Here is a 144,179-nt window from a genome sequence, read left to right as displayed (position 1 = left end):
GATGAAGATAAATTATGCTGAAATTAGGATGGTAGAACCATCCATTCCCCCACCTACTTAATTAAAAACATGTGAAAACTCGCATACTGAGAATCAGGTTAGCAGAAGTACGGGGAAGATTAGAAGACAAAGTTATTGCAAAATTCACACCGACCTTTGTCTCTCAATCCATAATGGTAGCCATTCAGTGGGTAACCGAAAAAACTGATAGGTACAGGAACGAGCTGCTGACCATTATTGCGTGGCAACAAGCTGCAGAAAATATGTCCGACGCAATTATGACACCTATTAGAGTCTAAAATTCCCGACAACAAAAATAGAATAAACATTCACTATGGCAGTGGAGATGTCGGGGTATCGTCACAAGCGAGAGGTTCTTCAATAGCTCCTATTAGGGAAAGACGGCCCAGATGTGCGTGCTCTTCAGGAAACTAGAAGACGTTTGCGGTGATACGGTGCGGGTATAGTTAGCGGGGATACGGTGGCCGCAGCTTGCTAATGGCAGGGTTAATTGGAGAGACATAGGAGAAGCCTTTGCCATGCAGAGGGAGCAGTCAGGCTGATGATGAGGGTTGAGCGTTACGTGATGGAGAGGGTTTCGGATTAATTCGGAAAAGCCTTTGGATGTTGATGCCTGCTGACTGCGCATAGGAAATAGGAGTTCATTATTACGTCACTGTACAAATCCGACCGCCGCAGGCAAGATCAGGTGCCACATGTCAAAGGCACTCCGGCAGGTTAAAATTTGTCCACTTGTTGCATAACTTTGAAGTCGAATGAATAGGAAATCCGGTTAGCGAACATGGTTCTTGCAGATGCGAGGACGCCGTAGCCGTCGATCTTGTCGGTGTCCACGTTAAACGCCTCTTCCGACTCAACGTAAAAGCAGGCAATGAACACTCTCACATTGCGTCCTCGCAGCATTGCGAGGTCGTAGCCAGCGTCCATCATGGCTTCGTACGTGGTATTCATGAAGAGGCGCAGCTGGGGGTCCCTCATGTGCGCCTGCTTGGGTTTACGCCGAGGAACTGCGCGTGGAACTTGGTGAGGAATCGAATTATCCCCATTCGCTCTGACGTGCCCACACGGCCCTCGGTAGAAGAAATTCTGGAGGTTTTAGGGTAAAATCATCCCCGGGTTTCTGAATGTTTTCATGTTTTTGTTTCTAAGAAAGTTTTATCTGCCGCAAGGTGCAAAAAGGGAATGTAAATCGATGCTGCTATTTCTACTCCAGCCCACATGTTGACTGCTGACTCCTTTATCATACCCATGTTGGAAGTTCCTGAAGAAAACATTTATTAGGGATAAACCAACTGGAAATAACTTCCACTAAAATGCACTTGTGTTTACGGCTGACCCGATATATTCGAGAAATGTGAAGCCCTCCATATTTACCTGCAGTTGGTTACACGATTTCAATTATGGACCGTTCAGACTGCAGAGCGCAAACATACCTCGAGGCCAGCGAGTTTCCTCGTCGGTGACCAAATCGACGCCAGCGTTTAACTTTTCCTTGAATTAAACCACGTTGTCCGCTTGAGGGAAATAGGCCGAGAAGCCGGAGGTTACGAATTCCTCTTCATTCATTGCCAGTTTGCTCTTGTCGGTATAGCGTCAGGCCAGGAATAAGACCTGAAGATGAACCCGCACCTAAGGTACTCGCTTGAACGTGAATAAAAGAATTAAAAAAATCCATTATTCTGCGAACTTAGACAAGTTCATGCTAAAGTGAAAGTCGATTGCAGTCCTTTTGTTTAACAAACAGGCACTGGCACTCTAGGTGCACAGTCTCAACGGTGTACAGGTGAGACTGAATAGGGCTTCTCCTCGGGAAAAGAAAAGCGGCTGTTACTGGAAAGAAAAGAAATTTAGTACGGGACGGGTCCTGTCCTGTAGGTTTTTTTACCTTCGGGCATGAAACAGCACTCCATTTATTCTCATCTGAGTCATTATTAACCAACTAGTCCTTCAACCAGTTATGTGAAGACATGATTACGTCTCAAAGCCGCCGTGGTGGCTCAGTGATTATGGCGCTCGGCAGCTTGCCCGAAAAACGCGGGTTTGGTCCCGGCCGCAGCAGGCGCATTTGGACGAAGGCCAAATGCTAGAGGCTTGAGTTCTGTTACTGTGCGATGTCAGTGCAGGTAAAGAACCCCAGGTGGTAGGAATTTCCGGAGGCCTTCACTACGGCGTCCTTCATAGCCTGAGTCGCTTTGGGACGTTACGCTACCATGTCCAAACCGAACCATTATTACGTCGAGCCTCAACAAAAGTGAAGTTCAATTCACTTTAATGGATTTATTAGTAAGGCTACGGCAGAAGTCATTGCACCCTCCGACTGCTTTGACGGGTCCTTAGCGAAAAAAGACAAGCCTGGCACATAAAAATGAGAAGCTCAGTGTCCTGATTTGGCTGCATAGGCCACATACCCGGCCAAGTTAACGAAGAAACGACTAGGCTAATGTTTCTCGGCGCTTTTTTAATCCTTTAGAACGGCAGCGGACTATTATGCCAGCATCTTGACAGGGCAAGTCTTTTCGGCAAGCAAGAGCAAGTCTAATTCTGTTCTTTTCGGTTGTGGACTAAGCTTGCGGAGATGGAGTTGGGCCATTTTTCATTAGTAAGCTGCTTTCATTACTTCGAAGGAAGATAATGTGATGTCGTTGTTTCCCACAGTATGTGCTTCTTTGAAGCTTTAATAGGCTGTGCACAATTTTTGCTTCAATTGCTGGAGCATTTTACGACCCCGAAATCGTCGCACTGCAAGCATGGCGGTGTTGGAGTCCACGTTCTTTTTAAAGTTTTTTCGTTGTTCAGATATGTTGAACAAGCTTTTCCCAGAAAGGAATTTGTCTAAGAATAAATGCGACCAGCATCCAGCCGTCGTGCCTTGCTTCAGCAATCCTGCTTCGAGGTACCCAGCCAAGTAGGGAATGTGTGGAGTACTAAAGCCTCCGTGTTGGCGCTTTTCACACAACGGAAGGGTTGCGTGAAAAAAAAGGTTAGCGCTGCTTTAAAGGGGGTCTAGGAATTATAAATGTAAGTTTTTACGCACCTGGTACATAAAGATTTTTAAAACGGACTGTAAACGAGCCAATCTTTTTTTTATCTGAACCCAGTATACAGACAAAAAGTTTGAACTCCATAGCATCTGTTTTTTAATGTCTGTGGCGAATTTTGGTATGTTCTATACTGCGCGACGTATTGCTATCATTGTGTTTTAATTCTGTTTGTTTGAAGCCATGGACACGGAGTCTTATCACGTTGCTTACCACACGGGAGGCGACCAGCTTTACCTCGAACGACTGAAGCCGTGTTGAACTGTTTCTCCAGTGTTGAGGATTTTTGCATGCGTTATAGACGCAAGAAGTCTAAATTCGTACTCCCCTTTAAATTTCGCACGACCAAATGCGGCGACGGCCATTTTCTCATCCTCTCTCTAGATGAGCGCACTTCATGCTATCACCATGCTTCAGTGGTATCATGGCTGTATGCAGATGTTAGCCAAATAAACAGTTCAGTTCCCTCACTGCCATCCACGTATACGTCGTATGCGTATTTACAAAGATCATACCTTAGCAACAGTAATTAGAACTGCGGGAAATTAGAGCAGGTTGCATTAATCCTTTACCTTCAATTTTCTTTTACCAAGAATGATTTAAATATATCGTTCCTTTATTTGAGAAGAACTTAAATTTGGCCTGGATGGTTCATTTCGATCCAGAAAGTAAAACAGTAGAGCCGAGAAACACACACACACAATAGAAGAACGACGCAGGAAAAGCGCAATGTCATCTGGCTTTATTCCTTGAAAAGCGACCAAATATACAGAAAAGCTAGGCATGCGCAGAGAGAAATCTCAGGTGCGATCAACAAAACCGTTCAAGATATGAAATCTCAGCTTTAACAAGGTTCACAGATGTACCGCTGACACACCCTTTACCTCTTTTTTTGATGTGGTAGGCCTCAAAACCTCTCTTGCCTCATTATCACCGCTCCTGCCCAGAATCGTTATCTCATCAAGTCATGGTTCACACTTTTTCATTGTTTGCAATTTTCCCCCGTCGAATGAAGGAGCTGTGATAGGTGCAATTCATAAGTTAGCGCATGTCCTACGTTGTTGTTCTACTGTGTGTATGTTTTATTGGCGGTACTGTTTTCCTTTCTGGACCGATCTTTTATTGCTCTATTGGATTTTATAAAGAACATAATGAACAGAAAAAACAAAAACCCAACTTCAATTACATATAAAATTTTAAAAGGATATACTGAAAAATGCGACAAATGTTCGGCTGCACTGCAGAATGTCTTTAGAGTTCGGCTTCACGAGACGTTTATTTCAGGTGTTTGTGGCTGCATCTAAAGCCCTCGGATAAAAAGTTAAATTTCACACCCTCTTATCGTGAAGAAAAGTGGTTCGAAAGTGTGACTGAGCTGGTCTGGTAGCTAAAGGGTGGCAATGCTATATGGCAGTAGTGTGCCATATAGTACACGAGTTTGAGCATCCGCCTCGCATGCGGGAGGTTCGGGGTTCGATCCGCATTGCCGCCGGGTACCCACCGGTTATACAATGGGTACACGCTTTCTCCTGCCTGGTGCTCGGCTGCTTTAGGGTGAAATGATTGGCAAACGAGTCTTTGACCCCCTTCAAGTGGTCGCCCCCCGACTGCTTGAAGCAAGTGAAACTGACAAGTGTACACAGTGCAGAAGGAGACTCCAAAGGATCTGGCCCTAAATCATCGCACACTTCCTTTCTTATGTAGACTATCTGTAGCTATCTGTAGCTATATGTAGCCATCTGAATCCCCACTACGTTGAGCCTGCACCCAGATGCGTCTCCTTCCTAGCTGTAATTGGAAAACATGGGGGAGAGACAGGAAATTGAAAATTGAAAGGAAACATTTGAAGGAAAAGGCTGATAGGAGTGCATTGCCCGTGTGCTTCCCGCTGCCTCTTCCTCGTCTCTATGAACCTCAACATTGGCGTTACGTTTTCAGAAAGCTGAGGGCAGCTAAATGCTGTGGTGATTCCATACTTCACCGACTGCCGGGCAGCTTGCTGCTACCGCCATTGCGAGAGTTTCCTCTTTTTTTCCACCGGAACTAAGCCAAGTAAAAAGTTTATTTTAAAAACGTTTTGCTCTCATTATGACTGCTGGACTGCCCTCACCACCAGGTGATATCTCGTGAAGCTGCTCAATCATTACCCCGCCATGCTTCCGGAGGTGGTGTCTGCCGCACTGTCTTCGTCAGTCGCCTTCCAACAATCCCGATAGCTACGTACATTTCGGAGCCCGCCAAATGAAGGCCTCATGGTCACTTCAGACTAGTGAGACTCTATGGCTGTCTTTCATGCCTTGAATGATGACACGAAGCTAAGGAACGTCTTTTTTACCCTAAAAGGTCCAGCCTGAGCTTGGCTTGAGAATCATGAAGCTCATTCGAAGACCTGGGCCGCTTTTAAGAAGGAACGACTGAAACGTTTCGCAAGCATCATTTTTATAAAACGAGTTGCGCTTCTCCTACAGTCCTAGATTTAGCGATGAAACAAATTCGCCCTCGGATAAAAGGAACAAATGAAATTTTTTGTCCATGGTGGCTACCGTCATTTTTCGACCATCGCCTAGCCCTCGTATGAGGTGCTGCTGGAATCGGCGTAAAAATGTGACAGCAACACCGACCGCATTGCTGGCGTAGTCATCCGGCGCCTCTTGGAGATTTTGCCTCATAAATCACGGCACCTGCAAACTTGAACACAGCAGGGACGCTACAACACCGTGACTGCGTCAGAACCCTAGGCCTCGCACTGCTTTCGCGAAATGGCTTAAGTGGCTCAGCTCACATGAACTAATCTTGGAGCCGCTCCGACTTTTTCCTCTGAGCGCGTCATAGTGCTCTGAGCTGGAGGCGAGCACAGAGGAGGGAGCAGCTGAAATTAGAGCGGCTAGTTTCGACCAGCCTAATGTGCGGTCGCCTGTCAGAGCGCTCTAGAGCGTTCTAAAGCGACCAGTCGAAGACACCCTTACAGTGCCCGGGACTTTTGGCATTTTGCCTCCATTTAACTGCGTCCCCTGCATGCGGATTATACCCCGGGAACTTGGGCACGTAGCCCCATGCAATAGCCGCTTTACCACTGCGGCCGGCACACAAGTAAAGCGGAATCTGTCGTTTTGTTCCATTCAAAAACAATATGGCACTAGCCGCAGTCACCAGGAAATAGGTATTTGAATGTAGGTATGCGGATTTTTAAGGTCCACAAGGGACAGAGCTTGGGGACTCTGGTTGTGAGGGAGGCAGACTATTTAAACGAACGCGGTTCTTTAAAGCGCGCTGCCATCGGACAGCACTCTTGCATTTTTGCATTTTCCTTGTATCAAAATATGCCTTACCACTCCGGTTTTGATCGCAGGCCCTTGGAGTCAGCAGCCTAATGCCCAAACCAGTGCGTGAAAACGTCGGGTCAAAATAAGTAGCAATGCCAGAACATAAGGCCTGCCCAATAGTTCACTCACATTCGTCTGAAGTAAGGACCGCCGGAATGCTCCCTTTCAGGTCCTACCGCCATTGACTATAGGTGATTCAAAGAAGGGCCCTTCGTCATCTATTGCCAGACAGTCGGCTAAATGCATAGTGCAATTTTATATTTTTTTAGGTGTATAACCGCCGCGGTGTATAACCGCCCCGCCGTGGTGGCTCAGTGGTTAGGGCGCTCGACTACTGATCCGGAGTTCCCGGGTTCGAACCCGACCGCGGCGGCTGCGTTTTTATGGAGGAAGAACGCTAAGGCGCCCGTGTGCTGTGCGATGTCAGTGCACGTTAAAGATCCCCAGGTGGTCGAAATTATTCCGGAGCCCTCCACTACGGCACCTCTCTCTTCCTTTCTTCTTTCACTCCTTCCTTTATCCCTTCACTTACGGCGCGGTTCAGGTGTCCAACGATATTTGAGACAGATACTGCGCCATTTCCTTTCCCTCGAAAACTAATTATTATTACTATAACCGCACGCTTCGCAGGAACATTTTCCTGTCGCTTTGACGACCAAGCAAGCACGTGTGCTGTCATAGACCCATGTCGACCAATTTTTTTATTCAGTGCTCTAACCTGTATCCGCTAAAGCCCTGAGAGTAAAAATAAACGAAATGAAATGCAACGGCATTCTTAATCCTATGTTTCTAGTTCATACGCCGTTCATCTGCCCAAATTCTGCTGCGCAGTTGTCAACATTGAACGCGGCCATACTGTCTCGCTTGGGCATGTCATGCGTGACAGCATTGTTAAGAGTACAAATACTTAAACTGACCTTTTCAATGCAGCCTTTTTTGATAAAATGTATAATAAGAGCGTGCATTACCGCCGAGCCATTTTTAAATTATTAATAGTCCTGATATTTGAAGGACAAAAAGTTATTGATGACAAAATTTAAGTTTGATGATTATTATTAGACTCCATTAGGGCGCGTATCTATTCGACAGTCTGAGTGTATGCACTCTTTCCAAGTGTATACAACGCCGCTGGCATGTTGCTGCTTCGTCGGAAGAGTTTTTGTCAAGTTAGGCAAGACGTCAATATCATCTACGGTACGAATTAAGAGCGCGAATAATGTTCACTATAACTTCGACAGAAAATCGACTTCCGCAAACTGAAAAGTTCATCTCCATTTAAGTCTTCAGCTTAAATTAAGGACAACGCAGCTAGCTATGGAAACAGAAATCATGGGTGTAACGTTAAGAGACCGGAAGCGGACAGAGTAGGTGAGGGAGCAAACTCTGGTTAATAACATTCTAGTCGAAATCAAGAGCAAGAAATGGTCTTGGGCTGGGCAAGTAGTGCGACTGAAAAATAACCACTCGTTTTTGAGGGTAACGGTGTGGATTCCAAGAGAAGGAAACCGTAGAAGGCGGCGGCAGAAAGTTAGGCAGGCAGATGAGATTAAGAAGTTTGCGGGGATGCGGTAAACCGCAGCCGGCAAAGGACAGTGCTTATTGGAGAGACATGGCAGAGGCGTTTGCCCTGGAGTGGGTGCAGTCAGGCTGATTATGATGTTGATGATGTACCATGAGGATTTCTTTTATCTGTAATCGGTATCGCGACATCGTAGACTCTAGCTTTGAGCTTCGGCGTTCTGATGGTCTTCAGTACGAAGAAGAGTGAACGGTCCGGTGTCTGTGTGCTATGAAAGCGCCATGATTTAAATATTGTCTTAAACGGTGATGTGCGCGGAGTCGACCCAGGTACGTGACGGAATTACGGCCACACTGCAAAACTTGTTCCGTATTCTCTTCTCTGTCCCTACGACTGGGCATTTCGTCAGTTGCTGGTGGCTGGTGGTTGGCATACTGGCAAACGAGTAACCAGACGTAGCGGTCCGCAAAGGTCTATAGCGTCGTAAGTATAAGGGCATCTTCTTCACAAAATCAGATGCGTCCAAACTTTACAAACGATATACTCACGACGAAAAGAACCTCATCTGTTACTTAATTCATCATTACCCTTTCTTCATTCCATCGACCCACCGCTCGCGTTTCCCCGTAATCTAGAAGGAATTTATTATCGTCTCCGTCTCAATGTTGCATTTACGAAGTCTAAGATACCGTTTGAAGTAAGCAGACGGTCCCTATTGTGACAACTGCTGCTCAATTGAGGCTATACTTCATATTCTCTTCGACTGTCAAGCATAAGCCGAGGAGCGTGAGCACTGTACGAACAATGAAAGCAGTCTGTCAACCGAGTGCCACTCACAGTGGACTCTATATTAGATACTTTAGGCTGCTTCAAACAGCAGCGACATGCAATGATATTCTTATTTGACTCTTTATACGCTATTGGTGTTTTAAAAAACCTCAATATTGGCCGAACACTTCAACACCCCCGCTTTGCATGGACAAAACTTGACTTCGGTGTCATCCAAAGAATCTATCATGGAGTGAACTATGGCGTTACTACTGTTTTATACCACCGTTCTTCTCTTTTTGCTCCCCATTGCTCTCCCCTAGGAAGAGTAGCATGTCAACGAATATTCACCCCGGCTAAAATTTTTTTTTGATAAAAGAGCCCTCTCTCTCGTAACAGACGTAATTGAACTTGATTCGTCCGGCAGAGTGTTGGTAGGCGGAAAATACAGACGGTAGGAAGTCGACTCCCGTACGCAGCCGAATTACGGCTGCACTGCAAACCTGTAGCCGATTGTCTTCCGTGTCCCTCAGGCTAGGTATTTTATCTGCTGGTGGTAGGCTGTTATCTACTTATGGCTTGTCTAATCGCGACGAGACGTGTATTGAACAACTTTGGGCGAAAATTTCGTTCCTCTTTTGGTAATAACTTCAGTGGCCCCATGATAAAGTATGATGTCCTGGACGAAGAACTTATTTGGAGATGCACTCTGGCTTGTGAACCATGGTTGTATCCAAGATGCGGAGCCTCATGCTCAAGCGAGAGAGGCGAACAGAAGGGTTTTTCAATTAAGCGAGGCTGGTCAATACTTGTTGCTCACTGGTGATTTTCTATGGCCTTCGTGCAGGATGGCACTATGTTTTCTCAAAGGCTAGTCCCCATTATATCGCACAAAATTAATACCACTCACTACCGGGACTCCTGCGCTTTCTGCGGGGATCGGCCAGCTCTGTAAAGCTTAAAACGAGGCTGAGAACACGTAACGGCAGTCCCTCTAAACCAAAACATCCAGCGGGGAAGTGCGAGGGAGGTTTTGCTAGCGATCACCTGCAAGATCAAGGTAAACTGGTCGACCAAGCCTGTGTCCCCGCAGCAGCATCAGAGGGCCTGGACTGGGGCCTCTATCCACTAAGCTATCCAGGGCCTCTTCTGAGCAGTAAAAGGTTTTCATCTATTTAAATAGATGTTCTTTTTCGAAGAATTGTCCTCTGGCATCGGTGCACGATCGGAAATTTATAAACAGACTTTTCTCTCCACTTTTCCGAATATAACAGATGTTTCACCTGAGATGTTCTGCAATTTTTAAATATAGGCTTTCTGATTTAGAACTCATTTTTTACGGCTAAGCAGCCTCAGTGGTTTAGCGGAACAGGAGATAGCTAACAAATGCTAACTGGCAGGAGGGTGAATTAATACTATGTAGTTAAATTTTAACGCGATAGCGTTAGGGAGCTCGAGGCGCAGAAAATCCGGCGTCGATGACCGGCAGCGAAAAATCCTCCGAAATATTCCGAGAGAAGTGACCTCGAAGGTTCGTGGTGCAGGTAGGTCACGTGACCTTGTCGCGCCGTCACATGCTGCCCACAGGATTGCTTCATCACAAACCGCTCAATATGGCAGGTGGCAGCTAAATTAATGCTTGCGCGCGAGAGGTTGCTCTGAAGAGCAGCCTGCTTCGCACAAGTTCCATTCGGGGCGGCACCTGCCATCGCAGGGCAATATCCCGTCAGTTAACCGCTGCACCACAGCGCCAGGAGTAGCTCGAGGACTCCCAAGGATCTATGAAAGTTAAGTAGAGAATACCCAATTCTGCACATATAGACATTAACACTTTATCTATCATGTCATGCAATTTTTAACTATTATCGTTAGTTTCCATAATTATTAAGGTGCGTGTAGCCCAGCTTAAGTAATGTCCATGACAGATTTTTGAATTTGGCAAAGCCTCACCCTTGGCGCTGTGGCCCAACAAAATTTGGATATTTCTGTGATCTACATCCACTGCAGAAGCTGCTGTACTTGAAACCTTTTCCAAAGCTCGTGCAATTTGGCGTGATATAAGCAAAAATTGTTGGGCAATAGCGGTGAGGGTTACTTCCATTTCGAAATTCTAAAAACTGATCTGGATATTCTATACCATGGTCTACAACCCTAGAGCAACTGGCAAAGGCGGTGGCCAGACATATGGCGCAGCGGAAGGCGCTCAGAATCTCAGGTTTCAGAGAGACAGCCATTGGAGACAGATGACACGCCTTTTTATAAATGAGGCGAATAATAGAAGTCGTTGAGTTAGTTAAAATAGTTTATAATTAACCAGCCTACTACTCAGCACGTTCTAACCGTATTGTGATGCTCTACACTTCTGAGAGTTGTCATATTGTGATATTTTCCTTTTTCTGCTTTTAGTATACAGCTGACATTTCTTGCTTCTATCGAAGTTTTACATCCTCATTATACCATATACGGTTTCAGTCATTCTGCCTTTAGTTATTGTATAGGCCTCTATAATTCAAGATCACTGAGGGCGAGTTCAATTTTTGTCTCAGAAACCTGAAGGGCCTTTGGGTGAGGGCCTATCATGAGGTATGGGCTAACGACCTATTATTAACAAAACATTTCTCTTGATAGATTTCTTGAAATCGACCGGGTTTGCATGAAAGATGGCAGGTATGGAAGACTGTTCCTGTCATGAGCTGTTTGGATGAAAAGGAGCTATTGACTCTGCTATTGACTAACGAAATGCCTACCAACAACAAAATTCGCTTCCTTGATATCCGGTTTAGAGAGAGAGAATGAAAAGGAAACGCAGGGAGGTTAACCAGATGTGAGTCTCCGGTTTGCTACCCTACACTGGGGATGGGGGATAGGGGTTAGAAAGATGACAGAGAGGAAAACGCAAAAAAAAGGAACGTGCGCACATGGAGACACACACACACACAAGGCGTTCCAGTTAAAGTCTTTCACAGAGGCCGGTAGATTGTAAGAAGCGCAAAAGCGCTTGCACGGCCTTCTGCGACGGTACGTCCTTTCGATGTTGTAGAATTCTTTTTTCGGATAGCGGTTGGTCATCCAGTTGGTCAAGTTCGTGGCTAAGGCATGCCCTCTGTGGACTGTACTGCGGGCTGGAGCACAATATATGGCCAATTGATTCTTCATGGCCGCAGTGGTCATAGGTTGGGGTGTCGGTCATCCCTATTCGGAAGGCATAGGCTTTAGTAAAGGCAAAACCCAACCAAAGTCGATATAAAAGCGTGGCGTCTCTACGGCGAAGCTGTGATGGCGCTCGAAGACTTAATGTTGGATCAAGTGAATACAGTCGCGTATTTTTTAAATGTGGCTCATTCCATTGCGACTCGGTGCACTGCCAAACAAGTAGGCGGAGCTTCCGTGCCGCGTCAGTTCTAGAAAGAGGAATTTGGATGTGGCGCTCCTCAGTATGGGCTGAGCGGGCAGCGTGGTCCGCCCGTTCATTGCCGATAATCCCGCAGTGTCTTGGAAGCCACTGGAACGTTATTTCATGGCTGGCATCAGTTAAGGGCAGTTAAGAGCGCTGCGGGCTCTGCTGGCGTCGATGTTGTCGCGTGGGTCGTCTTAAATTTGATTGTTGTAGCTTTCGTTGGAATGACGATTGCCGCCGCGGAGCTGCTTAGAAGGACAGATCCATCAGTGTAAATATGCGTTGAGTCAAGGTAGTTCTCGTACAAATGTAGTAGCGTGAGCTGTCTAAGGGCTGGTGATGACAGATCAGCTTTTTTCGAGATACCAGGTATTGCGAGGTTGATTTTTGGCTCAGCGAGGCACCATGGAGGGATCGAAGGTCTCGCAGCCGGAGTGAAACAAGCTGGCAATGATTCATCATATGCAGTTATCGTTTGGCTGAAAGATGTGTGTGGCCTGTCCGCTGGTAGAGAGGCTAAATGGTGACGAGGATTCCTGGCTATATGCCTTATATGGGTCCTGAGTACTTCAATTTCAATGTGGGTCTTGACAAGGTGGTCTCTAGCGATTGCTATCGTAGCCACTGTTGAAGCACTCTGAGGCAGGCCTAGTCAGATCCGGAGCACTTGACCCTGAATACTTTGTATTGTGCGTAGATATCCGGTTTAAATTCCTAGAAAACCACGTGTGTTGGAGCTATTCACCTCGAGCCAACAGACCTTTACTTCCCTACACATCTGCCCATACAAAACTCGTTAAAAGAGGCATTATTAATTTATGCTTGAACAACGCTCTAGAAAAGTCATGCCCCCATCTCATAAGCGAGAGCTTTCACGAACAAATCGCAAGGTTCCATGAAGCAGGCTACCCAGCTCATATTTGTGTTTCTGTCTCCGAACTAATACTGAAGAAGAAGCGTCAGGAAAGTCTACTACCGTCCGGGCCCTCAGAAAGAAAGAAGGAGAAAATTGCTGTTATTCCTTACATCCATTGAATGTCCCATAACCTCAAGAAAATTGGAAGAAAAGCTAATGTTCGTGTCGTTTTTTCTGCCCCTGACAAACTAAGAGCGCTATCCAAAAAAACTTTGCCCGCCGATAAACGTCCCCAAAAGATGCAGTGCACCATTAAGCACAGACAGAAATTCGTGAAATGCACTGAAGGCATTGTTTACGACATCCCTCTCTCTTGTGGCAAGCGGTATGTTGGTCAGTCTGGTCGGTGCTTAAATGAGAGACTTCGCGAACACAATAATAATTTTAGAACATTTACTGGCAGCAATCTGGCTTTACACTGTAAGGAATGTGGTTGTGTGCCATATCTGGACAAGTGCTCGATCGTCGCCAGACACCAGGATCAGTTAATTCGCGAGATTATAGAAGCAGCTCGCATCGCCGCCTTGCAAGACAAATCTGTCAGCAAGCCGTCTATCTCCCTGTCGAAAAGAGAGCTGGCCTTCTTAAAGATTAACTGAATCGTGCATGTCCGTTGTTCCTCGTTCACCTGGATTTCTTTATCTGTCCGAGCGCATGCGCCTGGTTCCCCTCACGGTCCACGTTCGTTTTGGTCGCCTAGGTTTCTTTCAGTCGGAAGTTGGCGCCTGTGTTGTCCGTCTTTCTTTGTCCCTTGTGCCGTTCTTGCGCTCCCCATATACCATGGAGTAAAGATTCGTCGCGGGCAAGCAGGAGGTGGGTAAACGGCCCTAAGGTGGCTTGTGCGGGCTTAAGAATGATGAGCAGGCTGGATAGGATCGTTATAAGGGAAGTTGTGATACATCTTATGATTCAAACATATTCGTGCAACTGTACGGTGATGATGGAGGTCAGGTAGACAGGAATTGCGTTTTAAGGAAGTAACAGCGGTGGAGTATCGGTAGCTTGGGTAGATGAATCGAATGGCGCGATTTTGATCAAGTTCAATACAGTTGGTTAGGCTAAGTCGAGCTGCGTGTAGAAAGCGGATGCGTAGCCTAACCTCGGTCGAATTAATGTTTTAAAACCTAGTAATTTAATTGCTGATAAATCTAGACTTAAACTACGATGAAGGTAGCGAGAGTTCAGTTGGCATTGTTAATTGTCCGCGTTATGTGGGTAGACCCGTTAAGGGAACCGGAAATGTCAACATCAAGACACTTAATGCAACTGAGTGCGAGGGTTCAGAGGTTTCTATTCCTCCCCTTCCCCAGCGGAGAGTAGCAGGTCAGATAGTAATCTTTCTGGCCGACCTCTTTGATTTCGTTTCATTAAATTTATTTATCTATTTGAGTGGTTTCTGAACCGATGTCATTCCGCGGGGGGGGGGGGGAGGAGTTGTGGAGGGGGCTGCGCTTGTAAAGCTGGAACCTAAGGCTCGTGGCATGTGTCGAAAGGGCGCCCCTGGCTAAGTAGTGTAAAGGCTTAAGGCATGACCTCAGATATATGCTGAATGCGGTGAAGTACTCGGGCACAGTCGCAGAACTGTCCCAGTCCTAGCGCAATGTTATTGTTCTCTTGGCCACTGTACAGTAAATTAATGAGGCCACGGTCACATCGGAAACCGCCTCCAAGTGTAAGTATGCAACTTGTGAAGCGTGCAGCGTCTCACCACTATAAGGCAGCAGCGGGAGTTTGAAATGCGATTGCTTCCGTAGAGTAGGCGTCAAGATTCGTAGCTGTGGTTGCCAACGATGATTACGCGTGCCGAAGAGGGCTAGGACGTTATGCTTCAGGTCATAGTATAGTCTGTGGCTCGGTGGCGGTAGTGTACAGCGCAGAACATCATCAGCTAGGACACGATATCTCATACCTAAATACTGTGAGCCACAGCTTGCACAGGCGTCTTTTATTCGGGAACAGCCGGGCACACAGCGCGCGCTCCCCGGAGCCCAAGCAAGCGACGATGATGATGATGGGGATATACAGATGAAAGAGGTGAAAGTTCGCGCAAAGCGCTCACACAAATAGTTCCCCGGCAGGAAAGCGGCCAACTTGGCCGCGGATTAAATAGAAGAGGGGCGACGGGTGTAGAGTTTCATCCGCGATACATGAACCACTTCTTGAGAGTGGCGACGGCGGTCGATGACGGGGTGCGAGGGAACAACGGCGTAGTTGACCGGAGATGTTTCCTGGACGACAAGATAAGGTCCGATAAAGCGCTGGAGAAACTTTGCGCACAGTCCAGGCGTGCGGACGGGTGTCCAGAGGAGGACCTCATCTCCGGGTCGGAAGGAGACCGTACGGTGGTGCAGGTCATAGCGGTGTTTGCGGTCTTGCTGAGTGGCTTCGGTGTTGACGCGGGCGAGGTGGCGACAATATGCCATCCGAGAAGCGAACCCTTTGCTCAGAGACGCAGACGGAGATTCGGGAGCAGAAAAGAAGGCGGTATCGAACAATGCGGATGGAACACGGCCATAAACCAAGAAGGAAGGGCTTTAGCCAGTGGTGCGTTGAACTGCGGAATTGTAGGCAAAGGTGACAAAGGGCAAAATGTCCCAGTTCTTATGGTCAGGCCGAGTCTACATAGATATCATGTCAGACAGGGTACGGTGAAAGCGCTCGATGAGACCGTTGGTTTGAGGATGGTAGCTAGAACATGTCTTGTGGACAGTGTTGGTGGCGCGGTGGACCTCTTCAAGCACATGGGACAAAAATGTCTTCCCACGGTCGCTGATCAGGACACGAGGAGCACCATGGCGCAACACTATCGCATGCAAGAAAAAGTCAGCGACTTCAGAAGCGGCACCGGAGTGAAGCGGGGCTGTTTCAGCATACCGCGTCAGGTGGTCAATGGCGGTGACAACCCAACGGTGGCCAGCTGGCGTAAGGGGAAAGGGACCAAACAAGTCGATGGCGACGGTGTTGAAAGGCACGGATGGGCAAGGAAGAGGCTGTAGGAGGCCGGCAGGAACGGATTTTTACCGCTTGCGACGCTGGCAAGGCACACAGGAGGATATGTATTTGGCGATGCTAATAGAGAGCCCAGGCCAGAAGTATCGGCTTTTGATACGGTCATACGTCTTCAGGTGACCCAAATGACAGGCAGAGGCGTCGTCGTGGTAAGCCTGCAAAACTTGAAGACGAAGGGAGCGAGGCACAACGGGAACCCACCGGTGACCCGGAGGTTGTAGGTGTAGCGGTAGAGTGTGCCGTGCTGAAATCTGAAATGGCGAAGCTGGCGGCGCGAGCGACTGTTGGGTGCCGTTGATTGGCCTCGGAGACGATCGATGATAGTGCGGCAATATGGATAAGCCAGCTGACGGGAGGGCAAATCGGCGTGGACGTAAACTGGTGCAACAAAAATGGGTGCACAATCCAGAGGGAGGTCGGACGCCTGAGGTGAACGGCACGTTGTTGAGGGGGCCGCAGCGTGAGTCCGGGAGTCAGGCAACGGGCATCGAGACAGGGCGTCAGCGTCGAGGTGTTTTCTTCCGGGTTTGTAGGTGATAGTGAAGGTGTACTCCTGAAGACGTAGCACCCAGCGACCCAAACGGCCGGACAAGTTCTTCAGTGTCGACAGCCAACAGAGCGCGTGATGATCGGTGACAAAGGTGAAGTGACGGCCGTACAAGTAGGGGCGAAATTTCTGGATTGCCCAAACAACGGCGAGACACTCTTGCTTTGTTATGGTGTAGTTACGCTCAGCTGTAGTAAGAGAACGGCTGGCATACGCTACAACCTGCTCTTGGTTGGCATCGTTGCGTTGTAAGAGAACAGCGCCAAGGCCTTGTCCACTGGTGTCGGTATGGAGAATGGTGGGGGCTGCCTCATCAAAATGGCGAAGCACAGGCGTTAGAGTGAGCGCCTGCTTGAGGGCTTGGAAGGCCTCTTCGCATTCAGTGGACCACAGATAAAGCGTCTCAGAAGTCAATAGTTTATGGAGGGGGGCGCTGTGGATGCAGAATTACGTATGCAGAACGGCGGAAGTAGGACGCTAAGCCCAGGAAGCTGCGAAGTTCTTTCAGGCGCCGGGAGCGAGGAACAGCGGCAATGTTTCCAGGATCAGGTCGGATTCCGGCCTTACTAACGATGTGGCCGAGTACTTTGCTGCTTTTGCTGACAAAGTGGCACTTTTTGGTATTTAATTGAAGTCCGGCTTTCGCAAGGCACGTGAGAACTGTGTTGAGACGGTGCAAGTGCTGGGAGAAGTCGGACGAAAAGATGACAATGTCGTCCAGATAGCAAAGGCAGGTCTTCCATTTCATGCCCCGTAGCACGGTGTCAATCATGCGCTCAAAAGTGGCCGGGGCATTGCACAGTCCGAAAGGCATCACATTGAATTCGTAAAGGCCGTCCGGGGTAACAAATGCGGTCTTCTCCTTGTCTGATTCATGCATGGGGATTTGCCAATAGCCCGAGCGGAGGTCAAGGCTTGAAAAGTACTCAGCGCCTTGGAGGCAGTCCAACGCGTCATCGATGCGAGGGAGCGGGTAGATATCTTTATGCGTTATCTTGTTAAGGGCACGGTAATCCACGCAGAAACGAATTGAGCCATCTTTTTTTACGGACGAGAACGACAGGAGACGACCAGGAGCTTGTATTCGGTCGAATGATGTGGCGCGAAAGCATATCAGCAACCTGGTCCTCAATGATCTTGCACTCAGATGCGAAAACGCGGTACGGACGGCGCCGTACAATAGCTGAGCCGTCCGTCTCTATGTGATGGGACGTTACAGAAGTCTGGCCTAAAGTGGACGTGCACACATCAAAGGAGTTCAGGTGGGTCATAAGAACTTATAGTAAGACTGCTCAGACGTAAGGTAAGCGCTGATGGCGGCTGCGAGCGCAGAGGAAGAACACGGAGTGGGAGTATCAGCTGGTAGCACAGCACATGAAATCGAGTCGGTGTCGAGAGGGACAGGTTGACCTTCAAACAGGAAACCAATAGTAGCGCCTTTGGGTAGTAACATGGACTGGCTGGCAGTGTTCAGCGCCGTGATGGCCGCGCAACCAGGGACGAAAGATGTGAGGAAAGAGGCAAGAGCGATTCCTTGGGAGGTCCAGCGTGGCGAAGGCATGACTAAGGCATCGCCGTCAAAAGCGAAGTCTAAAGTTGCAAGGATGAGCTGTTCACGGCCAGGGGGCAGGGCGAAGTCGACAGCAGCGACCACATGTGGTGGCGAACAGTCAGACCAGGGTGCCAAGTCTTAATCTGCTATGTGGATGAGGCGCTCGTTGCAAGAGTAGAGGGCAGAAGACGACGACAAAAAGTCCCACCCCAGGATTATCGGATGAACGCAGGATGGGAGGATAACGAATTCAATATGATAGCGCTGATTAGCGATGAAAACACGCACAGTGCATTGGCCAGTGGGATGGATGAGCGTGCCGTTGGCTCCACGGAGAGGCGAACCGGTGTATGGAGTTGTGACTTTGCGCAGGCGGGAACACAGGGCAAGGTCAATGACGGTGAAAGCGGCACCCGTGTCTATGAGAGCTTGAGTCCACACCCCTTCAACACACACTGTCAACATATTCGACGGGCGGTCAGGAGGAATTTTAGAGTTCGCACGGCAAGCAGCTTTCCCTCCAAAAACTGTTTCGTTTAGTTTTCCGGGCTAGGAGCGAAGGGCTACGAGCCGGGACGAAGAGGTGATGAGCGGCGAAAAGGTGAATGGGAGTGGCGGCGATTAGAACGGGAGGACCGAGTGATATCCAGGGAGTTTGGAGGCGAGGGGGAGCGACGGTAAATTTGGAAGAACGGCGAGGTGGAAGTATCAGGCTGGCGCACAGGTGCACGTTCGAAAGCAGCATAACCGCGTCGTTCATCTTGCTGTCACCGGCGACAGACGCGTGAGACATGACCACAGATCCCGCAGTAGTAGCAAGTAGGACGGGGAGTACGCCAGGCTGGAGCATAAGGAGTTGCTGGAGGACACGGAGCCACGGCAGCCACGTGACCGCAGACAGGCGTTGGAGTAGATGTAGGGACCGGGCGGGTGGCCTCGAGGCAATGTCGGCATAGGTGGGCGGGCGAGAAGGTGTGTGAGGGGTGGCAGGGGCTACAGCGCAGGTGAAAGCGGCCAGCTCATCTTTGATGACGCTCCGCAAGTCAGGTGTGGCAGGTGGGATATTAAAGGTAGGAGGGCAGAGAGTGGTGGGCTGCCCGTAGAGTTCCTCGCGTAGCAGGGAACGGATGACGGAACGGAGGTTCCCATCGACGAGGATGCTGCCATCACTGGTGTCTGGCTGAAGGCGGCATGACTGCAGCTCATCCAGGCGATGGCATGTGGAGGTAATGGCAGATACGCTGGAGGGGTTCTGGGCTATCAACGCGTTGAAAGCAACGGTCCCAATGCCCTTAAGAATGTGGCAAACGCGCTCCGACTCAGGCATGTCAGCACTAACGCGGCGGCAAAGAGCAAGAACGTCCTCGATGTAAGAGGTGTGGGACTCCCCAGGCTGCTGAAGCCGCGCGGCAAGTTCTCCTTGGCTAGCTCAGAGCGGCCTGTCGGCGTGCCGAAAATTTGCCGCAGCTGTTGTGTGAATGTAGGCCAGTCGGCGATGTCATCTTCGTGATTAAGAAACCACGTCTTTGCGACGTCAGTCAAGTAAAAGACGACATTCAACAGCTTGTGGGAGTCATCCCACCGGTTGAACGTACTGACCCTGGTGTAGTTGTCGAGCCAGTCGTCGACGTCCTCGCCACGAAGTCCGGCGAAGACCTGAGGGTCGCTTTGACGGCTGGTGACGGTCCAGGCTGGGGAAGCCGCAGCAGCCGGGGAAGGCGACGGGGGTGAGCGCGTTCCGTTGCCTTCCTCCATACTTGAGGGCTGCAGACGCAAAAGACGGCCTGATCGGAGCTCCAGGGAGAGCGGAAGACGGGTCCGAAGCGAGAGGTAGGGGTTACGAATAGCACTTCCACCACTTGTGAGCCACCGCTTGCACAGGCGTCTTTCATTCGGGAACATACGGGCACACAGCGCGCGCTCCCCGGAGCCCAGGCAAGCGACGATGATGATAATGGGGATATACAGATGAAAGAGGTGAAAGTTCGCGCAAAGCGCTCACAATACTTGAATACACTGGCGTGAATATACCTATTCATTTGGGAGAGGCGGGGTGGAAACCTCAAGGGTCCACATTCTCCCTCTCGGTGGTCAGTTTAAATGTAACCTTGAGCTGTCTTGCCCGAAACAATCCTCACATAAATCTTCTTGAAGTACGTTACTTGCTTTCAACACTTACGTCGGGTCAAGTACCATTCTATAGTTTACAATGCAGTTGCTGGCTTATTATTAGCATCACAGTATATCACTATCAAGAAGAGACAATGTAACATGTCAGGCTTCCACACACATGTTGTTCTGAGGTTTGTGGGCCTGAACATGGGATTCAAAGCAATGGCGCCGAGTGCGTTGCTGGTGCGAAGCTACGAGTTGCTTCCCTTTTATCCTCGACAGCTTCAGGGAACATCTCTTAGGATTGAGGTAGGCGCGTCAGTTGCGGTTCGGTTTGTTATAATTGGGCAAGGCAACTGGGTGCAGAGCATGGCTCACAAAAAAAACGGAACGAATTTATTTCTCGATAGCATGAAGAATGTAAAAGGCGGGTAAAGTGGCTGCACATCGCGCTTTCGGAGGCCACCTCACCACAGAGGGAAACGGCGAGCCAGGACAGCATGACAGAGGTGGCATGGTCACGCTGTTTGGTCGCGATTCGCGATACAACATTATCTCCGCACTTTACATAATTCTAAGCGAAGTTCAGATCACTGAACACAGCGGTCGGTTGGTCTCCTCTCCTGAAGCAGGTATTTAAACCATTCCACAGGAGGCTGTCGACCCGGCTGCTGGACTTCAACCTTGACACGCTGACATGAAAGCCGACATGTCACAGGTTGTGTCATAGATATTGGCACAGCGCTAGTGGTGCAGATGTGTCGTGTTCAAGGGGCACATGAACGCTGTGCCTGTTACGGTGAAAACATTGAAATACACTTCGATCAGTGTCGACCACTGATCTCCATTAGGAGGCTGGATGCTGCATTCTCTCTTTCTGAAGCGAGCGTGAATGAAGCCACCGGAAGTTCGACGGCCAGTGACAGAAGTCGTGTGTCTCCTGTGTATTTAAATGCAAAAAGTCGCGTTTTCGTCCTATCGTACGCATTTTTTCGTTGTCCTCGTGTTATGTATGTTGTTATGTCAAAGGAATAAGCAAGTTAAAAGCGATTTTTGTGAGTATCGTGTGGAGAACCCTGCAATTTCAAATAAATGGAAAAAACCTATAAGCAGGTTTCACCTTATACACATAAGTCTGACATGGTTCTTGTCTTCCCAGTGTAAAGGAGCACTAGTAGAACGACGATGAAACTTCATATTAAAACTGAATTTTCGCGCAGCAAAGAAAAAGCGAATGATGGCGGAGATACTGACACCCGCCGCTCGGAAAACCTCTCCTCAAACAGGCGTTGCAGTTTTTGTTTCGAGTTGCAGGCTGCCGATGTGTGCTCTCATCGGTGGCGGGGGGTGTTGATCGCTGAACATGATTTACCTTCCAGACATGTTTTTAACTGAACTCCATAGCATCGGCACGTTTGACAGTTGCAAAACGCGAGGCAAACGACTGACGAGAAAGTCGAATGCAACAGCGCGTGCCGTTTTTGATGTGCACAGCGCGAAATAAATTGTGGACGAAAAATACGATTGGTGGACATGCGCGTTTGTATCAGCGATGCACATTGACTAATCCCCCGCCATGGGTATGTGCCGTTAAACCTGAGGACATCATCATCATCAAGCGCTGTTAGAAGTCACCTGCACCAAGCATAACTAACAAAGACCATTCACTTATAATGTTTCGTACAGAACGAAGGAGTACTTGATACACTCCGTTTGAAAATCAATACCTTACGTTTTGGAGACGCTGACTTCAATCAGAACACCGTCGGCCCTACACCAGATAATTGCCACGCCCTCAGTCCGGTTGGGTCGAAACGTAATTGAGTAAAGTGAGCACTGCAAAGTCTGGTGCTTGGTGAAGATTTCCACCCATGCTTTCTTAAATTTATCACCAATTGGTGGTGCAACTTGTGCTTATAGCGCGGGCATGTGCATTCCGATCAAGAACACAGGTGGCGACGCGAGCTCAATGGGACGACACAGAGCTGAGACGGCAAAGCTCTGTACCTTTTCCGAACGTGCCGTGTGTACCAACGTCCTGTCATCTGCTGCTGATGTCAAATTTGCAATGCAATGGTCGCTTATTTTTAAATGTATTTCCCGAAGACTTTTCTGCTTTTTTTATGCGATTGACGGCGCAAAAGGTGTGTAGTGTCGTGAAAAAAATACAGAACGGCAAAAAGATAAAATGCAAAGGGAAAAACGAAAAATTAGTCTTAAAAACCGTGCTGAATTACCATTTTATGCACTTCCAAACGCTGACATCTTTATCAAGGCTGCTTACTTTCAGTGGCTTTTCTTTCGGTCACCCGATGCGCCATCCAGCACCCTAATGGAGATCAGTGCTTGTGACACTTAATCGGCAGGACACTGGAATAGTCTGCGTATGAAGCGTTGCTGGAAACCAGCTACACCCCGCCTGAAATTCCGGACCTTTCGTTGTCGTCAGTTTAGTGAGCCTCTTCAAGACTCGGTGCAGGTATTGCTTTAATGTTTGTTTAAAACGCTGACCAGGCACTCTTACTTGAATGAAAAGTTTAACTACATCGAGCCAAGGGCGTAGACACCGGCCAAAGAGGACCAGCTATGAAACTTCACCGGTAGTCATAAGTGAGTTGTTGCGATACGCCGAAGGAGAATCTGCAATAACTGAATGTCGTTGAAAGGACAGGTTCTTAGCAACGCTTCTTTTGAACAAATAACGGTAGGGCAATGATTGAACAAAGCGCTCTGCTTGGCTATTTCTACTTTGATGATACGGCGATGCGCGCACATGAGTGCCAGTGCTCCGCTAACAATTTGCGCACCGATCCGGTGTCAACTTCGGACCATTATCCGATACAAGAGCCTCAAGAAAAAAACCGTAACGACAGAAAAGTTCGCGCAGATCCTTAATGGCTTTCTCTGTGGATATTTCCTATATTTCAAACACTAGTGGCTACTTAGAGTGAGCGTATATCCCTATAAAAGCATGACGTCTCTGTATGGGCCTGCCAAGTGTGCATATTCTCGTCCCAACATCAGCCGATGCCATGCCCATAGAGGTTGTGGAGCAAGGCAAAACAAGTTGCGCTTCGGCTGGCGTATGGCTAGCATGCAATGAAATTTTGCTCGGTACCATGATATCGTTAACCATCACACGTAATTCCTTGCCCGCTATATCCTTCCTCTGGCAAACACGCTGCCCCTGCAAGTGTCACCAAATGTGCCCAAAATGTATTCATTTGAGAAGCGAGGTTTATGCAGGATTGTAATTTTATTGATACAATAATTGCGAGCTAGGGCACGATCTTACTCTTGAGATTTCACACTTCTTCAGAATTACTGAAGAAGATCGCGTGGAAGAATACAACGCATAGTAGGTTGCGTTTCGCTTGGAAAAGTTGATATTTTTGTCGCATAGCGTGTTATTGAGAATATGTCAATTCGGCGCTTCATAGCATCCAACTTCTTGCTGTACAACAGACGGTGTGCGGTGTTGACATCGTTTTCTTACCGCGAACAACAAACCAACGGAATATGGACAGCTCGCTGTTCCGCTTGTCGACACCGCAGAAATGAGGAAGCCAAATGCGATAGAGAGTTTTAAAGACTTATGAGTACCCTCAGTGTGCACACACTTTAAGCATGAATAAACGTTTGATATTAGTGTTCGAGCAAAAGCTTCGAAACCTGCATTTTTTGCCTATATCTGTGATCACACTTTGTTCATTTGGAGGGAATCTGGTTGTCATCCTATACAGTTCTCATGAATTGAATTCTCATGTTATTACTGCCTCGGATGTTTGTACTCTTTGTTTTTCTTGTTCCGTATTCGTATATTGGCACGCGTCCTGATTTTTAACTCTTTAGACACCAACCCCGAGCAGCACTCAACATAGAAGATTGTATCAATATCACCAATGGCGAGTCGCACTCGTCCAGCCTGATATTGAGCTGGTTTCACTGTCATAGACGAATTACGGTCGCTGATTGCATAGGTTACAGTTTTAATCACTAGCTGCTGGTAGTTTTCTATGAAAAGTTTTCCGCCATCAGCGCGTGTTTTAAGTCTCACAGCCGCCATATTCGGCAACATTTGCCAAAAACATATAGCGATTTATTATGTTTCGGGAATTCATCTCGTGGTTAAAAGGTTACCTTCACCTTTTCAAGCACTTTCTGCCTTAACCCGAAAGCTCAAGCATTCCCGACATTCGCTTTGTCTGCAATCCTGAATTAGTAGAATCATTTTCAAGTTCCAGTGGGCGAAACGATCATTGGCTCATATTTTATAACCTGGCGATTGAGATTTCCATCCGCCAACTGTCAGCAAAATATGTTCTTGATTACTCCAAGCTTTATTTCATGTACATAAACTCTCACCTTGAAGAGCATTTTCAGACATCTCAAATTTCCACACATGCAAAATCCGTAAGCGATAACGAATGCAGTTTAACGACATAATATTTTCGCTGATAGGCTCTTACATTTCACTTATTTGCAATTGAGAGATGCAGGTACATCATGTTACTAGAATAAGTTGAGAAAACTGTCTAGAAAAAAAAACCTAATCCGTAATGCTAAGAAACCAGTAAACTCTCAAGTGGCAAAGATATTCTGCTAGCCTACTTGAGTACATTAAGTTATTACTGTCTATAAAAGCAAAATTATACTTGCACCATCCCTTATAAGCATAATATTGTTTCTTGTTTTCTTTCTTTTTTGAAGTAACCCCTAGTCTGCTAACACCCTTCGTGCAATATTTTGTCCAAGACACAAGGCGACTCCCATATTACTACTTCCGAGAGCTCCGACGTAATTAATTGCTTATTCACAACCGTTTTTGGCCACGCATCAACGGAAACAGGTATAGTTTTTGTATGAAATCAAATCAGATCCAGAATCGGTACACGTGAATTATGCACGCGAGGGTCCCAAAATTAGACGACTGCACCAAAACCCTCGTTTTATATTTATCTTGTGTAACTTAAAAATGCGTCGATGTCGCCTGTCACCATTACATCCGAGGAAATTTCAAACATCAGAAGCCATCTACTTCACCTAGACCAAGACAACATTTCCGAGCAGCTACTCAATTGCAAAAATATTTCTTAACCATATTCCCTCAACCTCTTGATATCAGTCTAATTCCATAAGACTAGAAATAAACCAGAGTTCTGCCAGTTATTAAAGAATGGTACCATAGCGACCCTTTGAATTATCGTTCTCATTTCAGGCAGGAATCCCGTGTAAACGTTTCGACCAAATATGTGCTCCAATATTGCATATTACTTTCATCAAAATACTTCCTTCTTTCCCATTCAACACGACTTCAGAGAACGGTTCTGGCGCGAAGCACTACGTTCCCACTTCAGAACCAACCTTCATTTAAATCTAGACTCTGTTTCATACCTGTCTCATTTACTGAGATTGGCTAAACGCATTTGATCGCGTTCCTCGTAACTTACATGCCAACTTACATGCCTCTCATGTGAACTTCTTATCTTATCCCGAATTCACTGCATTGGGACAGTTCACAGCTCACCGTAATCGCCAGCCAAGCATCTGAAACTACTTGAGCAATCTGAAAACTACAAGATCGCCTCCTTCTATATTAGACTTCTTAATCTTACCACTCAGACTTTGGTATTTCTTGAACTGGCAGTTTTCTCGCACCATTGCGGCATTTATCGCCGCAGCAGTCACTGCACTGTTGAGGAAACATTAGAGGGTGACCTGTGCCTACTCCAGATTTCGTGTCGTGATTGAGTGAGGCAACTTAATATTTCGGAACATGGATTTGTTCAAGCCTCACGCAAAGGCTGCAGCCTTCATTTAACCTACTCCCGGAACTCCATTAAGCTTTCTAAAACAGGTCTTTTCTGCCGACATAACCGGCAGCCTAAGTTAGCCAGATTATCTCACGAAAAATTGCGCCAGTACTCCCAGATCACTTGGCTTTATCAGGAGATCCTTTGCTATTACCACGTCATTGATTGGAAAAGTAGCATATGAAAGCTATGTATTCGGGATAAACTATAATACCCTTTATCAATGTAGAGCCGTCCCAAGCCTTTTTGATTGACCCCGTCGAGGCCATCCAGAACCGGGCAGTATTCTCCTTTACGCGGCACATGATAAATCTCGACTCAGAGTTACTACAAAGGAGTCATCTGACGGCATTTTGAAATTAACGGTACGACAGAAAATAATCTTTTTACCCTAGCACAGATTGTTGAGTAACTTCTAACTCCTTTTAGAAGACCTTTTACGAGCTCATTTGTGGTCATTCTGCCTCTTATTAAACTTCTTGTGCATAGAGATTTGGCACGATTCAATATATAAATGGCAATCATAAATAGTTTTCTGCCAGTGCCCTTAATCTCCCGAAAAATGTATTTACTGCGACTCACGCTTCGGGGATCAGACAGTTACTAATTGAGCCTTTAACCCCACAATATCGGCTTTTACTAGAGTTTTTCTCCTGCGCGACGCCCTTCAAGAATTTGGAAAGCATGCCATACATTACTATTTCCTTTTAGTTTCAACTGCTGCATGTTCTTCTCTATTTTGCTTTTACGTGATTATTTGAATTCGCTTTTCGGTTTTTTTTGATTACCTGACATTTTTTCTGTTAATCATTTGCTCTTTTATTTCTATGTATGACTGCTCAATACCCATGACTCATCCCTATGCATCGACTCTAACAGAGCTCTATAAGGGTTGATAAATTAGGGTTATTTTTTTCCGTGTGAATAAAGGTATTTTGTGGCGCTAGCACGGAAGGGTTTTGAAGTTGCCCTCATGCAGCATTGGACAGGCCGCCATTGGAATCTGAACCTGGCAACGTTTAACGCTAGAACTTTAGCTAGTGAGGCTAGCCTAGCAGTGCTGTTTGAGGAACTAGCGGGAATTAAATGGGATGTGATAGGGCTTAGCGAAGTTAGGAGGACAGGTGAGGCGTATACAGTACTAAAGGACGGACACATACTGTGCTATCGCGGGTTAGAGGATAGACGAGAACTTGGTGTGGGATTTCTCATTAATAAGGATATAGCTGGCAACGTAGAGGAGTTCTACAGTATTAACGAGAGGGTAGCAGCTATAGTAATTAGGCTGAATAGAAAGTACAAGCTGAAAGTGGTGCAGGCCTACGCACTCACATCCAGCCATGATGACCAGACCGTTGAAAGTTTCTATGAGGACGTAGAATCGGCAATGAATAAAGTAAAATCGCAGTACACTGTACTGATGGGCGACTTCAATGCTAAGGTGGGCAAGAAGCAGGCTGACGACCACGCGGTAGGTGACTATGGGATAGGCTCTAGAAATAGAAGGGGAGAGTTATTAGCCGAATTCGCGGATAGAAATAATTTACGGATCATGAATACCTTCTTCCGCAAACGAGAAAACAGGAAGTGGACCTGGAAGAGCCCCAATGGTGAGATTAAAAATGAAATCGACTTCATACTATGCGCTAAACCTGGCATCATTCAGGATGTGACCGTCCTCGGAAAGGTGCGTTGTAGCTACCACAGAATGGTAAGGTCTAGAATTAGCTTAGACTTGAAGAGGGATCGGAAGAAGCTAGTGAAGAGGAAGACCATTAACGAGTTAGCCGTAAGAGGGAAAACACGGGAGTTTAGGATAGCGCTGCAAAACAGATATTCGGCTTTAAATGAGGAAGATGATCTTGACGTTCATTCAATGCACGATAATCTGACATCAATAATTACGGAGTGCGCAGTAGAAGTAGGCGGTAGGACAGTTCGAAAGGATACCGGGAAGCTATCTCAGATCACGAAAGATCTGATTAAGAAGCGCCAAAACATGAGGGCATCTAACCTTACCGATAGAATAGAACTAACGGAGCTATCAAAGTTAATAAACAAGCGGATGGTAGCCGACATAAGGAAGTTTAATCTGGAGAAAATCGAGCATGCTATAAAGAAAGGAGGTAGCCTAAAAACAGTGAGGAGGAAACTAGGCATAGGTAAAAACCAGATGTATGCATTAAGAGACAAGCAGGGCAATGTCATTAGCAATATGGATAAGATAGTTAACGTAGCCGAAGAGTTCTACACAGACCTGTACAGTAGCCAATGTAATCAGAGCGTTAATGAGAAAGACAGCAGTGCACAGCAATGCGTCATCCCGCCAGTAACGAAAGATGAAGTAAAGAAAGCCTTAGAAGCAATGAAAAGGGAAAAAGCAGCTGGGGAGGATTAGGTAACAGCAGATCTGTTGAAGGATGGAGGGGACATCGTGCTAGAAAAACTAGCCACCCTGTATACGCAATGCCTTATGACCTCGACTGTACCAGAAGCTTGGAAGAAAGCAAATATTATCTTAATTCATAAGAAGGGAGACGCCAAGGACTTGAAAAATTACAGGCCGATCAGCTTACTATCCGTTGCCTACAAAGTATTTACTAAGGTAATCGCTAATAGAGTGAGGGCCACGTTAGACTTTAATCAACCAAATGATCAGGCAGGCTTTCGTAAAGGATACTCCACAATAGATCATATTCACACTATCAATCAGGTGATAGAAAAATGCGCAGAATATAATCAACCTCTGTATATAGCTTTCATTGATTACGAGAAAGCATTCGACTCAGTGGAAACCTCAGCAGTCATACAGGCATTGCGTAATCAGGGGGTAGAAGAGCCCTATGTCAAAATACTGGAAGATATATATAGCAACTGCACAGCTACTATAGTCCTCCATAAAGTCAGCAATGAAATTCCAATAAGGAAGGCCGTCAGGCAAGGAGACACGATCTCGCCAATGCTGTTCACCGCATGTTTACAAGAGGTATTTCGAGGCCTGAATTGGGAACAGTTGGGAATAAGAATAAGTGGTGAATACCTAAATAATCTGCGATTTGCTGATGACATTGCCTTGCTGAGTCACTCAGGAGGTGAGCTGCAAATCATGATCAATGAGTTAGACAGGCAGAGCAGACCGATGGGTCTAAAAATTAACATGCAGAAAACCAAGCTAATGTTCAACAGCCTAGCAAGGGAACAACAGTTCACAATAGGCAGCGAGAGCCTAGAAATTGTGACGGAATACGTCTACTTAGGGCAGGTAGTGACAGCTGATCCGGATCATGAGAGGGAGATAACTAGAAGGGTAAGAATGGGGTGGAGCGCATATGGCAAATTCTCGCAGATCATGAGTGGCAGTTTACCAATTTCCCTCAAGAGGAAAGTGTACAATAGCATAATCTTACCGGTACTCACCTACGGGGCAGAAACGTGGAGGCTACCGAAAATTGTTCAGCTTAAGTTAAGGACAACGCAGCGAGCCATGGAAAGAAAAATGATAGGTGTAACGTTAAGAGATCGGAAGCGGGCAGAGTGGGTGAGGGAACAAACACGGGTTAATGACATCCTAGTCGAAATCAAGGGAAAGAAATGGGCTTGGGCAGGGCATGTAATGCGAAGGCAAGATAACCGCTGGTCCTTAAGGCTAACGGAGTGGATTCCAAGAGAAAGTAAGCGGAGCAGGGGGCGGCAGAAGGTTAGGTGGGCGGATGAGATTAAGAAGTTTGCAGGCAAAGGGTGGATGCAGCTGGCAAAGGATAGGGTTAATTGGCGAGACATGGGAGAGGCCTTTGCCCTGCAGTGGGTGTAGTAAGGCTGATGATGATGATGATGCAGCATTCGAGCACATCTACTACTACTATGGCAGAATAAAAGGTAATGGCGGCACGGTCGCTGAGCGTTGGCACTCTTTTTACACAGAGAGCCTGCGAGCTGCCACTAGACTCACCTTTAGCTGCACACGTTCTTTGCCAGCGCACTGGACCATTTCAGTCATCCGAGACACTGGCCGCCGGCATCTTCCTGGTTTTGCTTCGCCTTCAATCCAGAGGGAACCTTGCTTCGGCGAAGAGCAGGCTTACATTTCGTTTCGCGAGGCTACTTCTAGGTGCGCACATGTATTCACCTACGGCCCTTTATTATATGTTTCTCGAACGCGGAGTTTCTCCATCGCGGAGTTTCTCCATCGCGGAGTTTCTCCAGTGCGGAGTATCTCAAACGCGGAGTTTCTCCTGTGCGGAGTTTCTCCAGCGCGGCGCATCTCCAGCGCGGAGTTTCTTCACTGAAAAAAGGTAAACTACACCTCTGAAACAACTCACGTGTCCACGAGTCAAACGTAACTATAGCTGTATTAGCAGCTTAACGAGTTCAGCTCATTAAGCATACATTGATAAGCTACCCTATATGCACGATGTGCGCTTCTGTCGGCAACTGATACTGTACTAAGATGCGAAAGAGCTTGAGCTGGCGCTCATTGCCGCATACGGTGTTATTCTTGCACACGTAATGACCTCTGTGCATTTTGTTGAAAGCTGTTTGGATAAATTGCAGGTTAATGCGTTCTCACCCGCTTCACCGCGGCTGACACAGTTCAAAAGCGCCGACCCTACCTCGTGGTCGCAAGCGCTACCGAGGGCACGCCCACTATGGCGGGCCTTGCTGGGAAGGAAACAAAGGAACCACACTCTGACTGACAAAATCGAGTAGTTTATTGCTACATTACCAATAAAGCCGGCTAGCAACAAAATGTGCAAAGAGTCGAGATCGTCCGACTCACCAGCAAGGTTACGAGAGAATGTTCGCCCACGCTAAGGTAGGGGCAATAATCAGAGGCTGGACGACACAAGTTGGCGGGAAAATATTTGATGATGCTCGCCTCGCTGGCAGAGAGCGACTCGCCATGCCAGTAATTCGGCACGAGACGAGTTACCGAACCGGAGAAAGCTGTATCACTTGCGCGGGCAGCAATCACGTGGTCCGTGCTGCTCGTGTCGCTGCGACGCAGACGCCATCTCTTGTTAGTTAAGGTAACTATGGAGGACGCATCGCGGGGAAACAAACCTGAGGCAGGACACCCTCTTGAAGGGGACCAAGAAGGAGTCACCAGAAGCATGACCCGGCATCACAGGCAATCATTATTTGGCGGCAACGAAGCGAGTCTTGGAGTCTCTAGTAATTTGGCCAGCTTGGTGAATTTCGCTTGCAGGCCTAGGAACAGTTGTCTGTATTGAAGACACCTTTTTTTTTCGTTTTGCTCACGCTAACCTTGAAAGAGAAATAAAACAAATTTTCGGCATCGTCAACCAAAAAGGTATTGCTTGCTCATCGGTAGGATGCCGAGCTTTTCAAGAGGCGCATCTACAGCCGCAGCGTTGAGCTGTTTATTGCTTGAACATTTTTGTTTTTTATTTGAAGCGAAAGTAGACATCACGAACGCTGGTTTGAAACATCAGCGTTCGTTCTGCCTACCCTCATTGTGTCTGTGTGTTTTTTGTGTGCTAGACAGATTAGTATCAGTGTTACAATTTCATTGATACGTAGGAAACGCGATGGCACTCTTTAACTCACCAATCTCTTCAAACTCTGAGTCCATTATATTTCACTCGCCAGTCTATTCTGACTTCGATTCCATTCTTAATCCAATTGTGGCTCGGCTTGAGCCAGTGGGCAGGCCTGTGCATTTTCCTTTTCTTTCTTCCTGGCAGCAACAGACAGACAGACAGACTACGCAACTAAGCAAAATGTGTCACTTGATCGATGGCTGTGAGTTCTCATACCACTAACAGCGCAGTGGCGCTGCAGTTGAGTGATGCGCCACAGAACTGGTAGGTGGCTCTTTAAAACACAGCCGCTGGTGGGGCCTGTGAGTCTCAGCTTGCTCTTCCCGAGCACTACGTAATGAAATAGCTCCTGAAAGGTTCATCGTTGCACAGATAGCTCATCCGGAGGCTGTATGTTTCGCACGTTGGCCTCCTGTTGTCTCCGTAATTTTCCTGTAATTTCTTTTTAGCTGAGTTAATCTTCCAGCGTAGAGGGGGAAGGGGGCTTTTTGCAGGAGGGAAGGGGGAGAGGAGAAATCCACCTAAACACGCCCTGCCACGGTTGGCAGGTGGAGCTTTGTAAAGAGACCGATGCAGGCGGACACTTTTCGACTTCACGACTCTCCTAGTGCTATCGCAATATGTCTTAGGCGATCTTTTGTAGATCATTTAAAAGCGTAAACATTTTCCGTTACTGCTGATTCTGTTGTGGCACCGCACATATATGCTGAACTGGTTACATTCTTCTTTACCTTCATAGATCACTGGGAGTCTTCATGACACTGCTGGCGCAGTGGTGCAGCGTTTAAGCGATACGCCACTACACCGGCGGTGGCTGTTTTAAACACATCCACCGGTGGCACTTGTGAAACCCAGGTAAGTCTTTCCGAGCAATCTCTCCCGAGCAATCAATAATTCAACCGTATCCTGCAGTTAGCTGACAATCTGATGGGAAGCTTGTAATGACGTCACAAGCATCGGCCCACATCATTTCGCGCCGTCTCTATTTTTGCCTGCGGAGACTCCTTTCCCAACATTATTAACTGAACCCCCATGTTGGCTCAGTGATTATGGTGCTCAGCTGCAGAGCCGCAAGACCTTGCTTCATACCCTGCCAAGGCGGCGCCGTTTTGATGGAGGTGAAAGTCAAATGGCGCTCGTAGGCTGTGCATGGTAAAGGGCCCCTGGTGGTCTAAATTAATCGAGAGGCCCGTATTACTGCGTCTCTTATAGCCCATGCGTCGCTTCGCGACATTACACCACACTAAATACGAACTTTGCTAGCTGCGTCCACCCTTTGCCTGCGAACTTCTTAATCTTATCCGCCCCCCTGCTGCGCTTACATTCTCTTGGAATCCACTCCATTACCCTTAATGACCAGCGGTCATCTTGCCTTCGCATTACATGCCCTGGCCATTCCCATTTTTTCCTCTTTATTTGGTCTAGCATATCATTAACCCGCGTTTATTTCCTCACCCACTCTGCCCTGTTCCGGTCTCTTAACGTTACACCTATCATTTTTTTCATGGCTCCCTGTGTTGTCCTTAACTTAAGCTGAACATGGGAGAGGCCTTTGCCCTGCAGCGGGTGTAGTCAGGCTGATGATGATGATGAAATACAAAAGAGGAAAATATACGGTCTTCAGATTTCAGACTATTAAAAATATTGGCGCCAAGAACAACCGGTGTAGAGTATAAGCTTGTTTCGTTTTCGATTTTTTTAGCCTAGGGCCGTACACGCGGGATTCGAACACGTGTGTTCGGGAGCAAACCTTGAATGCTAAGCGTACCCTAATGCACAGCGCTAGATAAAGTTACCTGCAGAAAGCGAAGCCTGGGCACAAAGCGCGTGCAATTTGTTGCACTGATTTGGTCGCAATTTTGGGGTTATGTAGAAGTTTAGCACTTCCTGACATTGCGAAAATTGCGTTCTTTTAAAAAGCTCTCCATGGCGTGCCCTGACGCATGCTATATCATCACATGCGTAATAGTTCATCATGCCATTATTTCAATTTCGACATTTACGATGAGTCTCAAAATGGAACCGCAGGGGCAGTCTAGTAGCTTGAGCATCCGCCTCGCATGCGGGAGGGGCGGGACTCGAACTCCAGTGCCGCCGGGTACGCACCGGTGATACAATGGGCACAAGCTTTACCCTGCCTGGTACTCGGCTTCTTTAGGGTGAAATGCTTGAGATGTGGGTGTTTGACCCCAGCTAATGAAATGACAATTACTTTGTGTGATTGCGCTCTTTACAAAAAGCTATCCTCGCGCCATAAAAATTCACCTTAATCATCATCATCTGTCTGAATTTGGGCTGCAGGGCAACACGCTAGGCTCGGCTTGGATGCGAGGCTTACGGTGAGTTTCGTCAATATATCATTACTGAAACAAAAACGCCGCGATAGCATAGGCTGAATGCAGGCATAACATTTGGCCACGTGCATTACAAGAAACACCATTCACCAGAAACGAGAATTTATTTTACCCATAATAACCAATACCGCCTTGCCCACAACAAGATGTGCACTGTGGAAGTAAGAAATTATTCTCGGAAAATTGCTAGGGCTAAAGCAGAACATGCAAAGCAAGGGGAGCTAGAATTAACTGGGCGCATGCGTACACGAGAAAACCAAAAGGTGAAGCGGGTCCCACGGTGCACGGGTCGCTTGAAGAGGACCTCAACACAGCTGTGGAAACTCTGAAAATATAAAATAATAATTGTTGAACAAAACCGTCTACGGTAAGAAACTGCTATGGTGGCACAGTAATGCGCTAAAAATGCAGCGCATTAAACGATCATGTAGAAAAGGTGGGAAATCATATATTTCAGTACTAAATTTAATTAAGGCCTAATTACTATCGGTAAGCAGAATATAAGTCAATGACCACGGTATTTGAATTCTAACTTTTTCTTAATATAGGGTGTCCCCTCATCTAGCGTCAAGAGCAGAAGTAGTAATCGACTGCTAAGTGTTTCGGGGCGTACATAGCTGCCGGCCTGTCTCTCTGTGATCACTTTTCTGCTGGCTGTCGCTTGTCGTGTGTCATGCTTTGTTATGGGTACAGAGAGGAAGAATGGAATTTTTCAGTGTATATAGGATGCGGAATATACATTGAGACTTATAGTAGCGGCCAAACCGTCACCAAAAGTTAATCGCATGTGTATAGCACAAGCAGCCGGGGAATGGAATATATTCAAAGTTCACTCAATACGCAGCTTTCAAAATCTCTGAAACTAAAAGAAGAAATGAAATGCATATGGCTCCGCCACCGGTTATTCCGGAGAGCCAACTGTATAGACGGTTTGCAGAAGCCATTGTTGTACGCTGGCAAGGGAAAGACTTAGGACTTAGCAGTGCCTACTTGGGCAGGTTCCGTGAACCGGAAGACGTGCACGCCGGTTTGATTTCCACAACTTTTTGCGGAGCCGTCTTCAGTCGATGTGTCAACGACGGTACTGATGTGGTCGTAATAGTGCGTATATGTAATTTGTAACTTCTTAAAGAACGCCTACAGTTCGCTTCTTCAATTATTTACGCATTATTTTGGGTCGTTGCGGATCCCCGAGGTTAAGTCACACAGCCATTCTGTTCTAAAAGGTGTCCACAGAATCCTTTTCTTAAGTGGCATCCCGAGGCTTGTTCGAGTGGTGTCAGAAAGTGTTTCATTTTTCCATCCAATGTTCTATAAAACAAAAAAAGTATTTTCCAGCCGAACAAACATGAACATGGCCACGCAGAGAATAATCCAGTTTACGCTGATAAAATTGAAGCTTTCTTCAGTATAGCTTTCATGAAGGCAGAGCAATACGATGGCAACACAAAAACAATATCACCCAACCAAATCCATACGTGTCTGCCAGCTTGCACTGCTGGACGTATCACATGACGTCCATCGCACTGCTTGCACAGATTGCGTTCCACAGAACCTCTGTAGCCACTTATATGGCATCAAAGTAGATGCTGCCCAATGAGAGAGGAAAAAGAGCAGATCGGTAAGAAAGTTTGTTGTTTTGAAAAACACTTCCGCAGATATATTCTCTTGCATTTCGTTAGTGTCTGATGCTGAAGCATATAACAGATGACGAATATGCCAGTTAGCAGCGGCAGGAGTATTGTTCTTGTGGCGCCAGGGTGGCACTGCTTCACAAAGAGAGCAAGCACCAGCTCAAGATACGATGTGCAGCTCACGTGGACGACAATATCGCAATAAAAATTGGCGGAGAAACTTAAGCTCTGCCTTAAGGGTGGGACGCGATAGTGTAATCGGTTATTTCTCATATATGCCGAACGGCATTTTCTACATTACATGCATAGATCACTAGGAGAATTCATAACCCTCCTGGCTCTGTGGTACAGCGGTTAAGGGGTTTGCTGCCGCTTTGCGATGGCAGTTGCTCCCAGCGCTAGGCCTTCTTTGGCCCACGGTGCTCTTCCCAGGTTACCAGTCATTAATTGCTCCCTGCCACAATGGGCCGTTTGCTCACTATCCGGTGACCAGATTGTGATGACGCCGCAAGGTTACGTAACCTAGGTGGCCCACCTGCCTCGTAGTTTGCCCTCTAGAAACCACCTGCCAGAGGCATGCTCGCGATTTTTCATTCACAATGCCGAAACCACATTTTCTGGAGGACGAAGCATTTTAACGGAATCACGTTCAAAGTATTGCAACACTGACGTGATAAGTCTGCGCGCCGTAAATAGAAAGCACTGCATTTGCAGACGTCCTGATTTTGCAATAATTTTCCAGGAAGTTCTTTTTTAAAGTTTATTCGCTTTCCCTGTGAGCCATGAACGTTTTCCATGGCGAAATGAAGTGCTGTGTTCTTTTGTTGTGCGATAGCATAAGAATCTCGTCGGACCGTTTTGCACTGACGGCGTGATGTCACATAGTAATATAGGCAGTATTAGGGTGTTTTGGTATAGGGTATGCGTGATGAAGAGTGTGGCAACTGTGTATGCGAGTATGAGCCATATGACCAGCCATGTCTCAGAAAATATACCGATAGTGACGTCATGCAGATGGGAAGTGACATCAATTAAACCGAAAGAAACAGCATCAGACAGGTAATTACGCCAATTAAGCCGGAATTGACGTCACAAGATCGGGAGTTCTTGCCGTTCAGGCGCCAAGGGGGTAAGTGCTATCGCATCACACAATAAAATTAGGTGTCCCCCAATTTTTTTATTATGCGCATTACTCGCAACGTGGGTGAGTTGTGGCTCATAAATGTTTGAATGGCGGGTGCCAGAGGACAGGCGCAACGACAGCGAGGAGACAGGCTGCACTGTGCCATTTCTCCTTTTCGTAGTGCATTTCAGTTTCAAACTTTATTTCTAGACAGGACATATTACGGGACTCTGGGTTATCCATCCAAATAGGTTCGCTGTCATCAAAGAAATATTTGTTTTACTGCTTGAAATTCATGGCTTCATTGTTTTGAACAGCGTGGCAGTCCTAATGAGCATATGACAGAGGATGAGGACGTTGCTTTATTCCTGGTCAGAAAAGTGGCAATGTTCAAACGACATCTGCACAAAAAAGTCAGGGTAAGTATTGTTCATTTTGTTACATAAAATCGCGCTACAGTAGGTCCTCCAATTGACTGCACTGAATAATGTAGAGAAAGTTTTTGCAGTTTTCAAGGAATGCAAATATTTGATTAACTTCGAGAATAAGACCAAATGTCCTTGTCCCTCAATCGGCGTTGAAACGATACTCCGCCCTTGCAGTTGAACTCACCGACCAGAAAGCTGAGTTTACTTCACCAACCTTTCGTGGCGTCCTCTGCTACGCTGTCTACAGACAACAATTCACTGGTGTCTGTACGATCGCTCATCTTTCGCAGTTCGTTCAAGGTGAGGAGGCCGATCTCTTGAATAGAAAGAGTGAAGTCACACTCCCGCTCAATTGTCTGCTTCACCTCAACAGCCATCAGGGAGTCCATCCCCAGTTCGCGAAGGCTCGCGTTGGGGTTGAGGCTCGACGCATCCTTCACGCCTGTTGAGATATTTAAAGTAGTGCAAATGACAAACTGAATTAACACTGGTGTGCACCAATAAATGAGCAAAAATTTGTAGTTTAATATTCTGAGATTGCCTTTACGTAATTTTACACAGAACTGCCATTGAAGTACCGAATGAATGCATTCTACAACAAAGCTGTGACAATGTCAGGGTCCTCTTCTGATAAACGACACCTATACGAACGTTTACTCTTAGGCAGTCGGCTGACCGCATCTCCTTTTATTCACCCCTCCGTAACAAAGTACCAATAAATTATTTTTTCTGGCGCTCGCCTTGTCGATTTAGTCCGCAATGAATACCTGTGTCCATTCTACTTTGTACAGGAAAAGAAATGCAATCTCTCACTCTTGACAAATGCCCTGAACACCCTGTTCTATTGCAATGAGAGAGTAGCAGAGGCCAGAGAGAGAGAGAGAGAGAGAAAAAAAGAAACAAGGTATTTTGTCCTCTATAATCATCTAAAGCGCTATACCGGTTCAGGCTCAAACATTCAGCGCTGTACTTACTAAATTCAAATGTTTTAGGGAATAAGTAATTACTTATGCAAAAGGCTGCATTCCTTGTGAAGCGTTTGTTCCGAAGACTTACCGGACATCGGGGATATGATTGTTTGCCTGCTTGCTGCTAAAGCTCTGCGCTCAATTGTATTTTCTCGAATATGTTGCAGAGTACAAGAAATGAAACATTTATTCTAAAATAGGATACATCCATGCGTAAGTTATCGCACAAATAAGTGCCACTAAGTTTACCGAAATAACTCCACCTTATACAGAAACCTATGATTAACGATAGCTTCAAATCTGCGAACGCTTAGCATTCTGTTGATGCAACTACGGTCCACACTAGCAAAAAAAAGTAGAGAAAAATACTAAACTCTGTTTACACGTGTAGAGGCCCGCTGCTTTCAGCCGTGTATCTTAATCTGAGTTCGCTGGAAGCATTTTGACGATAAAGCAGGACAGGCTCTCTTAAAGAAGGCAAACTCGTCTTTCAGGCGTGTCTGCATTTTTCGCATAATTTCGCCTGGGAGCTAAACTTTCGGGATCTCCGTCTACTTTGCTGCAATTCATCGAGGTTGTGGAGGGTCCTAACTTCCCTTTTTAATGCTTTCAAGGTATATAGCTCTTCCGGATGCCGAAAGTTTTCGCTGCAAACAATGCCATCTGGTCCGTTCGATGGACATTTTTCATTCACAACACTACATCCTGTCGTTGGTGTTATTGGTTAGCAGCGCGTAACAAAGGAAAACTGGGAGACAGCCATAGGTCACAAAAATAGAGACTCATTGAGTTCTCTCTCATCGGGGTGTCTTTTACAGCGTTTGTGGAGATTCTCGCTGCATTTCAGCAAGCTGTGTGCGTAGTGCAATCTTCATGCCAGAGTCACTAGTATTGCATGCGGGCGCCTGTCTCTCGGCGAATCGCCGAAGTACTGGCTGCTATATAACACTTATTTACTCTCTTTCGTGCAACCTTTCAGCTTTCTGCATTAAAATACACATTTAACCTATGTACTTGTTGCCTCAAGTGCACAGTCCAGAGAACAAATTTTGGGTACAGCGCTGAATGGGTTTCATGGTAGCCCCTGCAGCATTGCCCTTAGTAAATTACTGTTTGAGTTTGTGTTCTAACTAGAATGTGGGTTATATTTAAGTATAAAGTGTAGATGCGAGCGATGTCTCATAAATCACAACCAAAGCTGCACTACCAACGAAAATAATCTCACCAGTGTGTTTACGCATTCGTTCCTGCAGGAACAAAAAGGTCATTTTTTGGTGAAACACGAAAAGTAAAACAATGAATAATCAAAAGGTAAATATCAGATAGTCGAACTCAAGGTAATTACAGGAAGAATGTTGTGATGTTCAGGACGCTTGTAAAAAGTAAACAAACCAAATCTTTCCGACTCACCGAAGGCGCGCGCGACAGAGGCCACGAGGCTTGGCTTGCTGTTGACGTCTTCTTTGGAAGTCAAGTCAGCCTTCACAAAGCACGAAACTACGGTGCGACCGTGACACAAGAGTTCCTCCATCACCGCCAAACAAGAAGTGATCCGCTGCGATATGGTTCCTGTGAACACCGCTTCGTCTCGTGCCATCTCTTGGAACACCCCGACATCACCGATTGGGCCCCACTGGATAGCCAGGGCTAGAAGGACAAAATCGCAATACTTTCAGGCCACACGCTGAGTTCTCACCGCGGAAACTCTCCGATCGGAGCACTCCTCCCTAACTTTCACTCACGCTCCAGTTATTTTAGTGGTGTGGTCGTACACACTTGCAGCAAGCCCCTTGACGGCGCTTGCAGTAAACCTCGCTACAGTGTCTCACTAATAAAAGATTGAAACCAGCCTGAGCGAAACCAGCCTGATGCGGCTACCCTGTGCAGTGCTTTCTTTAGCAAGCGCTTTTGGCAAGTGCTGTCTAGGCGAAATCGCGAAAAATTAAAACCTGTGGGAGTGGGCACTTGCGTACTTAGCGGTATCAGTTATGAAGTGAGTGCACTCTGCTATTAAAAACAGTTCTGCGAAATCTCTGCGAATTATAAATGCGGTCGTGAATGCGCACCTGAAATGTGTCCTGAATATTACTGCTTTGAGAGATTTTGTTTTTTCCACTCGCTCCAAAAATTCAACACACTCACAATCTTTCGCGATATACATTACACACACCGATTGAGCTAACAAATTGTAACACTTCTTTATTGACAAAAGACACGTCACCTCGATCTTCTAAGCTCTGAATGCTATCTTTCTATAGCCCATACCCGTAGCACAGACTACTCAGTTTTCTTTCCTTCGAGGCGACGAAAGACGCAAAAGTCAACTACGTTCTCCTCTAAGGAGACTAAACAGGCTACGCGCGAACTTTGTGTTAACGCCTCTTACAAAAGAGAAATGCGCCATGCTGTGCGAACTAAATCGTTCCTAGTGCCTTGGATAACGTTCTGAAAACCAATAAACTCTGGAACGGCTAGGAACTCAAGTGCAGAGCACAAATGCCCGAAAACTTTTGATTGTAATCATTGCGCAGTGCATGGGAAGAAGTGTTTGTCGATTAAAAGAATAACATTACTGTTCAGCCGTACCAGTAAGTAGACCGGAAAGATGAACATTTTACTATGCAACCAAATCCCACCTTGACTGTAAACTGAAAAATGTGTTAGTGACAAAATATGCGGCCTGTAGGGACTTAATGCACGTGTTAAAACTTTAGGACGCGCAGGTACATTAAAGTTTACCGCTCGTTGCGACGTAGTGGGCACGAACCCACGCACGCAGCGAACTTGTTTAATGCAAGTTTCCGTACGTCGCTCATGCCGATGCTCTGATTTTAGCGGCCGGCGAGTGGAGCGGGACCATTGCGTTCAGCGCCAGTGGACACGCCTTAATCTTTTTCCTCATAACGTTACTCCGCCGCACCCAATCACTATCTCGGCTGATACGCATTCTTCCTGCCCCATCTGCGTGTAAAATTTTATCTGCGTTTCTTTCCGCTGGGACAGGATATACCGCAGATGAAAATTGGAAAAGGTTCAACGGAAAACAATTCGCATTCAAGTAAACGCTGAAAAAAGTGTAGCCTACGTTGCCAGATACCAGTTATTCGATCTAATGACAAGCAGGTAACTAATTAAAAAGAGAGCAGTTAGAGCAGTTATGAGATAGAAAAGGTGACATAAGAAATGCAGGTAATAACACCGCACGTCGTTTTCAATAAATATAATGATGAGGGTATGTCATCTTCGATGCGAATCTCTAAGTCTTGGCCAAGCCACTATTCCCTAACAAGCGACAGTGCCAGAGTGCGCTCCATCGTTGTTGTCCCGAGTTTGAATTGGCTTGCAGAAATAGAAAATGTGCTCTATTTCAAATCCAATTTTTTTAAAAACCGCACATAAGTGTTCTGATGTAGAACAAGAAGTAACACAGCGACAAAGAGGTGTGAAAAAAATTTATAAGAGCAGAAATACCACGACGTCGTGTCAGTTACTATTCAAAAAGGCGAAGCAGGATAACCTATTTATCACCTTACCACGCGGTAGCGCCCGCTAATCGGCGCGTATGGAATATGTACGAAATCAGCAGAAGATTGTTTATTCAACTGCAATGTTCTTTGCGCGCGTAGGCGCAACCGCTGATCCCGGCAGAGGAGCAGTTACGCTGTACAACCGTGGGGATTATAAAGAAACATGTGCAACAAGAAACGTAATCGATAAAAACTGCTTGATTATAAATTTTAAACATCTTCTTTTCTTTCTGTGCTGTTACAAGCAAGATTAAAAGAAATTATAAGAAAAGTATGAACGCGTAGGCGTCACACTGTTCTGAGGGAAAGTGTTATTAGCCTTATAAAGTCAAGGAGACAGAGTGTTCCTGACCTTTATTCTTTACTGACGTGGCCTACAAGATCTTTCTGCTGTTTAGCAGTAGCTTGACACTGTGCGGAACAGGTGCGTCTCTGGGTGCGCAGGCAGCGGCGGCAACGGTCGGGAAGGCCACAATCGTCACTGTCACCAACCTAACCACGTTGTCTGCGGGCAGAACTTCTCTACATATCTCTCCAATTAATTTTGGCCTGTGCCAGTCGCAGCCACCTGATCCCTGCAAACTAATGTCGACAGCCCATCTGACCCTATGCTACCTTGTGGAAGCAGCCGCGGTGGCTGAGTGGTTATGGCTCTCGGCTGCTGGCCTGAAAGACGCGGGTTTGATCCCGGCCGCGGCGGTCGAATTTCGATGGAGGCGAAATTCTAGAGGCCGTGTACTGTGCTATGTCAGTGCACGTTAAAGAACCCCCGGTGGTCGAAATTTCCGGAGCCCTTCACTACGGCGTCTCTCATAGCCTCAGTCGCTTTGGGACGTTAAACCCCCATAAACCAAGCTACCTTGTGGTGCGCGTGCCGTCTTTTGGCATCTGTCCCGTTACGCTCAAGGCCCGCTCTTGATTTCAACTATGATATGATCATCTCGTGCCTGTTCCATGACTCAGTTTGTTCTGTTCACATCTGTAAACCTTACTCTTACCACCTTTATACAGGCCACCGCGCTGTTGTCGGCTTAATTTCAAATATTTTACTTATCCTCCAAGTTTCTACCCCATATTGTAATACTGGCAAGATAAATATGTTGCGTACTTACTTCTGGAGGAAAAAAGCTAAGCTTCTTTTTATGACCTGAGACTGCGTGCAAAATGTACTCCTCCCACTCTTAATTTCTCAGTTATTTCACTTTCGTGATTGAGGTAAGCGGTCGCTACCTGCCCTAAGTAGACTTATTCGGCAGCAACTTCTAGCACTTCTCTGTCAGTCGCAAACAGTTCCTCTTCTACGCCATTGATTATTACTTTGTTTCTTCCTCTTCATTCATTTTTGTGCCCCCATTTCCACTTTGCATGAAGAGGACTTTGATTATGCATTTCACTTGGGCTCCTTAGTGCCTTAGCAAAGCAATTCTATCAGCAGATGGGGGAATGGTAAGTTGTTCTAGACAAACTTGCGTCCAAAGCACTTGCGAATGCAGTACTCTGACTACCTTCTTGAAACACGCGTGAATATTACTGGAGATACTATGTCGCACTGTCAGAAACCTTTACTGTTTGCTATTTGGCCGCTTTCCCTATCGACGACTATAGTGGCTGTGCAGCCGGTTTAGGTATTTTCTAGTACCTTTGCCTATAGATATGCAATTTCTGCATTATGCCTGAGTTTTACATCGAGCCAAATTCTTTGTAGTTGCCTATGAAAAACATATATAACGGTTGCATGTCGGAAGGCAATAGGCATCACAAGGAAAAAAACATTCCTTATGTTTCTTGGTTTCGGTGACTACTGGCTTCCGTCGTGTCTCTCATAACGATCCTCTCTTTTCTCTTTCCTTGTCCGCTCAATGTATAAGGGGTGGTTGTTTTCTGGTGATTAATACATTACTTGATTGATGGCGTGAGTATGGTTTACTGTCGAGTAGCCTTTCAGAAAGCCGAAAAATTAAGTCTAAGGTTCCCCTAATTCTATTACCTTGTTAATCATTTCTCCGATAACGCACAACAAACGGGTCGGAGTGCAATACATGAAATCATGAAAACTCCTTCCTGATGTATTAGTGCAATGGAAATGTTCTTCAAAGATCTCGTACACCCGAGGCCGTGAGGCCCTGCGCACACAGCGGACCAAACAGAATCTCCCCACCGCCCTTCAACTGCTCTGGTTTTAGCCGATTGTCGGGAAAGTGGCAGTTCACTATTAGTGACTTCATTGCTGCAGAGTGCCTGCTCCACACAACTGCTGAAAATTACATTTTTCACATAGCACTCGTATCTTATATACGGCACCATTTCTTCGGGGAACAAAATGTCCATATTATTTACAGTGTGCAGTTGTTTTTCCATTGATAATACATACACTTGCCAAAGGGACAAATTAGCCTTTTCTTCAATTTTGGGATTGCTAGGTTCAGTTACATCATAGAAAGGGCCCCCTGCCCGGCCCTAAGCACGTATATGTCCCCAGCCTCAATCAAAGCCCTAGGCCATTTGAATTTAATTTATATGTTGAGAGGGAAACAAAGAAGTGTTGAATTAAAACACGTGGTGATGGAACCATTTGTTTCGCGGAGAGGCCGTATACAAGTAGCACTGTGACAAAAAATGATACATATTTAATTCAAGTATGACAAGAAAAGAACATACGTAAATCGTTGTATAGTGAGTTAAACGCTTAGATTTCGCATAGGTCCTGGCAGCCATAAAAAAAACTGCTGTGGAAAGTTGAACAAGACAAAATAAAGGCCGTTAAGAAAAGGCCTTCATTTTGTATATAATGACAACAGCAGATTTTTCGCTCAAGCTTTGTTACGTGTGCGAATGGAAAAAAAGAAACATCATCCTTGAAGGAAAAAAATGCCTGCGGTTGTGAAGTATTGAGCGAACACTAATCTGAATCTAAAGAGTACATCACTGAGCGCACGAACTATATTGGGGCCGGCTTTTTCTATGGTTTCTCAAAAAAGATACACAGAGACAGAAGAAGAGACCGAAAAGGGCGCTCAACAGGCACGACCCAGCAGAGGACGAGCCCTTCACCCTTGTCTCTAAGTTTTACCTTTAGTGCTTTAAGGGGTGACACAAAGAAGCCCAAAAGTTTGCACTTTCCTAGCGTTGGAGTTTTGTGCTTATAAATTGACCTCTTTTAAAAAAAGTCAAAGAAGCTAACACTTTTTTCGTTATAGCCATTGCTTCGTTATAACGGTAGGCGATCTTGGTTGCAACTGTCGCATGCCAACGGGCTTTACTTTGGGCTTTAAGCATAACCGGCATTTACTTTGCCTCCGGTGTGCGTTTAGTGGTCCTTAAACCTTCGCAAAATGCGCTCGCTACACAGCCGAATGTGAGTACACAAACCGAATATGTCAGTTTGGATAACTTCTACTCATGTTTTCAACGGCCGACATCGGCTTTACAACTTTGAAATTGGGTCTTGGAGGAATAATGCTGGAGACTGAAGGAAGAGACCTATTCACAATCTTTAGTTCAGTTTTCAAGTTGCTGTCATCAGTATACGATCCGCTGTAAAAGAGGGTTCGCGACGGCCATTTCTTTGCCACCACGCATTTTGTTTGTCTTCGCCGCACGGCTCATGAGCACGAGGGCGACATTTCATTGTAGGACATCGCTCTCCCGGGCCGGAGCCTTTGATGATGGCCGCCTTGTGGTAAATGAAATTCTGTCACGTTTTCTCCGCAGGGCGTTGTGAAAGAAACGGCACTAAGATACCACCAAGTTCAATAGGCGCATTTTAAACAATTTTAACTATGCGGCCACGCTGCGAAAACGGAAACCAAACTTCAGATGTAATCATAGAAGCAAAACGCGCTTGCAAAGGGCTATGTGCAGCGAGGAGGTTAAACAACGCACAGCTTCAAGAAGTTTGGACATCTGGCAAGACAAGGCATAGAGCAGCAGGCCGCGTGCACTATTTCCGACGTAGAGAGGGTCAGCGTCCTACCACGCACGGGAGCTGACGAACTGTTTAGAAAACGCGCCATAGAGTCTTCACTGCGGCAGGTTAAGTTTTTCCTAGATTAGTTTCCCGCGGTGATTTCTGTTTGCTAGAGTGAATCACTACGGAAGTGTTGGGTGCCGTTAAAAATCGGCATAAGAAGCGTGAAGTGCCTAATAGAGTATTTTTTTCAAACTTTCGGCGAAGAACAGCACTCAACGTGAGGCGGAGGAGATTGGGCACACGACGCTGCTTATTGGACGTTCGGTACATGACGTTGTAGTAAAACCTAGCTCCGTAAAAAACGAGATATCAGATTAGCCTTCTATGAGAGCCTTGACGAGAAACAGCTATTCCTTCTTTGTATCCGGTATTTTTTTAGGAACAGTTTCGTTTACTGAGCTTTGAGTTTGTTCGCTGCATTGAGGATTTTGTCTCCAACACTATATAAATGGACATGGCCAAGACTCACCGGGAAGTCCGTCTGCCGCGCGGCACTCGCAGATGCGTTCCATGGCCGAGTTCGCGTAACCGTAGTTTGTCTGTCCAATGTTGCCGAAACCAGAAGAGATGGACGAGAAACAAACGAAATGATCCAGGTCCGGACACGAGCGTCGGGAGATAATGTCCAAATGCTCGGTGGTGTCAATCTTGACTCTAAATACGGTCTCAAAAGCCTCGACAGTCTGGTTTTCAAGAAGCCCATCACGGAGGACCTGCACAATAAACGATAGCACAACAGAAATCAATCAGGCTAGAAAGCAGGTGGTGCGGAGGAATAAAAGCTACTGACGGGACTATTCTAATTCTGGAGATTAAAGCTATCTAACATTTTCTTTATTTCCAGGTATGAAGCTACCGCTATAGAAGCTCTCGAAGTACCTCACACCTAACACAGCAGGACGTCCGAATAGCTGCTCCGAAAAGGCGCAGTTCATCAATAAACGAATGTAATGAGTTGTTGCCTGGTAACGCCGTCTTGACTGAATTATCATCATGCCAATCAGTATTGCCATCATTTTGGACGGTCTTTCTTCTGATTTGCTATAATCAGGGAGGCGGCGCTCCCTTTTTGCCACGGCGATGGAAGTGGAGGCTGCTGGGCCTCTATTGGAACTCGGTGGGTCGGCAGCAGCCGCCCAGAGGAAGCGCCTGCACCGCCAGAGTGACTCTAGCAGCAAGGGCACTGTTGTGTACTCGATGCCAAGTGAAGACTCCTCGTCCAAGGCCGACGACGGTTTCATACCGGTTGTTGGCAAGAGGGCCAAGCGCAGACTGCGTAGACAAGCCGAATCGTCCTCATCAAGCTCGTCAACGGTGTCCTCATCAAGAACGCCAACGATCATCACGGCGCGAAGTTCTTCGGCGCATACAGCCTTGTTTGTGCCGTTGAACCCAACGGACAACTTGAACCTCCTGAACAGGCAAGCCATTTCTATTTATCTGGAGAGCCTCGTATCGGGAGGCATTAAAGATGTTAGAATAAACTCGTTCAAAAACGTCAATGTCATTGATGTGGTGGAGCGAATTGCACTATGGAGTTTAACCGCAATCACCAAACTCGGCAATATCAGTGTACGCCCCCTTATTCTCCAGGACAGTGGCACTACGGCTAGCGTAATCTACAACGTCGACATCGCCATCAGTGACGCAGATTTATCCATGTTGATCAAGCCGGCAACCAACGGCATTTCCATCATTAAAGTTCAGCGGTTAGGAAGATCTACATGCATTAAGCTGACCCTCAAGGGTGACTGCATACCATCGTACGCTAAGGTTGAACACTTTCGTCATCCAGTTTGACCTTTTCTGCCTAAGGCACTTCAATGCAGGAAGTGCATGAGGATCGGCCACGTGAGCAGCGTCTGCATCAGCTCCATCGTATGTCAGTGATGCTCCGAGTCACACCGCGGTGACGTTTGCCGCGCGACTACTTTGAAGTGCGCCAACGGCCACGGCCCTCATGACTCTTCCTCGAAAGACTGCCCCCGTCTAAAGACTGAGCGGGCGGTACTCAAGCAAATTGTGCGAGACCATTCTACGCACAAAAAAGCCGCCGCAAAGGGCCGACGACGTCGTTAGCGCCGCCGAAGGTCGTCAAAGAAAGCAGTCACATTTGAGAAGAATGCCCCAAACGAAACTGCAGCTTGTCCGCCTCCACCAAAAACCGTACCAAATAAAGAGAGCCCGGCGCTTGGTGAGGCTGGACCTGCTGCCTCAGATGCAACTTGGCCACCACTGCCAAAGCCTTCTACGCTCAGGGCAGTGTGCAGCGCCTACGACCGATCCAGCCAACAGGCACGATCAAGGCCATGGCCCAGATATGCGAGTGATTGCAATGCTGACGTCACTAATGAATGCCATGCGTGCTCTGCTTTCCAGCCTACGCACGCCAGCAGCAAATAGCGCGCTTCAAGTGCCTGACAGTGAAGAGCCGAGACCTGACTTTTACGATACTGGCGGTGCACTTGGCGCCATCAAGTCGTTCCGACGCCAGAAGGTTGAGTGGTTTGATGGCAGCTACATCTGCTCCGTGGGTCATTGCGGGTGACTTCAATGCTCATCACGCCATGTGGGGAGGTATTAGGATGGACGTTAAAGGAAGATAACTTGTGTCCTTCGCCTCTGACAATGACCTCCAGTGCCTGAATGACGGAAGCCCGACCTATATTCGAGGGGTGACTTATAGCAGCTGCTTGGACTTGACTTTTGTTTCACAGTGCCTTACCAACAACGTCTGGTGGTTTTCAGGTATAGAAACCCATGGCAGCGACCATATCCCAACCTATCTGATTATTACCGGCCATTCCACATTTTCGCCAGCCACGTGTATGCAGCGCATTGACTGGGCAGTTATTAAATTACTTATGGAGGCTCCTTGCACAGAGGGCTTCTCCACCGGTCTTGAACAAAAAATTAAGGAGGCCATGGAACACGCCACCTGCCCCTTTAACCTTGTCGCTAACTACACCGATTTTGACTTCGAATTGCAGCGACTGCGATCACAACGGCGCAAGGCAGAGCGCAGATACCGACGCACAAAGTCGCGCCTAGACCTAAGAGGTGCTAGGCGCATACAGAAGAAGATTGAGCGCAGAATTCAGGCACTGCAAACACAACGCCGGAGGACATTTTGCCAAACACTTGATCCACGGAAGCCTTTGTCACGCGTTTGGAGTGCAATTCGAGGTCTTCGCACATCCTCTAAACAGCGCTACCCGTTCAAATCCGTAGCGCTCCACCAAAGGCGCAGTGCGGTTTAGGTACCCGAAGATTTCTGCGCAAGAATAACAGGCCCTCCGAATCCAGGCGTAACGCTGCACTGCAACAATGTTCCACCCTCACGGGATTCTCGGATGGATGTACTATTCTCCATGGAAGAACTTGATGCTGCGCTGGCTTGATGTAGAAGGTCATCATCCCCAGGGCCCGATAATGTGACGTACCTCGCACTTGTCAACCTTGGTCAAGAAGCTCGACAGGCTCTTTTGGACACTTATAACAAGTCATGGACTGCTGGCATAGTTCCTCATGATTGGAAGACCAGTCGTCTGGTTCCACTTCTTAAACCGGGGGAATCACAGCTCGACCTTTCATCATACCGTCCAATTGCACTCGCCAGCTGCCTCGGCAAAGTCATGGAAAGAATGCTGCTCACACGCGTGGAATGGTACTTGGAGCGATATCAGATTTATCCAACCTTCATGTCTGGGTTCCGACGGGGCCGCTCTTCTATCGACAACGTGGTTGACCTTGTAACGTCGGTGCACCACAGCCACAGCAAAAGTGAAAAGATTGACCGTGGCATTGTTTTTGGATATCAAGGGCGCGTACGACAACGTAACGCATCAGGCCATTTTGGACGCAATGGAAGCTGCTGAGATCGGAGGCCGCACGTTCAGCTGGATACGCAGCTATTTATCAGAGAGGTTGTTTTTTGTTCTGACTGCGGACGGACGAACGCCCTTACACCGAAATTCGCGCGGAGTCCTTCAGGGTGGAGTGCTGAGCCCAGTTCTCTTCAACCTTGCTCTTATCGGCCTGGTCGACGTATTTGCCACAATCTGCTCAGATCTCGGTATATGCAGACGACATCTGTATATGGGCATCAGGGGTGACCCGTCCTCAAGTTCGTGCAAGACTTCAAAAAGCGGCATCGATATTGACATCTTATCTTCGCTTGTAGGGCCTGAACATTTCGACCGAAAAGTGTTCACTTGTGGCTTTCACACGCAAAATAATGTCACGTTACATCATTCGCATCAATGGCGAAGCCATTCCCTATGAGAGAAGCCACAGATTCCTTGGTGTTGTCATCGACATGAACCTCTCGTGGAGTCCACAAATCTACGACATGAGAAAGAGACTAATTTCTATTGTGCACGTCCTCTCCTTCCTCGGGGGAAGGTCCTGGGGCGCATCAGTGCGCTCGATGCTACAACTGTACCGTTCCCTATTTCTGGGCTACGTGCGATACAGTCTTCCGATATTCAGTACCATTTCAAAGACAAATATCAAGACTCTTCAAAGTGTGCAAGCGCAAGCTTTCCGTATCTGCCTTGGACTGCCTTAATGTGCATGAACAGCAGCAACTGTTCTTGTTGCCCGGGAACATGCTGTTACTACATGCACTGCTGTTGACACCATGAGAACACATATTCGGCACCTCACACGGGTTCCCTCTCATCACCTTGCAACACTCCCAATAATTAGGCCGCGTACTGCATTCGCCAAAGTCATTGAAGCCCATAGTGCATATCTTCCATCGGAGTTCACCCCTGCGTCAAGACCATGCTCACCCTTATGGAGTCTTCATGAACCTCGGGTTCACCTATATTTTCCTGGCATTACGAAGAAAGCTGGTGTATCATTGCCCGCTCTCAAATAACTGACATTGAATCACCTGCATATTTACCACAGTCACCGCATACATGTTTACACAGATGGATCAGTTCACTCGACCAGTTCTGCGGGGTCGGTGGTGATACCGGCCAGATCCTTCTTCATGAAAAGGAAGTCGACCTATCCAACATCTTCAACTGGTGCGGAACTCGCCTTACGGGCTGCGGTAGAGTTCATCAGTCAAGAACCTCCACATGACTGGACGGTTTTCACCGACTCTAAAGCAGCCCTTCAAACCCTGCAAGCTGCGCTACGCCGCGGGTCGCAGGAGCAACTTGTTGCTGAGAACCGTTTACTGTACCACGGCACCGTATCCAAAGGCCATGACATCATTTCTCAGTGGCTGCCAGCACACTGTGGTATTAACGGTAATCACCAGGCCGATGCGGCTGCGCGTTCTGCTCAGAACGACGGACTTCCAGTGAAGATCCCAATATCAAGAGCTGACGCTGCGTGTGGGCTTCGCCCTTTGGCGCTGGAGCTCACACTTTCAGCGTGGAACACGGGAGATTTTGCAACCACCGCCTCAGGGCACTGGACCCTGGACTGCGCCTTCGTATTCCACGTGACTTATCACGACGCGGAGCAACATTGTTATGCGTTTATGGATCGGGGTTGCTTTTACCAACCAGTATGCTTTCCGGATGGGGATGGCTGACAGTCCTGCCTGTGAAAGCTGTGGTTGTGAGGAGACCATCGCTCATCTTCTCTGTGAGTGCCCTGCATTTGCGAGTGCAAGACATACACTGTTGTGCCCTGGACCGCCTCAATCCTCGCCCATTAGCAGAGCAAAAGAACCTCGGTCCGTGGCCACAGAAGTCGACTGCCCTCAAGGGTTACAAGGCACTCTTTGCCTACTTCATAGCGACTGGATTGAGTGACAAATTGTGACAGCGTTGTGTGTGTGTGTGTGTGTGTGTGTGTGTGTGTGTGTGTGTGTGTGTGTGTGTGTGTGTGTGTGTGTGTGTGTGTGTGTGTGTGTGTGTGTGTGTGTGTGTGTGTGTGTGTGTGTGTGTGTGTGTGTGTGTGTGTGTGTGTGTGTGTGTGTGTGTGTGTGTGTGTGTGTGTGTGTGTGTGTGTGTGTGTGTGTGTGTGTGTGTGTGTGTGTGTGTGTGTGTGTGTGTGTGTGTGTGTGTGTGTGTGTGTGTGTGTGTGTGTGTGTGTGTGTGTGTGTGTGTGTGTGTGTGTGTGTGTGTGTGTGTGTGTGTGTGTGTGTGTGTGTGTGTGTGTGTGTGTGTGTGTGTGTGTGTGTGTGTGTGTGTGTGTGTGTGTGTGTGTGTGTGTGTGTGTGTGTGTGTGTGTGTGTGTGTGTGTGTGTGTGTGTGTGTGTGTGTGTGTGTGTGTGTGTGTGTGTGTGTGTGTGTGTGTGTGTGTGTGTGTGTGTGTGTGTGTGTGTGTGTGTGTGTGTGTGTGTGTGTGTGTGTGTGTGTGTGTGTGTGTGTGTGTGTGTGTGTGTGTGTGTGTGTGTGTGTGTGTGTGTGTGTGTGTGTGTGTGTGTGTGTGTGTGTGTGTGTGTGTGTGTGTGTGTGTGTGTGTGTGTGTGTGTGTGTGTGTGTGTGTGTGTGTGTGTGTGTGTGTGTGTGTGTGTGTGTGTGTGTGTGTGTGTGTGTGTGTGTGTGTGTGTGTGTGTGTGTGTGTGTGTGTGTGTGTGTGTGTGTGTGTGTGTGTGTGTGTGTGTGTGTGTGTGTGTGTGTGTGTGTGTGTGTGTGTGTGTGTGTGTGTGTGTGTGTGTGTGTGTGTGTGTGTGTGTGTGTGTGTGTGTGTGTGTGTGTGTGTGTGTGTGTGTGTGTGTGTGTGTGTGTGTGTGTGTGTGTGTGTGTGTGTGTGTGTGTGTGTGTGTGTGTGTGTGTGTGTGTGTGTGTGTGTGTGTGTGTGTGTGTGTGTGTGTGTGTGTGTGTGTGTGTGTGTGTGTGTGTGTGTGTGTGTGTGTGTGTGTGTGTGTGTGTGTGTGTGTGTGTGTGTGTGTGTGTGTGTGTGTGTGTGTGTGTGTGTGTGTGTGTGTGTGTGTGTGTGTGTGTGTGTGTGTGTGTGTGTGTGTGTGTGTGTGTGTGTGTGTGTGTGTGTGTGTGTGTGTGTGTGTGTGTGTGTGTGTGTGTGTGTGTGTGTGTGTGTGTGTGTGTGTGTGTGTGTGTGTGTGTGTGTTATGCCTTTTCCCTCTTCTCTCTTCCTCCTTTTAGTCCCCTAATTCCTCTTCCCCAGTGCAGGGTAGCCAACCGGAACCCCTTTCTGGTTAACATCCCTGCCTTTCGCTCCTCCTCTTTATCTATCTAATCTGATTGTGCTGTTTTGTTTTGCACTGTATAATTTAACTTTTTATGCCTTCTTAAGCCATCTAAGGCCGCTGCGGTGGGTCAGTGGTTTTGGCGCTCGGCTGCGGTCCCGAAAGACGCGTCGGTTCTATCCCGACCGCGGCGGTCGAATTTTGATGGAGGCGAAATTCTAGAGGCCTGTGTACCGTGCGATGTCAGTGCACTTTAAAGAACCCCAGGTGGTAGAAATTTCCTGAGACCTTCGCTACGGCGTCTCTCATAGCCGGGGTGGCTTTGGGACGTTAAACCCTCATAAAGTATAAACCAAACCATAAGCCATCTATGTGACTTTAACCCGCTGATTGCGCAATATATTTCGCTTTTTATTACTTTGTGTTGCTTTTTCGTAGTTTTGAGCACTCATTTTCTATTTTATTTCCTTCTCTTAAGCTGTCACGCACTATATACATGTTTTTAAAACTACTCTTCTGACAGCTCTGTTTCCTTGTTTTTTTTATCATAGTTCTATAATTTAATTCTGTTTCCCAATATTTCCTAATTTTATGCAAGCTTACTTGCAGTGGTATTTGTTTACTCTCTTATCCTGACACCATCATCTCTCATACTGTTCGGAGTTTTTGACACTGTTTCGCTTTCATGCCCCCCCCCCCCCCTACGTAATGCCCTGTTGGACCTTTACGGCATTTTATAAATGAATAAATAAATAAATAAATAAATAAATAAATAAATAAATAAATAAATGTGCAGCCAGGGTATTATAATCGCAGCCGTATGAAATGTCCTGCACACCCAAAAGCTGTACAATCATGGAATTCCTTGAACTTACCACACCTAGGTTGAAGATACCACCTACTGGGCCAATGGCTGCTGCTTTGCCAATTATTTCTTCAGCCCCTTGATATGCCGATGCGTCGACCTCGGTCGTAATGATGTTGATTCCTCTCTGCTGCCACCGCCGCAGGCACAATTTCTGGTACCCTGTCCGCACTCCAGACCGGGAGGTAAGGACCAGATGGCGGCATCCGCGGCTCACCATCCAGTCGACCAGCTCGAGGCCGAAGCCTCCGAGGCCTCCGATGATAACATAAGATTTGTGCTTGTAGAAATATGTGCGCCGTACAGCTTCCACAGTGAGAGGCTTCGCTGGTATGGCCCTACGCTGGCTCTCCTCTGGTCGGATCTGAAAACATTCGCCACATTATAGTTCGAAATTTCTCTCAACTAAGTATTTGGTTCTGTACTCTAAATGTTTCAGGAGAGCAAGAAAACCGTCGCTTTAGACTTTTTGAGAATTTAATTAACTCGTTGACCCCACTTACTCTGTGTGACTTGAAAAACCAATCTGTCGTGCAAATGTAGTCTGCTTTTGTACCGTTCTTAACGTGCGGCATCTTGTGCAAAACGCCCTATAGTATGATAAGTTGTCACAGGCTTCTCAACAAAAGCACGCCGATTGTGAAAAAAAAACAAAAGATATTATCAAAATGTCTACCCGTGTGAAATTTCAGAGCAGGCCCGCGAGGACAGCATGGTGAGGCTGGCACCGGTGTCGCTACCCTCTAAAAATGGACACAGCCTTACACCTACGTCATAGTGAGGAATCCTGTAAAAATTCACAGCGTTCCGCAGCTCGCATGAAGTCATCGACATACCAGGTACGGAAGACGAGTAAAGCTGCAGGCCGTAGTTGTGGAGACGAAACTGACCCAGTCCAAGCAACCGCCGTTTTCCATTAGCTAACCTTGGTGTCACAAACATAGGGGCTCATAGTATTTCGCTTAACGCTGATCCCACCGGATTCCTGCGCCCACCGCATGTTCTAGAGCACGAAAATCATAGGGTCCAAGCGAACAACAAAATATCAGCAAAGAAATAATAGTAAAAATCATTATGCTCACTTTCATCGTTATCTAATCCACCTACTTCTCACCCGTGAGGCCGTTTCAGCCAACCTAGTGCGCCTTTGGCGTGGCAGCGACAAAAGGAATATAAAAGTGCCAGGGTGGTTACGACTGTGTAACTGGACTGGTTGAGCATTAGTTGGACTGCCAGAGCAAAGATTCACTCTGAAAGCTCTGTGCTGCTAGTGGCCCCGCAGTTTCTTGGAGCGATCCGACTTCGCCGAGCGAGCCACCGCCGACTGCGCGGCTTCTAAACAAACACGCCGCGCCGTTACTTTCTTGCAGCACCTTAGCGCGCTCCCAAGGTTTCTGCTGCTGATGCAGCTGAGAACGGTGGAAAACTGAGGAACGCGCTAGGAAGAGCTCACGCTCTAAATAGAGTACATTCCGTTGGACTGTCCACTGAATTTAATTGGCTAAGATGAAGCGATTGCTCCTTGTCGTTCTTCGCACTATATGTGTACAGTCCTTGCAAACCTGTCGTGCTTGCTGTCGTGTTGTGTGGGGATACGGGGCCAGTCAAGCTGCCATTGATGCAGCTTTTATGCCGTCACCCTCGCCACACCTCGCACATGCCCTGTACTGGTTGTGCGAAGTAATTTGAAACTGCAACGCGTGGAGTGCGTCGACGCGTTTTGTGCGCTGCAGTCAGGGCCCTCGCCCTCTTCTCCCAGTGACCTTAATAGCCCACCACACAAGAAAAAAAAGCTCCCGAAAGAGCGCGTACATATAAAGGTAGAACTCATATCCTTCGGTACGCCGAGGTACTAACTTCCTGGTAATGCACTCACCTCGACCACAGCTTTAACAGTGTGGGAACCGGAGGCCAAGAACTGCAACGCTTTGTCCGCATTGTCCAGCGAGAATTGAACACTGTCCAGCGGTCGTACGGCACCAGAAACAATGCCCTCCTGCACGAGTGCCACCACGCGGCGTCGTTCTTCCGAGGCCAAGAGGCTGTCATCAAGCAAGTCTTCCAGCATAATACACTGGAAAGTGACGCTTTTTTGGAGCACGGACAGTTCCAGCGAAGTGTTTCCACACAGATGTGCTTTTCCTATCTCCAGAAGCCGGCCGCGTGGCGCCAGGCAATGTACGCTGGCTTGAAGCTTCTTTTGAGTCGACAAGTTGAGCACAAGGTCGACGCCTCATGTGCAGATGGCATAGGAACAGTGCAAAAAAAAAATAGGGAAGAAACGCGATAACGTTAGACAGGACAATAAGCAGTGTTCAGTGTTTGGCTGAAATCACTCGATACAAACAAATGGCCGAAAAACAAAGCCTTATCTATAAAGATACATGATCACTTTTATGAAATATGTGCAGTTAGCTTTTTTTTGCCCTTTACAGATCCTTATTTCAAAAACAGTGAGAGATACATCAGCGTGGCCTGTTAAATGGACTGCACAGCAATTCAGCCATTACGTAGGTACATCATATCGATAAATGATCAGGCGATTAATTAAATTTGAATAACTAATAAGCTTTTTATTTTTATTTTAGGGGCAAAGTAATACATCAAAAATTTTGGTGGTCAGAATCGACGGTTAAACATATTTTTAAATTTCCTTAATCGGTAGCCTGGTTCTAAATAGCGAACGTCAAATATTCATATAGGAAAGCTTGTTGGGATGGCTTTCCCACATAACCTAATTATAGAATGGCGCCGTTCCACTTAGTATCGACGTCGTAATAAGGTTGACTTTTACATCATGAAATACTGGTGCTGTGCTTGTATATGATACATAAAGAGTACGAGAGATGCCTTTTTATAATTCAATGCGAGCAAGAAAAAAAAGGTAGCTTGGAAATTCGTATTTTTCACGATAGCTATTTCGAAAGACATTTCCGAGTAAGAAAAAATAAAAACGCAGCTCTTAACTCACGTTGGCGGCAATAAATTCCTGAATATATTCTTGCCCCATAGAATAAAAATGAATAAGCTTCTTATTTAATTTTAGCAAATCATCACCAAAATATATTTGTGTATGAAGCACATAATGTCCACTTAGCTGTATAAATCAGCTAAATTTACTGTGCCGACATATTCGACATAGTTTCTGAAATTTTTAAAGGTTATTAAATTATTGTGATTAAATGAAAAGCGATTCATGATTGTATTGCAAGGGATGTCCCTTATAAAAATTCCCTCATGGTGTATTAAATCCCAGTCCTGGTACTTTCGCTGGTGAGTGGTCTGCGTGTTCTACCATAGGTAGAGAGCGGGCAGGTGAGATGAGATTCTAGAGAGTTCAGAATGTAAAATGAGTTGGAGGTAAACGTCTCATCGAGTAAAGCTGAAATCTGGGCCAGTTTGTATGCATTCACTGTAGGGAGACATAACAACAGCAGTACTCTTGTATATACCCCCCCCCCCCACCCCCGCTGTTGCGCTGTTTTCCTAGAGCGAAGCGTCTCTTCTATTGCCAACATTTCAAAAAGAGGACTTGTGATCGTGTGGCAGAGCGCCCGCATCACTGAATGGCCCTTTAGTTCGAGAAGAATAGGGGCAAGAGGGAGAGGGGAGTGCTTGGAGTAGAGAGGTTTTCAAGGTGGCGAATGTGAACTTAAAAGGAAATGATCTGTTGCAGGGCCAGGCAGTGCGCGAAAATAGTTGTACCACATCTCTGAGTTGAGAGTGTTATGTTACTGGGGGTGGAGGGGGAGGGGGGGAATCCGACTGTGCTGCCTGCCCGTGCCCCCCTCCCACCGTCACTGGATACAGGCCGGTGTAGTTTCGGCTGCTAGGCTTTGTTCCGGTGCAACGCCAGCGGTGGGGATAGGTCGGCCGGGGCCCATCCTCTGGGGGTGCAAAACCCCATGGGAGTGGAGCGACTCACAAGCGACTGTGAGGGCCAGTCGCGCCAGTGTGGTCCGATGCCTGATCGGAGGCAGGCCTGGTTGATCAGGCTGGGCCCACAGAATCCGGCACAGAAGGCATGGCAAAAGGCAAAAGGTTTTCAAATACATGCATCCACCTCCCTCCGCACGGGGGGCCTGCAAGTCTGGCTACCGGCGCGCCGGTTTCGGGTTCCGGAGAAACCAGGTCCGCGCGGGGGTTCATAGTAGCCGGGCTCTAACCGAGGCCTCGGAGAAGCGGTCTTAGGCCGGCCGCGGGGCCGTGAGGGCCGTCGTGGTACGCCGAAGAAGGGGGTTGTTGTACGAACTGTGCGAAAACCGTCGTTGTTGTGGAGTACCGGTGGAGTTGGCCCGGGTCATCCATGTTCTTGGCTGTGGCACGGTTAGGCCCGCCTTGATCACTCCCTCTTAAGTTGGTGTGGAACAAGCTAGGGGAGAAAATAAGCGCATGGTTGGTTTCATGGAAACACAGGTGAGTCCCCCCGGAGGTGTTAGGTAATGGCGCAGAGGTCCGGAGGGTCGATAGGCTGACGACCTAAGCCTCTACTGGTCGGATCTCACCACACATACTTCTAGTGTTTGAAAAGCCGCGAAAAGCACTCGACGGCCCGTAGCTGGGCAGTACAAAACAACCCCTGTGATTCGGAATAACCGACGACCTGGTCTGCGGTCGGTATGGACTGCGGAATCAGGTGTCGTGGAGGGGCCCCAGGTAGCCGACCCCGGGTTAGGTTCTCCTGTCTCCGGCGCTCGGAGCCCGTTGCGTTTGTGGGTGGTCGGGCATCCCATGAATGGGGGCCGCACCATTGGGCAATCTCGACGCCCTGCCTGTCCTGGGCAGGCAGGCCAGTAATGGAGTGGAGACACTCGAAGGATCTGTACGAAAAACTCGCTGTGCTCATTCCCATCCCAAATCCCATAACCCGTTTATCCAACCCCTTCCGCTACTCCCCAGGGGAGATAAGGGGAGTCTACCCGGGTCCGCTCCCCCGGCTGTGGGTCGCTATAGTAGCATTTCCTTATTGATTTCTTTCCACCTTCAGGCGCCAAAATTTCCATTGCCTCAGGGTCACATCTTTTATATTACTATTGGGAGTACACCCGCGATACAGTAGTCTTGCAGAAGAGGCTATTATTTTTTTTTCATTTTATTGCCTCCACTTATATTCTGTTATGTTATTGCAATTAGGTGGGCATTTGTAGTCAATTTTTTTTTTCGAACTCAAGTGCACGACATCTGCAACTTCGTTCAGTAAACACCAGGTACGCCGATTAGTTCACTGAGAATAGTTTGGTTTTGTGGGGCAACGTTCCATAGCGACTCAGGCTATGACGGACACCATAGTGAGGAGTTCCGAGTAATTTGGACCGCCTGGTGATCTTAAGCGTGCTCTAACATCGCACAGTATACCAACCACTAGCAATTCGCCTCCACCGAAATGCGAGGATTGCGGCCGGGATTGAACTCACGTCGTTAGGGTCAGAGCCGAGCACCATAACCACTGAGCCACAGCAGCGGCTAGTTTACCAAGAGTTTACCAAGGCACTACGACTAAAGGAAATTACGACAGGCTTCTCGTACTGCAAAAACGCGTTCTACGTCTATTTGAGAATTATAGAGGTGGAATACGTGACCTACCAACCCAGCCACTCTTTTTAAGACATGATATATTACCGGCCAACAAAGAGTATTACTCTAAACTGATGCAATTAATCCATAAAAAAATTTACACTGGATTTACAGATATATCTACACACTATAGCTTTCGAACCCATACACATAAAACAAGAAAAGTGAGAACAAATTATGGGAGACAGGATGTTGATTATCAAGCAACAATGTTATTTAACCATCATGAGTCCTGCATTGATATTACGCTACCATTTAAGCCCTTAAAATTACAGTACAAAGCAATCCTGATGATCACTGATAATATCTTATGTATATAGCGGCACTCATATGCCCATGCAAATCGCCACTCTTGGAAAAAGTTTGTTTTTCCATGTTTTTGTCATCATGTTATCAAGCAGTTTCTTTTTCTCGCCAGTAAGTTGTCGCGGATCGTCTGATGTGCTTTCGAACGTTGCATTAATCGACAGCCAGCATTTTGTGTTTTTATGTACTTTATATTTTATGTCTATGTGTACACCGTTTCATCAGGAGAAATCCCTGCAAATATATTGAAGTTTTGCCTGCTCCGAACTGAAGATGGGAGTGGAGGCCTTGTCAGGCTCCATGCGTTTTGCCTCGTCTTCCACCTTCTACTGAAAGGAAATAAAATGGCCTGAGTCTGAGTCTGAGTTCCTTGATTAGTTCGTGAACACCTCTACTAAACGTGTATGCGTTAATATTTTACCAGGATGAGGAGGAGAGTGCGAAACTAAAAAAAATAATACGACCCCCCCCGCGTGTCTCGCGACAAGTTGACGGCCGCGTTCCAGCTGCTTCATCGCTGAAAAATGGTTTGAATGCGCGATTTCTTCCGAGCCCCTTGCTTGACCGTTAACTCCGGCCCTTGGGCGCGGAAATGCCCCGCGCCTTGTGGATGTGAGAAAAGTGGGAGTCGGCCGCACTGGGGACGACGAACTCGTCAACAGAGCCCTTTACACGGGGCGCATGGGCAGCCGTACTATACTGTGGGCGATTTTAGCAAGGATCCACTTTGCGACGAGCGGGGTTTCAGCGTATGTGCCCAAGGACGGGATATAGAAGAGAGAGGCAAAGCGCAGTCTGCGTTACAGACCTCTCTGCTGATAACCAGGACGTGGATGACCCTGAAGCTTGTACCGCTGAAGACCTTTCGGCTCCCTGATGCCAACCAACCTGCTCTGAATAATGCGCTTAGGCGCCATGCTTAGCTTCAGAACTTATAACTCAATCTAAAAGATGCATCTTTGCACCAAGCTTAAATAAGCGAAAGGTTGAGAGGGCCTGGCACTGACTTGCTGATGGGAGCAAATTTAGGCAACCAAAAGTAGTAGGAATGGGGCCGTAGTCAAAAGTACATGGTAAGAGGGAGGTTGGCCTAGAGATGAATGAAATTTCAGAAGTGAAATTGAGAAAAAAACAAATGTGGCAGTCAGAATAAAAAGCATTTCCAGTCCAGTACCAATTTTCCAAGTAGGTATAATCAATAACTTTTTACTCCATCTCGTGCTTTCAAAGCAGAAGTCCTCTTACCTCGGCTCTTTGTTTTAAGGTCCAAAGAAAGGTCCCGTGAGCTTGCGATGTTTTCTTCCTCTAGTTGTGGGAAGCGCCGCACCAGGAACTGTCGCTCTTGTTCTGAATCTGAGCACAGAAACAACAGAGGCGACAAATGCTTAAGGCTCTTTAATATTGTGAGAGGCACTGAGATAGATACCGAGCACCTCCAGCAAAGATATAAGGACCTGCGAAATCCACGTCGCACAGTACGCGTGAAAGCCGGTGATATTGTCCATTCGTCGCTATATAATCGCCTCCGGTGCCACATGGGCGCTCTAAAGGATGAATTTTTTTGGCCGCGGCTGAGTTGAAAAGAAACAGGGGAACTTAGAGGCGCTTGAACTGTTTCAGGTCAGGGCAATGAAGTGAAGAAGCCAGGTTAATAAAGCTGCAGAAAGTGTAATTTTCAACTTATTGATCATACTTTGACACAGAGCAGGAAGAAGGAACGAGCAGAATAGTCGAGAAAACATGCAATAAGTTCGACTTCGTGATTTCCGCTGCTGTTTGGAAAAGGCCAGCTAGGATGATAGTGCAAGCGAAGAGAGGGAAAAGTTTCGTTCGTAAAATTCTGTTCCTCAGGTAAAGTATTAAGACTTACTTTGCATAATATAACAAAGATCAGGCTAGATCACTGCACACACTGTCCATCAAAGAGAGGACTGCGCGAAAATGCGCCCAATGTAGAAGATAAGGTTCACTTGGCATATTATACTTTGTTGCTTGAAATGGGTTTTGCAGCTAGGACGAATGGAGCATTCGAGGAAATCAAACGTGTTGCAGTAAACGCATGTCCTATGCGTGCTGCGTTCTTAGCAAATACAAAGCGGAGTAGGATCAAATAAACACGATGTGCGATATTTACCGTTACAGGGCTTACAAATGCACTAAGAGAACATTCGCCTGATCATTCGGTGCATGAATCTTTAATTTAGAAGCGCAATAACAGCACAAATAACAGAGGACATTGCCGGTGTTTGTGACTTCTTCCAATATGTCGTCTCTGTGGCGCTTACAACTTTAGGTACTAAAGCCGACGCTGTCATTGCGTTTATATCTGACCATATCCGGAAGTTTGGTGTTTATTTATCTTCCTATGTGTTATGCTTCAGGCCCTGCGCATTCTGTTGTGTACCGCCGCCTTGGACGAAGGAGACAGCCAGGCCGCCAGATGTATTTTGCGCAATTTAACCAGGACGTCATCAAGAATTTGGCATAGCTGCTACCTGGCGCAGCTAAGTCGCCGCCTATATCGCTTCAGTGGTAGAAGTGGCGTCTTGTATAACTAATCGCGCAGACAACGCCACAAGTTTTGTCATAGCATTAGTTTCTAGTGGACACCAATTCATGGGTAAAGAGAACGACCTCAATAGGTCTTGTTCAGTTATGATTCATTTATTTAAATATATCTCAACATTGCGCGTGTATGAAAGCAACGAAAGTTTACATTTTCAGATAAAAAAAATAGGAATTTTGTCAAGTACACAGTTCCAGTGGCATTTTCCGAGACGCTCGAAACACAACAAGAACTCGGATTACCATTCTTTAATGTTGTTTTTACTAAAACATACATGAAAATTGTTCAACATTGTATCTTTACAGCACGATTACTTGGTTTCACACTGCTGCTAGTGTGTCCACATGCAAACTGTTGTGTTTTTGTATGCGAGTGGCCTAACTATACCGCACAGATAAAGAAGCCCTCTGATCGAATCTTTGCTACCTTTTTCTTGTGAAAAAAAATGCCGCGGTTAGATTAATGTCATGCGTTACGTGGTGACAGCACGAATCACTGAGCCCACTGTACTGAATTCCGGGTCATGTACAGTTGAACAGGCCTGCGACGAAGTGATCTCACTTCGTCCTCCCCGCTTTGATTATTGCGAGAGCTCGCCAACGGTAAGAGAAGCATATGCGAGTGAATGTGCCGTCTCGGATTTACTTTTTGGTGCACTGACCTGCCGCTCAGCTGCGGCCAAGTTTTGCACCTCTTAATTATTAGTAGGCGTGCGAATGAGAAAATTGAGCAGTCCACATGAGTAATGATGGCTTTTTGGTGTATTTCATAAGGCAGTGAAGCATGGCGAGAAAATGGCGGTGAGGTACAAGAACAATGCGTTTATGCAGCACGTAACAGTGGCTCGTGTGTTTGTGGGGGACCAATCGGCAGCTGCTGATGTACTAATAATTTAGCCAGGGTGCTCAAAATACAGCGAAATCTGTTCTGGTGCTTGAACGTTTCTTGTCCGCGTTGTCCCACTGAGAGGAATTGCTCCTTGTTTCGAGGAAATATAGATCTTAAATTTGTTCTAACAGAAAAAGGAATCTCCGTGAATTATCCCAGATTTGGTAGAATTAGCAGAGAAATTAGCGTATCTTATCTTGGTCAAAATTGTTAAAACGTAACGTCACGGCCAGGGTAAGCAGAAAACTGGATTCCAAGAGGGGAAACTCTCGACAAGGTTTTTGTTTCAGTTTTTAATGAATCCAATTCATTTGTCTATAATAGGATTGTCCATCAACAATCGAGATGTCCGCGGAACCCTGCTCTGGGCACTTATGGTTTTCTTGTGTTTATTGTAAGAAACGCACCTCATGGGTTGTGTACAGCAGCCCTTAACGGCTCGGTGCGAGCGTAGAACCAGCAACAAGAAGGATTTTGCTTCGCATCGGATGGTTAGGCCGTTCCCAGCTATGTGTACGTAACATACTCTCAATATCTTTACCGTTCTACGCTTTAGGGCTTCACATTTATTCAAATCTGGGGTGTAAAATGTGGGCGCTGTTTTTCAACTTGATAATAGGGTATAAATCGGGTTTTTCGTGGAAACATTCCAAAATTTGAGAATTTTCAGGTTAAATATACAAACTGTAGTATTTTATGCGATTTTTTTTCAATCAGAAGGTATGAATTTCGGATATGTTTCAGGCTGATAAGCGAGAAAAATTCGCAGTTCTCAAGAAAATTTTTCGAATTCGGATTTTCGTTGCTGGTTAATAATTTCTACTAAAGGGCCTCATCAATCTTGGGACATGAAACATTTTATTCACACAAGGTGATCATCGACTTCTTACACGTCCTTCTTAACATACCTAATCATCTGCCTGCGCAGCATTTCGATTTCCATTCGAGACCTGTCCGTTCTTTGGAGGGATCTCGGCTGAGAGAACGTTACCTCAACTTCACAGCTGCCATTATTTGTGCATGACATTGTCAACGCGGTATTTGCTAGCCTGGGGTAGCGCACAGTTACGTCATGGGTACCAATAGTCCATGACTGCAACACCTGTAGTTTATCCGGATGCTTTCAGCAAGTACTGGTTAAACTCCTCGCTAAGTGGGTCTACATCATCGATCATGGAAATCAAGAGAGGTCGAGAGTCATTAAACCACTGGCTCGGCAGCCCCCGTCTGCAATAAATACAGTACGTGTCCCAAATTCCATAACGTCAACTGGTTTTAGTATCTGTCTGACTGCCACCTCTCGCAGCGTGCCCACTGGGGGCAGAGTAGTTCCGATGGAGTAGTTGCGCCAGAAATGGGGAAAAAATCGGGCTTTACCCGATTTTTCAGGAAGATCATCGGGGTACAAAATAGGGTAAAATCTGGTTTTACTCGCAAACCAAGTACCCTAAATATATTCGAGTTTCCTAACAAATAAAAAAGATGCCCAAAAAACCTAAATGTGAGAAACGGACAGACGACAGATTTAATGGTATTGCAGAAAGCCTTTCTGTACTCCTGCTTTCCAGCCTTTTCATTATATCAGAGAGTTTCCCAGTGCTTATCCGCAATGGTTTCAGGGCTGGTGCTACGATCAGCACTGAGCCCTACCATGCCATGTTCACTTCGACAGGTAGCTCCCAGTATCATTCTTTTGTTCTTCGATAAATTACTAATGTTTAAGTACGACTGCATTCAGTGTGAGAACGCTTACGTTGTCTGCCTAACTGTGTATGAACAAGAAAAAAGTTCGTTATTACAGGCCTATTCTATCTCACTATCCAATGTGTCGCATTTTTGTGTTCGTCTTAGCTCTGAGCACAAATAAAGCGCTATCTCCGGTGGTGTTTCTCCGCTGCGTCACTGCATCATCGTTATGTTTCTGTGGTACGCTCTAGTCACACTTGAATTGCATTTGAACGCGAGGACGTCAAGGGTTCCTTGCGTCATCTTCGGAGGCGCTGTGGTCCTCCTGCCACATGGGTCAAGAGAACCTAACCAGCCCACCGGACTGTGAACGGACACCACGGCGTGTGGCAGTTAAAATAATGACTGGTCGCGACAGGTTGTTCGGCATGAACAACAGCCACTGGCGGGGGCTGATGAACATAACGTAACCGCAGTACCACTGCGCCAAGAGTGGTATGAGGGCTCCCACCGATCTATGACAGTACAGAATAGAATGACCAATTACGTATATATGCGCATTTACACATCAAGTATATCGCGTCAGACCATCAAGCTGGAGCTTTAGTGTGCGGTCCAGTTTCTAGCGAGTGGGACTTTTTTTTAGGCCACTTTTACTAGTTTTCAACCTCAGCTTTATTTTTACTGCGCAACCACTACGACCCCCACCCACCGATTTAACCACGGTGTCTCTGGCAAGTGGGTAACCCGGCTAGCTCAGTGGGCTATCAAGGTTACGTGACTTTGTAACGTCGACATAACCTAACCACCGAACTGTGAGCTTATTGCGCACCGTACAGGTGGCATGTCAATAGTTTGCATGGAAAGAGCAACGTGGGCCTCACAAGCCCCGCTGGTGGGAGCACCCACCATCGCAGGGCTGTGGCACATCGCTTAACCGTTGCACCTCTGCGCCAGGAGTGGTATGAGGAACCTCAGCGATCAATGAATATAAAAGGGAGAGTGAGCAACTCCGCATATATGGGCATTAACCCATTAAGGCTATCCCTTCATGCTCTTAAAGCGGAGCTTGGGCGCGAGCTGTGAATCGCGTACAACATCCTACTTTGGACGCCTGACATGGTTGGTGTCGAAATGAAGTTGCCCCTAGATGGCAGTCATCAAAATCAGCCCTACTGCAACTACTGATGGACCAAAGCCTCACCCATATCGTTTCATTTAACCCTATCATGTGCCATCTGCAGCCACATTTTCCGTGCAAGCACTATTATTCGAGTCACACTAGACGACACAGCCATCCGCAGGGTCCATAGAGTCGAGAAGGTTCCAACGCTGAGAACATAAATCTTATTCACCATTCTCAATACAGCTTCACTGATAGACTTTGCCTCATTGAAGCCTTTTATCTATCCAGGATCACCAACCCATACCTTACCTCTGCCTCACACCCACGGAAGCCAAGCAAGTTAATAGACTAATCCGCAAAGCCTACAGAACTGCTCTCCTTCTCTCTAAATCAACGCACACTGAGAAACTCCTCCAATTAGGCGTGCAGAACACCCTGGGAGAGCTGGTAGAAGCACACCTCATAAGTCAGTACCATAGACTCTAACATACCGAAACCGGCGGAATTCTCCTGCGCTGACTTGGAATAAACCTGAACAGCCATACCACGGCGACAGGGAATCCTCCCACTGCTGTCAGTAATAATCTTTACATTCCACCTAATCCCCAAAACACCCACCCGCAGCATGATCTAGAAGACGGAAAATTAGAGATAAGGCTTTGCATAAGAACTGCAGATTGGGCTAATTGGTGATGCATAGTGGTGGTTCGACAGCGCAGCAGCACACACAGACCAAGTAGGAGAGGAGACACACAAACCAGCGCTGAACTTACAACTGGTTTTTTATTGGGAAGAAGCACTTCATATATACAGTAAAAAAAAAACAGCGCGCATGCGCAATGTCAAGAAGACACCTAGTGATAGTAAATGATAAAAACGGCTATAAAAGCACGTGTGCATCCGCTTGACCGCTACCCACTATGTAGCATATTGATTTCTAGAGGCGATAATGAAACAGATGGCGTACTCACGCATCCATCACTTTTTCAGATAACATGAAATGCCTCAGCTACTTCTCGAGTGCGCTGGTCAGGATGAGCGAACAGGAATCAGTGTCACCAAAAAACGGCGTGCATTTGCAAGCGAAACAATGTTTAGCCAAGTTAATTTCTTTCTTCGTTACAGAATTAGCGTGCTCCATGAGCCGCACGTTAACGCAGTGGCCAGTCTGTCCTATGTATGTAAGGCCAGAGGACAGGGGAATTTGATACACAAAGCCCGTCTTGGAGGGAACATATATATTTTCATGGTTTATGCTGCAAGCATTTCTTCTGCGCCCTTCATGCCTTCTTTGAACCACCGCCCCCACCCTTTCTAGTTTGTTAGGTGCAGAGAACAGAACCTTTACCCCATGCTTGCTCCCCACCCTTTTAATCCGGTGCGACAGCTTGTGGACATATGGCATAACCACTATCCTTCTCCTTTCTTCCGAACCCTTTTCCAGCCCCGAGGTACTTGCAGACAATTTCAGGGAATGGCGGACTTGGTCCGCACTCGCAACGAGAACTGAGTCCGGGAAACCAGCTTCCCAACATCTGTCTGCCTGGGCTAAGAGACTGGGCATCATTTTATGATAAAAAGATTTCTTTACTGCCATGCCTTAGCATCCCGTGGTGGTGGTGGTAGTGGTTTTATTAAAAATAATAGTATAAAGGAAGGAAGAGATTTTTTGCTAGCCCCGGCATCTGCCATCGATACTGAAGCACCTGAGCTGGGGCAGCGGAAATAAAGGATAGCAGGCAGAATGGAGAAATGAAATGAGAGAGGTGAGGGGACAGGAAGAAAGGATAGGGGGAGAAGTAATATGTACTTCTCCCCCTATCCTTTCTTCCTGTCCAACGATACCGCTTTTTACAAGCTTTGAATGAAAGGACCTGTAATTCAAAAGAGGGTTTTCACTCCTGGGTGAATACTGCCAACAGACATGGTTCGATTTGAAAGACAACTTTAAATCAAGAAATTGCAACACTGTTTCCTGAGGAACTTCATGTGTGAACCTCAGCCCCGACCCATTACGCGCAGAAACATCAAGAACATTTGACACAAATTCTGGATTCACGGACCTAGCCAGCACCAGGTAATCGTTCACATAACGAAAAATGCGTATACAACAACCGGCTAGATCAGTCTCAACTTTCATATCAACCCGGCTTAGCTAAATGTTACTGAGAATGGGGGCTACCTTCGCACCTATGCACACATACGATTTTTGCATATAAAGTTGGCCATCCCACTCAACAAACGTGTTACTCAGGAAAGTAGGTTAACAATTCCAGAAAGGGTCCTGTCGTGATTCCACACTCATTTTGGAACACGCATTCATCGTTGTCCTCCGTGATACATTGCTGAACATAATGGATTAGTTCATAGTGTGGAAGAGAATAAAACAAGTCAACTACATCGACGCTAAAACCATCACATAGTGCTGGGCTCTCATTTCGGAGGAAATCAGCGACTGCCTCAGAATTAGGTACGAGAAACGGATCCTTTACGCGAAGTGACGACAAATGTTTGCACAGATAGGTAGACACAACCAACTGCCAAGCATTGCGCTCAGATACGATTGCCCGGAAAGGAACGTTAGGCTTGTGCGTCTTAGCACTAAAGAAAATTTTTAGCACCGGGTGTTCAGCTTCCCTTACTTTCTTTGCCATACCTTCTAGCTCAAACTTCCGAAGCAAAGTCACTGCCCTCTTCTTGCTCAGCACCGGATTCCTAGTGACACTTTTGCTGAGGTTCACACATGAAGTCCCCCAGGAAACAGTGTTGCAATTCCTTGATTTAAAGTTGCCTTTCGAATCGAACCATGTCTGTTGGCAGTATTCACCCAGGAGTGAAAAGCTTCTTTTAAATTACAAGTCCTTTCATTCAAAGCTTGTAAAAAGCGGTATCGTCACGGGATGCTTAGGCATGGCAGTAAAGAAATCTTGTTATCATAAAATGATGCCCAGTCTCTTAGCCCAGGCAGACAGATGTTGGGAAGCTGGTTTCCCGGACTCAGTTCTCGTTTCGAGTGCGGACAAAGTCCGCCGTTCCCTGAAATTGTCTGCAAGTACCTTGGGGCTGGAAAAGGGTTCGGAAAAAAGGAGGATAGTGGTTATGCCATATGTCTACAAGCTGTCGCACCGGATTAAAAGGGTCGGGAGAAAGCATGAGGTAAAGGTTCTGTTCTCTGCAGCTAACAAACTAGAAAGGGTGGGGGCGGCTGTTCAAAGAAGGCATGAAGGGCGCAGAAGAAATTCTTGCAGCATAAACCATGAAAATAAATATGTTCCCTCCAAGACGGGCGTTGTGTAAAAAATCCCCTGTCCTCTGGCCTTACATACATAGGACAGACTGGCCGCTGCGTTAACGTGCGGCTCATGGAGCACGCTAATTCTGTAACGAAGAAAGAAACTAACTTGGCTAAACATTGTTTCGCCTGCAAATGCACGCCGTTTTTTTGATGACACTGATGTCCTGTTCGCTCATCCTGACCAGCGCACTCGAGAAGTAGCTGAGGCATTTCATGTTATCAGAAAAAGTGAAGGATGCGTGAGTACGCCATCTGTTTCATTATCGCCTCTAGAAATCAATATGCTACATAGTGGGTAGCGGTCCAGCGGATGCACACGTGCTTTTATAGCGGTTTTTACCATTTACTATCACTAGGTGTCTTCACGGCATTGCGCATGTGCGCTGTTTTTTCGTGACTGTATATATGACGTGCTTCTTCCCAATAAAAAACCAGTTGTAAGTTCAGCGCTGATTTGTGTGTCTCGTCTCCTACTTGGTCTGTGTGTGCTGTTGCGCTGTCGAACCCCCACCGCTTTGCATAAGAAATGTCATTCTGCTCCGGTAGTTTATGTAGACGCAGCCGAATATTTAGACAAACCAGCTTACGCATTAGCCGTAGTGGGCGGATTCCAAAACTTTACAATTAGTGCGTCGATTCTAAATTTTCAAGATTCCCTGGAAGCGGAAGAGGCAGCAATTTCCTCAGCTACTGAACACTTCTATGCTGACTATATATTTCAGATTTCAAAATTGCAATTAGTGATTATGCCAGTCGCAAAATCCACTCCCCGGCTGCAAAAATCCTAGAATCACCCCACCCACCAAATCGCCTCATCACCCTCCTCTGAGCCCCTGCACACAGCGAACACCCACGCAGCACGGTCGCTCACACCCAAACCCGAGCACTCGTCAACCGGGCTGAGAGCGACCTGCCTTTGTCTCGCAGTGCCAGGGATCGGCTTCTCAACTATCACGACCTGACACTGTTCTATAGAAATTCCCGCCTAATCAATCCCCCACTGCATAAATCTCTTCCAAAAAGCGACCAGGCTTTCTGGCGCAGGCTTCACACGGCCACAGTCACGACCCCTTTCTTTCTGTCAATTATAACCCGCGGCGAAACCTCTCCTCACTGCCACTTGTGTCCTAGCAATGGAGGTGACTTTATTCATATCTTTATGAACTGCCCAAACAAGTCCCAGCCCCCGTGGCAAAGGTCAGGACACCAGGAGCGATGGGCGGCTACTCTGCGCAGCTGGCTGCCGGAGATAACAGCTTCTGACAGTGGGGTGGGCCCGAGAGGCCGCCGAAGCGCAACAGTGCCCGGCCATCTAGAGTGGCCCGAGGGCCCATCGTCATCCTGCTTCCTCTTTTGCCCTCTCCGCCCTCACTTTTCATTTTCATTTCATTTCATTTATCAATATTGCCAGCCTCCTCCTTATGAGGCTGTAACAGAAGTGAAAAAAAGAAAACGAAACTGAACAGCAATATAAGTAATACAGAACATGTTGAAAACCATAGTTATACATTTTTCAATAAAAACATTGTCTCTGATTACACAAAAACAAAAGAAAAATGCATCACACAGAAATCACAAAGTCATCTGACCTCATTGCCCTGGGCTAGAGCTATGGATGAATTTTCCTAAGTGGCGTAGAAATTCACTTAATGATGACGACTGTATAGCAGAATCTGGAAGACAGTTCCAGTCTTTACAAGTACGCGGAAAATAACTAAACATGAAACAATTGTTTATTATAGTCGGCAATGGGATAAAGTTCCTATGACGACGCTTTGATGTTTCATTAGTTTCGAACTCAAAGTTATCTGATTTAGCTCCACGTCTCTGGATGTTAGACATATGAATTTCCCTGTCATAGCTTGCGTTGTGTGCAGTTCAATTGTCGATCTTCCATTTAGCCTAAAATTGGCTGCGCCTCAGGTGACTACAAGCAAGATACAATCATTATAAGGTTCGATTCTGATGGATGCTAGTAAGGCGCCATTCGTCACCTGCTTACATGTTATCTATTTCACTTTAAAGAACTGTGGGTCACAACGTCTGCTAAGATTAGGTATACCTGGTTGGTTGCTTATCTTGTTTTGTTTCTACTCCTTTGAAAAAATCTAGATGACGCTTTTTCGCCGCATTTCGCATTTCGTGGTCTCACTGTCATATGTCCTCAGAACATTGCTCAGCCCTTGCTACTATCTTGCTACTCTCGACAGCGACGAAAGAAATGACGGGATCACTAAACAAGCTCTTAGTAGTATGTACTAAACCGTCTCGCGCATACTGATACTGATGACCGCACTTTGCTGATGGTGCGGTGGCTGCCAAGTAATGTGTAATTTTGATGCATATTTAAGTAAAGGTAGGTCTTAACAACAGGACTGCTTGTTCACGCCACCGATCGTCTCTACAACGGGTGAGGGCAGACAAACTTGGAGGCTGATTAGAGTTACTGGACGTTTCTGTTCCAGAGGAAAACGTCAACGATTAATTAACTTTGCTGCTCAAAGATTCTTAAGCCTGCCTTTCTGTTTTTTTTTATTGCCACGCGACAAAATTTCAAAATTAACCAAAATACATTTTTTAGAAAGCAACAAGATGAGTACAGCATGGGCGTTTGGTCCGCAAGTCTTCAGACATCATGAGCGCACTCCCTTCTTACCAAATCTCGGTGTGCGCCTTTTTGAATTGTTCTCAGCTGGATTCGTGCGCTACGAAGAAGTAGAGGCTGTTTCAATTTGTTCAAATGACCTCAACAATACGTGTTACAGAAAAGCGCGGCTGGTGAAGAAGTGGGACTCACCGACAGTAGGGAACACCTTGCAACCCATGGAGAGGGCCACCGATATTGACGCCTGTCCAACGGCACCACTCCCCTGGTGGACGAGGAGTGACTCTCCCGGTTGCAAGCTGCCTCGTACCAACAGCGCGTAGTAGGCAGTCACGTACGCCAGTGGTACTGTGGAGGCATCTGCGAAGCTCCAAGTCTCCGGTACCTCCCATTGAAGTCCGGTGTTGGCGGCCACAGTAGTAGCCATGCCCTCACTCATCACCAATCCCATGACACGGCGTCCATGGTAGTCGCGACCGGAGAATTCCTGGAGGCCTGGAAAGCATTCGGAGATAGCCTGGCTATTTAAGTATAAATGAACAATGTTCCTTTGATGTCTGCGTGAGCAGCATTTCTGAGCAACATGGCTTAATTTTTGTAAATAGAGGACTGATGTATACAGGACAGAATGCCGCATAATGCATAAGAATATTCAGAAATCCTCAAATAGATAACGAACCAAAAATGAAGTTTTAAAGGTTTCTCGGGAGATGCATCTTCGGTACTGGGTTCAAAGATCAGCAAACAGATAATGAAATAAAAATGTTCCGAGGACAGGGATGTTAAAATGCAGTTTCATGCCAGTACGCAACATTCCCGGGCACAGCGAAAAGCAGAACAAGAAAATATATTGGCGCCTAAAATTCAAGCAAAATGAAAAACTACAGAAATATAAGTTTTATGCCCACATGATGGTACGGAAAAATATAAGGCTAAAAGCGATCGCTGAATGCCAGCAGTTCGACGAAACGATTAGCAGGCGCTAGAAAATTTTTAGGCCTCGTGAAGCGTTTGGTACAAATTCAAAAGAAACACGCCGGCATATACAGAATGATGAGGGTAGCTTCTTGAAAATGAAGAACTTGCGACCTAATTGGCAACATTTAGAAGAAACTCTTTGAGTAGGACGAAGCCAGTGGTATGCGACTTGATTCAGCCAGCTATTGAGTGGAGGTTTTGACATTTACATAGACGAGTTATATTAAAAAAATGGGGAGAGTAAGATGCTTCTTTATACAGCAACAGGATTGGCGAAAATGTTAATGAAACTAATTGTAATCATTGGTACTAAAACAAGGAAGACAGTCGGCGCTGCTTTAATGATGTAGCCAGAAGAGAGTGAGCGTGATGTACAAAAAAAAGGCGAAAAATGTCGCACATGATCCAATCTGCCTTTTAGGCGGCATCGTTTTTGTACAGAAATAACAATATAAGTCATCAATGATATGCTGCGAGATTAGAGTGGAAAGTCTGAGGTATTGGCAGAACTGCAGAACTGTTTAAGACAAGGTCGTCCATTAGGCGGGAACATATTTGAAGTCACCCAATGAATATGAATTGCTACAGGTCAAGAACGAACACTGGGTGTAGCGTTTACGCTCACTAAAGGGGCTGACGATAATGTGCATTAAACTTTGGTATAGTAAATTTTAAAAATAGAGGACGGGGGTAGTGAAGCAATATTTTTTCGAAGAGAAATCTATATAGAGAACAACGTAGCAATTATTTGAGAAGGAAATGAGAGTACTTCAAGGGCTAAGGTTAAAAGAGGACTTAGGCAGAGGTGTTCTTTATTGCCTCTTTTTTATTTTTTATAGTCTACATCAGGAGAATTGAAAGGAGGCTAGAAATTAGGAGGTTAGGATTTGCTGTGTGACGGTGACGAATGCGCTAACTGGAAAGAAGTCGCTTATCGGAACTGGTGCATTCTGATGATACGGTTTTTTTAGCAGAGGGTTCATTTAGCAGCAGAGGTTCTATGACCGAGATTCAGAGCAGTGAAATCGGGATTTATAGTTAATAGTTATCAGCCCGGCACGATGGCGTTGCAAAATTTGTAGTTTTATTCAGTTAAGGCGTGGAATTATCTTGGTATATGGATAACTGATGGTAGAGAATACATGCTAGATCAGAGACAATAGTAAAGAAAGCAAGAAGAAATACACCTGTCAAGAAGCATTGGCTCTCTGAAGATTTAGCAGGTATGAAGCGATTTGAGGAATTTTGATGAGCCCAATGGCACCGGGCTTGATATTGATGTTGATGCGCGCCTGGCACCTGCTACAAATCAGTACTTGAAATTAAAGTAGATGCCAGACGGCAGTCTTGCGTTCGGCGTGCGTGAGAACGTGGGAAGATATATAATGAGGCAGTGCAAGGTGATACGGAATAGTCAATGATCGAAGCACGTGAGCCAGGAAGTAAGGCTCAGTATGAAGGAGGCTTGAGGCAAACAAAAGGTAAGCGATGGGTGGCAACTGTTTTCGGGGGCTATACTGCTGTAGTGTAGGCACTACATGTAGGGAAGGGGGTTGATGGTTCTCTGTCAAAATGAAGAAAAAGAAAGGAAGGCATAAAAACTACTGAAATACTCTTGAAACAGGGAGTGAGAACATAAAAATATATTCGCTGCAAAACGGATACTGTAAAAGCAAAGCTTAAACTGCCCAGAACGACTAAAATAAAATTAAAGCGAAAGCTTTTTCGACAGTTTGAAGCGAAGTGCGTTACTTTTCAAGGCTAGGGCTGTATCCTTGAGGAAGAAATAGTACTGGGAAACATTTTACACCCTTAATGAGATGATGAGATGTGCTGTCGCTATAAGCAAACCAGATAAACGATAAAACGTTTTTTTATCGAGCGTAAGGCCGTCTAACGCTCAGTGAATGAGGCCACCAAAAAGACGCAAGGGGCTCTCTGGTTTTTGAAAAGCCAGAACATGCTAAACTTCAAACAGGTAGAAGCAAATAGGACGCGATCGGAGTGTTGGTGAGGAGACAAGAGGGAACATTAGAGGGTGGAAGATGAAAACTGGCATTGAATCAGAGGAAATTTACCAAATTAGGATACAATTTCTGGGCGAAAGTTATCAGCACCTCTGTTCTAAAGGGATGCTCCTAATTATCACTCGGTCAGGCTACCTGACTGTGTTACGTGGGTTGAATCGATATATAATTGTGTCTTAATTTATCATGTTCCGACTTGCGCTGCTCGATAATAACAATGCATAGAAAAATGCACTCAAGAAAAGGAAATAATTGCCGGTTTAATGGAATTACATTCATGAATCGATTGGCACTCGGGACATGAAGCCCACAAAACCGCAACCTGGAAGGCACTTCAACTCCAAAAATAGAAAAAAACAAGCAAGAACATCTGAGAAAAAGTATTTTTTCTCTTTTGAAAGAAACGAAATTGGGAAATGTAACAAATGATATAATTATGATAATCTGTTTGTTCTCTTAAAGATCCGAACAGTACAAAATAGGCCGCGTTTTTTGCGGAATGTAAAGTTAACATTGTCAGAACTGCACTTAAATAAATTACACTCCTGTAATATAAGCGTTGTGGCTTGTGTTGTTCCCCGCATCCACATGCTTACACTTTAAAATATTGCCCTCGTGCTCGGGATTCTGATACGGTACTACAGCAGTAGATTGCGTTCTACGAATCGGGCGTACATCCGCACGCTCCTGAGTCATTCCTTGGGGGCCATGCTGGCGCAGCTGCGCACACACCAGCGCGTTCTGCCACAAGACGTATGGTGTTGGCAGCCTCCGCCGCTATGTATACCAACAAGATGAACCAGTACTAACATGTCCAACTTCTCGTTCTGCTTCTGTATACCCCTTTTTAAAACTACGTAGACTGCTAACAGACTCCTTATAGACTCTATTGCTTTTGTATTGATATTTATTTTTGCCAAGATATAGGAAATTCTTTAGATATTGAAATTTTTGTATAGATATTTTTTCTGTAGACAAAAAACTATTGAAAGTATCTGGAAAGAAATCTATAGATTCTACAGACTAGTCCATACAAAGCCTGAAGACTTTGAACAGGATTTTATGGACACTCTAAAGAGCATCTACAGAAACTTTTCTAAGGCTGTCGTCTCACACTTGCGACCCCTCCGCTTCTGTTTTGACCGTTGTTTTCATGGCGCCTGTGAGCAGGGCAGGAGGTCTTTTATCTAGCCCAGCAGAAATGGCGTTAAGGTGGCGCACAGACTGCACCAGCTGTAATCTATTTGTGCTACAGAGCAAGACACATATTTACGCAGATCCGAAGTCGCCTCACATGACCCGAAGCCACAGGGTCTATAACCCAGCCAGCCATACGATGACATGAAAGCCTATATACAAACAAAGACACAGGTAGATGACATGAGAAAAAGCTGTAAGTTTTTAACCCATGAGTGAAAGCTCTGCTTCACTGAAAAAAAAAGTAGTAGCAGGCGTTGCGTTACATTTCGTCGCAAAATCTATTCTTGGGCGTAAGCAAGCAATTGTAAATCAAAAACAGCGACAAATTAAACGGTAAGCCAGATTGAAGGTTTCTATTCACAAAATACTTAGACACTTGCGAATGAAAGTAATTTATATAAAAACGATACAATTTTGTCGCAAGAGTGTGCCAATAGAAAATAGTTGATTGCTAAACAGATCTACGGAAGCATCAATAACGCACGCGCCGCCTTTCTGTACATTCTGAAACGCTTTGATTATCTTGCCCACAATCACACAACGACCCAGCTCAGTATCTTATTCCCATAGAGTACTTTGTCACACGAAAAGACTTTGCAGTGGAGTGACAAATTAGACTTTGCTCCTCTTTCTGACGACAATTCAAGCTCCTGTGCACTCAGGTGGGTTTCGTTCCCTCCTCACCTCTAAGTGTGTTTTTGTGAGCGAGTGCTACGTGCTCAGTGGAACTGTGATACTGGGAAGAATTTGCAACTGGTGGCGCCCGATACAATCGAGGTGTATTACATTATAAACAGAGCAGGTAGTTTTTGGCCGTGCTTTGGAGCTTCTAGATCGACGCCTACTGACAGAAATGAAGATTCTCAGCCACTGGCCGCGGCGATCGTCGGCGGTGAAGGCCTCCAAGGCACTGCTCTGCTTCTTTTGAACTTCTGGCCTGCGCGATAGGACTTTAACGAACGCCGACTCTCCATAGCAACTCTCCTTTCTCTTTCATTTTTTATTCTTTCACCCCTTTCCCCTCGTGTAGGGTAGCAAACCGATTATTCTTTCGGTTAACCTCCCTGCCTTTCCTCTTCTTCCTCCTCCTCATCCTCCTGGCTTAGCTCTCCAAGAAATTATATCTTAATTCTTGACAATTTCTCCTGACGTAATTTTTTGCTTTTTTTTCAAGCGGTTTTCTTCGCAGCATTTTAAGCCTGTGGTGTTCCGTGACGCCTTTTAACTTTCTGACTGCTTTAGTCTGCTGCTGTTGCTGATTTATTGGTATGTAATTTTTGTGTTCTTCAGCAACTTTTCCTACAATCTGTCACACTCATTTGATACGGGTTTATCTTCTCTTTAGTTCTACAGAAGGGGAATTTCGTGCGTTGGTTTAAACAGATTTAGCTCTTGGCAGATCGTGGATTGGTGTATTCTGTTAATTTATGAACTTCCAAGATAACATTTCTCTGTTTTGGTTCTCTGTTTTTGTGAGTTATGCCAAATGATTGTGATATGTGTGAATATACGAGATTTTTGTTTCAATTGAGCGAAATACAGACACCGAAATTAAGTGAAGTTCAGCTGTAATCGTAAGTTCGCCCGAAGATGTTTCCTTTCAAAAACTATCACTGTAATTTAAAGCATATCTAGTAACAGTTTCTAGTGTGTTGCTGGGTATAAAAAGCTTTAGCATCTTTTTTCGGTTCCGTCAAGGTGGATTTGGTTCATTTCGAAAGAGAAAACTTTTCAGGTAGACTGCTCGGACGAAGCAAGTTTGAAGTGTGCGCCTGTGTGTCTTTTAAAAGTGTAGTAGTCTTAGCATGCTTTAAGTCTAGAGCATGCACCATCACCCTTTACCCTCACCAGTCGTCATTCTGCCTTATGTGACACTGCGATTTGTTTCTTGTACATGCCAGATGCTGCCGAAAAGCAATATAATTATTATTAAATATATTTCTCTCCATGTCACGTACTTACCACGCGAGGTGTCAGGCGGTAGCTCAGCTGTAGCGTGTGTAACTTTAGTAGAATTCAGTGGAGTGCAGTACACACTGCATAAGTCCATGCTGTCGTCAATGCCCGCGTAGGGTAGGAGCGACTCATACCACCGGAGACCGGACAGGACGCCTTGCGTTCCAGCACTGAGGAAGGCGAACTCCGTCACTGTTCTTTCCGCACCACCTGCAAGACGTGGGGTACCGAAAAAGAAGCGCCGGTGTTGGCGAAGGCGCAGGCTAACCACACGTACAAATTTATCATAGAGCGCTGACGACATCGAAGCCACCACTGCGCTTGAATGTTACTTTCAAGAGTCACAGAGACCAACCTATTCTTACCTTATTTCTATGCAAAATGTTGGTTGCTTAGTTAATCTTGGCTGTACCGATGTTCGTTAAGCAACGAAAGGCTTTGTTATTTCTTTCAAGCTTCGAGTCCAAAGGGAAATATTTTTCTGCAGTCGCCGAATTCAAATTCGTGACATTGAAAAGAACGTCCGGAGTTTCATGGACTCTCTGCTCACTGGCTGCCAGTAGACGGCTGTGTGCTCTGCCCTCAGAAATCTACATGGTCCGTGGCGAAATCTCTAAATTTCGGGAATTCAAATTCTAGAAGAGACACACTCCAAGCAGCACAGGCATCGGCCCATTATTGCAAAAGGATGGTTCCATCCTGGTCCTTTGTATGGCCAACCTTTGCCAATGCGGTTCCAATGTTGGGCCAACTACCTGTGTTGATTGGGATGGGCTGAAAGGGGCGGCGGAATGAAGGGATCTAGTTTAATTTAGACCACATGGTGTTCTTTATCGCCGCGCTCACATCAAATAGCACACCAGGAGTTTTTGAGCTTCACCTGCAACGAAAGACGGCAGACCAAGCCATGTTGAACTCGGGCCCTAGGTTTCAGTAGCCGAGCGCCGTAAGCATCAAGCCACAGCGGAAAGATTTCTTTGTGAACATGATCGGCGGGCTTGATAATTGTGTCGCACCACCATGCACTCAAGCATATAGGTGAAGACGATGAGAAATGCAGGAACACGGCAAAACGTCCATGTACGTCGGAATGGTGTAATTCTTCAGCCTCATGCAGTAAGTACTAGCTCTTTGCGCTCTCTGCCATTAACTCTAGGCACGTGACCATACACGGCTTTGATGTTGTTTCGCCTGTTCTTGCCCATATACGCTAACCATCTACCGACAGCAGCTTCGTTCTGATTAGAGCATGGTATTCACCCGATGTAGTACATTGTAATTTAATCTCACCCCAGCTTTTATTTAAGGTCACAATCATGTTTAGTAAAAAGATGCTTATTAGTTTCAGTTCCACGCGCCGCGTACTTACGTGGTAGTGTGCCAGCAAGCCTGAAGGATCCCCACTCTCCATCGCGGTAGATATTCATGACCAGGTCTTTAGACAGTATGTCGGCAAATGCCGCGTTGTTTGGATGAAAGTCGATTGTCTCTTGTGCGTGCTTCAAGCTCGCATTGAATATGCACCTACAAAGAAGCAGAGACAAGTAGAAAAAAAAATCTGGACTGTGTTTGGCTGGAAAGCACCTTTGTGAACGCGTCCGATGTGTATATAAATCCCACAAAGAAGTTTTTACAATCTCGTCCCCCACCCATTTACAAAAATGGTCTATAGAGTTTTGAGACTTCTTATAGACCCTTTTTCCTTCTTATAGATATTTCTTTTTGTCTATACGTAATCTTTGGACTGTCTGTAGATAGAAGCCTATTTAAAGTGTATGGCCATAAATTTATGGATTGTGTATAGACTATCTATGGGCTTTTTATTGCCAATACACTAGTCTCTACAGTTTGTCTGTAGGGAGTCTATAGACTTTAAAGACAGAAGTTTGTGGACAGTCTTTGGACTGTCTAAAATAATTGTAAGGGGCAGCAGATTTTTCGTCGCGAAGGAGACAAACATTAGTGAAATAAACCGAAAATCGAGGTCCTTCATAGCAGTATCTAGGCCGACGTTACCGCGGCGGTGGCAGAAGCGAGGGCCCCATGTTTCATCACACTTAGCTTTCCTTTACTCGCTTTGAGTCATGTTCACAAACAACGAATGGTGCGCTAGGATTTCTGTGGTTCTCAGTTCATCCTCACCAAATGTTTCACGATCATTTGATTTTCCTCGAAACATTGGACCCTAATTTTCATTCGATACGAAACGCCCCGCGTTGGATCCATCGATGCGGCGTTCAACCGTTGACCACGAGGTCGCAAGTTCAATTCCAAACGAAACAAAACCACTTCAACGCGGCAGAAATGCGAAGGTACACGTGTGCTATATGTTACTGCACTTTTAAAAAAGAACGTCATTGCACCCTTGGAAACCCAGGGTGATGGAGGTTCGTCTCAACGAAGCCTCCAATTCTCTTTCTTTCCACTTGTCCTTTAATGCTTTCCTTCGCGCACTGTTCTAACGTCTCTTCGAAGCGAAATACGGCCGCATTCTGCCTTTCCTTCTGAGAACACTATCACACCACCAGGTCAGTAGACATGTCTTATAAGGTGCCAATTAATGACAATAAGAAAACACGATGCCAAGAAAAACTCAGTGCTCCATTCGGAAAAAGCAGCTTAAGTTAAAAACAGTCCTCCATTCGGAAAAACCAGCCTATGTATTACAGAGAAAACCCGACCGCGGTGGCTGTGTTTCGATGGAGGCGAAACGCTAAGGCACCCGAGTGCTGTGCAATGTCAGTGCACGATAAAGATCCCCGGGTGGTCGAAATTATTGCGCAGCCCTCGACAATGGCCGCCATTTCTTTCTTTCTTCTTTCACTCCTTCCTTTAGGCGGGGATGGCAGTCGCCGCTGCAAGGGAGCAGATGTCGCGGGCCACTGAGCCGTCCATCTCCTCGTGTACACCGACGCCCTACGACTGCACAGCCAGCAGCACGCCACCTTCCTGGGCTTCTCCACCGCGGCGGAGTTATGGCGATCCGACTCGGGCTGGACCTGCTTCTCACCTTCTGCCCTCCGCTGCCTACGAGTGCTCGGCTGTGCGACTCCCGCGCCGCCCTCAGCCGCCTACAATCCAACGGCCGCGGTACCCCACTAGTGCAGGACATTCGCTCTCGCATCGAGCGCCTCACGCAGAGAGTATGCGCCGTGCGTACACAGTGGGTGCCCGGTCACTGCGGCATCGCCGGCAACGAAGAAGCTGACGATCTCGTGACCGCCGCACGTCAACTATCCCCCCGTTATCTGCCCCTTGCGCTGGAGGACGTGCGTTCGGTCATCCACGACCATCTCCGAAAGCAGCACCCTGACCCACGCATCGCAGCAGGTGATCGCATCGACAGCAGCAACGGCTGTCGCGCACTTACGCGGTCGCAAAGTGTACTGATCCTCCGCGCGCGCATTGGCTGCCTGTGGCCCGGGGAACGACGGGAGCGTCACGGAATCGTGACGAGTACTGTGTGTGACGCATGCGGTGCAGTAGAAACAATAGAGCACTTGCTCCTTCACTGTGCCGCGTACGCCGATGCTCGTCGTGATATGCTTGCGGCCTATAGGGCGCAGGGCATACTACCAGACTCCATCAAGACGCTATTGTGGCCGCAGGGCAGTGTGCGCACTCGTGAGCGAACTTTGGTGAGCCTATGCACATTCCTCCAACACACGGGCTTGACATCCCGTCTGTTCTCCGTCAGGTAGTCACACGCAGTGACCGAACGCTCCGCGAGTTCTACCTTGAACGATTAACAACTGGACGCCCCACCCAAATTGTAGTCAACATAGTGCTGTGCGTGCTGTTGTTAGTGCTCCATCATGAACTATTCACGCCCATAACCTGGACACATTTATTATTTCGTAAATTGTTTGTGTATAATACCTATCCCCCTATCATCTCTTCCTGTCTTCACCTCTTTCATTTCATTTCTATATTCTGCCTGCTATCCTATTTTCCGCTGCCCCAGCTAAGGTGCTTCAGTATCGATGGCAGATGCCGGGGCTGGCAAAGCTCTTTTCCTTCCTTTTCATTATTATTTTAATAAAAACCACCCGTACTACTACTACTACGGCGCGGTTCAGGTGTCCGCCGATATGTGAGACAGATACTGCGCCATTTCCTTTCCCCAAAAACCAATTTTCATTTTCAAGTATTACAGAGCGAGAGATAGCTTTGTTGCAGTAAATTAAGAAACATTCATGTGGGAAAATTTTAGGCGAGTATGAATTAAAATTTTATTAAGTATGCGAGTCACACTGACATGCTCTGAATAAGTAAGAGGCGAAGTTCCTTGCACATAAGGCTGAACATGGACATTAACGGGAGTTTTCCACAATGCGCTCCGTACAATCAACAACCTGTTCATAATAAAAACTTAGCCGGGTTTAACTGAGCTTAAACCGACGTGTGACATGCGAGCGCGTGGTGACGTAAATGCTGACGCCACAAGTGACACCATAACAACCGGATGGCACAAATCTCCAAGCTGTGAACACCTTTTTAACGGGTGACCAGAAACAAGTTTTTGGAACGACCCGGGTCAAATTTGGAGGTTGCCGTCTAGTCGGGCATGATCAGTTATGGTTGAACATCGATTTTGGTCCAGATCTGCCGGGGAAAATTTCGGGTGTGGCCCGGGCAGAATTCTTGCCGCTTGGCATCATACTTATATGGCAAGGAGGGATGCACAAGGATGTTGCGCGAGCGAGCTGCAAAATGCGCAAGCAAGGTGCGCAGGCAAGATTTTTGCCAACCAACTTATTCTGATTCTGGTTCTGATTTAATAAACACTTGTCCGTAAAGTTTCGAGACTGATTTATTTTCTTCTCTATAAATGATTCCCCAAAACAAATGTTGGTGCGTATATGTAGCGCCATCGTTTTTTGGCTAACCTAAGCTATTTATGCTAATTGCTGTGGCAGCCACTAGATGGCACTACATGGAGAAATATACGTTGTCGCTAGTCGTCTGCGCATTCTACTGGGAGTGAATGCGGTAAGATGGACGTCCCCCTCGAACATCGTGTAAACATAAAATTCTGTGTGAAGCTTGGGAAGACAGCCACACAGACGTATAAGCTCCTTTGTGACGCTTACGGCAACGATATATTATCCTTCAATAAAACGGTGAGTTGAGCGAGTTGGTACATACTGCTGGGAATAGCAGCGCTGAGACGAGGGACAAATAACGAAGAAGACAACATGACCGGCGCTGTCCGGTCCTGTTGTCTTCTTCTTTGTCCCTCGTCCCAGCGCTGTTATTCCCAGCAATATATTATTCCGGGCGTGAGTTTTCGAGTGGCGCAAGAGGTTCGTTCCGGGGAGAATGTCGGTGGAAGACGGCGCCCTTCAACCTCAGGAGAGAAAACAACGTGGCTCAGATCAGAGAAATCGTACAGCAAGACCACACCATTACAATCCGCGTACTGTCAGATGCTCTCGACATTAGTGAGACAACATGCCACCAAATTTTGCGTGAGAACTTGAGGAAACGAAAGCTGAATGCCAGCCTTGCACCGCACTCTCTCCCACAGTGCCAGAATGACACGCGGGCATCAGTGAGAGCTGATTTGCTCTCCGACGCAGAGGATACTGCATTCGTCGACAGCATCTTTGCTGAAGACGAAACATGCAGTTTTCAATACGATCCTCAAACAAAGAGGCAGAGCGCCGAATTGCGGTCCGCAAGCTTTCCGGCGTCGAGAAAGGTGCGGCGACAGAAGTTTTTGCCTGTTGTCGACGGAAAGGGGGTAACCTTTCGCGCCAAAGAATACCCTCCCCCACCCCTGCCCCCTCCTTCGCTCCGGCACCGATGACTCAGCGTGCCGCGAGTGACCTAATTGTTCTAAGAGGTGGTTTCCGCGCTCGACCAATGGGGTCGCGCGCCCGGCGGAAGAAGGAGAAGGAGTTTGTGCGGTTAAAACTGCGTGTATGTGCGCGCCTGCCTTGGCGCGAAGAACAAACAGACGCGGTGCGCGCCTATAAATGAGGGGCTGCAACCGCCGTCTGTTAGCCTAGAGATGGGCAAAACGGCTCACTTCAGTGAGGGGCTCAGAACGGCTCCGCTCACTGAAGTGAGCCGGATCATTTGAACGGCTCACCCGCTCACTTGGGTCGCTCAGGAAAGAGCCGGGTCTTTTGAGCAACTCCTTTAAAGAACGAGTGAGCCGTGGTTCTTTCCTTCCCACCCTCTCTCCACAAGTGCGGCGCAGGGACCATCACTTTTTTTTTTCTTTTCCTTCCGCATGCTACCGGCTCCTTCAAGCGCGTCTCTATTCTTGATGGCGCCGAGGCGTCGCGGGCCTCCGCTATCAGATATTTCTGGGACGAGCCAGTGGGTTAGTGGCACCGCCAGTTAGCTGAGAAAAAAAAAGAAAGAAAACTTGTCATCGTTCGAGAGGCGACGTGCAGGTGGGGCAGGGAAGGAAAAGAGTATCACGCAATAAGGGTAAGGGCTCCCGTAATAATAGGTTTTTCGAAAATTTTCGTTATGTGTTTTTCTTTTATCCAAGCCCTGGGCTCGAGGTTGTGTCAAACTTCAGGGCTGTAGGTGGCTACCTTCATTGGTTATCGAAACTTAAAACGGGCCTCGAAATACGGCCGCCCTAACTTCTTTGTTTATAAATTTTACAAAAACGCAAGCAAATGCATTACAAATCACAAGTCGGTATTGCCTAGTTTAGCTAGAGGCTCCGTGCAGTGGCTTGTAATTCTGCAAATATACCTAGGCTTTAACACGTGGGTCGATAAGTAAGGTCTTGTAGTGTATGTTCTCTGTGTGAGAATTACCTTTTTTTAGTTACACTTAGTTCGGCCGTCTGTATGAGATCTGCTTCTGTAACTCAGTTTGCCTTTGTACGTTTATGTAGATATATTTCCTCTCTTCATCATCTGCATTCGACAATCGTCCCCATCTTCAAACGCTGCCTGGAGAGACCCTGTTCCTCTCTAAAGAAAAGGAAGAGACCATGCCTGAATTTACTACACGGCTATTTTACCGATGCATATATTGTTTTGTTTTCATGAAAGCCAAATAACTAGCAGGTTACACTGTAACCTCTGCTATAGAGTTTAGTTATTTGGCTTTAAAAAAAACGATATGTACATTAGTAGAATAACCGTGTTATAGGTATTTTTACTAATACCTTCGAAATGTTGCACCAGCTCACGATGCAAGATCGGTGGGAGTCGTGAGACATCGCTCGAACAACAGCTGTCAACGAACGGCGCCATCCTTTGCCAATGATTTGCCAGAAGACACGTTCTGAGCGAAACAGCGCTCGCAGACAACGGACGACAACAAGAAAGCCACAACACCGCAGGACAACACAAAGCGAGGACAAGCTCTGCGAGCGCTCTTTTGCTCGGAATGTATCTGAACCAACTCGCCCAGAAATACGCACTTTGACAAAAGACCCGGCTCTGATTGAACGGTTCTTCGAACGGCTCACTGAACGAGAGAGAAGCGCCCCTTCAAAACAGCCGCACGGCTCACTGAACGAGAGAGAAGCGGATCTCCAAAAGAGCCGCACGGCTCACTGAACGAGAGAAGCGCCTCTCCAAAAGAGCCGCACGGCTCACGGCACGAGAGAAGCAGTTCACCAAAAGAGCGACTCTCCAAAAGAGCCAAACGGCTCACTGCACGAGAGAATCGGTTCACCAGAAGAGCGGCTCTCCAAAAGAGCCAAACGGCTCACTGAGCCAAAGACCCGGCTCTTCAAAAGATCCGGATCTCCAAAGGAGCCATTCGGCTCGCTGAGCCGAAGACCCGGCTCTTCAAAAGATCCGGATCTTTTGAAGAGCCGGGTCTTTGGCTGAGTGAGCCGTTTGGCTCCTTTGGAGATCCGGATCTCTCCTTCAGCGAGCAGGCGACCCGTTCACTCAACCAGCTTTCTCGCACTGCTAATAGATGGCGCGCAAATCGAACCAGCAGCTCTGACGGACGGTTCGACACGGCTAACTGAACGACAAACCAGCTTTCTCGCACTGCTAACAGATGGCGCGAAAATCGCACCCGGCAGAAGACCCAGCGACACAGCTCTGACGGAACAGACAGTTCGCCGTTTGGCACGGATCACTACGCTGGACTACGGTCCTATGGATCAGTGGGCCGGATCTCCAAAAGAACCGCCGCTCACTTTTACTGAGCCACGGCTCACCCGCTCTTTTAAAAGAGCGGCTCAGAAGATCCAGCTCACTCCTGAGTGACCCATCTCTATGTTAGCCCGAGCCGCCGTTCAAGCTTCTGAGAAGCGCGCCCGCTCGACTTCCGGGAGAACACCACTCGACCAGCCAAGGAAGGACCAGCGAGGCAACGTGCGCCAGCCTGCGGATCGGCTCCGTCGTGCTCCTCAAGTCGACGGACTGTCGCAGTTTCCGGTGAACAAATTGTGTTTTGTTTGTTTGTCTTTCTCTATGTTTGTGCACTCTAGGTGCAAACATTTTGCTGAATTTTATCTTTCTCCATTGTTACTTTGCACGAGTTGCATTCTATTTGAAAGTCACTTTGTATGTGCTCGTGCGAGTGATTGTGAAATCTCTGTATCGTCTCTTAGCTGTATAAACTTTGTTTTGTTTTGTGTACTTTGGATCCGACCCACTCTCTGGCTGGCGACCGGCGAAAGCTGTGCACCAAACGAACAACCCCCTTGTCACTTGGTAGCTGGTCTCCGGCTCAGCTTGCCACGCTGAGTCGAGGGCATCTCCTCTGTGACCGAGACTGCTACCCCCACACGCTCTAAGGGTGTCTGGGAGCGCACGCAAAAGTGCGCGAAGTGGTGACAGTGCTGCGCAAATGATTTCAATGTTAAGCGCATTTTTTTACTGGACTCACTCTCAGAATTTTACCGACAATGATTGTATCAGCTACGGGTCTCATCTGGACCCAACATATTAAATTTATTTTTGGAAATATGGTGGAGTGCTAGAAGCACACCGGCACGGCTCGGCCCGGTATTGCACTGTCTCCCGGATCGGCCCGGGACATATTAGCGCGCGCGTCTTATCTTTCCTCTCACATCTTTCGACTTTCCTACTTTCAGCACGTGGCAGCGGTTGTGGCTCAGCTTGAGCCAGTGGGCAGGCCCGTGCACTTTCATTTTCATTTTTACCTGACAGCAATAGCAGTAGCAGCAGCAGATTTTTGTGCGGCTCTGATGATCATATGAGCGCCTTCGCGCTAAAAACTCAGAGGGTCTTAAAGACTGCTTACGTGCAGTGAAGGCGAAAGCATTATTGCATCATCGTGGGCATTCGACCTCGACACAGGTTGCACTTTGAGAAATGAAAAGAAAGCTCACCTCGGAAAGTTCTTTCCACAAACGCTGAATTCACCAAGGTCGGAATGAAACACGCGGACACTCGGTTCGAATACCAATTGTATGGCGTCTCCTTCAACGGTGTGCGACAACGGTTGGGACGCAATTTTGTACAAAAATTAGTTTTTGAGGAAATGATATGAAACAGTAATTCTCATATCTCGGTTGGACACCTCAACCGCGCCTTAAGGGAAGGAGTATAGACTCTGCGAATGCATACAACTGAAAGTTCATGCGTTCTCAGTTCAAATTCCTGTCACAATCTAGCCTCCAACTATACTAACACATCTAAGCTATATGCAACTAGAAATCGTTTGACACCACCCGGAACATTTTGCTTACCATTAAGCTACGGATGCAGTCGAGAAAAGAGCGGGTCGAAATTATATCGGAGCCCTCCACTACGATACCTCTTTCTTTTATTCTTCTCTCTCTCGTTCCATCATCCTTTCAGTTACGGTGCGGTTCTGGCGTCCACCGATATATGCGAGAAAGTTATTGCGCCATGTCCGTTCTTCAAAGCCAATTTTATAATTGTATAATTGGTTTTTGGGGAAAGGAAATGGCGCAGTATCTGTCTCATATATCGTTGGACACCTGAACCGCGCCGTAAGGGAAGGGATAAAGGAGGGAGTGAAAGAAGAAAGGAAGAATAGGTGCCGTAGTGGAGGGCTCCGGAATAATTTCGACCACCTGGGGATCTTTAACGTGCACTGACATCGCACAGCACACGGGCGCCTTGGCGTTTTTCCTCCATAAAAACGCAGCCGCCGCGGTCGGGTTCGAACCCGGGAACTCCGGATCAGTAGTCGAGCGCGCTAACCACTGAGCCACCGCGGCGGGGCACAAAGCCAATTTTATTTTCCATTTTTCGTTCATGTGGTCGTTCTTGGTACACTGTTCATGGCAAGCACAAAAGTTCCACGCTGCGATTAGTGGTAAAACTCGCTGCACCTGATAACCACATTTCTTGTAACGCGAGAGCGTTAGTACCGCAATGTCGGCAACAATTGTCCGGCATGGCCGCAGCAACCAGCCACCGGCAACCTAGGAGTGCTACTTAGGGCACATGAACTTGCCACGTCATCACAACCTACACACCTGATTGTGATTAGGCTCACCACCATGGCAGGTGGCAAAAAAATTAAAGATTGGCAGCCACAGGTTGCTCGGGAAGAGCAACCTGTGTCACGCAAGCAGTCGGGTGGCAGCACCTGCCATCGCAGGGCAGTGGCGCATCGCTTAACCGCTGCACTGCTGCGCCAGGTGTGGTATGATGACTGCTAAGTATCTATGAATATAAAATCAAGAAATATCATATCCGCATATATGGGCATGAACCCATTATTTCTATCGCGTCATACCCTTAACACTCTAATAACTGGTACTCTCTGTGATAGGGCATACCCGCTACTGTACTCTCTGTAGTAGCAGTCTACTCTGTCAAATTGCCTACGGAGCGAAACGCCTGCTTCGGAAAAGAGTACAACTGACGTCACACTCTCTACGGTCAGAAGGAGTCGCGGGATTTTTTTTCGCTTTTGTAATGCAGAGCAGCTATATGGCCACCTACGAACCGTATCTCAGACAAACTATGTCCGTCCCTGATTCCGCTTAACGTAAATAAAGTGCCCTTCTTTTGAGTGCAGAAAAAAAGCGATGTGCCGGAGCAAAATTTCTGAATAAACACCATTCAGGGAAAGCACGCTTTTACGTACATACATATGATAAGTGACTGCCTTGTAGCTGTCGCAATTTTTCCGAAACATAGCGATATCGCTAAGTACTTTTCGCCTCCCGGAGCTCTCATTCTCATTTTAGTACATCTGTTTCAAAACAGCGGCCTTGCGAAGAAAAACGCTTCGCAGAAAGGAGCGATGCTTCAGTTCAAGAAGAACACTTATGTCAGATCCCGTAAACCTTCTCTATTCGCCGTGAATGATCCCTCTAAATAGTTCCTATTGCAGTGCTGCTACGGTGCGATTTCTCGACGAGCGCTCAAGTAAATCTTCACATCATTTTTAAAGCAAATAAATATGCAACAGGATAGCAGTTATCTCGATAACGAAGGGTGAGTCTTCAACATTCTGTGCACAATGAAATTGCTTCTGAGCCAAGATTTTTCTTGGCGCGCAGCTGCTGTCTGGACTGTTTCATCAATTACTGATCTGTGCCAAGCAACGCGACAGCGATCTCTAAAGTTAAACGACAGAAGTTGGCGAAACGCGCGCAGAAAACCGCCGCGGAACTCATAAAGAAAGCATTTATATGTGTTCAAAACCACTGACCCTCGTTCTAGCGATAGTGAAGAGGTAGCACACCCTGCTCGCAACGGTTCGATTCCGCTTTCCGACTCAATTTTTCTCTAGGTAGAATAAAGGAGTATATTTAATCCTTCACAGGGCGTAGGCTTCTAAGGAGTGCGACGAATATAGAAAAAGGGGTGGAAAAATGGACAAGCGTGTACTCCATCGAAAGGCGTTCCAAGCACTGCTTCAGTTCTTAGAGTGAAGGCATATCGCTTGCCTTACGCTGCGGTCCAGGTGTACGCCGAGATGTGAGACAGGTGCTGGGCCATTTCCTTTCCCCAACAACCAATTTTATTATTTCAGACACAGCTTAATTGTAACCTCCGATTTTTTCACGTTATTTTTTCTGACCGGTTGGCGTATGAAAAGGCGTAATGATAGGTACATCAAAGACGACTTTCGTTGCGCGGCTATTGCCATTTTTTCGATATTCAATGAAATATGTGCCCCTCACTTGGCTTTTGCACACAACGAAAGAAGGAAATGAGAATTATAAAAGGTTTTCAGCGCAAGGAGACTAAATTACTAGCGGTGGCGAACAAAAGAAACTTGAAAAGCTGACAGCATAGCCTTTTCCAAAAATCGCGGTGTACATTTGGCGGCATTGGCATAGCATTATTTGTGAGAAAAATGCGGCTCTCAAATCGTATAGTTATTAGGTAAATAGAAAGAAGCTGTCTCCTAAATTAAATGAGAATATACAGGGTGCTACACCTAGGACACATTAAAAAAAATAAGCTTTGTGTTAGAAGAACGCTTTCAGGCATTTCATTTTCAGCAGAGTAGTAGATCTGAATATGCTAACTTGCGTTAACTAGCAGACTAGCTGACTAGTACTGAATTGTTAACTTCTAACTATTACTGTTAGGCTCCTTATTTAATTAGAGGGGTGTAGTGCATCGTAATTGATATCAATGTCTGTTTTAGAATTTCCAAGACGCGGTTAACCTCAACGCTGGGGCCAAACAAATTTTGGCTATTTCGACGAGTTACGTGCACTGTAGAGGCTGATATGCCTGCAAGCTTGTCGATAGCGCATGTATTTTGGTGCGATGTAGCCAAAATTTCTCGTAAAGATCTCGCATTTGCTTTTAATATTGGCTTGTTTCAAGCCAGTACATTTACAGGAAATCTTGAACCATGATGCCGCTTGAGAAATTTTAAACAGTTTGCTCTCCTTAAATATTGACGGCCTCCGGTTTCACCGTATATTCGTGCGCCTTAAAACCAAATATTAGAAAGTAAATCAGTGGTCTATTACTATTAAACGTTACGTCCACATTAGATACGTCCACGTTACAGCGTTCCCTTGCCAAGGAAGCTAAATCAAGGGCCCCTAGTGTAAGCCGCAACCAGACGACCGTCATGGCGCAGCGGCGTTCGGCGCCGCGTCTTATGGTGACTTCCAATCGCAGAGTTGGAGCACTTCTGGAGCAACGTTTCCTGCTCTTTTCGGAGCAACTGTATTCCGAACGCAGATCTGAGCCACGGATCGCGTCTTCCAATCGTAGACAGGGAGCGGTTGCGAGCCGAGATTGCTCCGTGGAGCAGTCGGGACTCTGGCCAGAGCAAGTGTACTCCAATCGCAATTTCAGATCGCGCGCTCTGCGCCGGATTCAGGCGCTCTGTCAAAGAGCGTGCATACCGCTCTGGGCCTGCGATTGGAATTCACCATTAGCTTCACCGGATGCCGCATGGCGGCGTCACTACGCAAATCGGTTGCGCCAAGATGCCACGCAAACCGACTTAACCGGCATGTTTCGCTCATAGCCAATGAAGAGCCAACGCCCACGACGCCAAATTTTATGCAACACGGTGCACTTAAAGCTATCGCTTTAAAAATGTGCTTACATTTCATAAAAACATTCACATGAACGAGCACCGCAGAACAACCTGATATGAATGCGTACCTTACGCGACCCTCGGCTGTCTCCCGACGCAGGCAGTTTGTCAAACCGACCACGCCGCTGGTGCGGCAGTCACTGGCGACCAGCCAAATCTTTTCATCACTCGCGTTTTCATACCCGAGGGCTTTGTCTTTGAGTGTCTCGACCCAGTCGCACTTCGTGTTGTTCACCGCAGTCATTTCCTGTTTCACCCCTCGAGCGTCGTTACTTGCTTTCCTGAGAAGCAGTAGTGCCGCGAGGTGGTTAGACTTGAGGCCTACTAGCCTGAACCCATGGGAGTGAAACATCGACTCCACCTCATCTACAGGGTATACTGAGAATTTCACGACACCCACAGCTGACAGGAACGTCTCTGCTGGTGTCAAGCGGGTGCGATTGGCCACAAGTACAAATGCCTTGTTCTTGCACATTGTCGGCAGCTGTTCGAGGAAAAGCTCAAAGCGCTCTTTTTCAGTCGTGTGCAGCCATATAATAATCAAGTCAGCATCCGGCAGCTGACTCTTAGAGGCAGAGATTTGGTTCCAGGTGATTATTTTCGCCCCTTGTGGAACATCCTCTGAGGTGAGTTTTTCTGGAGACGGGTGAGCCACAGTGTAGTCAGTGTTGAGTAGAATGTTTGACAAAGAAAGAAAGCTACACACAGTGCGCGCCATTAGGCAGCAACTTTCTACAGTTGCCATTTCGACAACACGAAGCTTCTTTACACTCGTATTCTCGACCACAACGTCAAGAAGGTGCCTCAAAGGGTCTTCGTCAAAGAGCGATGTATTGAGGCGATCCCTTTGGAAGTCTCGTTTCCAGTCAGACATGGCTGACTGGACAGTGGAGGCTAAGGCTGAGCTATTGGCCCGGTTTTGAAAAGCGGCGAGGAGTCGCAAGAGACCTTGGTTCTCGGCCGCGCTGTCAAGATGTCGAAGGACCACTTCCTCAGGAGGATCACAAGCGTCCATCAATTCTTCAAGGATTCCTTCCTTTTCCCAGCCGCTCAGTTCAAGCACCCGACGAGCCACGCTGCTACAAACCTCCACATATTCCCGAACGCCGACTTCCCTTTCTGTCTGAGCAGACTCGCTGTCAATGTAGGGAACAAATCTGTACTCGTTGAGTGATGGGGTTTCCTCCGAGGCCCGTCGAGGGGCGATGCTGAGCTTGACACCCTCTATAAGAACGCCTCCAGCATGGCATTTGAAGGCACCTTTCTCGCAGAAAGCATCTATGCCTGCACAGAAAGGAACGAATGATCCGAATAATTTAGCATATGGAGCATTAAAATGTCGTGGCTACCAGAGTTTAAGTTATGAAGCTTATTTACTGTAAAAGACTATTGCCGCATTTTTCCGGAAATTCGAAAACTGCTGATACATAACCAAACACTAATGGATGGCAATCGCCATTAATTAATTCGAATTTTTATAACTCGATTGGTCTACTATTTTTATGTTCCTTATATATATCAACCCACAGCTAGTTGTTCTCTATATCTAATGCAATAGCGCATAAAAAGTTATGAAGGGCACTTACGAGTACTTATGCATTCGGAATGCGAAAGCGTTTTTTATTTTTTCTTGGTATTTTAATATGTTTTTATTCTCTCTTCTTTAGTAATGACACACACACGGATTAGAATAGTCGTAAGGCAACGCGTATGCTGGGTTTACTTGTTTTCGTCTAGACGCAGCGCGGTATTGTGCCCTATGGGCTACGTGCTCACTTCGTACTCTGAAACTCTGAGGTTCAATTGCCCGTACCTTCGGAGGAAACTTTATATTTATTTGATACCGAGGTGACGTCGTCTGATTTTTCGTGACATCTTTTGCGGTCAACGATGTCAACGCCCGGTTGCATTGCCGATATCCTATATAATGCTATCGCACTACTGATATCTTAGTGCGTACATAAGCTGGCCGAGAAAATTCTTCAATTACAATCAAAGTCATAAACACATCACTGGAAGAAGGACAGCAAAAAGAAGTGTAAAGGCAATTCGCTTATTGTAGCATATTATCTCTTGGCTGCAATGGCAGGCTTGCTCTCTGGCTCCTTAGTAAATGTCAAAATCGCTATAAATAGCCTCAACTTCTTAGATATCCACAGGTTGCTTAGGGGCAACAGGTATTAAGTACATAGTGAAAAATTGAATGTGATGATTTTGCGACTACATAAAGCAGTCCGTTGCAGAGGGTGCCTCCTGCCGTGCCCCGGTTATATGAAAAAAATTTCTCGTTTCTTAGAAATGTTCCGTCCTTTCAGAACTTGTCCCAGCCTTGATCAATAGTGGCTGTGCCCGGGGCATGGCATTCACCCCTTCCGGTTCGAGGCGAAGGGAACCGGATGCTAATAGCTCGCCAATTGCGAGCTTCTAGGGCGCTAGTCGCTTTTATGGTAGGTTAAACTAAAATAGAACGAAATTGTCTGTGTCATATGAGAGTCTAAATGTCATTTACATACGAATACACCGGATGCCGAGTTTGCTCGGGACTCTACATGGCTCCTTCGTTTGCCTGTCCGGAGAATCGACTTAAGGCTTTCCGACTGAAGTGCCGTTTATGCAGACATCGTGTGGATTTAAAGGTGTAAATATTATAAACTTTCCAGTTTTTAAACTGTCCAGCCTTATAATAGATACCAGTGATTTCCGACCACAAGAAAGTTTGGAATATTGGTTACATTCCGCCTCTGGATAACTCTGTGGCCAAAGCGTATGTAAGACTACTATGAGGAAGCAAATTCCATAGTGTACATTCAAGTTTAGGGGACTATGCAATTACCTCAAACGCTCACCTGTGTTTTGACTCTCCTCCACGGCCCGCCTGTGTAGGAAGGGGTCTATATGAATTACCTTCATTGCCACGGGCAGCCTCAATTTTCTCTGAGGATTGTAAATGATCCTGAGCTGCAGCATTCCGTCGATGAAGGTCACCCAGTTCCCTTCCCACTTCAGCTTTCCGAATGGCTCTGGAAGGAAACAGCTAAGCTTTTTTCGTCCACAGTCTTTGAAGCGAAGCAATTCTCGAACGATCATTGCAAAGGTCTCGCCCGGACTGACATGTGTCCGGCATTCTATTTTGTGTTCTTTGAGCAGAACACCAGCAGAAAATCGCTGTTCATTGCTTTCAATTAGGAAGAACCTCATAATAGCTTTTAACACTAACCTTGCATTAAAATTTAACACCTTATCAGGACAACTTTCAAACTGTTCAGAGCAGTTTATATCAGATTTTCATTCTGGTATGAAATAGTATGTTGCGCCTAAAAATTTACTGTTTTATTTACACCAAGATTTTAAATTTTATTTTCGGAAAGACGCAGCGCAGATTGGTATGAAAGCAAAGATTATGTACACCTTTCTTCACTGGCTATAGCTGAATGTCCTTTCAATGTTCCGTGTTTTCTGCATTACCCTGGTATAAGTATGGAATTCGCCAGTATAAACCAACAACTAAATGAATTCTTTATCTCATAGAAATAAATGGAAGAAATCAAATTTAGACCACAAATTTGAGAAAATCAGACTTCAAATGAAAGTATTTACAAAGATGATTTTATACAGCCTTTTTAATACAAAAGAACGATTCCCCACATACTCTCTGCAGGCTCGCAGAAAAAAGGAAAGCTACACCCAGGAGCTCATAACTTGGTAATGAAACAAAAAAACCCCAGCAAGCTCTTGTGTACATTGTCCAGCACCCGTGGGAGGTTTTTCAGCTAAAGCAAAGAATGAAAAAAAGATTACATCGCTATGTACGGACGGACAAAGCCGGAACGGAAACACTGGGGACGACAGCGTTGCATCGAAATCTTATCATATCCTAGCCTAAAGGCCCACGGTATCGATCCTCTGTTTTATCCGAAGTGCCTGAAGAGCAAGCACTCATATATAAATGCACCTAATTGATTGTCTTATTCATTGTATCCTAACTTGTAGATTTAAGTTCATAGTTTTTCGGCGCAACGGCACAAGGCGAAACAAAGAAGGGCAAGCACAGCGCTGGTGTTCGCCGCTCTTCCATTCTTTGGCCTTGTGCCCTTGCGCTGAAAAACTATGAACTTCTACAATACCAACTAGCCCAACAGCTTACTCTACCGAACTAACTTGCAGAGGGCAGGGAGGGTGTGTACGATGCTACTTATTGCTGATGCCGATCACTTCTGCGGCAGATATGCGTTGCGATATCGGGGTTTATTTTTCTTCGGGGTTCCACATTTTTATGCCTGTTGCATGAATGGTATCTCCGCTTGAGGTTTCCCAAAAGGAACACCGAGACATACAAAAGATAACTGCAATCAAATTGGCACACCAGTCGAGTGTGGTGCGGCCCAACAAAGCTTGTAAGACAATCTGTTTAGTTCCTATTGCAACCAGCGATGGTATTCGCACTGTATAAAGCCGAAGATAGGACTTGTGACGCCAGTATAATGAGTGATCTCCTAATTTTAATTGCCTAGTCCTTTTACAGAAACTCCAGAGACGTTTAAAACGAGACGGAAAATGTATGATGATTTGAAAACCCACGTTGCATGTCGGCCTTGATGATGCCCTGGAAGGAGCTGCCGTACTCATAGCCGCGTAGCCTGAGCTCCTTGTAGACGTCCTCAGCCTTTAGCTCATAGGCCAGCTCATCCTTGCGGGTGGTGGGTAGCTCCATTTCCAACTGTTCCAAGTCGCTTTGGGCCTGACGAATACGTCCACTCGATACCACCGTGCCGCCCTCAGAAATCTCAAACTCGCCAGTAGTTCGCAAGATGCTCACGTGAAACCGCACAGGACCTGCACATAATTCTCCTCGTTAGAAAGATAATTTATTGTTCCAAGGGTACTCTGTTAGCGAGCCCGCACAAACTGATCTGCCGTGTCACCAATATTGCGAATGACATCGAGATTGCTGCTTACAAGCCTTGTGTACGTTGCGGTTATACTTTGCCTCCCCAGCTACTGTACACTCTAACGCGATTCGAATGTAATTACGCTCGTTCCGGCTGCCATTGCCGAACAAACATTTCGTGACATGACGGTCACTTAACCCGCAACAAGCATGGCTTTGAAGGATAGAGCAATGCTTCGGCTGGTTAAGGTCGTGTATTCGTGCAGCATTCTTGCAAAAATAAACCAAGTTATGGAAGTTTATTCGCAGTAGGTTACGCGTGAACTGATCACCTTTAAATCGCGTTGGACTGTTCATCTACTGAAAACATAGAAGAATTTTAAGAAACGGCGTGCCTACCTATCCCAACACTTCACACTCTTTTAACGCTACCTTCCTCGAGGACCAGTTTCAAAGCACCATGTAAGTGCGCCCTGAACAACCTGTTTTGCTAGGATTTGAGCCTCTCATCAGCCATAGGGAAAGAAGCAGCCATTAATATCGGAAAGGCAATGTGAATGCAGACCTGGACGACATGTACAAATTAGGCACCTTTTAACTTTCCTTCTACGTAAAGTTTCATAATGGCAGTTCAAGCTGCAGAAAATTCTCTCATCTTCTTCTGACAGTTCATTAAACAGACTTTGCTAAACATATTTGAAAACAACATAAGACAGATGCTTCTAATGAGCTTATGAATAAAGTCTTCCATTCCATTGATTAATTTGAGCATTAGTCAGGTTTTGCAAAATATGTTCAAACACAGCACAGGACAGAATGCATGATGAATTCTGAAACAAAGCGGCACTGCGTTAGAAGTACTGCGCCTCTACAGCCTCGAGAACGCTTTGTGTCTGTCACATTTTGCTTTTATGATTCTAAATACATTTTTGCGCGATACATTTGAGTCATAATCTGCTCGATGTTTCAAAGTATTCTGCAATTTGTAAGCCCAGTGATGTTTTACGTCTTTTGGGGCATAAGCGCTTCACGTCCTCTGCGGTAGTCCCTGTTCCTAGCAGGTATCAGAAATTTTATGGAACTGGTTTATGGTTTATGGGGATTTATCATCGAAAGCGACTCACGCTATAAGGAAGGCCTCAGTGGAAGGCTTCGGATTATTTCGACCCCCTGCACACTGACCACAGCACACGGGCCGCAAGAATTGTGCCTCCATCAAAATGGGACTGCCGCGACCGAAATCGAACCCTCGTCTTTCAGAGCAGCAGCTGAGTACCATAACCACAAAGCCACCGCTGCGGCTTTAAATGTTCCGGATATCAGACACGAGAGATCATACTGCACGCTTTTGTTTGCTAGGTTGCGAAAACAGAATTATGGAAGAAGGCTTCAATAAATCAACGCATTTGCAGGCGCAATCGTGCGAAAAACGTTAGAGTAAATGTCAGAAGTATCACTGTAGCTTAGTTTATAACTCATATGAGAGGAAAACCTTATATATCTGCATGTTTTGTGAGCAAGAGATCTGACAACGAAGCTGCGGTATGGCATTGAGTTCCACGCCACAAAAGTGTACATGGTCTACGGCTCTGTATTTGTACATAGTGTATAATACTTCCTTCCACAGTCCTTTCTCACTATCAGTCCCCCTTTCTTTTTCCTCGCCCTGCCCTTTTATTCCCGCTTTCCGCACCTCAGGTGCTTCAAGTTTTGATGGCAGATGCCGTTGCTAGCAACATTTTCTCCTTAAATTGTTGTTTTATTAATAAAAAGCCACTAACTAAGGGAGAAGCCGTAACGAATGGGAGTGCAATAATTTTAAGCACCAGGGGTCTTTTAACGCGCACTAGCACCGCAACCCACTCGGGCTTTTTGGCATTTTGCATTCATCGAAGTGTGTGTCTCATGGGGCCGGGATTGGATTCGGCGCCCATAGGCTTAGCGTCCAAACAGCGTAGCTTCATAGCTATCGCTGCCGATTGAAAAAAAAAACACATCAGCTGGGCTCCTTGGAAAAAATCAATCATTATATGCGCATGTCTGTCTCGCATTACGTTGTCATTTTATTAACAGGACTATCTACAACATACTGTATTACTGATATGATTCTAAGCGCATCAAAACTCCGTGATCATGCTAATTTTTCATTTGCGAATACAGCTTCTCTCCAATAGTACAGGTTTAGTCTGGCGTGTATGACACTATTTCCCTAGAAATCAGAAATGAAAATGTCTGGAAAACTGTTTTAAAGGTTTTTTGACTTGCAGCACGCTATAAAGTGCCATTACAGGTTAACTTTAATGCGCCACTGTATTTGAATCACCGCCTTTCACGATTTTAACCAGGTCATAACCCTCAAAATACTTAAAAGAAACAAAGAGCTGGCTCACTGCATTTGTGCATAATGATGGCTCGGTGGAAGGTCACGTCTTCTAACACTACAGGAACCAGGTCGAAGGTCTTGCCGAGTCGTGTTGCCAAGAACTGCCAGGCTAGCATGATGAACCCGGCCGCCGGGAACAGCACCCGTCCATCAATCTGGTGATCAGCCAAGTAGGCTTCGTTCTCGTTGGCCTCCATGTCTACTTCGATAACTTTTTCGGAAGACTGCGTAGAGAGGTTTTGCTGTATTCCGAGCTATCAAATATTATAGACAACTGTCGTGAACAATTCGATGTCACTTAATTAAGGGGGCTTCATTCACTGGTGACGTGAACAGTACAAATGCCGTTTTTTAAAGAAAAATTAGTATTTTAACGTTAAAACTTTTCGGAAGCGACAAAAGTAACCAAATGCTTTGTGAAAGCAACCACTTCAAATGTCCCGGCATTGAGGGAGAGAGTGGTGCAAACCAGTTATTCTATACCCTTTGCCATCGCCCGTTTCCTAATTACTTTTCCCGCGCCGTCAACAATCGTGAATAGATATGCTAGCAAGCGGCAGGTGTTATACATTTATATGAAACAGACACAATAGCACTGTCTCTGACAAATGCTGTTTTGTGCGTATCGCCAATATTGCAGTGCATGGTCAGCATGCGAGTTCTGTAGCCTATTACTCTCGTCGCGCCGACTTTGCCGCTTTGTTGCAGGGCTCCTTTTATCTTGAAATATGTGAGCTTTTTGCTCTATAGTCATCTCCTTTAGCGAAGTGTTGGCGCCAGTGGCCCGACAACCGAAATAGTAACTGGTTGGTTATACGCGGTTGAATACGTTCATTTATAACTCATTTATGTCATTGTAAGATTTACAGCTTTAGTAACATTTTCCCAGCGCTGTTTCCACTTCGAGTTATTGATCAGAGTCGCTCTTGCCCTATCAGATGATAGCCCACCCGGTAACCTAAATGGGTAGAGCGATCGCTCTGGTGAGGCGACGGTCCCAGGTTCGAACTCGGAGTCGGGACGAGTTTTCTCTAACTAAGCAGTTTCCGTGGAAGCTCTATAGCTTTACTTTATTTTCTAATGCGCTTGAGTTAAGGCTCCCGTTTAGCGGCGAACCCGGGGTACCGGCGGCGTGCGAAAAAATGCTGATGGGTCGAAACGGTAGAGACATCTCACGTGGAGTGGCGGATTTGAAAATTCATCAAAACATCACACAAATCGTGATTTTAAGGTCACAACACAACTCTCAAACGACATTATGACATGTAAGGTTCTAAAGAAAATTTCATGCCTGAAAAGAAAATTGGGGTAAGGTGGGCATCAAACTCGTGCCCCTAGGATCCAGTCAGACACGCTAGCCTTATGCCGTCGAGGCCGGCTTGTATTACTTGGTTAAAGGGAAGCCGTGGGTGTCTTGTCTGACAGTGTCAGTTTCTCCGAAGTAACGTGCAAATTGGACCACTTTCCGCTGTAGAGAGCTAATAACACCATCGTGTCATGTTCTTCAGGTGGAGCTCTAGTGTACCTCGATTTCTTCACGGGTCATTTAAATTTCCATGAACGCAATTATTGAGCGACTGTCACTTTTTTTTACGCATCAAATTATCTTGACCAATAGTGGGGGTTAATAATCTGGCTCTGGCCTTAGGCATTTTGTATAAAAATTTCCCAACATATTGCAATGCATTAAGTAAGGAATACAGTCGAGCCGAGATATATCGAACTGATATGCTTAATGTTATTTGCTGTATCGACGACACATGTTACCCCCTTTAATATCTTGCGTAAAAGTAAAGGAAAATCGCGTGCGGTATTTAGCTCGAATTTCAGCGTTCACGCCGTACACTTAACTGCCCGCGCTTACCCTCCGAGTGGGGCTTCTCCTAACGAAACTCTTCGATCACTTTTCGCGTATTGTCGACTGCGCAGTCATGGTCACCTGCTGGCAACGCTTGCTCTGTTCAACCGTATGCCAAGCTTAACGTAAGTAGTGCTAGAGGGTGGTTTTGAATCTCTTATATTCATTTTCAAGCCACATTGTTGTCTTGCGGTGAGGACAACCTAATTAGCTAAACCTAATGGTAGTCCTCGCCTGGCATGCGTCGCTTGAATCGGCGCAGAAACCTTGGCGGTGCACAGCTTTACCTTCGTTTAATGAGCGATTAGCCGATTTAGAGTGTGCTCGTAACAGGATTACACATGTGATAGGCAGTGGCTACTTTCAAAGAACCTGTAGCGGCGCTGGCACCGCCAGCGCCGCTCATGAAGAAGATCTGCCTCGCGCATCAGAGAACGCTCTCTTCAACCAGCTTTTCTCTCCGTCTCTAAGATTTTACTCCTATCTATCTGGCTGAGTTTCTAGCAGTGGTTCTCGCTGTGCGCAAGGTACCAATTTATTTTTCAGCAGTAATAATAACTACGGACTCGTTATCTTTATGCACTTCCCTATCGGCGTCCACTGAATCGCAGCTCTTTCGGATACTAAAATTCCTGATCCCTCCACACATCACATCAATTCGATTTCTTTGGGTTCCTGGGCACAGGGATCTTCTATTAAATGAATCAGCTGATGCTTTAGCGAAGGCAGCCCTGAGTGGACCGATTGTTGACCCGCTTCCAACAACTGCTTACATCACGGCGGCACGCTTTCGACGATACACTGTAATGAACGAATTGGGCGCATCAGCGCTTACTTCCTTGGACGACTTCCAGCACCTGCTGTTCCCTTGGAGAAGCTCAGTCTGGCGATCGCGCAATCTTGAAGTTTCCTTCACGAGGCTTCGTTGCCGGGTGCCGCAACTAAATTTTTACCTCTACAGGCCTGGTCTGGCGATCTCCCCATTGTGTCCGTATTGTGCGGAGCCGGAAACAATAGAGCACTTTCTTCTTTTTTGCCGTCGCTACTCATCGATTAGGAGGCGAGTATTAGAAGTTCCAATACAGAATCTCAATTTGCGCCTGTCTTCTGCGGTTGTTCTGTCTCTTGGCGCTTCTATGCTTGGCCATACCAATGGGAATGTTTGCTCTGCCGTTCAAAATTATCTCCTAGAATCAAAACGTCTACCATTATGAGCTTTTGTCCTGCCCATCCCATTATCAGCTTCTGTATTTCGGTTTTTACAGTCACTTATAGTAATCCCTACCCCTTCTTTGCCTAAATTTTAGTTTGTATGACCCCCCTAACCTCCTGCAACCACCTCGTCTACGGAAACTGTGCGATTCAAATTTTGGTAGGTCATCCCATGCTTGACACATGCAACTGGTCATTTAAATAGTCACCGCCTGGTTATGGCCAATCCCCCTTGTGGGTATGTGCCATTGTGTGAGGTCAACAACAACAACAACAACAACAAAGTCAACCAGCTCGGCCGGTCAGCAACGTGAACAGCCTGCTCCGCCGGATTACCAGTTCGCGGCTACCAGGACGTCCAATAAATGTGGTTCACCCTCCACATTCTGGTGACACCGGACGATAGCCCCGACGCACGCAACGCCGCTCCCACCGGCTGTGCGCTCCTGCCCATCCTCTCCCTCCACTTGGCCTTGCCTCTGCACGCCCACTGTTCGCACCCGGCTTTCAGCAGCTTTTCATCGCAATGTACGCACCTCCTATCACATCCGGTGAGCTCCTTCAGCCGTATCAACGCCCCTTCCTTCCTCGGCTGCCCGGCCTGCCCGCTTCTTATGCCAGGGACCCCGTTTTGTGGCTGGCGCCGTTGGACTCGCACTTTCATGTCAACAATGTGTCCAGCCAGCTGCTGCGCTATCAGCACACAAGCCGCGAACTCCCACCCGGTCTCCTGGCACAGCTGCGGTTGCCGCCTCTTGGCGCCGACATATACGCCGAATTCAAGAAGGGCCTGACGGCGTATTTTGGCTTGGACCTCCCTCCGACTCTCTGCGCTGCTGTTCCGGACTCAGAAACTGCGGCACCACTGGACCCACCACCCCTGGCCGCATTCCCAACCCGAGCTGTTTCGGCTATTCCCCGACCGCTACTCCGTCGGCGCCCCTCCAAACACCGGTCTCTGCACTGTCGCCGCCACCGAATGAGCCCCCATCCACGGTTCGGCAAGTGCCACGTGACCACGCGTTGGTCTCTTGCCCACCTTCACACCCAGCTGTCTCGTACTACACCCCCTCTCTCCCAAGATTGCTCCAACGGCCCCTACGGACGGCCATCCCCCTGCGAGCTCCCGTCTCTGGGTGCTTCCTGTCCAGCCCTGCTTCCCAGCTGTGGAGCCTGCCCTTGGGCCATCACCGGCAGCACCCTCTCTCGACCCGGGCCTCAATTCGCTTCTAGTCCCAAGTTCGCCTGCTACCTCAAGGCCCAACAAAGTGAGCTCAACTGCCCTTCCTGTCGCGCGGAACGCATGGACGCCTCCCCAGGGCCTTGTCGCGCCTAACGCGCCACCTGAAACGCCTGCCGCCCATCCCTGCCCACCTGGCGCCTTTTGCAGTGCCTGTGCCTCCGCGACAGACGAGACAGCCTCAGCAGGTGGTGGCATGCTTGCGATGCATTGCAGCGTGCCCCATCCAAAACCTTCTATGGACTCGGCCCTACCGTATCCTTCCCATTCCAACAAATACTCCCCGGATTTGCTTCTTGTGCCCCCAACAACCGGTCCCAACGCCACGGTGAGCTCACTTTTGCAGCCATCCGGTACACCCCGTCGCCCGTTTCGACTACTACCTAGCAAGGCAGCACGTGCCCCACGCCGCAGACCTCACGCTCAGTGCCATCCGCCTTGTTTCGCCATTGCCCGCGGCCGAGGCATCGGCTCCATTTCTATGTCTTCCCCACGCCATATCTTCGTCCGCACCAACTGAGCCAGTGCAAAACTGCCCCCCAACCGCCGGCCCCAGCCGTAGGCTGTCCGACTGAAGAACGCCTAGCTCGCCTCCCATTCCTCGATGACTTTTCCCACCTAGTGCTTCCGTCATCCTATCGTTTGGCTCCCCTCGCCCATTGCGAGGCAGCCAGGCTCGACCGCCAGAGCTCTTTTCTTCCGCCCGACAGCCTTTCCCAGCTCTGACCCAGCCTTCAAGAAGCTGTGTCCTGGACTTGAGAACCTGTACAAACTTTTACATACTGTTTTTTCTCTTTTATCGCGCATCGCGCTAGAGGGGAGCATCTGTAGCGGCGCTGGCGTCGCCAGAACCGCAGATGAAGATCTTCCTCGCGCATCAGAGAACGCTCTCTTCAACCAGCTCGGCCGGCTAGCAACGTAAACAGCCTGCTCCGCCGGCTTACCAGCCGCGGCTACCAGGACGTCCAATAAATGTGTTTCACTCTAAAAAAATCTTCCAATGCGGGTTCAATGAGAAGCAGTTTTTCAGCGCCGGCGGGTGGCAAGCTGCTGCAAGAAACGAGTATCAAGGGTGGGTTCAATGTACTTTTGCTTCTTGGTTAGAGGTAAGGTTTTTTTAGCGCCATTTTGATATATCGAATTATATTTCGAGCTACTTCGCTGACTTCTTCGAGTTCATATTTCCGGGTTCAACTGTACTACCTAGCAAGAAGAGCAAGGAAAGAAGAGAGTACAAGGAATATTTCATGCACGTTCCGCTTGGGCGCAGGGATCATGTAATCCCACACTCCTCCATTTCGTTAGATCGGCCGATCTCGGGTTAATTTAACCGTACTTTTCTTTCAACCAACATTGCATGCCGCCTAATGCCTCAAGGCAATAAATATTTATTTCTCTATTTCACACACCGTCAATCACCGTAGCATTAAAAAGAGTGCATGTATTATAAAAAGCAAGGATACACCAAAGACAAAAATTAATCAAAAGCGAAAACAAGAAACGAATACTAATAACAAAACAGTAGAAAAGACAATAATAAGCACTTATTTGACATCGGGAAAAAACTTGAATAATGCTTGCCAGAACATAGTCTGATAAAGATAGCATATCTGCCGAAGCTGGTTCCGGTCTTTAGATGTGCTTTGAAAGAATGAATAATAAAAAAGTTTTAGTTCACCAAAGGGGAAGGCCAACACTGTGTCGATTGTCGACCCGTGAGGACCTGTAGGTAGCCGACATTATGAATTCACAATGTTAAGGCTCATGATTGTAGATTTTATGAAACAAGCAAATGAGAAAACTTTGGCGGTGCAATGACAGACACGGTAAGCCTACGCTAGAACTCATTAACGTTATGCTGGCTGTTCGGTTATAGTTAGAAAGAACAATTCGAATAACATTATTTTCAACCTTTAACGTCAAAAAAAAGAGCAGAGGGTGGCACAAAGCGTGATATGCAGTGGAGATTAGGATTTTTACACAGATAATGGAGCAGCAGCTGGCATGGCTGATTGATTGGAGAGATACGGGCAGGCTTAAAAAAAACGGATTGTTGGGCGAGTTTGTGTGTGATGCAAGAGAAAAGCGGCGCAAAAAGACAGCCCAAGAAACAACACCATGCATGCAAACACTATCAAGTGCTTATTTTACCGAAAATTTCATATTAATAACACCAAACACAGGCACGCGACACATCGCTTGATCACCTCGAAAAAAGCTGGCAACACAAGGGCTTGCAAACCCATGAATAATGATTAGATTAAGTGATTAGGATAAACAAAAATTAAGCAATTAGAAGGCTTACCTTGGGTTTGAATGCCTTCGTGTTGCCGGCTGTTTTCGAAGCTATTATGAGATGTTTCACGTGTCTCAGTTTGGTGTCATAAATATGCATCTTTCCGGTAAAATATGCAGTTGGTAGTATGCGCACGTGCCGTGCTCTTCCTAGTGCGGTTAGTTGTACCGCTCTTGCTTGAATGAGATGGACTTTTGTCGTACAGTGGAGGTTGCTAGGCGGATAATGATGATGGTACCTCGAGCAGAAACATTTGTCAATAGTTCTTACTTAAACAGAATCGTAGTGACAACGAGGTCAATGTTTGCGTCAATTACAGATCTTAAAATGACGCAAACATTAAATATTTCTGTATTGCCGTATTCATAGAAATTTACGTATTTCATACACAGAAAAGCAGTACTTGGTGAACTCGCATGCAGGCCTGCAGTTTTTAAAGCTTAAGGGAACTCTTAGTATGTTAAGGAGCACATAGCTCATTTCCTTTTTGAAATTGTCGAATTTTTTGGAGTTTCATTCTGTTTTGTTAAAACCACAACTTTTGTTATTGCGTGAACCTAAAGAAAGTTGCTCGCGATGTGTAACTATTCTACTTTGATTACCTAACAGTTTCTTATTTTCATTCTGGTTTACTAGAGCAAAACGAATTTTTTGCGGCGCTCCTAGCACCATGCTCAGCCACACAAGTAAAACACATAGCGCGTGTCGCTAGCGGAACCCAGAGAGAAATGGGCACCAGTGCACGTACCGCGAGCGGCGCAAAAAAAAAAAACGATTTCGAAACCTACCCAACCATGTAGCATGCTGAACTAGCGCCCAGTTGGTGCGGCATTTGCTACGATAGTGCGTCACTACAATGCTAGAAAATTCTGCTGTTGTAAAGTCTAGAATCTGTAAATTACGTGTACTGCGGAGACGTACGTTCTTTGCTAAAAGTAACCCGGGGATGGGGTTAGGTTCTCAGCCGTTTGGTGTAGCTCTTACCCCACCCCTAACAGCTAAAATGTCTACACACCAATTTAGAGCTTAAGGAAGGGCTTAAGTGTCCTGCTGAATGGCTAAGAAACGAACACCTATACTTGGTTTCAATTAGAAATGACGGAACGCACAAGTGTAGGCGTAGATCATAAAATCATTTAGAGCTTATGCACGGTGCTCATGTGCCAAGGTGAATACCTGCACGTCGGCAGCAGACTCGTGGGAGTTGGCGAATATGTATCCACTAGTACGTCTCCGTTATGCTACACCTGTCTACATTGTTGGGGCTAATTACCATCGCGGAAAGAAGCCCCGATATCGTCACTGACTCACGGCCAGCAATGGCATGGGCGTGGCTTTAAAGAGCGAAAGAAACAAAAATACAATAGATTCAGAATAGAATAGTTCGCTATAACCATCTTGATTTTCTATTTTACTGTTGTCAAAGCAAGTCGTATGTAATCTGGAAATGGTCGGTACGAGGAAAGAGAGATATTGTTTGGCTATGCACTTGCATTCTACATACTTTGCTGACGATTAAAACTCCAATAAAAACAGGTGGCGCGTGTATTACTTGTGTTAAAGTGTAGAAGTCATTCCATCGAGCGACTGTCCAAGTCTGGGAGTGGTCCCAGCTAACAAGGTGCGCGATGCTCGGCGTGCCACGTGGCACGGGCAGCGGCACCGATGGATACAGAGGCGACAGGTCCAGCTTCACCCCCAGCGAGTGAAGCTTCCCCAAGGACTCGAGGAAGAACTGCGTGTTGTCCTCATGGCGCTTCATCAGGCCTAGGCAGCTGGCGTCGGACCCGAGGGCACGCCTCAAGAGGGGCTGTATTCCGTTGAAAGATAACAAGTAGCGTTTATATTTACGTACAGAAAAGAAGGGTAATGCGGAGCTCAAAAGTTGCAGGCCATGGCAGGAACTTTTTCTGGCCATGCTGCTTCTTGAAATGAGCGGGAGTTTTAAGTATAGCCCAATTATTAATGTTTTTTATGCGACACCATCCTTGAGTGGGTGGTGATGACTCTATCAACACCTCTTTTTGGGCTTGTTGGTGCATACTTGAACTGGTGAAAAAAAAAGTGGAAAACCATGCAAACCACAAGAACGAACGAAGATGAGACACCGTAAACCCCCCCCCCCCCCCCCCCACACACACACACACCCATTGCGTTCACCGTTCCCCCTCCCCGCCGTGATTCCCCTCCACCAGTTCAAAACTTCATGACTCTGCGCAAACAAATCCTTGCCGTGCTGAAATTCAGACCATATTTTATTGCCTCCGGATAAAAATAAAAAGACAACAGTGTGAAACCATGAACAGTGAATTGTCAAAATTCTGTGCGATTATCTTATTTTGCCTGCAATATGGTCCACTAACCATTTCCAGAAGGGCCATTGAACGTGTAGAATAATATTTTGCAATATATTAAAGTGTAGTTGAGAAAAAACGGTTCCGAAGGTGACGTGGCGAAGCGCATTACGTTGCCTCATGAGTGCGCCTCACCCATCAAACAAGCAGCGGATTAGACATTACAGGAATAAGATCGGTACAACAGCAACACAACATAAAGAAGTGAGCAGATCACTACTGGAAGAGATGTAATTTCGCTTCTATATAAATATTAAATGACCACATTCGAAAACACCGAATTTCACAATGAAAATTCTCATACTGTCAAACCGGTAAGACAAAATAAGAACATCTATACGGGAAGGTAACAGTGGGTATAAATTTCTTTTATTCAACCCCTTTGATAGCAGTTCTCTAAATACCCTTACTTGTGTGGGGAAGGGTGCTACGAGCTAGATGCTCAAGAGTGAGGTACTAATTAATTATTTTCTATAGGCAGCCTCCATGCACTAAAATGCTGATTCCTACAGTTCAGTTCGGAGAATTGTGTAAGGTAGCCCTTACCAGCATGAGGCAGTGTGGACCGATATCGATTACAACTGCACCCTTGGGCACGTGTTGGAGGGCTTCCTTGAACAGAACGGGTGAGAGGACGTTGTTGGACGTGGTACTCCGACCGAGCACATATGAGCCAGGGGCTCCAGCCAGCGGCTCTCGGGAATCGACGAACATACCCAGCGGGGGCTGCGGAGTTTCGGTTCCGAAACACCTGAGCAATGATAATAATGCAGTGAGAAGCTCTTCGAGGCATCCAAGAGCAGCGATGTAGTTTTCTAATTTTGAAGCGCGCATAGTGCGCATTGCTGTTTAATTGCCTTTGATAGCTCTGTGGCCGACAGGCCTGTTAAAGTTATGTGATCCCTTGCTATTACAAATCCTCAAGGTGGAGAAATGTTTACTTTGACTACTTATGCCTTTTTGCGCGCTCCAGGGGCCTGTGTTTTAAGTGCCGTATTTTAATCGAAACCAGTGTAGTGCTGATCTGCAACAAAACCAGCGTTGTCATCGTTGGCAGCAAAAGTGGCCCCAAAAATTCAGAAGACGACACCGATGCACCAAAGAAGAATTAAATTTCTTGAACCTAAGAGTTTCGAATAGTTAGGCGAGCACGTAATCCATTAGGCCTCAAAACGCGTTGCTCTTTGCGAACAAAGGTGAACCTAATGTATGCGTCGCATTACGACTTTGTGCTAATGAGCAGGTGTTTTATTAGAAAGCAAGAGGAAAACAAAGAATAAATAAAAAGAAAACAAATAATAAATAAAAATAAAGTAAGGTAAAAGCAATGCTTTCGCTTTCAAATTAAGTTGTACACTAAGTGTCCGCCGTAATTTTTTCTATGCTTGCTGCTCTAATACTGGCATTCTTAGCTATCTGTATGAAATACCAGTTCAATGCTTTTAACAAAAATAGAGGTGTTGAATACCTGAAGAGGAATACACTAGCGACTACTGCTTTTTGTCGTAGGCAGTAATGCAGGAATGCGCCGCGAACGAGCAGCTTGCTTCCTTCCAGTGGGTGTGCCCATGGTACGAGCGGACTTAACCCTCAGCGAACTTTAAAGGGTCAATCGTACTGGTGTACCTATAGTGTCAGATGCAAGCATAGAACAGTGAGCTGTTAAAAGCCATTCGGCTGTCGTGAACAATTGCATAATCTGCCAGCTACCCAAAAAGTTGATATTCGTCATCTTTCACAACCTGTAAAAGCGCTCAGCTACTAGATTGAGCCGAGGACGCCAATATCAAACGTAGCCAAGGAAGCTTTTTCAAAAATCTGGACAGCTCCCACGTATCTATGATAAGCCTTGTCACCTATAGCGCTTGGATGGCAGAAGTGAGAGTACTCTTAACGGAGTGGGTTTCACCTCAAGGTTTAGGTTGTAAGCGATCTTCCGCAGACCATAAAGGCAGCAGTGCCTCGACAAACGTGCGATAGGAAACTATTCGAAGTTTACATAACCGGCGTCTATGAAAGCGGCGAAAGTTTAGAGCCCTTTGGAGTCACAAAAATATAGCTTTTGAATAATCACCATCAATAACAGCTTCGCTTCATAATCCTCAAATAGAACTAGAGCGGGGCTTTTAACTGTTCAATTGCCGATATAAACGTGAAAAAAGAGCAAACTGGAAAATTTCCCAGCCTGGTCACCCTATCCCACGATGTAAAGACATGAGGAACGGCACCTACATGGACATATACAGGGTGTTTCACCTATAAGATTTTACGTAAGTTATAAAAATACGATTTTTAAAAATAGAAGACAGCTTTTTCCGCATTGCATAGCCAACAGTGTAGAACATCGGAATATGACTATGTCGTAACTAGCAGCATGGTTAACTATTATTCAATACTTAACTTTTTAACTGTTACTTTTAGGCTCCTTAATTATCGAGATGCATGTAGCCTACAGTAAATCATGCCTATAAAAAAGCCTATTTTTAAAAATTGTGTAGTATTAGGCGAAAAACTGGGTAGGTCGAGAAGCCGAAAACGGAAGAGATCAACCTGAGTGCCGACGTTTTAATAATGTTCTCCGTAGAAATGGACCATTCAGCCTTTAACCGAGGCGCTGCTACGGCGTCCGCCAGCATAATGCTTACAGTACCATCCCCGCTCTTCTGCCACGCTAGTAGATTGGTTCACAACGACATTTTTTTTTTCATTCCAGCCTTGCCGGCCATCCCTATAGTGCTTGGGACTTCCGAAATGTTCTACATGATGTCATGACCTCAGCGAATTGTTTGATTGTGAAGTTCTGAATGTCCCATGAGTGGATGGCGGCATGCAAGCAGCGGTAAGCAAGCCTAAAAAAGTGAGCTCAGGAAAGTTCCAGGTGAAAAATAATCACATCCTCGTCATTGAACCGGAACTGGACATTCTTAAGCTTAAGCACCTCTCGCTCCCAGAAAACCTACAGAATATATTGCACAGGGTAGCCCTCCAATCATTTTAGGTTTCTTCCATCCGACAGCGAACTGGATAGGCTCACAAATAGAGGAGATGAGGACTTTGAACCCTGACATCGTCTAGACTCTTAGTGATGGCACTACAGTTTGCAATGTGCCCCATCTTTTGACTGTAGTATTCTTGCGCTATAATCTATATACTTATATATAGCACTTTTATATAGTGTTTTCAATTTTTGCGTGTGGTTTGCTTTTGAATCTATGAGAATTGACCTTTGCAGCCCTCTCAGCACTGGAGACCTTGGCTTAATTCATATTTATGTGGAAGAGATTGTTTCGTGTTTCTCGTTTTCCGAGACACCGGTCAACCGATTGTTCGGGCGTTCTTGTAGTAAGATTATGTCAATGTTTTTCTGAATCTAATTATGTCCTCCAATATTTGTGAGTGTCCTTGATTAAGCGCGTAATTATGTATGTTATGTGTATGTGCAGATTATGTGTACCGATGCTGTCGACGACGCCGACTGCCAGGCACTGCCCCTCAAGCCTTCCTTAGCTTTGAAAGGCCTCAATTTGTACATTGTTCTTAATAATAATAATAATCAATCAATCAATCAATCAATCAATCAATCTTTATTTTTTCGGTGCACAGGAACAACCCAAAGGTCTTGGTGCTGGTACACCATTCACACGCACAAAATGTACATTTATTTCACTACAAAGGAAGACACTCAGGGGAGGTAATGCAGCAGTCAAGGCGATAGAAAAAAAAGACACATAAACTAGGCGTGACAGCAAGCATGAAGCAAAAAAGCGAAAACAAGGAAACAGCGAGAACAGCAGTAAATGAAAACAGCTAGAACAGGCAACAGACATATAAATAACTAATAAAACAAATAAACAAAGAGAATGAACACAAGAACGACCGATAACAGCTAAGTACAGCATATATCAAAATACAAACAAGAATAAAGCCAATACTAATATGAACGAATAAGAGATCTCTGAAATACAAGCTAGAAATACAATCATACACAATAAGAAATGTAATTAGTGAACGCGTTACAGACAATCAGGCGTGAGTACACAGTATTAAAGAAATAATATTAATGAAAACAAGTACACGTGATGTACAATTAAGGAGAGAAAAAAACAATATAATACCGGTGCAAACGCACAAGTGTAGTAAAGACAAAATGCATGAAAGGGGAAGTTATGTATGAGAAAAAGAGTGCTCAAAGTGGAACGTCACGGACATTCAACATAAAGGAGGGGAGAGAATTTTCGAATATATCAAGGTGAGGACAAAGAGAATTAAACAACTTCTGCATTCTGTCCAGAGGGGAGAGGGAGTGCAGGAGCGCAGAAACTTGGAATGGTCTGAATTCCCTTATGCTCTTTCGCGGTACACGCAAAAGGATACGCGCTAGGAGCTGAGGGCATAGAATGTGACCATGAAGAAGTTTATACAAGAAAATTATATCTGCCCTCACGCGACGGCAGCTAAGAGAAGGAAGCTGCAGTGAGTTACTCCGTCTGGGACGAGAGCTGGAAGTTTTGCAAGAAAACCGATGTTGAAATATGCGTAAAAACTTTAGCTGAACTCTGTCGATTTTTTCACAGTTCGACTGGCAAGTGCCGTTCCAAACAACAGACGCATATTCCAAAAGCGGCAAGCATATGGAGAGGTAGAGCTTTAAGAAAGGGAGTTGGGATCGAAACTCTCTCGAAAGCCTGCAGATGAAGCCGAGTGTACGCATAGCCCGTAGAGCAATGCGTTTTGTATGAGAGGAGAAGCTGAGGCTACGGTCGAAAAGTACGCCGAGGTCATTAATTTCATCAACCCTGGGCTGCGGCCTACCATTCACAGAATAAGAGTAGAGAAGACTGTGCGTTTTACGAGTAAATGAGACAACCTTGGTTTTAGATGAATTGAGAGTGAGCCCATTCTTCAAGCACCAATCAGAGAAGGCGGATATGTCCGATTGCAATGACAAGCAATCATGAAGAGTATGTATTGCCTTGAACATTTTTATATCGTCCGCATAAAGGAGAAACGAGGAGTTTTTGACCACGGAGGAAACGTCATTGATAAAAACAGAGAACAGAAGCGGGACTAATACCGAGCCCTGAGGAACTCCGCTGGTTGGAGTGTAAACAAATGAGGTCTGTCCATTTACACTGACAAAGCAGGACCGATCAAGAAGATAGTTGCGTAAGAGGGCTACAATTGAAACGTCGATCTCAAGCAGCAGAAGCTTTTGAAGAAGTAAAGAGTGAGTAACAACGTCGAAAGCTTTGCTCAAATCACAGTACACAGCGTCTACCTGACTCCTCTGAAGGACTTCAGCTGATGTATACGTCATAAAAGTCACAAGGTTAGTTGTAGTAGAACGACCTTTTATGAAACCATGCTGATTATGTATGATTACATGTTTGAGGTGGAAGGAAAGTACTTTGTGCAAAGCTAATTCAAAAAGCTTAGAGGTTGCACAAAGAAGAGAAATGGGGCGGTAGTTCGAAACATCAGATTTGTTTCCTGATTTGAAGTCAGGGAAAACACGCGCCGTTTTCCACACGCGGGGAAAGGCAGAATTTTTCAAACAGTTATTAAATATCGTGGTTAAAACAGGGACGAAGGTACTATTGAAGGCTTTTATTATGGCGGCTGGAATGCCATCAGGTCCAGGGGACAAAGATGGTTTCAAACACTTAAGACTCTCACTTACTAACTTCTCGTCAAGAAGAACGGAATTAGGTGCGCCAGCTGGAAGGCATACGGAATCGCAACGTGGAGATTTGTACACGGAGGAAAAGTGTTGAGCAAAGCCGTCAGCGACGTTCCGAATTTCATTCCCATGAGAGTCAACTAAGTGAATATGACTATCAGATTTATTCGAGCGTTTGCGAACGTATCTCCAGAATTCAGTAGGACGATTAGAGGCACTATTCTCTAAATATTCAAGATAGGACTCATGATCACGCTTGTACAGGCGTTTGCAAAGGGAACGCAAGCGGCGAAATTCATCTGCCCATGTATCCAGCCCAGGGCGTTTCGCTTTATGGTGGGCCCGCTCCTTAAGTTTCAGCGCTGTTCTAAGTTCCTTGGAAAACCAGAACGGAAACTTGCTACGAGTAGGAGTGTGCATAGGTATGTACTGGCGCATACCATTGAGAACTATTTCAGTGAAGCGACTGACTTGTTCGTCAACATCGCTGATTTCGTTTAAAACGGACCAGTCGACAGAAGAGAAAAAACCGAAGAGACCAACATAGTCGCCAAGTGCATAAGCGAAACGGGGGGAATTCCCCGCACAATTTGAATTAGCAGAAGGTGGGACAGAAACCGAAGCCGTTATTAGAATTGGAGGATGAAATTTGTCACAGCGAGTAAGTGAGATGTCAGATGTCGAGACACGAACATTTTCAAAATTAGATAAACAGATGTCAAGAACATTACCACAACAGTTTTCAATTAAATTGTGTTGCTGCAAGGTGTTAAAAGCTATGAAATCTAAAAGCCGGTTGCACTTACTAACTACATAATGATTGTTGTGCGAATATGTAAAGGTATTCCAGTTAATACCTGGAGTATTAAAATCCCCTAAAATGAGCAGTTTGTGCTTGCTATGAGAAGTGATAACATATTCAATAGAATGTAGTACATCATTGTAGGCAGGAGGAGGCAGATTAGGGGAAATATAGAAAGCTGCCAATAAGAGTTTTTGATGTCGAGTTAAAGTTAGCTCTAACCAGACAGATTCTTCGGTGGTTTCCAGGTCGGAACGCCGAACGCACTGCACGGAACCGTCAATAGCAATGAGCACACCCCCTCCCTTTTGTTTAGAAGCTGATTCAGGGCGGTCACTTCGAAAAACAGAATAGTTATTAGGAAAGAAGTCACGTGAGTTAACTTCGCTAGACAGCCAGGTCTCAGTAATTACAACAGCCGAATAACAAGAGGCTAAAACATTGGAAAAAAATACAGGTCCCTTAGTCCGAAGACCTCGGGCATTTTGGTAATATATATCCAAGTTAGGGTTGACTGCAATCAACCGTCAGCTCGGAAGGATGTAACATACCATCCAGGAGTTTTCCACGAAAAGCCTTGAAGATGCAGCCCGTAGGCCACATCGAAGGGTCAACTAGCTGATCGTAGAATTCCGCGCTGACTGTGAGGTAGAAGGACGAGTAGGAGTCATATTTCGTTTTCAACTGCCGGCAGGAAAGGGGGGTGACGTTCACGGACTTCAGATGGTTCGTTAAATCAGCCGACGTTGTTTCGGGGCACAGCTTGGAGACAAAAATAGCCTTCGGGCGCTTCTGAGGTCTGGCGACGTTCAGACTGGATGAGCTCGACGAGCCAGTGATGGCTGGGCTACGGTGCTTCTTCTGCGCCTCAGGCGAATTAACTATAAGTGGGGGAACAGATACAGATGTCGGGCAGGTAGCCAAATCAACGGGTGCCATCCCACTGTGAAGGGCAGCAGAGTAGCTCTTGGATGGCTGGAGCATACGGGAAGGAATGCTCGCGGACAGGGGCTCGACGAAAGGCGGATCACGCTGCGATGAAGCAGGGCGCCTCGCAAGCTCCTCGCGTAGGCTGCGAACATCAGCCCGCAGAGAGGCAACGACCTCGGCCTGGAGAGCGAGCGCCCGCGAGTTGTCACCACGAAGGCGCTCATTCTCCTCCCGCAGCTGGGCGACCTCGTCGCTCAGAAACGAGATTCCCTCAAGTGCGTCGAGGAGGAGAGCCCGAAGCGAGGCAAGCGCACCGTCAGGTTCGCCCGTCGGGGAGGAAGCGAGGGAACCGGTCGGGTCGGTCGGGTGATGGGGCTGGTGGGCCGTGGAAGAAAGGAATGCAGCCGCTGACTCGCCACCGTCGCTAGGCTTAGCACCGCCGCAAGACGACAAACACAGATTGCACATGAATGGTCGCGAGCCGGACTTCAAAAGCTGCAGCTCGTCGTCACTCCAAGTGACACACTTCGCGTGTACACGTTTGTTGCAGTCGGCACAACGAAAAAACTGCTGCTTACCAAAAAACGGACGGGAGCACAGCACACATGCGTCCTTACTGGGCGCCATGTTGGAATAATAATAATAATAATAATAATAATAATAATAATAATAATAATAATAATAATAATAATAATAATAATAATAATAATAATAATAATAATAATATAATAATAATCAATCAATCAATCAATCAATAATAATAATAATAATAATAATAATAATAATAATAATAATAATAATAATAATAATAATAATAATAATAATATAATAATATTAATAATAATAATAATAATAATAATAATAATAATAATAATAATAATAATAATAATAATAATAATAATCTATCCTGTTACACCTTGGTCACTATTTATTTCGTGTTAGTATAATTTTGATATGTTGTGTTGATGCTATATACATATTTTATGTTTTCATTGCACGTCCGTCTGCTGACTTTGCTGGGCCAAGTCCCTCAAGCGTCTAGAGGCTTTGACAGGCCCGTTTCTTTGTTCTGCACATATTATGTGCAAAAAAAAGATTTATTATTATTATTATTATTATTATTATTATTATTATTATTATTATTATTATTATTATTATTATTATTATTATTATTATTATTATTATTGTTTCTCTTAGCTGCCGTCGCGTGAGGGCAGATATAATTTTCTTGTATAAACTTCTTCATGGTCACATTCTATGCCCTCAGCTCCTAGCGCGTATCCTTTTGCGTGTACCGCGAAAGAGCATAAGGGAATTCAGACCATTTCAAGTTTCTGCGCTCCTGCACTCCCTCTCCCCTCTGGACAGAATGCAAAAGTTGTTTAATTCTCTTTGTCCTCACCTTGATATATTCGAAAATTCTCTCCCTTCCTTTATATTGAATGTCCGTGACGTTCCACTTTGAGCACTCATTTTCTCATACATAACTTCCCCTTTCATGCATTTTGTCTTTACTACACTTGTGCGTTTGCACCGGTATTATATTGTTTTTTTCTCTCCTTAATTGTACATCACGTGTACTTGTTTTCATTAATATTATTTCTTTAATACTGTGTACTCACGCCTGATTGTCTGTAACGCGTTCACTAATTACATTTCTTATTGTGTATGATTGTATTTCTAGCTTGTATTTCAGAGATCTCTTACTCGTTCATATTAGTATTGGCTTTATTCTTTTTTGTATTTTGATATATGCTGTACTTGGCTGTTATCGGTCGTTCTTGTGTTCATTCTCTTTGTTTATTGTTTTATTAGTTATTTATATGTCTGTTGCCTGTTCTAGCTGTTTTCATTTACCGCTGTTCTCGCTGTTTCCTTGTTCTCGCTTTTTTGTTTCATGCTTGCTGTCGCTCCTAGTTTATGTGTCTTTTTTTTCTATCGCCTTGACTGCTGCATTACCTCCCCTGAGTGTCTTCCTTTGTAGTGAAATAAATGTACATTTTGTGCGTGTGAATGGTGTACCAGCACCAAGACCTTTGGGTTGTTCCTGGGCACCGAAAAATAAAGATTGATTGATTGATTGATTGATTATTATTGTTATTATTATTATTATTATTATTATTATTATTATTATTATTATTATTATTATTATTATTATTATTATTATTATTATTATATTATTATTATTATTATTATTATTATTATTATTATTATTATTATTATTATTATTATTATTATTATTATTATTATTATTATTATTATTATTATTAAGGTGTGTTCTGCGTCTCACTTTTCTGGTTTATTTTTCTGTTCAGTTTCTTTTTCTGTTTTCTCTATGTTGCATCCGTCCTTGTAATACTCTGTATGCTTCGGCCTATATCGATGTTGCGTACTTTCAAAAATACGTAAATGTCTGTCTCACTGTGTACCAAGGTTTTCTTCGATAAGCTACGCACTTGAACATTGCCCCTTATAACATAAACAGATAGAAGGTCTATCCTGTGCCGTCGGCAATTCCGGTTCGCCTGATAAAACGTAAACAATTGAGTATTGCTAAAAAACTGTAAAGACGCGATATTGTTGTGGGATGATCTACACCGGACATTAAAACCAGAGAAATAACATGACGGCTCTTAATGTACGATATCTGACCGCTTTTCAATATATGTGATGATCCCTTAAGCACGCTCTTTATTTACTGGGCTTCTTTTAACGCCAATGCAAATTTTGTATGATGGCCTTGCATTGCACAGTGAGCCTGTTAGTTATACAAAATTTTCATTTATACAGAATTATGGCTCATCTCAGAGATGTATAAGCCCAGGCAGTCGTCAAACTAGAGTGCCACTCTTTCCTGGCTTTTCGCTAAACCTTAGCTCCATTCTAGTGCTTTGTTGCTGGGGTACGTCTTGTTTTCATGCGGATTTGGTACATTTTTCTAAAGTAGTTAGAAATTTATAGCTGTAGACCTTTCTTACCTGGGCGTGTCTTGTTTTAGACTGAATTACATCCTGCTTCCTAGAACCTTTCTAAATAGTTCCTGTCCATAGAACATTACTTAACTGTAATACTCTATATTTGAGAAAATAAAACCATGGCCCAGTGGTTTAACAATGAACCAAACAGATAATCAGGTTTACAGAACAACCCTTCGCTGCCACAGTGTAATTTTTCCACATAGCGAATTCACAGAGTAGCTTCTTGTGATTCGCCATGTGAAGGGAAAACAAGTGAACCAGACAGCTGTCCAGAATTCCTGCTACCGAGTACTCTGAGGTGGCCAGCGATATTCGCACCATTACTTTTAAACAGAGCTTGTACAACAGCAGGCAGATTTACGTGTTGTTAGATTTACGCAACCGCTCCTTGAGGTGCAAGTCAGAGCGCAAGTTGTGTCGTTTCTTCTTACGTTTGCAAAGTGTACTGAGGGGCCAGCTGGTTAGACGTAATGTTCGCACTAAGAACGTAACGTTGAGACAGCAAACACAGAAAAGGCGTGGACAGGATTGGTGTTGCACTTGCAACTGAACGAAATTGGAGTACGCCCAATGATCAGCAAATAATTGTGACGCACAAAGCTTGAAATACGATAAAGCAATGAATATACAAAATGGAAAGATCAGCCAGTTAAAGATGACACGAAGAATGAATGTGCATGAAGGCTACTGGGTGAGCCCAAGTATGTTTCATAAAATTTGATCTTTCTCTAAGAGATGAGCGAAAAGGCATTAATCCATGTGTCGCTGCAACATTTCTCACTTTCATGTGTGAGAAATGTCAAGGAAGCAGGGAGTCCTTCCTCCCAGATTCCTGGGAAGTATGCAAGTGCACGTCTCGTCGTGGTTGTGTATCTCGCATTGTATATCTTTCGATGGCGCTGAGACTAACCAGGACACCGCCAGAGTTGACCGAACGACGAGCCAGAATCATTGAGAACGCGAGTCTGCGGCTTTTGCGTGCGTTGAGGCGACTGTCTTCCGGTGGACAATGCAGGTTCCGGCGGCGCAAACGATTCGAAAAAGAAACGTTTGCCGAGATACGCGCCTTTGTGCGTGCATCGGCACACCTTAGCCATGCAGACGTCGCGAAACAAAAAGCAGCCCCAATGACCAAAATGCCGGCATTAAGCGTTTCTAGGAAGCAAGTCTGGTCAGAATGGAAGTATTGGCTAAAAGGAAAAGAGAGAGAGAATTGGAAGGACGGAAAAGCAGGGAGGTTAACCAGGCGATGCCCAGTAGCCTACCCTACATTTGGGGAGAAGGAAGAAGGGAAAAAATAAAGAAAGAGCGGCAACAGAATGGTTTCTCACGTGTCTATTGACCTCCATGAAAACGGGAGAGAGGGCACACACTTAGACTTAACGTTTATAGTCGGGAAATCAACCCCAGAGTCTTTTAAGAAACATCAGGAGCGCCTTCACCGCTGTACTTTGTGAAGAAGGTATTATCCAAGGCCCCAGAATGTTGGTTTCTGAAAGAGGACGAGAGTCCAGGCGGTGCAGTGTAGCAGCCGGGAAGGCAAGCTCTCGCTCAAAACGAGGGCAGGCACAAAGTAGGTGCCCGATCATTTACTCGCAACCGTACTGCTCACACGCTGGAGAGGATGCCACTGCGATGAGATGGGAATAGGCGTTTGTCAGCGCCACTCCGAGATACAAGCGGCACAACAGCGTAGTATCACAGCGGGGGAGACCGAATGGCATTTGAAGTTGAAGTGAAGGTTAAGGGGAAGTGACATTGTTAGCAACAACTTAGCTGACGATGTTGCTCGATGGGTCCACGATACAACCAACATTGTCCGCATGCCGCTAACAAGAGATGACGCAGAAAGGCACCTTCAACTGCTCGCCCGAAACGTGACTGTTCAGTGAGGGTCTACCTGGAGACTGGACACCCCGTTCGCCCCACTTCGACCCCTTAGTGCAGCTTATTGGCTAAAGAAGAGCATAAAGGCAGGGAGGAGAAAAAATTCATTGTTTGAGAATTTATAGTCAATTCAGGCATATGCTTCGAGTTCTAGTCCTAGCTTATGTCTAAAACTGTGGTTTTCTAACAAAAAATGTAAAACACAATACTCGTACACTCTTGAATATGTTTCCTCGGATGTGTAGCATCGAAGGCATATGCTGATGTGTCTGTCAACACTTGGTTTTGTACTCATTAATAATGGTTTTTTTTTTGGTTTCATAGTGCCTTCACCTGTAAATTAAAAGCTCTATAGTGTCGACTATCTTTTTTGGTAAGAGCACCACATGTACTGTGTCTACGGGATAAGGCTAACAACAAAACTTCTTTCATGTGATTCCTGTTCTGCTCAAACGATTAAATTTGTGGTACGGCGGCAGCACTGCTGCCAACAGCTTCACTCCACCATCGATTTTGGACCATAGGCTTCAGGCATCGACTAACCATCGCTAAAAAAAAAACAAACCAGGTGATTGGTCGATAATGCTCGTCACAGGCAGCAGCTCCTGAGAACAAGTCGTGAAAAAACACACCCAACAAGGTTCCCCACGCGCTGTTTGCTTTTTCAAGTAGCGTTCCTCGTGGTCAAATCGTAGTCGACAGTAATATAACAAATAATAATTAAAGCCAGAACGGCTGAACAATTTACCTCTTTCAGGTGCTCGAGGAGGGAAGGTGCGGCGCTCTTCATGTACTCGCTGTGGAAGGCCACGTTCCCGCTGTCCACCTGTCGAGCGAACACGTTTTCAGCCTTGAGCTCTTGGACCAGTGCAGCGACAGCGTCGGCTGGCCCGGACACTGTAACCGAGTCCTCGGCGTTGTGGCAAGCTGGCACCACACCGTCACGGCAGCGCTTTCGCGCCTCTTCCCACGTTAGACCTGGCGAAAAGGGGACAGAGTGCAATACGCGTATTTACGAACGCCTGAGAAATGCAGGCTTAATACAATCATACTGTAAGACCAGCACAAAAGACGGCTATATGAACGCCGCTTTAATCCACCCCAACATGTCACTAAACGAATGCTGGAGAAAAGGATCAATAAATGGCGGTGTACACTATTTTTCGCCACTAAATAACGCCAGAATGAAAAGAAACATTCTCTTTCCTTAATATCGTTTTGCTGACCATTGGATTCCTTAAAATCTACATTGCTGGATTTCATGCTAAGAACTTTAAATATGCTATTTGCGCGAATAATACGAAGGCAAAACATCGTAACTCTAGCCGTTTGCTGCAAATAGTCAGCTCACACTTTTGGAAGAACTCGGCCGGAAATTCTGCCTTTTTCATTGCTTCGTTAGCACAGCGAGTTGATCTCGTTTCGCTGCACCACACATTCCTGAAAAATGTTGTCAGAATGATCGGCTATAATGTGCCGTAATCTCGCCATCGGTTGGTGGAGCTTCAAGAGCAAATATATTAAGACACCGCGAAACGTCCCAAGATGCATTCTATTCCATCGAAATGCTTCTTTCCTTTTGTGACATTATTTACATTTTGTGCCTAACAGGATACTAAATAGAAACTTGTTTTCTCATATCAATTGCTTACGGCGTTGTAAATACCAGAGGACTACTTTTGTTGAAATTGGAACAGTCATTACATAGAAATGACCGAGCAAAAATAAACAGGCATTGCCTTCGCAGGCTCCTTTCATCTCGTGCTTTTTTCGTTTACGGACATTTAAAGCAACACCACACTTGTACTAATTTACAGGAAGAGATCACGGAGTTCAGTCTTTTCTTCACGTCATCTTCAACGTCGAAAATACTTTTCCGATTAAAGTGAGAATTATTTCATTTATAAGGCAAACATTTTTAACAGCACCGCATTTTTTGCTGCCTGACTAAAATGAACAGAGCTGAAAGAGTTCGAGGATTGCAATTTTGCCGAGAACAGAAAATGCGTATCGTTATCCTCAGTCTGCCATTGAGCCTGCTGAATTTTGCAATGCGACGCTTTTAATGGCCTGTTTAGGAAAAGCCGCGAAAAGTTGCAGTCCTCACCGATGGCGGCCATGGCCCCTTTGGGTAGATTCGCCAGGTCTAAGCACCGTCCTCGCCAGTAAGAACAGAGTACGGCTTCCTCTGCTGTGGAGCACTCGTCGGCGTAAGCACAGGCGATCTCGCCCATAGAGTGACCCAGCATTCCGTCGGGCTGAACGCCCACTGCTAAGAGCAGATCCAGAAGTGCTACCTGTTGAAAAAGAAAACAAAAGGCAACTTTCACAATTTCACCACTAGAATTGCAGCAGCAGAGACGTTCATCGCATTGTCCACAGCTCTTTTTTCTACGACAGCCATTATCTTGGCAGCGGTGTTCTATGGTACGATGGATTAGGACCTTGCAGAGTTAATCGCGGAGTAGCGTGCACCTTGACTTGCTTATTTTTTTAGAAATGCTGGTATGAAGTAAACATCAATTGGAAAATAACTCTCACAAAGCTCCTATGAAAATCTGCCTCCTTCGAGTTTCTGGGTTTACAGAAGGCAAAGCTGCCGGTTGTTCTCACCCACGCGGAGATCTGATTCGCTAGTTGTAGGCGCAATATGTGCCCCTGCCACGACAAAACACTGGCGCATTCAGTACCGCGGGCTCTTGAGAAAGCAAAAGCGTCTCCTGTAGAGACTTGGCATAGCAGCGTAGTAGTAATTGTCCTAATATCGCTACAAAACGTGCTCGGGATGGTGTCGCGCATTCTTTACGACTCAAAGGATACGGTAGTCTGTGCAGGCGCCTGTACACACATGGAGTCGAAAGGAGTGCGTTAAATAGCATTAAAAGTAGAGAGCACATAATTTAATCACGCCTAACTTCGGGTACAGCAATTTTGATGTCAGTTTCTGTCCTTATACCTAACATTCCTAGTAAGAATATTCTAGGCTCCATGGCGGTACGTCACTGCGAAAATTGTCCCAGTACTTAGAGCCTCAATCGAGTAATTATCCCGTTAGGCACTGGTTCAATATCTGCCACTTACAAGGGTGTTTTGTAGTGTAGGTATGCTCTTATAGAATATATGACTGGGCTACTTGCCTAAACGCTTCTACTCATAAGAGGTCAAATAAATGGCGACGCAGCTAGAAGGGCGTTGGCGCGCTTTCGTTATTTTAAGCACTTCGCGATAGTTTATACGAAAACTGAGGACAAATCAATGAGGTGCACTTCTGAAGTGGACGCATTCAATCATAGGAATATTGTCTGTGTTCTCCTTCCGGATATAATTATAACCTACTGCTTACCTGTTTCATCTATCTAGCTGTACATGTAGGCATCGCTTATTTGTTTGTGCGGTTACACCACTCACTGTGCTGCACCACCGCAAGAGCAAATCGATAATGCGAAATATTTCATGCAATATGTAATGATAATGAGAAATATGAAAGAGAACAAAATTTTCGCGCAAAATTAGAAATTTTCTGCTCATTTCTCCACTAAATTTCATAGTGACTTTTGGATAATATACGCCGAGGAAAACTAGACAGAAAAGAGAAAAAACTGTGATTTTCACGCAAGAATATGGTATAATTAAGAAATAAGTGCGGCAACTTTGTTCTCTCTTACATTGCTCACGACTGTACATGACATGAGTCCATAAATTAAGAATTCCGAAAAACAGGGCTATATTGCCATATTTATTGCACCGCCGTGTAATAAATCTGTAATAAGTGGTGTAATAAGTGTTTACATATTTATTACACCGCTAGAGGCGGTCTCCCGTGCATTTAAAAGAGTACAACGCTCCAATCATCGTGCATTCGTTTCTCGGTGCATTGAGCAGCGCTTCAACGTGCACCAGTGCCCATACATGCATCTTCCATGTGTCGTTCGCTACGAATCACTGTGGAGCCGATGTCGGGTTGGCCTTGCGAAGATGCAGTAAAATCAGCAACGTAGCACAACAAGTAAATTACTAGAAAACATTATTAGCACAGCCTCTGCTATGAAATAAACAGCAGGAGGAGAAATTAAGAACCGGAAGTGGCTGCAGTACACGCTTTTGCTATGATTATTTGCACTTACTTCCGAAACGCAGCTCATCCACTGAAGTGGTCCTGTACTGATATATTGCTGTATTTTAACGACAAAGACACTTCTATCACAGGAAACAGAGTCTATAAGCCCGGAAATAGCTAACTCATGAAGTAATGGTGTCGCCATAACCGGCCGATATGGCGAATGAACTGCGTTGTGGCGACAAAGTTTTTTGGGCGCGGATCTGTAACACTAGACAGCACAGCCACTTACGACTGAATAACCATAACGGAGTTTATTCGAGTCTATATGTAAAACGTTTGATTAAAATAGAGGAGGAGACTTCAACAAATATTTCTTCAACAAATAAACTTCCACAAATTTGTTCTTGGGTGCCGCTGATACATCACCAAACTTACAAAAGACTGTAAAATTGCTTTTTACACAAAATAATCTAGGACGGAGTTGTCAATGTTCCTTTTCCGGTCCTTACGAAAAAAAGTAAACCTAGATAGAGTTTTACACTTTACAAACGCCACTGTTAAAACCGCCCTTGAGATCAAAGCTACGTCACAGGAACACTAAGGTTAAAATAAACTTGCCTTCGAGAACAGACTACAGCGTTGTCATGAGAAAGACACGGCCCTCAGTAATAAGTAGCATTTGCATTAGATCAAGGTTTAAAACAGACACAAAAAAGGTTGCGGCACAATGAGGAGTTTAAGTACTTTTCTTCGCCAATCTCTAAGGCTAGGCATGGCCGCTATTTGCTTGCAATCACAATCAATGAGTCTTTTCAATGTTTCCCTTATGTGTCTGAATCTAATGGAGGAGGAATTTTGAAAGCCCGTTTTGTTCAGCAACAAATATATTTGATGCAACAACGCCAGGGACCAGGATGTAGACTGAAGAGGACAGACATAGCGATGGACGTCCTCTTTGCGCTATTTTGTCACTACGTCATCTTGCCTTACGCTAGTCATCAAACACGACGAACCAACTAGCCCGCCCTCGACTCTTGTGGACCAATCTGTCTTTTGTCGCCGTAAAAAAACCCAAAATAGCCTGAAAGAGGCACGTAATCATTTTTGACTGAGAAGCAAACTTAGATGGGGTTTCCCTCAGTATTAATACTCTTCAGTTCATTTTGAAAGTGTGCATTCTTGCATAGGATTCTTGCGCATCTAAATAAAGTACAACGTAGATGGGCTCACCTGCACTGCCGTGATTGAAGTGAGCATGGATGCCATGGTATTCTTGTCTGTTGTTTTTTTTTGTGACTACATCGATCAGGTTTATTCCAAAGTCCTTGAGCAGCTCGTGCGAGTTGTGCATAGATCGGGCGAACACGTCAAACTGCATCATTTGACTGGCCATGGCACTCCACTGACTGCCCACGCCGCTGAAGACAAACCAGAGCGGTCGCTTCTCCAATGGAACTTCGTCGGCCGATGCCTTGGCGGCCGCTTTCCCGCTGCCGTCCACGGGCACCAGACAATAGCTTCGGTACGGAAACTGTTTTGTGCTCGGCTGGCCCACGAGGTTCAGGAGAGCGTACGCAGAGTCCGGGTAAGGCCCTTCCTCTACCAGTCGGTCTATGGTGCTCTGGAGTTTGAGCGAAATTGTCAGCAACTGCTACTCAATGTTCGCAAACAATTTTTGTTTTCGAAACATACAAGGGCACATGATGGGTCATCCGAAGCAGTCTAGTTTAGCTCTCATTCACCAAAAAGTTGCGTTCAGGCATAAAAAACAGTAAAAATTCATGAATTATTTGAACATCTGAAAAGGGAATGACAGTAGTTGCCTCGAATCTGGACTATATCAACATTTGCATGTTTTAAGATCCATACACGCTTTGTACACAGTGGAATTTGTACAACCGCAGTTAAATGCAATTATTAAAATTAGCACATGGACAACGAGCACTTTATGGAACACCAGTTTGGGAGTTGTGCAGATTAGTAATGTTCAAACGCTTTGCAATAAGATAATTTATTTATGTGAAACAGCCCATTCCAAGCATATGTACCCGAAAATTGCAGCAATCGTTACCCATAGATGTTATTTGACAGCAAATTGATGTTTTCTAGAATAACTCTTCATTTGGTGCGATTGGAAGCGTAAAATAATGAGAAATTAAAAGCTGGGTTATAGGTTATGGTTATTGTCGCGGATTTGTCGCGCAAATGTTCATATTGCAATATAAAGATTTCAGCATACCGGCTCTGTGGGGTCAGAAAAACTAGAATTGGTTATCATTTCTAAATCCCGTTTTTGCTCACTAATGAGAAAATTTAGCAAAGAAGAATGGGTGAATACTCAATGTTTCAACACTATATGTGCGATGGGAATTAGGAAATAATACATGATGCGCAAAGTACCAGTATCAAAGTGTTCAGTTCGCTTTCGTCAGTTCGCTTTACGTGCTCGCAGGTTGGTAACAAAGGAGGGCTCGCGAACGCCAGAGGTGTACAACACGCACTTATATGCTATTGCCATTGTAGCTGCTTGTCAAATGAAATGCCCAAACATGAAAATGTGCGCATTTGCTTCAGCTCACAATTATTTTTCATTAGTTTCAAAATTTCGGAATGCACGTTTTGTTACAACGAAGAATATAATATATCTTATTTTTCTATGGACAATGGTTGATTTATTGAAAAGAACCTAGGCTCTAATTTTTTTTTAGTGCAACATTAGCCCTACTCTCAGTTTCTGCCAAATTATCAACACTCAATATATTAATTATGCAATTCACATTCTTAAAGGTTTCAGCAGAGTCAGGATTAAAAGCAGGCCATTGCAACAGAGCAGGAGAGTAATATTGGCCCCATCACAGATTCATGGGGAAGCCTTGTTTAACTGGTAGCTTTCTCGACTGGATACTATATATTTCCAGGTCATGCTGGAGTTTGGTTTTGTATGCAACTGAGTATTAAGTTTAAGTCTGCGCTATGAAGTGCGTAGCGCCTTAGTTTCTTCTGTACTGTGATGTGGTCAACCATGCCCAAAGACTTCTTGAGTACTAAGAGGATTACAGAAATAAGCTTGTCATGCCAAATTTATTTTTTAGCGAGAGACAAAACGACTAGGACATGGAATAGTGTGCTCGGAAACTACGTTGCTGGGGAATTAGTAGACCGCAGGGTTGCATAATTGATTTATACTGGTGAGAGAAAATCTTTAAAGAAACAGTAAAAAAATTATGCAACTGAAAAGCAGGCCGTGTGACTAGGGTGCCGTCTACGCCATTTTCTGCTACGGTGCGCAGTTCGCTTATAGTGCGGTTTGCGGCCTTCCATGTACAGCTGTTGATGCTGTATAATGTGAACGACTGTATATCCGCACAAAGGTACTGCAAGCGGCTTGAAGTCGAACTAAACAAGAACAGTATCCATTTGGATAACCATCCAGCTGATCGAGCGCCAAGACGATTCTATCAGGTGAGTCCGCGAACAGGCACGTATCACGACTTATAAAAGAGATATCAGGTTGCATACTTCTTAATGGTGTTCTTAAAAACGCTCGCCATGGCTGTTAGCGAATAGCCGCTTTCGTATATGCAATGTGGGATCTGAAAGGTGTGTCGTAATGTTTGGTTAACATCTTTTCTACGGACTGGGCACCCTGCGGGCACCATCATCCAGGCACACGCATATTTTGATGCTTGAAACATAAAAGGCATTTAAAGCAATATTTCCTACTTTTGCCGTTACTCCTAGGATCTGGAAGGCTTTTGTTAACGAACGAATGTCCTCATAAGTGGACGGTAAAATCTGGAAACTACTTCGAAAAGACTTGCTTGCTGGTATTGCTATTTACTGCAGCCAGTCTTTACGTGCAGCTGGCAACAACAAAGCCACCTCATCTTTCTAGATCGTTAAAGATCGGGTTTACTCAAGGAGAAGCTTCAGGCAAGCGCGTCACTAATTTTTAAGTGTAAGGTTCTTGAGGCAGGGAGAAGTCTCTTGCATCATAGCAATAACAATGTTGGCGGATATAAATAAAACCGGCAAATCTTGTTACTGTTAAAGCGTATAACTAAATTTTATATAGTTAATTTTTAGGATCCGTAGCCGACCGTCAGTAATAGCCATAGGAGCAATACATTATAGAGAACACTGTATTATATATAAAAAACGTCCACATTTGAGAGTTACAAGACTCTTCGTTCGTCAATAAAATAAGCACGCAAGTGTTAACTATTAGGGAAGTGAACGTGAAGAGCATTAGTGTTAGCAAACGAAAGGTAATTCTCAAACCTGCCTTTAAATCAACGAGAAGGGTTGGGAAAGTACAATTAAGAAATCATTGAACCAATGCAACATCATGAGACCAATATTAATTGCGAGCCGGGAAAATTACTGTTTAAATAAGCAGCTTGATTCATAGTTCGTTTAGTACGCATGCAGTCTCAAGCTACACGAAGCACGCAGAAAATATTCCTCGAAACTATATACCAGGTGTATTGTAGTTCTTCACTTTCACTTATGACACTAAAACCTGGATACAGTAAAAAAAATAGTGAACTAAATTAGGAAAAGCGAAGAAGTAGTTCACCTAAAGGCGATAAATGAGGCGAGTGCGTATTAGAATAAAAGTGCAAGCTGACTGTTTTTAGGATTCTTTATGAGGGCAAGATACCTTCCTAGACGTCTAAGGAACACATAAACTAAATGGTGGCCCATTTCAGTTACACATCAGTTTCCAAAGAACATAAACAATTTCGTGGATACGTGGGTATCTGATGCGGAGTGAAACGTATAAATTTTTTTAAAGCGTTGTTCAATATAGTGTGACAGTCTAATTAAGGTAACTTGGAAGGCCCTCGTCCTCCGATAGACGTGAATTGATAGACGACGCAGCTACGATGACCAACTCACCTCAAGCGACTCCTTGCTTCTTCCCGCCACTAAGATAAGCCTCGGTAGCTCCGATTTTTTGCGCGGCAGGTCATCTACGTGCGGTCGAGGGTTAGCCTCTAAGATGGCATGGGCATTGGCGCCACCAAAGCCGGTCGAATGGATGCCCACCGGCCCTCCTGGAAAAGGTGTCGCCTGATTCACGACCTCCACGCTGCCATCGAGCAGCGATGGAATGTTCGGGTTGGCCTTTTGGAAGTGGAGGTTAGCGGCGATTATTCCAGTCTCCATGGCCAGAATCACCTTCGCCAAGCAACAAACGCCTGCGGAAAGACACCAAAACAAAGAATAAATGACGTCGACGGAACAGGAGGAGGAGGAAGAAGGCAGGGAGGTTAACCAGAAAATTAGCCGGTTTGTTACCCTGCACTGGGGGAAACGGGTGAGGGGAGAAAAAGATGAATGAGAAAAGACATTTGCAGCAACTTAAAATAACTATGCGAAGTCATCGCATTCAGTAAAGTCAAAGCCTGTAGTGCAGGCCAGAAGTCCTCAAAAAGCGGAGCAGTGCCTTGTAGGCCTTTACCGCCGACGGCCGCCGCAACCAGTGGCCGGGAATCTTCGTTTCCGTCAGCGGGCGCAGGATTAGATGCTCCAGTGCCCGGCAGAGAGAGTGTCTTTCGGCGTTCTAGGCAGGGCAATCACAAAAAAATGTGGGCTATAGTCTCATCACACCCGCAGATGGTACACGCAGGGCTGTCAGCCATACCTATTAAGAAGGAGTAGTGCTTGGTGAAAGATACACCAAGCCACAGGTGACACAACAAAGTTGCTTCACATTGTGGTAGGCTGGATGGAAGCCGAAAATTCAGATCTGGGTCCAAGGTTTTTAAACGTGAATGAGAGAATTGGCCTCAATTACACGCGGCAAGCGTGATGTCCCGCGACAGTGGTCTAAGCCTACCCGCTGCGTCGGCTCTAGAGATGGGGATGGTCACAAAATCGCCCTCATAGTGAGCAGTTCGCGCGGCCTCGTCGCGCGAACTTCTCGCTGTGTCCTGGCAGCCATTGGTAAACAATATTGTGCGCTTTGTTCATAGCTGTGTGTTGGAGCTCTCTGATTTCCGCGACAAGTTGTTCATGGGACCCATGAGGAAGAGGCGATTGTAACGCTTGGAGGGCTGCCTTTGAATCAGTGAAAACAGATCATTGCTGGGGTGTTTCTTCACTGATATGCTCAATGGCGACACGAATAGCAGTAAGTTCTGCATCAGTCGATGAAGTCCGGTGTGATGTTTTCACTTTCCTAACTATGGTCACTAGGGTCACTAACTAGGGCCACTAAGCCGTCGGTGTATTTGTGCAGTCGGTGTCAGTGTTTCTCATGCAAATATTCTAGAGTGGTCTGTTTTAGTGCTTTCGACAATAAATCAACCTTCTTTTTGATGCCCGGTATGGAAAGAAGCGCACGGGGTTGGTGCAGACCCCATAATACAGAAGACGGTCTAGACGCTGGTGTAAATTAGGTTGGTAGGAAGTCGCGATGGGCATCAATAATTTTCGCAATTGATGTACTCGGCCGGTTAGCAGGAAGACTGGCAAGATGGGGTGCATGAATCCAAGAGCAGTGACGAATATGCGCTCTCAGGGCTTCGATTGTGACATAGGTAGTCACTGGATTCTCCTGGGCGATGAGTACTGTTGCGGCTGTTTTGGCAATCCTAGGCACGTCCACAGAGCTTGAGCCTGAACACTTTGCAGACACCGCATGTTCGTTTTCCTCAAGTTTCCTAGTGCAGGGATACTGTACCGAAGGAATCCCATGAATAATGCGGTGTACAGCTGGAGCATCGAGTGCACTGATGCTTTCTATGACCTCCCTCTGAGAAAGAAGAAAACGTGAGCGATCGATGTCTGTCGCCTTTTCTTGTACGATACATGTGGGCTCCATGCTAGATTACGATCGATGATTACTCCGAGGAAGCGATGGCTTCTTTCCTAGGGTATTGTTGACCCCTTTATGCGTACGGGGCAATGGGAGACGTTCTTGCGTGTAAAGGCAAGAATGGAACATTTTTCAGTAGAAATCTCGAGGCCCTGCAGGCGGAGGTAGGCCGTAAGAATGCTTGCCGCCTTTTGTAGCCTTGCTCGAACTTGTGGTCGCGTAACTCCTGATGCCCAGATACAAATATCGTCTGCATAGACTGAGACTCTCGCCGACTGTGGTAGTACATCGATAATGCCAACAAGCGCAAGATTGAAAAGCGTTGGGCTAAGTACTCCGCCCAGTGGGACCCCACGGGAGGTGTAATGGGAAGATGTTGGTCAGTCCTCAGTCCACATAAATATTGATCGGTTAGATATACAACTGCGTATCCAGCAGAACATGCGACCACCAAGTTATGCAGCTTCCAGAGAGTTCAAAATAGCTTGATGAGGACGTTATCACACGCCCTTTTAACATCCAGAAACAACGCCGCGGTCAAGCGCTTCAGATGTTTCTGATGATGAACGGAAAAGAATTCCACAAGCATATAATGCCCTCCGCAAAATAAAATAAAAAATACTCCCTGTTAGTTTTTTGCTCATTTTGCGTCTGGTGCACTAGCCAGTCTTCAAAAGCCGCAGTTTTGAACACCGTTTCGGCCTTGCACAGTGCCACACAACATGCGTTCCATCATTCAGGGCATTCTCGCTCCACTTGAAGTGCCTTAAGATTAGGCCGCACTAAGTTCGCACTAGAAGAATACTGGCTCGCCTAATCGTAGTACCGTGATGGTGTTTGCTCTTTTATGTTATAAAGAACATTGATTAATACATATTGCTGGAAGTTTCAAAAGACAGTTGGAAGAAAGGGATGTGAGCGCTTGTTTTTGACAAGCCTAATCTTCTCAGACCGAAATTAACGTAGTTTTACAATCCTGCACCGGAACTTGCTGCACAATAAAGGGCAATCGATTATTTAGGAAAATAAAGAGAGCTTCATTATATTGCAACATTCTATATATCTTAAGAAATCTTGCCGCAGTGTGCTTCTTCAGTAAGTGTTAATAGTACTTGCTTTCGTTTCGCTCTTCATCTCACAGCTCACAAAGTGATGTAAAAGGTTTAGCTAAATATTAATATTTCGGTTTCCTGAATTATCTTTGGCCTAATTTTTGGCCCATGGTGGAACGAAAATAACGCCGAAAATCTGTGGACGCTAGCGGCTCAAAGTGCCGTAGGCTATTTTCCGGGTGAAAGAGAGGTAGTCCAAATTACATGAATAGCGGAAAACGAAAACCTGCGCACATGTCTTTAGTTTTTCGTACTTTAGTTTGCATTGTGTGCTGTATTATGGGGACGCTTGTAACCTAGGATAAAATGCACCAACATTAAAGAGCGTCTTTGACGCTCGTGCTAAGGATGGAAAAATGCGGTTTGGTTTATGAGTGTTTAAACGTTCAAAAGCGATGCAGGTTATGAGCGACGCTATAATGAAGGGCTCCATAAATTTCGTCCACCTAGGGTTCTTTAACGCGCACTCACATCGCACAGTACACAGGCCTCTATAATTTCGCCCCCATCGAAATTCGACCTCCGTGGCCGGGATGGAATCCGCATCTTTCGGGACAGCAGCCGAGCGCCATAACCCCTGAGCCACTGTGGCGGCTTGGAAGCATGTAACCAAGCAGCACAGGTCATCGGCCCAATATTGCAACAGGATGGTCCCATCCTGGTCCTTTGTAGGGCCAGCTTTGCCAATACAGTTCCAATGCTGGGCAGATTACTTGTAACTGCTTGGGGTGGTACTGCTTAAGGTATTATTGGAAACCATACGCAAATACTCGTAGTCCATAGGTCTTAATACTTATTTAGAGCTTCAATTGACGATCACTGTTTATGAATTTTGCTACACAACGAAGACGGAACTCTCCGCTACGAACAAAAGTTTCATCGCGCCCATGCCACGGAACACGACTTAGTACTGCGGTTGTAATTTGTTCATACATGGCACGCATACACTCATTAGATTTGGGAAACGCCAAAATCGAACCTCCAAGATTGTACGAAGGTCATTACTGTTCTTCCTGGCACCGCGACACAAGAACATTATTACATTCATTCAACTGCGGGCTTGAGTGTTGAAGTGAGGGCTGAAGTAAGTACGGGTATGAGACGAAAAACCTAGCAAAGAAACATCGCGAAAAAGTCGCCTTCGCTACCTGTGTAAATTGACCTTGGCAGCGGCGTTTGTGTTGGCGGCGTAACGCGAAGGAGGAGTACGGGGAGGAAGGAAATATCTATATCTGAGTAGCGCTAAGCCGAGCTGCTCTTCACAGACCCGTGCGACACTCTGTGCGCAGCCGCGCCTTTGACTGCTTGTGCCGTTCGCACGTGGTGCGTTCAGGGTGCTCACGCCTTATCGCGCGGAGCCAATAATTTAGCTGCCATTCCATGAATCACAAAGCAGTAGTAACACTGGAGAAAGCGTAGCAACCGACCACAATACTGCAAACGGCATAAAGCAGCACTGGAAAACCAGAATCGAAAGAAGGAAACGAAACAAGACAAAAATATATTGATACAGGCGTATTCAGCACTCTTCACTGCTATCACAGACTCTCACGTGTCAGAGGCATGGCAGCAGTAGGGTAATTTTTGTTTCTTTTTGTAACAGAACTATTTAATGCGGCTTGTTTGATCACAGCTGCTGTCATGTATGCAGGAGCAGCCGACTTGCCAAAATGCCACTTGTAGATTTGACGACTGCCGCGTATCTAGACAATCATTACAATCTTTATTCAACCCATCCCTCATGCAGCAACAACAGCAAAAGAGCCAGAAAAAGGTTGCACTAGGCCCGTACATGAATATAACGCAAAAAGCCAGTGACTAAACTAATCTTAACCTTAAGAAGATTAACGAATTTGTTTCGACAATGAAACAATCTAATTTGAAATGTAGGCAACGGCACTCTTATTAGAACGCCTCTCATCCTTTTAGATTTTATTTTTTTCCCTCACCCTTCGGTGAGCATGATTTTAACAGTAATACTTTCTATTTATATTCATGAAACTGCAAGAGATACTAATAGGATAGTAATGCTACAAATTAAAGAATAATTTGAGCTGCCTGCAGTGACTTTGCTATATAGTCGGCGCCATTTGTTCCGGACTTATCCCACCATTGAACAGGAGCCTCTATGCCGCGCTCATAAAAACCAAACAGGCAGAAGGAAGCCCCTTATGGCGGCGATTACCATGTACGAGACTGGACAACGTTTCTCGTATAGAACATGTTCCGTAGCCAAAGAATGGAAGTCTGAAAGCGCTAAATCCGGTCTGCTGGATGCACATGAGAGGATAGTACAGCGAAATTGAGTAATATGCTCTGTTGTCGCGAAACTGATATAGAGCGCGCAAGCTAATTTGCTCGGGTCTAAATAAAAAATGTCGGTTTTCTTCTTAGGGCATTATAAATAAAATATCCTTAAGGGTTCTTGAAAACCTAAAGAATAACTCCCTCGACTATTTGCCAACAGTGCCCATTTCACGTTACCCACGTACGCTGTGTAAAGCGTTCAAGTCGATAATTGGCATGTCACCTCTTCTTGGACTGTCTTTAGGATTTCGACTTGAAGGTATGACACCAGGCCTCAGGCCCGATTCCGGTGATCTTCAGGAATTGTCGCCTTCCGCCTCATATTCGTCCTGCAAGTATCACCAAATTTTCATATTCTTCTTGGACTGTCTAGCATTTTGACTAGAAGGTATGACACCAGGCCTCATGCCCGATTCCGATGATCATCAGGAATTGTCGCCTTCCGCCTTATATTTCTTTTTCATTATTCATATTTTTTCATGTTTCACATTTTGCATATTTTTCCATATTTGTTTTTCATACAAATATCTCATATATCTTTTCTCGCTCCTCGCACAAGCTTTGCGATAACCCATTTTTTTTTCTACATCAGTTATAAAACGGGCAACGATTGGCCTTTGTGGTCAATATCAGTTCAGTATTATTAGCAGGCACGAGATACAAATTAGGCCTATAATGGTGTAATAAGACAAAGCAAAAGAAAGCGCGGAGTTCTTGGAATCGTGTTAACACATAAGGGCATGACAAGCCTACCCTGCGATCAAATCATATATCCCTTGTATGAAAGGGAACACACCGGCGGTGAACGAAGTCCCGCTGGCGGTTGGGAACAATTTACAGCGCCGTGTAATCCAGTGCTACTAAATTATAGCTACATTTCTGCGGCAAGATACGTGCATGACTTCTGAGGCCGTCCGGGTTGCCAGCGCTCTCTGATTGTAATTGCGATCGTGTTGAGCTTGTTACGATACATGTCGAAGTATATTGCAAACTTTGACATATACGGTTTGGTGTCAGATTTATTAGGTTCTCATGCTCAGTTGCGATTCCAGCGACAACGAAAAGGCAATAAGAGCAATAAATTCTACGCCATCACCACCCCGTGCTGCACCGAGTGAAGTAGCAGGAAATGCTAGAGAAATTGCACAGATCTTCTCACCCGAAGCGGCCTCCGAATGACCCATGTTGCTCTTGACGGCTCCTATCTTCAGCGGCGTCTGGCGCCCAGCCCCGCAGAACACGTTTCGGAAGGCGGCAACTTCTTGTGGGTCCCCCACAGCAGTCCCTGTGCCGTGGGCCTCGACGTAGCCCACTTTGAGGGGATCCACCTTCGCTTCCGCATAGACCTCACGCAGAAGCTTCTCCTGTACCTCACCAGAAGGCACCGTAACCCCTGCAGCACGGTAGTGGCTACGCCACAGACGTCTGTGGCTACGCCACAGACGTAGAGCTGCACTTTATGTCCTCATTCTGATCTTAGCCTAACAGCATTTCTTTTAAACAGTGGTAATTGATGGAAAACACAGCGCAGAAAAAAAACATGTACATGAGGGAACACACACGATGTCATTGGAGCTGAATGTTGGCTCTGTGTTTTCTGCGAATTAGCAATGGACCAAATAACTCAGATAAAATTCGCGATTGAAAATTGGTAGCTGGATGAAAAGTACCCTCCAGCCGACTGTACATTCAAGTGTTGCCATTAACCTGTATATGAAAAGTGCTGGACAAAGCATCTGCCACTGAACACCAGCTAGCTACGCAGAGTTGGTCGGCGGCTCGCCATACTTAATGGAGATGGGCTGAGACTTAGTGCCTTCGCATTACCGCTCCCGATGGAAGAGCTCAGTATTTTGAGCTATCATGAAAGTGTTTGTTTGGGAACACGTTTACCCTCAGTCTTGTACCCGTCCACGTTGGCCTTGACATGCACCAGTTTGGCGTAGATCCGTCGGGCTTCAGAAGAACGTTGAATCAGAAACACGCCTACGGTCTCACTTCGGGCATAGCCATTGGCTGCACAGAACAACATCGCAGTCGCTGTTTTTCGAATTTAGTGCAGCTGTATGCGAGGACAAAATGTTTTTGTTCGAGATTTTACGGCGTGTATATGTATTGAGGATCGAACACAAGTGCTTCTATAATTTGTGTGCTGTGTGCTATGCTAGAGTGGATAGAAACTTACTTGTTATAAGCTATTAAATGCACAGCGTAGGCAGTTTTAACATCTCTCAGGTATTATACTGGAGCAGAAAAATGGAGGTGCATTCGTGACACAATGCTCCAAAACTATTCCGGTCGCTAAAGGTTTCTACAACCATAGCAGTCGAAACGATAGAGCCCAAAGTAAAAATTCAAGGCCTCATATGACTGTTTCTTTAGGCATATCCGGTATGCGAAAAGCTGGGTTTTCAAGCAACTTTTAATTTCTGTTCTAGTACTGTAGCATTGTAAACTCTAGTATTTTTGATAATCACGGTAATAGTTGCTGAATTGGTAATTGCATTTCAGTTACTTATCATTTTAGAGAAACCTTTTTTCGTGCATGAAATTTCGAAGAAGCGCATACCATTGGCATCGAAAGATTTGCACTTCCCGTCTGGAGAAAGCATGCCTATGCGTAAAATAGAGAGTGTTGTAGCCGGCTTGAGGCATATGAGGCTTCCACCAACGATGGCCGCATCGCACTGTCCCGAGCGAAGTGCCAAAAGGGCGTGGTTAAGAGCAATCATTGTCGACGAACACGCCGTGTCCACCGTGACGCTTGGTCCTGAAGTGCACACGTAAAGCAAAATGTGAATACAATCCACCTATGTACTGTTCAAGATTATTATCATTTCAGGTATACACCATTGCATTAGAGTGCTCGCTTCTTTTGCTCACATTTCTAACTTACCTATACAGGTGTTCTGGAAAAAATATAGTCCAGAGCACTCTTGTTAGTAATAACACGAAAATTTCAGAATGTTAGGATGTAAGGAAGAAAACTTAACATGCTCACTGCCGCAACGATCTTCAGGGTCCTAATCTTTGTGTGTCGTGGTCCACCGGCGGGCCCCCCTAATTTTTTCTTGGGTGCGCCGTGGCGTACCAGTGAGCCTCCGACGAAGTCAATTTATTGGAACCGGTAACAAATGGCAATAACAACCGGGCATATGAGTTTTTCGCAGGCTCTTTGAAAAATCTAGGCTGTCCCACGGCTTCATAGCGTTACTCAGTATTTGTGTCGCACAGCAGGAATGCACGTCCTGACCCACTGGTGACGCACGAAGCAGCGAACGTGTTAAATATATTAAAAATGATCAAACTCACCACTACGAAGTTCTGCTTCGCACTATTTATTTACTTTGGCAATCATACCTAAGTGGCATGTGCCCGTTAGAGAGTCGGTACTGACTGAAGCCGTGTGGGTACCCCAATACACTGTTACGGGTGCGTGTTCTTGCAAAAATCTTCCAGAACAAGTAGATATGCGCGCCTGCCAAAATGACTACAAAATAATTGATGACTTGAGATAACAATTTATTATCTGTCACATTGTACTGTGATTGATTCTAAGTGACATACTCTACATGTTTTAGAAGTAAATATTATGCTGGAGCTAGCTTGCGCAAAATTCTGTTTCATAAAAGGCTCGCAAAGCAACATATAAACAAGTTCGAACTAAAACAGCGAAGCGCTTCGTTGTGCCGATTTCGCTTTCCACTGTATGTTGTCTCGTGAACGTAACATCCTAAGCAACGCACAAACTTTGTATGAAACAAACTGACTTCCTTTTCTCCTCGCGTCTGGAGAGCATTAGCGATGGGTCTGTGAGAAAAAACCGCGTCGTGAATTGAGCCGATAGCAATAAAGGAGCTCTCTTGGGCGACGCAGGTTCTAAGCACTTTCTATCCATCAGTGCTAATCTTTCGTGTAATTTTACAATATACGTTTTCGCGCTACTTAGCCTGTTTTGTTTTGTGAAGGTAAGAAGAATCCGGATAAACAACGACATGCCATTTGGTCGCTAGACGTTTTTTTAAATCGCTTGGCTGCTGGCTCTTGATCCTTCTTTATACATTTCTTGTTAATGTCTTTTGAATCCATACTTATGTCATAAAAAGCTAGGTACACATTTGGTTACGAATTCAACAATATTTCTGGAGAGCAGGAGCACTTCAAATCAATCTTACGATGAACTGTACAGCCCAAATCCATAGGTAAATTATCAATACTGATTAAAAATCATTCGGTGTGATTTGCGAACATGCGAGTGTCTTTCTTCAGCTGTTGGAAAAGATAGAGACATTGAGATATGAGCGCCAATGGGTATCATTTACTTCTCAGAGAGTGCATAGTTAGGAGGAAGAGTCCAGCGGGAACCCAATTTGTTCCTATAACCTTTCATCAGCTTTTGTTTGCGTGCATAAAATATACCGTCTCCTATTATTTTGGTCATTCTGCCGCTTATTTTTTTTATGAACCAGTACATAAGTACCTTGGTTTCTCTATTCTTAAAACTTAAACACAAATTCATGGTAGCTCACGCGTAGAGGAGATTTTAGTGTCATTCCGTTCGGTACATAAATCGAAAAGCACAAAACACAAACAACCCCAAAATTTAAATCCTAAATCATGAGCGTAAATAGCGATACAAAGGACTAGGAAAGCTGCAGAATGCCATGAAGAGATTTAAATGATAGTCCAGGGAAATCACGACAGGCATCAGAACACCACACCACTTAGCCACAGTGCTGAATGGAAAATATGTTTTGTTTCGAGCAGCAAGCTGTGAACGGTTTGCTGCTACCATCAAAACATCATAATACTTTTCTCTTTGATGCCTCTTCCTACTGCAGTTGCATTGCGTGCGTTAATAGGGTACTTTGAAGAAAAAATACGTAGTACAGGCGGTAAGGTCCCTGGATTACCGACCGGATGCGAGAATCTCTGGCGCAGGTTACTCGATGCCCATTTGTCTGAGGATCATGTGTACTTCTGAGGTATAATACTTCTGAGGTATAATGAGGTATAATGAGGTATAATGCCAATCAAACAGGGGCAAGGGCCTTGTCAAGCTGCTTGTAGCAGCTTTTTTGCTCTTGTCCCAGCATTCCTTTGTTACACGCGGAAGAATGCTGAATCAAGATTTTGATTTTTTTGATTTGATTTAAACAATAAATCTTCACAGACCCAGATTTCATCTCCAAATAATACGTCAATTCAACAAGTTACAGCAGCAAATTTTAGTGGCTCCCTCTCATCGGTTCGTCATGTTCTATGAAACCTGCCGTTTCAAGGATTTTTCTAATCAAGAAGTAATTACCCACTGTCATCGACCCAAGCGGCGCTTGGATAGAATTTTCTCCTAAACATGAGGCCAAGTTTTTGTTTCTGTTGCCATTGAAATGAGCTTTTGTGGGTGCTTGTGCCTCTTTGTTGACTTTCATCAGTGGCTGAGGTTTCTTGTTTCTCTTAATTTTTGCTAGCTAAATGCATTGGCGTCGTTCGAGTTTTGTAAGGTATATCTTTTTCTCAATCTATTGCATTCATCGTTTCTGTTAGTTGTGATACACCGCTTGGAAGTGTAGCCCAAGAGGGTGCTGTAGATATCTGTACAAATTAATAAACACAAATAGTGAACTGAGGCTAGCTGCAAGCCTTTCTACCGCACAGAAGAACCGAAAAGTCGCCGTTTGCTACTTATTTGCTGGCGATTTGGCAGTTAAACTTTCGCACCTTTGAAATCGAAGATATAAGAGATGCGATTAGAAAACAAGGCTCTGGCACTTCCAAGCACGGCGTAGCCATCTATTTTGTCTGTATCCACGCTGAACGCCTCCTCCGACTCAACGTAAAAAGAGCCGATGAACACGCCAACATTGCGTCCCCGCATCGTTTCCGGGTCGTATCCAGCGTCCACAATGGCCTCATACGTGGTCTCCAGCAAGAGGCGCATTTGAGGGTCCATCAGGTGTGCCTGCTTGGGATTGACGCCGAAAAACTGCGCGTCGAACTTGGTGAGGTCGCGAATCTTGCCCATTCGTTGCGGCGTACCAAGATGGCCTGTGATAAGGGAAATCATAGAGATTTTGCCATGGAATTTAGCCCACTCTCTTGATACGCTTGAAAGTTTTCGCCCTTTGAAAGTATGAATTACTGGACGACATACTATTTGAACGAAGAACGTAGCGTTGGAGACAGCGCCCTGAAAACGAGACGACAGTACGGGCGCCGCACTTGCAAGTGAATGAGCCCCGAATTCGTCCCAAGAATGAGAAATAAGGCACATCCGTAAACCTTCTCAAGAATACAGAAAAAACGAGGACGATAACTAAACATAAAGGTCAACCAGAGAATTAAAAAGGGAAGAATTAATGTGCACGAAGAATGTTTGAAGAACTTAAGTATGTTTAAAATAATTTGGTCGTTTTTCTTCTTTGCCCACGAGATAAGCGGAAAGAGTACTGATACGAAATGCCACATAAATTTACGACGATTTTTTAACTTACCAAACCCTTTCACATAGAATTCCTGAACGGTCATTTTTCTCTTTATCGTTTACTGGTTGACCTTTATGTTTTGTTACCTTCATTGTTTACCTGCAGTCTTGGAAGGTTTGTGCATAGGCGCTTTCGCTCATTGATAGGAGGAATTCGGAGTTTAAATTTTCAGCTATAGTTCTCGTCCTGTCCTTGCCTTGCCTTAGTGCTGTCTCAATGATATATTCTTCGTTGAAAGAATATCTATCATCAGTTGGTCCCTCAGTGTACATTGTTAATGTACCAGAGGACGCCGAATACGAGCACAAATACTCGGACATTATTTTCTCATGCGATGTATTCATTTCCAGCCTCTTATATGCCCCTCGCTTTAGGAATGCGAGAACACTGGATTTATGTGAAATTAATTAAGAAGAAGTAAAAAAATACACTCAGGATTTATGCTAAGTAATATTTACTCAACTAACGTAGCGCTTTTATCTTCATTCGTTGCTTCAAACATGTCTCGAGACGCGTCCGCTCATAATCAAATGTGAAATTACAATTGCGATAGCACACATACCTCGAGGCCAGCGAGCTTCATCATCTGTTACCAAGTCGACACCAGCGAACAGCTTCTCTTTGAACTCAACCAGGTGGTCCGCTTGCGGGAAGTGGGCTGAGAAGCCGGTGATTACAAATTCTTCACTCATTTCCTTTTTATTCTGAAATAAAAATCACAATGGAGCAAGCCTTACAAAAACTGGCTGAGAAAAAAAGAAGTGCATTAAGGCAAGAAAAAAATCTTTTAAATTGTTAACTGTAGACTACTCTTTGCTTAGGGAATTCCGATGCAATTGCGTTGTACAGCCAGAGCTATTATACGGAGTCGCCTCCCAATGAACCTCCAGCATGGGCCATCGACACGCGTTGTAACCTTGTTAACCACACGGATGGTAATCGCCCGGCGAGTTATGGCCAGGAAGACTGTGCAATCTCGAGAGCGCAGAGAGCGCCAACATGAGTCAAGAGCCGAAGGTTCTGGTGTTTTGTAGCGATAGCAGTACGCTAGCATTTCGAGCCTTCAGCGTGGCCATCGTGGCGGCACCGTGGTCACGTGGTTGGTCATCTGTTGCGGAGCAGTTGCCGGTGGCGCGGTGCGCCGGCGAAACCTAGTGGCTGGGGGGAGGGGGAGTTGAGCGGGAGAGGGGGAGAGAGTGAATTCACGTTCAGGGAAGAAGAAAAAGGAGGAACACCCAGCAAAACGGAGCGGCGAAAGACTGACTTTGCAATTCGACTGACCGAGTTCCACTCGGCCATCTGTAGCTGTCGCGTCGCTCCAGGTTTAACCAGGGCTAAACCGTCGCCATTTTTTTCGACTGCTAGCTGGACTGCAGAGCGGGACTGGCAAAAAGCACATCAGCAACCCGCCGCGTTCGCTCAGTGGTTAGAGCGCTCGGCTACTGATCCGGAGTTCCCGGGTTCGAACCCGACTGCGGCGGCTGCGTTTTATGGAGGCAAAACGCTAAGGCGCCCGTGTGCTGTGCGATGTCAGTGCACGTAAAATATCCCCAGGTGGTCAAAATTATTCCGGAGCCCTCCACTACGGCACCTCTTCCTCTCTTCTTTAACTCTCTCCTTTATGCCTTCCCTTACGGTGCGGTTCAGGTGTCCAACGAGATATGAGACAGATACTGCGCCATTTGTTTTCCCCAAGAAACCAATCATTGTTATTAAGACGCCCCGTAGACGGTTCCAAGGCATCCGACGCCCTAAAGCCTGCGCATAACAGTAGCTCGCTGACCGCGGCAGCACTTAAATGTACTGCGAGTATCTAGAAGCGATCCTTATTTCGTCATTTGGACAAATGCAGAAGATTGCAGTGCTAAAGTAAGCGTCTCACGTAAGAATGAGCTTCTAAGGGCCTAGAGACTACACACATGGCAATTCCCTGCCGAGGTCGAATCAAATACGCAAAGTGCTCAAGAAGACACGTAGCGTTTATGTGCACATCTGACACCGCCAAGAGGGAGAGCAAGAATGTCATGTCTGCGACAGTCAACTTTTTTTCCAAGCACGCGGAATCAGTCGTTCTTTCGCAGACTTCGGTTGACAAATAGAAGCGACAACACGATCTGCTTCTCACTGCATCGTCTTCAATGGTGAAAGGCACCCCACATTTACTGCCGATGTTTCACAGAATTTAGGATGCGAATTTTGAGAAGAGGAGCAATTGATAGTAGGAGATTTCAGGGGCCCACAAAATAAAAAAACGCTTAGAAAGCTGCTAAGAAAGAAGATGCTTAGAAAGCTTTCTGGTCTCTGTAGTGAGTGGCCCACATTAATCGAGCTGTTAGAAGAGAGCAGTATATACAGCGAAGTGATCCCCATACCGGATGACCGTATCATCTGATAGATGAACGACATGGGCTCAAACACCCGAGCTCTATCAATTGAAACTATAAAAGACGGCCAACGACCGATACCCGTGGGAGCAGAATTTTATTTGGACATCACGGTAGGCAAAGACAACCATGCCAACCTTCAAAGCTACCTAACTAGCTGTTTATGACCTCTTAATTAGCACATCTAAAACAAAATTTAGGCGATAACCTTGGCTTACGGCTGTACTTTTGCAGTCATTTATTCACCAAAATAACATCCGCAGAAAAATAAACAATACCCCTCATAATATCACTCTCTAAACCAGGCACAAGTCCTATAAGAAAGTCCAGAAAAAACTAAGTTAAATGTCAAGAGACAGCTACTTTCATCTGAAAATTCAGCAGACTAGCGGCGACAGTAAGGCTACCTAGAAGGTTAATTCAGCACTAAACAGGACGCATGCGGAAAACAATACCCCTGGAATTCTCGCTGAACAGGTTACAATCACTGACAGCTAGCACTGAGATTTCCGAAGCCTTCAAGCCTTCAATAAACACTTAGTTTAAATAGCTGCAAACTTAGCCCTAGATGCTTTTCATGTAGCTCTGCTTTTTCCCATAGAGAGCATGAGCAGTGTCCACTCATTCTTCTTACAACCAGCCACATGTCAATAAATAAAGCGCACGATAATGCCAGTGAAAAACACCCAGTCAGTTGGACATGATGAAGTTTGAGTAACGTTGTTGCAAAGACGCGTAGTGCATATCAGTGACCCACTAGCAGGCGTTTTTAACGATATGTTGCAGACAGGCACCTTCCCATCACAGCAAAAGATATATAAACTCGTGCCAATTTTTAAAAAGGGGGGACGAGCTTAACGTCGCAAACTATCGCCTAATTTCTATATTATCATCTCAGGCCAAAGTGGCGAAAAAAGTATTGCTCTCACGACAGGACAGCTTTTTTGCTGCAAAAAAAAAATTACGCAAGGAACAAAATGATTACATGAGGGGAAAACCAAATGAACTGGCACTTCATTATATCGTCGACAAAATAAAGCAAAATATAGAAAAAGGTTGTCATGGGCGTATTGATAGATTTGACCAAAGCGTTTGACTTGCCTAATTATTACAGGTTAATGAGTAAACTAAATAACAATGTAATTCCAGGCACATCGCTGAAACTAAAAAATAACTGCTTTCTTAACCGTGAACAAGTAAGCGTTAACAACGTTGAGTCTTCGAATGTGGTAAATAACTCTGGCGTGCCGCAAGGGTCCAT

The 144,179-nt window shown here is 45.8% G+C and overlaps 2 pseudogenes across 1 annotated transcript; one reads left to right on the top strand and one right to left on the bottom strand.

The window, feature by feature from the left end:
- Positions 1-34,025: 34,025 nt before the first annotated feature.
- On the bottom strand, positions 34,026-141,226 carry LOC144121827 (fatty acid synthase-like; annotated as a pseudogene). The gene is made up of 25 exons (XR_013312711.1): positions 141,097-141,226; positions 139,771-140,097; positions 136,619-136,819; positions 135,943-136,065; positions 135,209-135,442; positions 128,707-129,008; positions 125,035-125,425; positions 121,852-122,041; positions 120,486-120,722; positions 108,014-108,218; positions 106,666-106,923; positions 98,515-98,731; positions 95,815-96,069; positions 94,083-94,256; positions 91,305-92,520; positions 79,142-79,296; positions 77,779-77,982; positions 71,804-72,106; positions 60,691-60,798; positions 55,442-55,797; positions 53,576-53,929; positions 46,050-46,293; positions 39,494-39,730; positions 37,330-37,557; positions 34,026-34,255 (listed from the first exon to the last, which is right to left on the bottom strand). The product of XR_013312711.1 is annotated as a fatty acid synthase-like (transcript).
- Positions 65,014-70,322, top strand: LOC144118764 (uncharacterized; annotated as a pseudogene).
- Positions 141,227-144,179: the final 2,953 nt, after the last annotated feature.

The sequence above is a fragment of the Amblyomma americanum genome, chromosome 2 (assembly GCF_052857255.1).
Source record: "Amblyomma americanum isolate KBUSLIRL-KWMA chromosome 2, ASM5285725v1, whole genome shotgun sequence".
Classification (NCBI taxonomy): Eukaryota; Metazoa; Arthropoda; class Arachnida; order Ixodida; family Ixodidae; genus Amblyomma; species Amblyomma americanum.
This window is presented reverse-complemented; position numbering and strand designations above follow the sequence as displayed.